General features: G+C 44.7%; 1 protein-coding gene across 2 annotated transcripts; it reads left to right on the forward strand.

Moving 5' to 3' along the window:
- The first annotated feature begins 3,402 nt into the window (after positions 1-3,402).
- OCRL (OCRL inositol polyphosphate-5-phosphatase) lies at positions 3,403-60,038 on the forward strand. 2 transcript variants are annotated; one of them, XM_082681449.1, is made up of 24 exons: positions 3,403-3,605; positions 3,881-3,951; positions 9,455-9,534; positions 12,209-12,247; positions 25,574-25,684; positions 26,094-26,183; positions 26,884-27,004; positions 27,100-27,261; positions 28,463-28,564; positions 29,089-29,203; positions 30,318-30,434; positions 30,539-30,726; positions 33,459-33,570; positions 35,202-35,311; positions 36,837-36,972; positions 41,463-41,573; positions 42,207-42,372; positions 42,642-42,877; positions 51,663-51,686; positions 54,723-54,839; positions 55,762-55,846; positions 56,438-56,565; positions 57,319-57,430; positions 57,645-60,038. In XM_082681449.1, exons 1-24 carry the CDS (start codon positions 3,567-3,569, stop codon positions 57,767-57,769), a joined length of 2,697 nt encoding a protein of 898 aa, XP_082537575.1. In that variant the 5' UTR covers positions 3,403-3,566; the 3' UTR covers positions 57,770-60,038. The 2 variants fall into 2 exon arrangements, with proteins under 2 accessions (XP_082537575.1, XP_082537576.1); XM_082681450.1 differs by lacking the exon at positions 51,663-51,686.
- Positions 60,039-144,179: the final 84,141 nt, after the last annotated feature.

Below are 144,179 nucleotides of genomic sequence, written 5' to 3' on the forward strand. Positions count from 1 at the left end.
TTTTCAGCATTTGACACTGCTAACTCTCACCTCCATATTAATTCTTCATTTTTCATTTTCATTGATTGCAAACATTTTCAAATGTAGGAAAGTACATGGAATAACATAACCAGTATATGTACCCTCCACCCAGTTCTATCAAATCTGGCCAGATCCACTTTCAGATTGTGTTTAAAGAAATAAATATTTCAGATATAGTTATTTCTTCTATGCCCCTCCCCAGTCTCAATCCTCTCCCTCTCTTGAATTTGGTGATGATCCTGCCCTTTCACGTTTTATATATTATTACTATTGTATGTATGTAGCCATAAGCAACAGGTAATATTTTCAGACTATATACTGTACATGTTTTGTAATTTTCTCTTTATGCTCAACATTATATTTTTGAGATTTTACTCTGTTCATACATGTAGCTTGAGCTATTCATTTTAATTTCAAAATAGTATTCAACTTCATGAATACCATGATTTATTTATTCATTCACCTACTGATGGACATTTAATTTGCTTCCTTTTTTTTTTTTTTGAGATTACCAATCATGCTGCAATGAGCATTCTTTTACATGTCTCCTTGTGCACAAAGGTTAGAATTTTGCCCAGGTCTGTACCTAGAAATGGAATTTCTGGGTTGAAGGGTATTACCTATACAACTTTATTATACAATGTCAAATGGCTCTTCATAGCAGTTCTACCAACCTATACTCCTTATAGCAGTGATCAGAGTTCTATCTGTTCTACATTCTCAATAGCAGTTGGTATTGTCTGAATTTTTACATTTTTGTCAAAGCAATGATTGTTTCATAGTATCTCGTGGCTTGAATTTTTTTAAATTTTTACTGGGGTATAATTGATTTACAATGTTGTGTTAGTTTCAGGTGTACAGCAAAGTGAATCTATTATACAAGTACATAAATCCACTCTTTTTTTAGATTCTTTTCCCACATAGGCCATTACAGGGTATTGAGTAGAGTGCCCTGTGCTATACAGTAGGTCCTTTTTAGTTATCTTTTTCATATATAGTAGTGTGTATGTGTCAATCCCAATCTTCCAATTTATCCCTCCTCCCTTTACCCACTGGTAACCACAAGTTTATTTTCTACATCTGTAACTCTATTTCGGTTTTGTAGATAAGTTCATTTGTAGCCTTTTTTTAGATTCCACATATAAGCGATATCATATGATATTTGTCTTTCTCTGTGTGACTTACTTCACTCAGTATGAGTATCTCTAGGTCCATCCATGTTGCTGCAATAGCTTGAATTTTTCATTTCCCTGAGTAGTAATGAGGTGAAGCACCCTTTCATGTCCTTTTGGCCCATTTGGATTTCCTTGACTATGAATTGCTTATTCATATATCTTGTCAGTTTTTCTGCTAGGTTTCTTTCCTATTTTTCTCACTGATTTGTAGGGGTTCTTATACATTCTAGATACGAATTCATTCATTCATTTAATCATGGGACTTCCCTGGTGGTCCAGTGCTTAAGACTTCACTTTCCTATGCAGGGGGTGTGGGTTCGATCCCTGGTCAGGGAACTAGGATCCCACATGCCTTGCAGCCAAAAAACCAAAACACTTAATCAATATTTTTCTAGCATCTACTTTGTTCCAGGAACGGTTCTAGGCACTGGGAATGCAAGAATAATCCAAACAGATAAAAATCCCTGCCCTCATGGAACTTACATTCTAGTAGGGGAAGCTAAACAATAAACACAATTGATAAGTAAAATAGATAGAATAATGGATAATGATAAATCCTCTGGAGAAAAAATTAATAGGGAAGAGGGATAGGGAGCATGTGTGTATGGGAGTGGGAAAGGAAATTGTTGAACTGCAATTTTAAGTAAAGTTCTCTAGGAAGACCTCACTGAGAAAGTGAGTTTTGAGCGAAGACCTGAGAAGGTAAGAGTGCAGGCAGAGTGAACAGCAAGTGCAAAGGCCCTGAGGCAAGAGTGTGCCTGGCAAGTCCTAGGAATAGCATGGAGCAGTGTTTGATTAAGCAGAGTGAGTTGGAGAGAGTGGTGGGAGAGGAAGTCAGAGAGGTGATGACAGCTAGAGTGTAGAACCTCATAGATTATCCTTTGTTAGTTATATGCATTGAAAACATATTTTCCCAGTCTGTGGCTTGTCTTTTAAGTTGTTTATGTTATCTCGAAGTGCATACATTTTGAAATTTAATGTAGTTAAATGTGTCAATCAATTCCTTTATTGTTTGTGCTTTTTAGTGTCTTAAGTAATCATTCTCGTTCCCTATTCCAAGGTCATAATGATATTCTATTTTCTTCTGAAAGTTGTAAAGATTTGCTTTTCACATTTAGATCTTTATTCCACCAGATATTGATTTTTTTTTCTCTGTGGTGTGAGATAGGGATCTAATTTTATAATTTTCCATGTCGATTATCAATAGTTCCAGCACCATTTAGTGGATAATCCATTTTCCCTCACTGATTTGAAATGTCAAATATGCTGCATAACAACTTTCCATATATGTGTAGATCTGTTTTGGGACTCTGTATTTGGTTCCATTGGTCTGTCTACCTCCATACCACACTGTCTTAATTACTATCGGTTTAAATCAGTCTTGAAATATAGGTCATGGTAGATTCTTGAGCAAATGAATAACACAATTGAAACATTACTCTGGGAAGAATATTCTTATGACTGTCAACAGAGTAAAATGGTCAAAGGTGATATCACAAGGGCTTACGCTAAAGTGATGGCAGTTTGAATGGTGAGAAAACAAGGAACCTAAAAGTAATTCCAAAGAACATATTAACAAGATTTGTTGGCTGATTGGCTACAGAGCAATTAGGAGAGAGGAAGCAAGCACATGGCTTTGAAATTTCAAGCCTGGGTCACTGTGTGAAATAACGATGAGTTAGTTTTTTCATCCAATGCTTTGGTAACAATGGGTTATATTAGGCAAGGGATCTGGGCCAGAGATATATATTTGGTCTTTGCCTGCTTAGAGGTGACCTAGAGGGGGACCAAAGAAAGCAGAGGTCTGAGCTTTGGGGATTTTCCCTAGTTAGGTGGTGGAAGGAAGAAGTAGGGGGGGATATCTGAGAGGTATGGTAATCAGTACGGTGCATTCTATTAACCATAACAAGGATTTTTTGAATGGATGACGTAGGTCCTAGTAGCCCCAACACCTTTGAGTTCCCTCATTGGTATGACTGTGCTTTGGTTCTATGGCAATCTTCAAAGTCAGCAGAACAAGTCTGTTGTCACAGGCAGCATCGAAAGCGTATCCCTTGCTGGATGTGGGGAAGACGCCCCCGGTCCGACGGGTCTCTCCCTGCAGTTCCGCAGGTTGGCCGCAGGGGGCGGAATCTGCGGCGGCCTGGAAAACTGGCGGGGGCGGGAGGCGCCGCTCTCTCTCGGGTCAGGCTCCCGGCTCCCGGCTCCCGGCTCCCGGCTCCCGGCTCCTCGCGCCCGGCACCCCGTGCCCGGCGCGGAGCCGTTTCTCTAAGGACGTGCAGCCGAAGCGAGGGGGTGTGAGGACGCGGGAGGCAGTGTCGTCGGATCCGCCCGCAGTCCGCAGCCCCGCCGAGCCTGGAAGCTGCCGGGATGGAGCCGCCGCTCCCGCTTGGAGTCCAGCCCCTTGCCGTATCCGCCTGAGAGAAGGGGGGAGGGGAGGCCGCGCGGGGCGGAGGCGGGGGTCCGCGGGACTGCGGATCGCAGCAGAGGGGCGGCTAGGGGCCGGTCAGGACCCGAGGCCGAGCCGAGCGGGGGAGGGGGGCCAGCGCGGGAGGCGCTGTCTCCGACCCTGGGGAGGGAGGGTGGGCTGAGGGGCGGGAGCTTCCCTCCACCCCACACCGCGGGTCCCCTTCCGGGCAGCGCTTCTAGAAGAGACCCTTGACTAGCGCCTGCATACTATCGAGGGTATGGAGATAAAGGGTCCTGTCCGGGAGCCCTGCGCCCTGACCCTAGTCCAGAGGAACGGGCAGTATGAGTAAGTAACCACCTGATACCCACAGAGAAGGGGAGCCTGCCATTACCTCCCAACCCCAAACCGCGACAAGCCACCCACCCTCCTCCCACTGAGGCCGCGCAGGCAACAGGTTCGGGCCCAGGTGTGACGTGCCATTGCTCTAACCACCGAGCTTTGTCCCCAACTTCCAAGCCGGTGGATTGATTGCTCCTGTCCTTGTGGCTCAGTGGAAGGACTCAATGGGCGGGGAAGCAGGAAGCCTGGGTTCTTAGTTCCCGCCCCTGCAACTGACATGGGTTGTGTAATCCTGGGCTAGTCAGTAAAGGTTTCTGGGCCTTAGTGTCCTCATCAGTTTAATAAAAACATTAACTGCTTTAATTTATAGCCTTTGGAGTTTTAACTGGGAGAATAAATGCGAAAGTGGTTTACAAAAAGTGTAAGTACTGTAGAAACGCTTCATTGTTAACCTTACAGAGGTGCCTTTTCTTAACCTCATTCAGCTGGTTCCTCCAGTCTCACCACCCCCTTATTCCATGTGCTTGGAGGCATATTCATTAATTCAGTAATGGTTTTGTGTAGGCCAGTAACTGCCTCACTTATTGACTTGACAGTTAGAAAAAGTAATGAAATGTGTAGAAATGTAGACAACATTTGACATTTCATCAGGGTGTGTTACCTTCCACTCTGCCTTGCACATAGGAGCTCAGTAAAGACTGTTGACTGATGGATCAAAAGATTTTGATAAGCCATCACTATACTGCTGATCTCCCTTGCCACTAATGCCTCATCTAAAGTATCCCTGATGACCATCACATATCATAGGTAGGTCCCTATCGCTGTGTGCCCAAGCCACTTCCCCTGGTTGTTCACTGGTTTCTTGACATCAGTGAAGAATTGTTGATCGCTGAAAATTTTTAAATTGTTGATCATTTAAATCCTGCCATCCCCCAACATTGGATTCTGCTTAAAAACAATTTTTCTCAGTCCCTGCTTTTAGATTGTCCAGACTCAGTCTTTATCTATGCTGTCCACTTTACAGAGAAGAAATTCACACTGGCCTAGCCTGCCCTTTTCTGAGGCTCTTGGTGCCACTCTCAACTGGACGTCAACTGGTTCTATGGAGGTAGCTCTTCCCTAGATCCTGCTTGGTCAGTTCTGTTGATGTGATAAATTCATTTTATTTTTCCCAGATTTCATCAAACCCTGGAAGACCAGTTTAATGAAAGTAAATTCAACAGAAAAGTGAATTGAAAAGTGGAACACCACTGCCACTTCCAAAGGCAAGAATAGGGTGGGAAGATGTAAGCCTTGGGCAAATCAGTAAATTTTTTGTGCCTCGGTTTCCTCTTCTTAAAAACAAAATTATAAGGATTAAATAAAATAGCTACATTGTTGAGATGACCACATCCCAGGATCTGGTCCCTTGGTTTGGTAGGTTTGGAACTCTATTCAGCTGATAAGGGAGTGAGCAGCTGGCCTTGAGGTAAAATGCCTCATTCTGTCTGGTCTCTTGTACTGGAAGAACTTTTAACCTTGCAGTGGTAGCTCTCCTGATTATTTGTGTCCTCCCCATAGAGAAATCAAATTCTGTATTCCAGTTCTGTAAAACTTAAGGGTATAGCACAACTAACACTCAATGGCTTGATGTGTATCAGGTACTCTTCTAAGCATTTCATGAATTAGTTCATTTAACCCTCATGTGAGGGTTACTGTGAAATTGTAATATCATCATCATCATCCCCCTTTTCTAGATATAGAAATTGAGGTGCAGAGAGGTTAAGTCATTTGTCTGAGTCATTACATTGTCTGAGAAGTTTCTTTTGAAATCATTTATTGGAGACACCTGGTACTGTCAAACCATATATATATATATATATATATATATATATATATATATATATATCCCTCAAATCCTGGTCTCTTGGGTGCCTTCTCTGACTTGAGTGTCCAGAACTTTTTTACTTTGGGCCTTTTTATCCTAGAACTTGAAGCCTATTGCATTCTTTAGTTCTGTAGTTCCTGCTATCAACCATGGGAGAGATTTACTTGAGAGACTAAAATTACAATTAAAGGTAAGGCTTTTTTGCACACAAGGAATCAAACACTAACATTCATTTTTTCAAGGCAAATGGATTATGATGCCACCTGTTGTTTCATCTTTAACCTTTCTTGAACAAATCAAAGTATTTCCTAGGGATAATGCTGGGTCTGCATTCACAATTTTTTACTCTTTTCTGTTTCCAACTACCAAATTCTGATTTCCATTTTTTTGCCATATACCTATTATTTTTCACCTTTCTGTGTTGAAAGGAATAATTAGATTTAGGTAGAATTTTTATTCTTATTCTTTGCCCTACTCTCTTGTTACAATTTATTTAGTGACTAACATGTAGTAGATATTAAATAAATATTTGTGGAATTAACTTAAATTCCCAGTTTATGTTTTGTGATGGGTATTTTTTTGGGGGGTTGCATTTCTTTTTTAAATTGAGAAATAATTGATGTATAACATTGTATTAGTTTCAGGTGTACAACATAATTACTTGATACTTGTATATATTATGAAATGATCACCACAATAATTCTTGCTAACATTCATCACCACACATAGTCAACAATTTTTTTCTTGTGATGAGAACTTTTTTTTTATAAATTTATTTACTTATTTTTATTTTTGGCTGCATTGGGTCTTCGTTGCTGCGCACAGGCTTTCTCTAGTTGCGGCGAGCAGGGGCTACTCTTCGTTGCGGTGCACAGGCTTCTCATTGCGGTGGCTTCTCTTGTTGCAGAGCATGGGCTCTAGGCACTCAGGCTTTAGTAGTTGTGGCACATGGGCTCAGTAGTTGTGGCACACGGGCTTAGTTGCTCCGTGGCATGTGGGATCTTCCTGGCCCAGGGCTCGAACCTGTGTTCCCTGCATTGGAAGGTGGATTCTTAACCACTGCGCCACCAGTGCAGCCCTGTTGTGATGAGAACCTTTAAGATTTACTCTCTCTTTTTTTAAAATAGATCTGTATTGGAGTATAATTGCTTCACAATACCCTGTTAGTTTCTGTTGCACAACAAAGCGAATCAGCCATATGCATACATATGTCCCCATAGCCCCTCCCTGTTGAGCCTCTCTCCCACCCTCCCTATCCTACCACTCTAGGTCATCGCAAAGCACCGGAGCTGATATCCCTGTGCTATGCTGCTGGTTCCCACCAGCCAATTATCTTTTTTTTTTTAAACATCTTTATTGGGGTATAATTGCTTTACAATGGTGTGTTAGTTTCTGCTTTATAACAAAGTGAATCAGTTATACATATACATATGTTCCCATATCTCTTCCCTCTTACATCTCCCTCCCTCCCACCCTCCCTATCCCACCCCTCCAGGCGGTCACAAAGCACCGAGCTGATATCCCTGTGCTATGCGTCTGCTTCCCACTAGCTATCTACCTTATGTTTGGTAGTGTCCAGTTATCTTACATTCGGTAGTGTATGTATGTCGATGCTACTCTCACTTCGCCCTAGCTTCGCCCTCCCACCCGGTGTCCTCAAGTCCATTTTCTATGTCTGCCTCTTTATTCCTGCCCTGCAACTAGGTCCATAAGATTTATTCTCTTAAAAACTTTTAAATATACAGTACACTGTTATTAAGTATAGTCATCACGCTGTACATTACATCCCCATGACTTGTCTATTTTATAACTGGAAATTTGTACCTTTTGACCCCCTTCACCCATTTCATCCCCCCCCCCACCACCTGCCTCTGACAACCACCAATCTGTTCTCTGTGTCTGTGAGTTTAGTATTTTGGTTTTTGTTTTTCGATTTCACACATAAGTGAGATCATATGGTATTTGTCTTTCTCTGTCTGACTTATTTCACTTAGCATAATGCCCTCAAGGTCCATCCATGTCATTGTCTGTTTTGTGATGGTTTTTAACAATACAGTCCAGATGAATCTTTACTGCTGATGTTCAACACCATTTGTATACTATGTTACTTGGGAATTATATTGGTTTGTGTTCATTTTCCTCAAAGTAAGCTCTTCCTCCTTGACCCTTGCTTTGTCAATCTTATCTACTTTCTGGTCTCCATCTGGGTTTATAGGATTCTCTGCTTGACTCATGAACTTTGCAGTTTGAAAAGGGTCTGCCCTATATTCTTGTAGTCACCTTAAAATATTAAACCCCTGCAAATTAGGCAAGCAGGATCAGAGCAGAAAGACAGCATCAATACTTTTATTTCCCTTAGTCCTGTCTAAGCAGTTCCTTTCCCCAAGTTAACTCCTTCAAAGTTAACACATTTGAAAAAAATTTCAAAAAGCTAAAACGATAAGCCTCCCCAAAAGACAACAAAATGGAAATCAAACCTTTCAGAACAATGCCTTCTAATATCACATGTTGAAAAGGTGTATTTAGAAATTCATCTGTTTATAGCTTAATTAAATGTTTGTTTATTCAACCAATATTTATTGAGCATCTATTAGGTAGGTGACAAAACTGAATATGATAGGGTCTTTGCTTTCAAGGAGCTCAAATCTGAGGGAAATAAATGTAACTATAACAGAGTGTGTTAAGTGCTCTATTTGAGGGGCAGGCAAAGGGCATGAGGCCAAGTTTCACAGAGGAGGTGATAGTTGAGCTAGGTCTCAGGAACAAAAGAAGAGAGTTCCTGACAAAAAGAACCACTTGAAGAGTGATTTGGGGGGAAGGTAGGAGATGTTCAGAATGGCCATTTACCAGTAGGTTATACCTTGACTGTGGGCCACTAAGAATAAGTAGTAAATGAAAATTAGTATTTCAGGAGTACATAGGAATTTAGAAATCTTGCATTTCATACTGGGGGGCCAAGTTCAGTCATGCTTACCAGAAGTACTATCATAAAATTAGAAACCATGGGAAAAACACAAGGGATGTAAAGGCAATCTGGTTGTGATATCTGCTACCTTATTGGTCACTGGGATTATTTTGACTGATTCAGCTGGCTGGGCACCTCCTCTTACTTCTCCATGAACCTGTATATTTGTTTGAAGAGATAGAATCATTCTTTGATAAAAGCCATGGGAATATAACCAGAAAGCTAATTGATGAAATTTATAATACATTTATTCAACAAACTTGAGTGACTACTACGTGCCAGGTACTGTACTAGGTGCTAGAAATACTATGGTGAAAAGACAGCCATAGTCCCTGCCCTCATGGACTTCACACCTAGCTATTAGTTCTTGTCTCTGGTATGCGTAATCTGAAGGTGTGTGCACTGTAATTCATGCTCTTAAGTTTGTAAACTGTTTTTAGGACATAGACTACTTTATGTTCTCTATGGCATAGAACTGTGGGTATTCAGATACTGATCACCACTAATATGCTTTTAGACCTAAAGCAATATCATCATGATACTCAGATCCAGGGAACAAGATACAGCAAGTCTAATAAATACAGACTAGATTTGTATAACAACACAGCAATGTATTTTGTCGTTAAATGTTTGAGTTTTTCAGTAGCTATTCGTTGATGCATTCTTCTGTTTCCTAGGCTAATAATCCGGTTGCACAAGAAGGAACAGCATGTTCAAGATATCATTCCTATAAATAGCCACTTTAGATGTGTTCAAGGTACTAGCTTTAATTGCTTAGCTAGTTTTATAATGTTTTTCCTTGGTCATTATTGCTTTGTATAATACCATACATATTTAAATTTGTCACTGCACATAAAATGAAATGTATTACACTCTGTGCAAAAAGATAACATTATTCATCTACCATTGAGAAGATGATAAATGCTTTGTTTAAGAACCCTGAAGGATTATATTGAAATATATATATTCTTACCTGCTACCCTGGCTGGGGTTAGAGATATATGTAGTCTGTTACCTATGTAGGTAGTCTTTTATGCTGATGAACCTATATGTGGATTTAAATCACATTCTTGGGTTTAACTGATACACTGCTCATTGTAAAGTATCAAGGTCACTTGAATTCACATGCGTTCAGCACTTTCTCCCCACACTATTTGAAATTAAAACATTTGGCAACAAGCCTTGCCAGATTGTAATACCTTACACTCAATTGTGCTGATTCTCAAACCTTTGCATTGGTGAATCATAAGAAAATCGACTCTGGGGAGGAAATATTTGGCTTCCTGCCTTCGAATTTGGGGAAAGAGAACAGAAAATCTGTTATTTCATCTCCTACAATGAGACTCAAAAATTGGGAGGTTTGTGTAGGAGGTGTTGCTTCTGTCATTTCACATTGCTCTAGAAAGGAAATAGATTATTAGAGAACAAATGCATTGTGTTTCCAGTGGGTTCATTGGCTTCATCAGACAGGCATTCTGTGTCAGCTGTAGCTTCTTGGAAAACTTGAATCCTACCTTGCATGGCTTCTTTCTTAAACTACATTCAACTTTTTTTTATCACCAAACTAATATATATATATACTGTAAAAAGTTTGGAAAGAACAGAAAATTATAAAGGAAATAAGTAAATTCACATCCTTCAGAGATAAACACCTAACATTTTCCTTTTTTCTACACCTGCAACTTTTAGGGTGGGTTGGACTCATTCTGTATGTAGATTTTTGTCTGTTCCACATGCCATCATATTATAAGTGCTTTTACATGCTATTAATAGCTGTATACTATTCCATTTTATGAATGGCCTATACTGTAGTTATTCCCGGTGTTTGACATTCAGGTTATTTTTTGTTAGTATAAATAAGTAATGAATCTTCCTGCATGTCTCTTATTTCCTTAGGATTTATCTCTGTAAGTAGAAATACTAAGTGGGCATGACCTTTTAAGAGAGCATGTATTAAGAATTAAAAATACCCACAGTGAATAGAATACACATTGTATAGAAGAATGAAGTCTTTTATTTAGCCATTTAGCCTGTCCTGTGTGAGAGAGACATATTGAACGAGGCACCTGCATGCTATAGTAAGTTACTGTGGTCACCTCACTTTTCATAGTATAGTACCCTTTGTTACATGCTCAGCCCTTTAAGGAGGAGAAAAGCCAAAGAACATGACGTTAGTATCCTATTAACTCTATACCTTTTTGTGCTATCAGTACTTCTAGAGTCTTGTTTACCCTGTTTCTCTTAGTCTTATTTTTAATAAGAAATAGATGGCAGGTTGCTAGATTGGAATCTAGGAAAATATGTGTGCACACACACAGTAGTTCCGCATGACAAAAGGAACGGTTACCTCCTTGAGTTTTCACATCCTTTGTTTCCCAACCTGTACATCTATTTTGAAAAGTCTCTAAGTACTTCGATTTTAAAGAATTAAAGTTATCAAAGAGCAGTTGTGAACATGTAATACCTATGCCCTGATGCACTGTTGTCCCTTGCTTCATTCATCATGCTAGTAAAAGTATCAAGACTATTCTCTAATATTAGACAACTTAGGTAATTATCAGTTGCTTCTGTTGCACCTGAGTAATGGAGCCAAATATACAATCCAGGCTAGTGAGGGAACTAGAAAAGGCTGAGCCTACTACATTTGGCCAAGGTAGATCCAAACGAATCCCAAGGAGTCAGTACCCAGAGTTTAACTAGCCAGGAGGGTCGGGCAGATGCCGTTGGCCAAATCCAGGGAAGTCAGAGAGGAAGAGATGGGTTGGGTCTAGACACTAGAGGTAAGGAAGGAAGTCCAGGTGAGCCATAGAGAGGAAAGAGGACTCTGAACTTGGAGACTGTTCTTTGGCCCATTTTATACTTCCGTGTTGGGTGTGGTAAGCCTTGGATCCACAAGTGTTAATGGTAGACTGAAGATAAAGAACTTCAAGTATTCTCCGCTCCTGTATGGGACAGGGGTGGAGGTAATGAGGTCCTTGGGAAATTTTCAGAGACTAGATTTGAGTTAAGAAGGTAATTCACCTTTAGGCCTTTGGGGTCACTTTCTCGGCTTTTTATAAGAATTATCTAAGTGATACAGTTAGATTATATTAAGTTAGTGTGTTATGGTTGAGGGGAATTAAACACCTTCACTTGGATTAACATGTTATATTCCCTACTATTGTCATTGCTTGATTTGCTTTGAGGCATTCCATGTGGTTACTTGTTCAGTTAATTTTTCTTTTAGTTGAATTGCTCATAGTCTTTAGAACGTAGTGCTGTTAAAATCCCCTTTAAAAATGCTAAACAAAAAGCAAAGGATTTTTATAATGTGTTCTAAAACCTAGGAGTGGTGATTGAGAGAAGTAGTTATTTAGTTAGGTGTATACTTCTTTTGGTTGAAATGAATGGTTTTCTCTTCCCTGATTCTGTTCTTTCTTCTTTTCCTTCAGAAGCAGAAGAAACTCTTTTGATTGACATAGCTTCAAACAGTGAGTATCTTTCTGAATGGAGTTGATTTTCATTCAACAAATATTTACTTGAATACCTACTGTATTTAAGACACCTTTTTTGCACAACTTTTATCTTACCATTTTATCCTGTATTCTCCATTTTCTTAAGGCAGCCATACAAATTAGCATTACCTCCCAAAAACATTTAGCCTAAGCTTAAGTAAAAGCAGGTGGCTGGCAAGAATCTTTAAAAAGTTGAAAATATGATCTGCTTTTCTAATGCTGAACTACTTTGAACTACCAGTATTGTTGCTATCAGTTAAGTCATTACTGTGGAATTGAAAATTGTAGGAGGGGCCAGAAAGTGTTTAAAGCACATAAGGTTTATGAGTGTTTTTTTCAACTGCTGTTATGTTTTAAGCTTTTCTCCCCCCATCCATTTTTTATTTTTGCATGTTAAATCATAATGTTTTCCTTTGTTTGTTATATTATTTGGGGAGACTACAGAGTCCCTCTTGTACCAGGGATACCTTTTTTTTTCTTAAAATAATTTTGGTCTTTTATTTAAGCCCATCCTCTCAAGGCATTTCTTTATCAGCGAGAACATGGTCTTCCTTCTCACTGTTTCTGTTCTCTCATTTTTATCTGTTTGAAGCAAATCATCACTGACTTTCTGTGCAAGCTGTTCTCCATTTATCATCTAAAATTGTGCTCTGTTAACATAGGGAGGAGAAAATGGGCACTTGAAAGCTACTGTATCTACTCTGTGTTTGCTGTGGGAAAGAGTATATGACCACATGAATCTAAATCAAATGGGTTACCTTATCTCTTGGCTGAGTCCTTGGATGAGTGGGGCTTGGCCCTTAGCTTGGGACTATCAGTTTATACATAATTTTGCTTAGACACAGTCCCTGTCCTTGGCACTATTATTTTGTATTGCGAAGTTTAGATAGACTTTTTCTGGTTTGGGTTTATTAATTCTTTCTTTTGGTCATAGATTTTGGAAGTCTTAAGGGTTGATCCTGAAAGGCTGAGCACTTCCAGCTTCTAGCTTCTACTGCAGATATCCAAGAGAGCAAATAACTTAATAGCTATGTCTTATTGTATAGAAAAAGCAGAAGGCAAGAACAGCACTAATAAAGCAAAATTTGAGCAAAGTTTGTTCAGCAGTGACTGACATTGCTGCTGAAATTAGATACCTAAATGTCCTGTTCTTAGTGTGGAAATAGGTATTTGATCCAAAGCTGAAAAGTTAAACTGAGCTGTGCCTTTACAGGTAATACATCCTCATTATGTACAATTTGGAAAATTCAGAAAAGTTTGGAGTATCAAATTAAAATTATGCTCCTGAGACTTAGAGATCACCACTGTAATTAACATTTTTATGTATCTCCTTCCAGTCTTTTATTTATATTTTTACATAGTTGGAATCCTCATATGTAGTTTTTATCCTGCATTTTCATTTAACAGTATATTGTGACCTTTTCTCATGTCATTTAAAATTATTTAAAAACATGATTTTTTTTCTTTTTTTTTAGTATTAGTTATTTTATTTGTTTGTTTGGTTTTTTATACTGCAGGTTCTTATTAGTCATCAATTTTATACACATCAGTGTCAAGCCCAATCACCCAATTCAGCACACCACCATCCCCACCCCACCGCGGTTTTCCCCCGTTGGTGTCCATACGTCCATTCTCTACATCTGTATCTCAACTTCTGCCTTGCAAATCGATTCATCTGTACCATGTTTCTAGGTTCCACATACATGCATTAATATACGATATTTGTTTTTTGCTTTCTGACTTACTTCACCCTGTATGACAGTCTCTAGATCCGTCCACGTCTCAACAAATGACTCAATTTTGTTCCTTTTTATGGCTGAGTAATAGTCCATTGTATATATGTACAACAACTTCTTTATCCATTCGTCTGTCGATGGGCATTTAGGTTGCTTCCATGACCTGGCTATTGTAAATAGTGCTGCAATGAACATTGCGGTGCATGTGTCTTTTTGAATTATGGTTTTCTCTGGGTATATGCCCAGTAGTGGGATTGCTGGATCATATGGTCATTCTATTTTTAGTTTTTTAAGGAACCTCCATACTGTTCTCCATAGTGGCTGTATCAATTTACATTCCCACCAAGAGTGCAAGAGGGTTCCCTTTTCTCCACACCCTCTCCAGCATTTGTTGTTTGTAGATTTTCTGATGATGCCCATTCTAACTGGTGTGAGATGATACCTCATTGTAGTTTTCATTTGCATTTCGCTAATAATTAGTGATGTTGAGCAGCTTTTCATGTGCTTCTTGGCCATCTGTATGTCTCCTTTGGAGAAATGTCTATTTAGGTCTTCTGCCCATTTTGGATTGGGTTGTTTGTTTTTTTACTATTGAACTGCATTAGCTGTTTATATATTTTGGAGATTAATCCTTTGTCCATTGATTCGTTTGCAAATATTTTCTCCCATTCTGAGGGTTATCTTTTAGTCTTGTTTATGGTTTCCTTTGCTGTGGAAACTTCAAATGTAGCTTTGAAGTTTCATTAGGTCCCATTTATTTATTTTTGTTTTTATTTCCATTACTCTAGGAGGTGGACCAAAAAAAATGTTGCTGTGATTTATGTCAAAGAGTGTTCTTCCTCTGTTTTCCTCTAAGAGTTTTATAGTGTCTGTTCTTACATTTAGGTCTCTAATCCATTTTGAGTTTATTTTTGTGTATGGTGTTAGGGAGTGTTATAATTTCATTCTTTTACATGTAGCTGTCATGTTTTCCCAGTACCACTTAGTGAAGAGACTGTCTTTTCTCCATTGTATATCCTTGCCTCCTTTGTCATAGATTAGTTGACCATAGGTGTGTGGATTTATCTCTGGGATTTCTATCCTGTTCCATTGATCTATATTTCTGTTTTTGTGCCAGTACCATATTGTCTTGATTACTGTAGCTTTGCAGTATAGTCTGAAGTCAGGGAGTCTGATTCCTCCAGCTCCGTTTTTTTCCCTCAAGACTACTTTTGCTATTCAGGGTCTTTTGTGTCTCCATACAAATTTTAAGATGATTTGTTTTAGTTCCGTAAAAAATGCCATTGGTAATTTGATAGGGATTGCATTGAATCTGTAGATTCCTTTGGGTAGTATAGTCATTTTCACAATATTGATTCTTCCAATCCAAGAACATGGTATATCTCTCCATCTGTTGGTATCATCTTTAAGTTCTTTCATCAGTGTCTTATAGTTTTCTGCATACAGGTCTTTTGTCTCCCTAGGTAGGTTTATTCCTAGGTGTTTTATTCTTTTTGTTGCAATGGTAAATGGGAGTGTTGCCATAATTTCTCTTTCAGATTTTTCATCATTAGTGTATAGGAATGCAAGAGATTTCTGTGCATTAATTTTGTATCCTGCAACTTTACCAAATTCATTGATTAGCTCTAGTAGTTTTCTGGTGGCATTTTTAGGATTCTCTATGTATAGTATCATGCCATCTGCAACCAGTGACAGTTTTACTTCTTTTCCAATTTGTATTCCTTTTATTTCTTTTTCTTCTCTGATTGCCGTGGCTAGGACTTCCAAAACTATGTTGAATAATAGTGGTGAGAGTGGACATCCTTGTCTCGTTCCTGATCTTAGAGGAAATGCTTTCAGTTTTTCACCATTGAGAATGATGTTCGCTGTGGGTTTGTCGTATATGGGCTTTATTATGTTGAGGTAGGTTCCCTCTATGCCCACTTTCTGGAGAGTTTTTATCATAAATCGGTGTTGAATTTTGTCAAAAGCTTTTCCTGCATCTATTGAGATGATCATGGTCTTTATTCTTCAGTTTGTTAGTATGGTGTATCACATTGATTGATTTGCATATATTGAAGAATCCTTGCATCCCTGGAATAAATCCCACTTGATCGTGGTGTATGATCCTTTTAAAGTGTTGTTGGATTCTGTTTGCTAGTATTTTGTTGAGGATTTTTGCATCTATATTCAGCAGTGATATTGGTCTGTAATTTTCTTTTTTTGTAGGATCTTTGTCTGGTTTTGGTATCAGGGTGATGGTGGCCTCATAGAATGAGTTTGGGAGTGTTCCTTCCTCTGCAGTTTTTTGGAAGAGTTTGAGAAGGATGGGTGTTACCTCTTCTCCTAATGTTTGATAGAATTCACCTGTGAAGCCATCTGGTCCTGGACTTTTGTTTATTGGAAGATTTTTAATCACAGTTTCAACTTCATTACTTGTGATTGGTCTGCTCATATTTTCTGTTTCTTCCTGGTTCAGTCTTGGAAGGTTATACCTTTCTAAGAATTTGTCCATTTCTTCCAGGTTGTCCATTTTATTGGCATAGAGTTGCTTGTAGTAGTCTCTTAGGACGCTTTGTATTTCTGCGGTGTCTGTTGTAACTTCTCCTTTTTCCTTTCTAATTTTATTGATTGGAGTCCTCCCTCTTTTTCTTGATGAGTCTGGCTAATGGTTTATCAAGTTTGTTTATCTTCTCAAAGAACCATCTTTTAGTTTTATTGATCTTTGCTATTGTTTTCTTTGTTTCTATTTCATTTATTTCTGCTCTGATCTTTATGATTTCTTTCCTTCTGCTAACTTTGGGTTTTGTTTGTTCTTCTTTCTCTAGTTCCTTTAGGTGTGAGTTTAGATTGTTTACTTGAGATTTTTCTTGTTTCTTGAGGTAGGCTTGTATAGCTATAAAATTCCCTCTTAGAACTGCTTTTGCTGTATCCCATAGGTTTTGGATTGTCGTGTTTTCATTGTCATTTGTCTCTAGGTAGGTTTTGATTTCCTCTTTGATTTCTTCAGTGATCTCTTGGTTATTTAGTAACGTATTGTTTAGCCTCCATGTGTTTGTGTTTTTTATGGTTTTTCCCCTGTAATTCATTTCTAGTCTCATAGCTTTGTGGTCAGAAAAGATGCTTGATATGATTTCAATTTTCTTAAATTTACTGAGGCTTGATTTGTGACCCAAGATGTGATCTATCCAGGAGAATGTTCCGTGCGCACTTGAGAAGAAAGTGTAATCTGCTGTTTTTGGATGGAATGTCCTATAAATATCAATTAAATCTATCTGGTCTATTGTGTCATTTAAAGCTTGTGTTTCGTTATTAATTTTCTGTTTGGATGATCTGTCCATTGGTGTAAGTGAGGTGTTCAAGTCCCCCACTATTATTGTGTTACTGTCAATTTCCTCTTTTATAGCTGTTAGCAGTTGCCTTATGTATTGCGGTGCTCCTGTGTTGGGTGCATATATATTTATAATTGTTATATCTTCTTCTTGGATTGATCCCTTGACCATTATGTAGTGTTCTTCCTTGTCTCTTGTAACATTCTTTATTTTAAAGTCTATTTTATCCGACATGAGTATTGCTACTCCAGCTTTCTTTTGATTTCCATTTGCATGGAATATCTTTTTCCAACCCCTCACTTTCAGTCTGTATGTTTCTCTAGGTCTGAAGTGAGTCTCTTATAGACAGCATATATATGGGTCTTGTTTTTGTATCCATTCAGTGAGTCTGTGTCTTTGGGTTGGAGCATTTAATCCATTCATGTTTAAGGTAATTATCAATATGTATGTTCCTATGACCATTTTCTTAATTGTTTTGGGTTTGTTTTTGTAGGTCCCTTTCTTCTCTTGTGTTTCCCACTTAGAGAAGTTCCTTTAGCATTTGTTGTAGAGCTGGTTTGGTGGTGCTGAATTCTCTTAGCTTTTGCTTGTCTGTAAAGCTTTTGATTTCTCCATCGAATCTGAATGAGATCCTTGCCGGGTAATCTTGGTTGTAGGTTCTTCCCTTTCATCACTTTAAGTATATCATGCCGCTCCCTTCTGGCTTGTAGAGTTTCTGCAGAGAAATCAGCCGTTAACCTTATGGGAGTTCCCTTGTATGTTATTTGTCGTTTTTCCCTTGCGCTTTGACTAATTTTTCTTTGTCTTTAATTTTTGCCAATTTGATTACTATGTGTTTCTGTGTGTTTCTCTTTGGGTTTATCCTGTATTGGACTCGCTGCACTTCCTGGACCTGGGTGGCCATTTCCTTTCCCATGTTAGGGAAGTTTTCGGCTATAATCTCTTCAAATATTTTCTCGGGTCCTTTCTCTCTCTCTTCTCCTTCTGGGACCCCTATAATGCGAATGTTCTTGCGTCTCATGTTGTCTTAGAGGTCTCTTAGGCTGTCTTCATTTCTTTTCATTCTTTTTTCTTTAGTCTGTTCCGCAGCAGTGAATTCCACCATTCTGTCTTTCCAGTCACTTATCCGTTCTTCTGCCTCAGTTATTCTGCTATTGATTCCTTCTAGTGTAGCTTTCATCTCAGTTATTGTGGTGTTCATCTCTGGTCTTTAATTCTTCTAGATGTTTGTTCTTTTATTCTTCTAAGTCTTTGTTAAACATTTCTTGCATCTTCTCCATCTTTGCCTCCATTCTTTTTCCGAGGTCCTGGATCATCTTCACTATCATTATTCTGAATTCTTTTTCTGGAAGGTTGCCTATCTCCACTTCATTTAGTTGTTTTTCTGGGGTTTTATATTGTTCCTTCATCTGGTATATAGCCCTCTGCCTTTTCATCTTGTCTGTCTTCCTGTGAATGTGGTTTTTGTTCCACAGGCTGCAGGATTGTAGTTCTTCTTGCTTCTGCTGTCTGCCGTCTGGTGGATGAGGCTATCTAAGAGGCTTGATGGGAGGGACTGGTGGTGGGTAGAGCTGACTGTTGCTCTGGTGGGCAGAGCTCAGTAAAACTTTAATCCACTTGACTGTTGATGGGTGGGGCTGGGTTCCCTCCCTGTTGGTTGTTTGGCCTGAGGCAACCCAACACTGGAGCCTACCTGGGCTCTTTGGTGGGGCTAATGACAGATTCTGGGAGGGCTCACACCAACGAGTACTTCCTAGTACTTCTGCTTCCAGTGTCCTTGTCCCCACGGTGAAACAGAGCCACCCCCCGCCTCTGCAGGAGACCCTCCAACACTAGCAGGTAGGTCTGGTTCAGTCCCCCCCGGGGTCACTGCTCCTTCCCCTGGGTCCCAATGCGCACACTACTTTGTGTGTGCCCTCCAAGAGTGGAGTCTCTGTTTCCCCCAGTCCTGTCGAAGTCCTGCAGTCAAATCCCACTAGGCTTCAAAGTCTGATTCTCTAGGAATTCCTCCTCCCATTGCCGGACCCCCAGGTTGGGAAGCCTGACGTGGGGCTCAGAACCTTCACTCCGGTGGGTGGACTTCTGTGGTATAATTGTTCGCCAGTCTGTGAGTCACCCACCCACCAGTTATGGGATTTGATTTTACTGTGATTGTGCCCCTCCTACCGTCTCATTGTGGCTTCTCCTTTGTCTTTGGATGTGGGGTATCTTTTTTGGTAAGTTCCAGTGTCTTCCTGTCGATGATTGTCTGGCAGCTAGTTGTGATTCTGGTGTTCCTGCAAGAGGGAGTGAGAGCTCGTCCTTCTACTCCGCCATCTTGTTTCCTCCAAAACCATGATTTTTAATGGCTAATATTTCACCATAGATATGCACCAAATTTTATTAAATTAACTCCTTTATAAAATTAAGTCACTGTCAAGGAACATGGTATATCTATCTCTACTTACTCAGTTTCTCTTTATATCTCTCAGTAACATTTTGTGGTTTCTTCATAGCTATCATACATTTGTAGGTTAACTGTTTTTTGATGGATTTTATTTGTTTGCTGCTATTGTCAGTGGAACCTTTTTTCTCTTATCTTCTAATTGCTTATTACTAGTATACAGAGCAGCTGTTGAATTTTAGATATTTACCTTTTATCCAGCCACTTTACAGAAATTTATTTTTATTTTGGGGGGGCTGTTTATTTTCTTTTTTGGTTTTGATAGACAGCCCTAGTCATCTGCAAGTAGTAGTTTTGTCTCTTTCTAGTAGCTATAACTATTAGTTTTGCTTCATGTCTCATTACACCAACAAGAATTTGGAGATCAACGTTAAATAATGATGATGATTTATGTTTAGGTCCTGGTTTCAGTGAGAATGCCTCAAGTGGTGCTTCACTGTTGAGGATGTTGTTGCCTGTTGATTTGATAGGGTTTTTTAAAACCATGTTAAGAAACTGCATTTATTTCAAGTTTGTGTGGTTTTTAAAATGGTGAATGTATATTGAATTTTATCAAACGTCTTTTGTATTTATAGAGATAGTTATATTGTTCTTCCTTATTTGACCTATTGATGGACTGTATTACACTAATTCCCTAATATTAAACCCTCTTTTATTCATTATTCAACAAATATTTGTCGAGTGCCTTCTATTTGCCAGGCACTATTCTAAGTGCTGCACAATCAGTAGAGAACAGCATAGGTAAGGTTGCTCCTCCAGCCTTGGTTCTTGCTTCTGTGCTGTTTGATGCTAGTGTCACGTAGATGCCTATAACCCATTAATGCATTCCATAAACATGTGAATACCTTTCATGTGCCAGGCGCTGTGTTCTGGGGATATAGCAGAAAGCAATGTAGTCATGGTACTTCATGAAACTTAGTGAAGGAAACAGAATTTAAACTGATAAGGTATAGTCGTATCATTGCAGGGGGGTTTTTTGGTTTGTTTTGGTGGGGTTATTTTGGCCACACTGCGTGGTTTGTGGGATTTCAGTTTCCTGACCAGGGATCAAACCCAGGCCCTCTGCAGTGGAAGCCCAGGATCCTAATCACTGGACTGCCAGGGAATTGCCCATAATTGCAGTTTTGATAAATGCTATCAAGGAGAAATACAGAGAGTTTATAAGAGTGCTAACTAAATTAGGCAGGGTACTCAGGGAAGGCCTCTTTGAAGAAGTGACATTTAAATTGAGACCAGAGGGGATAAGTAAGAGACAGGTGAAAATGGGGAAGAGTATTCCAGGTAAAAGGAACTGCATGTGAAAAGGCCCCAATTTGGGAAGTAGTTTGACACTTTCTTTGAAATGAAAGAAGGCCAGGATGCCTGAAAGAGAAGGCTCAGGCACAAGGTAGGACAGGCTAGGACCAGATCCAGTAGGGTCTCGTAAGCCATGATAAGGAATCTGGATTTACAGATTTCTAAAAATTGAAAGAATATGAAGGATTTTATGCCTATGTTTGGGTGCCAGTTAGGAGCCTCCTTCAGTAGTTTAAGCTAGAGAGTAAGAATGGAGAGAAGTGGACAGATCTGATAAATGTTTTTGGAGGTTAAATCAACAGAGGTTGGTGTGGGTGCAGGGGGTGAGCAGAAGTGTCAAGGATGAATCCGAGATTTCTGGCATGAATGTGGATGGTGGTACCATTTGCAGAAATAAGAACGTTGCAGGAGGAATGAGTTTTCCTGGGGTAGGGGTCACGAATTCAGTTTTAGCTATGTTTACTTTGAGATTTCTTTGAGACATCTGAGTGTAGGTGATAAATTGGCAGTTGAATGTATGCATCTGAAGCTCAGAAGTAAAGTCTGGGTCTCTAGCACATAGAGGGTATTTGAAACCATGAGAGATGATGTGACTGTATATAGAGCTGTGCTCTCAGATACCATAGCCACTAGTCATATGTGCCTATTTAAATTAGTTAGAACGAAATTAGAAAATCAGTTTCTCAGTTCCTCAGCACTCCTCAAGTACTCCTTAGCCACATGGGGTCATTGGCTACCATATTAGACAGTGCAGTTAAAGAACATGTCCATCATCACAGAAAGTCCTATTGGACAGTGCTGATACACAGTGAGAAAAAGGTTTAAGATTGAACTCACTCTACTTTTTAAAGTTCAGATAGAGGAGGAGATGCTTCAAAGGGCACTTAAAATTAGTGACCAAAGAGAGAGATAAACTAGATGAGCATGGTGTCATAGAAGCCTTTGGAAGAGACTGTTTCAAGGAGGGGTCAAGTGTTGATTTCTGCTGCTAGGTCTGATAAGATGACTGAAGAGTATCCATTGGATTTAGCACTATGGAGATCATTGGTGACCTTAACAAAGCAATTTCAGAGGGGTGGTAGGAGCCAAAGTCATATTGGAGTGGATTAAAGAGAGAAATGGCAGGTGAGCAGGTAGCAACTGTGTGTCTTTTAAAGCTTGACTGCAAAGGGGGAATGTAGAGGTGGACCGGAGTTGGAGGAAGATATGGGGTCCAGGAAGGTTTTTTGTTTTTTAAATGAGGAGGATTTAGAACATGATTTATTTTAATGCTGATGAGGAGGAGCCTGTGTGAGGAAGAGGTTAAAGCTACGTGGGGGAGGTGTCTAGAGAATGACTGTGAGATTCCTGAGAGAACCTGAGGGGTTGCAATTCAAAAAGAAGATGGCCTTTGATAGGAGGACTCCTCCTTCGTGCATCAGAAGAGAAAGGAGAAGATGAGTACAGATACAGGTAGGTTTCCATGTGATGGCTTCCGTTTCCTCTGAGGTATGAGGTAAAGCTCATAAAGTATGAAGAAGAGAGCTTGAGAAGAGGGGGATCCAAAGATTGAGGATAAATGAGAAGGTGTGAATAGTGGTTCCAAATAGTAGTGGGAGACAAGTGGACTATGGAAACTTAGATTGCTTCCTATCATATAGGGCCCCGTTGAGGTTAGCAGTCAATTTATAATGGTGTGTGTGTGTGTGTGTGTGTGTGTGTGTGTGTGTGTGTGTGTGTGTGTGTACGCGCACGTGTGTATGTATGTGTGTGCGTGTGTGTATGTGTGTGCGTGTGCGTGTACGTATGTGTGTGTGCGCGTGTGTGTGCGCGTGTGTGTGTGCGTGTGTGTGTGTGTGTGTGTGTGGTTTTACTCCCTGAGACGTAAGTACAGAGAAGGCAGTTAGTTTGATTTCTGAGGGTTGGGAGTTAGCCAGATAGGTGTTAGCCAAAACAGAGTGAGAGTGGTAAGGCAGTTCTGGGTTTTTGCAACAGAGTGAAACGATGGCATCTGTTTGATAAAAAGGGAAGTGAAAGCAGGAGGAAGTGAATGGATACTGAGAAAGTGGAGGGATCAGTGCGCTGGAGGTTCCCATAAGAGCAGGTAAGCTGGAAGGAGTAACAGTTCAGAGTGGGATATTTGAATTAGAGATTTATGAGGTGATGGTGTTTCTGTGATGAAAGGTCCAGGGTAGAACTGAGGCAGCCCCAGTAGGGACTGAGGGAGTAGGTGGCTGAGGTGGAGGGGCAAGGTCATTGGATGAGGAAGTTGAAGGTGTTGACTGAGCTTTCTGTGCTAATTTTTCAGGGACGCAAAGTTAAAGCAGGACTGTGAGTGGAGAGGAAGTCTTAATCAGGCCTGAATTTGGAAGTTTCTGGGAAGTTGGTACATGATTCCATGGAGGAGGGAAGGGAAGAAGCTGGCATAGCCCAGTGGGTGAGCCTCAAAGGAGAAGGGATTTTTCATGAGGGAGGAGGAGAGGGAATGGTCTGGAGATGGCATTAGGACAAATAAGGACATCAGTCTTAAATTACATAGGGTGTGAAAGGCTATAAATAGCCTCTAGTTCAGAGGGCCACAGCGGGAGCTAGTCTCAGGGCCCAGCCAGTTTGCAGGTGACTCTGATTTTCAGTCTGGATGCACTAGACCACCTGGAGGAGTGTTTTAGAAACTCCCAGTGCCTGGGCTTCACCCCCAGAGATTCTGTTTTCTTGGCCTGGGATGGGGCCCCAAGTGGCAGTATTTCCTAAAAGCGCCTCTGGTAATTCTAATGCACGCTTAGTTGAGAACTACTGAAAGATGCAGGGAGTATTCAGAGGAGAAATTGAAGATAGAGGAGTGTTTGCTGATCACAAAGAGGCCAGAGGGGCTGGAAGGGAGGAGAGTAGAAGGTTGCGTGGTGGGGGTAATTTGTCCTCTTTCCCATGCAACGTGGTGAGAGAGCATCTAGTGTTACTTTGTAAGCAATTTCTGGAATCTTTTGTCCGTTAAATGGGTCAGTTTATTTTTTATATTTGCTAAAATATATCTTTCAAGGATTGTGGGACAGAGAGAATATGTGTTCTTGTTCTAAGTCTGTATCAGGTAGGAACTGCTCTTTTTAAATTTTTTTCTACTTTTAATATAAATTATCTGAGAAAGAGAGGACTACTTGTGCCCTGAAGGAGGTTTTCCCATCGTATCTTCAAAGCTGCTCTAATTGACAGTCCTTATTCATGCCCCCTCTTTTTTTCTCCACCTTACAGTGGCACCCCCGTTAATTTTCTTATTGCTGGTCCTCTTGGGTGCCTTCTTTTTCATTTTTTCCTCTATGTTTATCTCTTTTATTCTGATCACTAAATATCTGTGAATACAGAAACTTAAAGAAATGCAAAGAAAGAGTCAAAGGTTCAGAAGTGGATTTCTACCATAAGAAACTAGGATTTTCATTTTATTTTCTCACCTCTTTGTTATTTACAAGTGTGAAAGAGTCCAGTTTGGGAGTCATTAAATGCCTTCTGTCTGTGAAGTCTGATGTCATTGTTATCAATAAAGTGACCGATGAGCCCGGTTTGCCTGGGACTTTCCCGGTCTTAGCTTTGGAAGTCTTGAGTCCTGAGAAGCCCCTCTGTCCCAAACAACCCTGGGAGACCATTGAGAGTGTTGTGTTGGATAACCGGTATGTGCAGCCTGCCTCTTGCCCTGAAGGAGCTTATCGTTTCCAGGGCCATGAGAAAGCAATAAATGTAATAAATCAGTTAAAATAAGAATGTAAACAAGGACATGGGTTTCCTGGGTCACCATATCGAGACAGTTGATGGTAAATAGAGGGCATTAGAAAAGGGGAGACAGTATGTTATATACATAAGAAACTAAAGTCCCAGATAACTTTGCTTCTAATTATACTGTTTTCCAACTGACTGTACTTGAACCAGACCACTCCTGGACATGGGTCATTATATTGTTTTTGTGAGTTTATTCAAGACATACATTTTTCACTTGAGGTAAATGAGGTATAGATGCTTCTTTTCAGAATAATTCAAACCAATCCCATTATGCTTTTTTTTAAATTAGCTTATAAATTCAATTGCCTGGGTACAGTCTGTACCTAGGAACAAACCATCATATTTCCTTTTTTCCCTTCACACTTCAGAGACTCTTACTATATGATTTGGATTTGAAGTGGTAGGAATTTCCAGCTAGGAGATGGGAGGAGGGTGGTTGAGGAATTGATCTTCTGCTAGATTTTGGAGGTTCCTACAGTGACATTTGAGCAATATATCAGAAAGTAGGAAACTGTGATTTCAGTACATACCATATCACTATATTGGGCTGCTCATTTACACAGTTTATCAGCCTTCACTAGATTTTCCTCTGTGCATCACCCCCAGCACCACCACCACACCCAGTCCCTTGATCTTATAGGCATGCTTCACACGTTAGAGGTCTGGAATATTTGCAATCTGGACCTTCTCCTATTAAATTGGTAAGTTGAAAATATCCCAAGAAAACATTATTTTCCGTAGCTATATGTACATGGATTTCCATTCTTTTTAGGTGGCTGCAAAATTCGGATTCAGGGGGACTGGACCAGAGAGCGCCGCTTTGAAATCCCTGATGAGGAACGCTGTCTGAAGTTCCTCTCAGAGGTCCTTGCTGCTCAGGAAGGTAACTCAAGCCTCAGCAGTTTTCTTTCTACTACTTGCATGGGACATGCTGTACAGAGGCAAGTGGCCATTAGCAAAGTACCTCACCCCTAGAGCCTTGATAGGCGATTTTTTTTTTCTTCAGGAATGGCCCCAGGGATAGGTTAGGGAATAAGTCTATTCAGCTTTAAGGACACTGAGTCAATTTCCAGAATCTTCAGTTTCATTCCTTGGACAGCTTACTGCAGACTGTAATCCTCCTTTGGTCCCAGATGATCCCAGAGCTGCCCTCATTTTCTTAGTCTCTCCCTTTGTGTTCAAGAATGGCGCTGGCCCCTGCACTTGAGTGCTGAGTGAATGGCCTTTGGTTATGGTATATTCCATTCAATGGAATAGTCATTCCATTCTGACTATGACCCTTATCTCTCCAGCGCAGTCACAACTTCTTGTTCCAGAGCAAAAGGACTCATCCAGCTGGTACCAGAAATTAGACACTGAGGACAACTCTTCTGTTTTTTCAGGTACTGAAAAGATTCTTTTTTTCCCTGGTTGCTATGATTATTGCAGAGTCAATAGATTTTATCTGGGCAGATAAGATAATGTGGATTAATGTCAGTGTCAGATACCTTCTCCTATGGAGTGGTTTTATCAAGTCCGTACCCACTGACTCACGTTCACTCCTGATCCTTTCTGTGGCACATTAGCTCTTTCAGTGCCAGCTTAGCAGAGGGGTAAAAAGTGCAGGCTCTGGAGCCAGAGTACCTGGGTTTGAATCCCCGTTCTCTGACTTACTAGTTATATGACCTTGGTCCAATTACTTTGACAACTCTGAGCTTCTGTTTCTTTTTCTGTAACATAGGAAGATTTTTAATAGCACCTACCTCATGAGGTCTTTGTGACAATTAAGTGAGATAATGATATAGCTCCTTACTATCAACCAGGCATTGTGCTAAAAGTCTTCTATAAAGACTAGCTCTTATTATTCACGTTGCAAGTTAACGTAACTTACTGTCATTCTAGTTAATATGTCAGTGCTTCAGGGACAGATGTGCTTCTTCCCCCAATCTACGTTATCACTACTCTTATACCTTTCTGTTTGGTAACGCCACTGAGCAAATAGTGATCAAACCAAAACCGCTGATCAAAGCAAAGTCCTATCAATCCTGGATAAGTTGGATGTTATCTTTTCCCCCCTTCCACTCTGGGTTCTGTGTCCTTCAGGGCTTCTTGGATTTGAGGATAATTTTTCATCTTTGAATTTGGACAAGAGAATAAATTTGCAGAATCAGCCTACAGGGGTTCATCGGGAACCGCCACCCCCACCATCTTCAGTGAATAGAATGTAAGTCCTATGTTGAAACAGATTTCCCACGTGTGAGACACACATGGGAATTGTTTAAGGCAATTTCACTTTTGAATTCCTCATTTATTTGCTAGGCTTCCACGTGAAAAGGAAGCTTCTAACAAGGAACAGCCCAAAGTGACCAATACCATGCGGAAGCTCTTTGTACCAAACACCCAGTCTGGGCAGCGGGAGGGTCTCATCAAACACATCCTGGCAAAGCGAGAGAAAGAATATGTCAACATTCAGACTTTCAGGTTAGTCTCTCTTCTACTTACTGAGGCTAAACGTTAGTACATATAGGAAAAAATGGTCTTTGGGTATTTAAGGTATTAGTTTAATTAGCTTAATTCAGAATAAAAGCATAAAGAAGAGAATGGTGAGCTGATTCAAGCCCCTGTCTTTATGCTGGTCAATAACATACATATCCAAAATAATGCCAGTGCTACAATTTCCCTTGGATTTTCTAATTACTAATGATACCACCTCTACTAACCTTTCTATCCACTCTTAGAGAACCAAGTCAAGCTCACAAGTACTAGAGAATTGTCTCCTAGTACATTCCATAAGCAAGTGTGTTTATCTATCTGACCTGCTGAATTTCTTCTTGCCAATATTGGAAAATTAAGTCCGCCATTACCACTAGACTTTAATTTACCTACTTTGGGAAGTTAACTGAAGGAAGTTTCACCCAAGCATCTTGATTGGGAGGTCTGTCTTCGATTCTTTCCTCTATTATATTTTTCATTTCATCTTGGTGATATCCTCTTTTCTGGACTCACTACGTGTGGTGTGTGTCGTGTATCCCGATGTTCAAAGCAGCAACGCTTTCCTTTGTTATTTTCGAACAGCATGTACCCTTTTAGTCCAAGATTCCAGTCCCATCTGCTATCCCATTATGCCTCATTTATTCTGATTCAGTCATGACTATATCCCTATGCTGAAACCTCCAGATCTTCAGATTTCCCGTGATGCTTATATTTGTATGTAAACAGTTAAGACAGTCATGAGTTTTCCCTTCTGCTTTCCCCCTTAATACTATATCTGTCTCAACAGAATTTCCTACACAGATGTCCTTGTAATCCTTCGGGAAGTGAGTTTTTGGATTTAACTACAACTCCTTATGGAACAGTTATCCATGTTAGACATCCTTATAGCATGAAGATACCTCTTTCCCATCCACAAGCTCTCCCTTCAGATATGAGTTTGGATGGAATGTAATAGGAAGGAAATGTGGTAGAGCAATTAAACTTGTGTTTTTTAAATAGAGACTTGGTTCCTTTCTGTAGGTTTACCTGATGTAAACTTTGGAGAGAATAAGCCCACTGCCTTTGTCTTCTACAGGCAAGAGGGTTTTGTGTGTGTGTGTGGCAAAACAGTTTGAGAAATTATGTTGCTTATTGTGACCATCCACACTTGACCTTTGTTTTTAAATTATGTTTTGGAATCATGTATTAGGTTCTTTGTTGGAACATGGAACGTGAATGGCCAGTCTCCAGACAGTGGGCTAGAACCTTGGCTGAACTGTGATCCGAATCCTCCCGATATCTACTGCATTGGGTAAAATGGCGTCTGGAAGTTCATTTTGGCTGTATGTTTGGTGTTAGTTTATGTGACATTTTGCTTTTTTCCCCCCCACCATTTGTAAAAACCTACTGTAGACTATATGTGAGAGTTAACTTGTGGGTCAAATTTGTGAGATCATAAAGGAACAGATACCTGAATTGATGTAAGGAAGCATCTAATCCTCTCAAAACCCATAGAAAACTATATACTTCATAGAAACTGAGATTTGAGGTTAATTCTAACAGTGACTATTTCTAGGATATATAAGCAAAGCTCTACTGTTATCCCTTATGGAGGTTTTTTTGTTTGTGTTTTGCATAGCCTGTGCATATACCTGTGGCGCGGAGTCTTTTGAAAAGAAAACTACTTGTCCTTACTGATCACCTGAGTCAATAGAGCAGTTCTCTAAAATTTATCTTTTCCGCATTGTTTCATCTAATGTCTCAGAAAATGGGACAGGAGGTAGTCAGAGATAATTATGGGATGTGTGTAGATCCGACATCCTCTTGTTTTCTCAGATTCCAAGAGCTGGACTTGAGCACAGAAGCCTTTTTCTACTTTGAATCTGTGAAGGAACAAGAGTGGTCCTTGGCTGTGGAGAGGGGTTTGCATTCCAAAGCCAAGTATAAGAAAGTAAGCCGCACTGAATTATCTTTTTTAGTATACAACTAAGTAGAACTCACTAGAAGTTACTCTGTTATCTATAGCTTGTTCCAAAAGAGTGGTTTAATTGAATTCTTCCCCATGTGTAATACTGGAATAGGGCAGACTAATCCTTTTTATTCCTATTACCTAGAAAAAGAATTCCCTAAGTTTCCCGATCTTATAGTTTCATTGCTTAGGTAGTTTTTAGGAGAAAAGAAGAATTTTATTGTCCTCATAGCAGTAATTAACTCAAATGATGACACATAAGGTAAGTGATTTTTGCAATGAGAGTTTAAGATTGAAATTGTTCGCTGACATGGTCAGAACTGGATGCTTTACAGAAAGGCAGTTTGAAGCATGTGGGTGCATAGGGCAAGCTTTGGAATTGGAGCAAGAACAGGAGTGTTGTGGAATTTCAATGAGCTCGAAACTTGGTTGTAAGTCAAGAATAGAGTTGACTTTAGCAAGGTGGCCCAATTTGTTGGTCTCTAGAAGGCACGTGGTAGAGGCTACCAGAAGAGTTATTTTAATTATGGGGCTACCATACCAAGCCCTTTAAAAGGAGTCATTTGTCTAAGTAATTTTCATCTGCATCTTCTAGCAGCTGATATAGGTGATAAGACTCCTGAAGATGTTATTCCTCTCATATAGACTAATACACATTTCAGACATATTTCTAGTTCACAGACTTAAAAGTAAAAAGGAGTGTTATTTTATACATTTTAATTTCTTAGGAAATTGTAAATCAGAAACTAGGAAGAAGAGGCAAAAGGAACAAGCTGGGATAGAGGCTTTGTCATTATTATTCGAATTTTTTATGCTGCCTACTCACGGTAGGCTAAAAAGTGATTAAAATAATGAATCTAGAGCTGAGTGTACTCGTTGTCTCCAAAGACTTTTAACTCCTACTGGTCAGAGCCAGATTAAAGCTTTCCCAGAGAAGTTTTGTTTTCTCTTTATGAGGCCCACTGGGAAATTAGAGGATTTGGATTCAGATTAGGGCATGGTTATATCTTCTTGGTGGAAAATTAGTTGTGGGAATTCGATATGTGGCAAAGAGTGGTATTAACATGAACCTCTTCTAATTCCCTGCGACTCATAGGTTCAACTGGTCCGCCTCGTTGGGATGATGCTCCTGATATTTGCCAGAAAGGATCAGTGGCGATATATCCGTGATGTTGCTACAGAAACAGTTGGGACTGGAATCATGGGGAAGATGGTGAGTTACTTCGGAAATGAGCTCAATTATGATTTATGTCCACGTGAAGTTCAGGTGCTAGTTGCATCTTTGTACTAACTGTGGATCATTACTCTTGCTAACAGGGAAACAAAGGTGGGGTAGCTGTGAGATTTGTATTTCACAACACTACCTTTTGCGTTGTCAATTCCCACTTGGCTGCCCACGTGGAGGACTTTGAGAGAAGGAATCAGGATTATAAGGACATCTGCGCACGAATGAGTTTTGTGGTCCCAAATCAGACCCTCCCACAGCTGAACATCATGAAACATGAGTGAGTGGTTAAGTCTTCCTTAGCCTTTGAATAGTGGTGGTGAGAAGAGACTAAACGTGGTGAGAAGCTATAGAAATGTGAAGAGTGAAGAGATTATTGTTTAGGGATTGGGGTCATGAAGAAGGGGGCGGGTTTGAGGAATAGCAGATGCATTAGATTTTAGTCAGAGGAATTAGATTTGCTATCAGAGGAAAGGTTAGTTCTCTTAGTGGGCATCTAGAGTAATGGTAGAGGGGGGTCTGTCAATTGACATCAGTTTTTATTATTTTTTATTATAAAATAGAAATGTTCATTGTGAATGTAATAAAAGGTAAAAGTAAAAAATCCCTCATTTCTTACCTCTGCTCTCCCCGGCCAGTCCCTCCTTCTGAAGAAAAACACTGTGGACAATTCAGTGTGTATCCTTCCAGATCTGTGCTGTCCGTTATGACAGCCAGTAGCCATAGGTGGCTGTTGGGCACTTGAAAGTAGCTAGTCCAAACTGAGATGTGCTGTGAGCATATACACTGAATTTAGTAGGGAAAAAATGTAAAATATCTCAACTTTTTAAGTATTGATTACATGTTGAAATAACAAAAGTTTGCATATATTGAGTTAAATGGGATTTGTTTTTTTTTTAAAGAAGGCATTGGGTTTTTTTTGTTTTGTTTTGTTTTATTTATTTTTGGCTGAGTTGGGTCTTCGTTGCTGTGCACGGGCTTTCTCTCGTTGCGACGAGCGGGGGCTACTCTTCGTTGCGGCGCATGGGCTTCTCATTGTGGTGGCTTCTCTTGTTGCGGAGCACGGGCTCTAGGCGTGCGAGCCTCAGTAGTTGTGGCACACGGGCTCAGTAGTTGTGGATCACAGGCTCTAGAGCGCAGGCTCAGTAGTTGTGACACATGGGCTTAGTTGCTTTGCAGCATATGGGATCTTCCTGGACCAGGGCTTGAACCCGTGTCCCCTTCATTGGCAGGTGGATTCTAAACCACTGTGCCACCAGGGAAGCCCTGGAATTTGTTGTTTAAAGTTATTTTCACTTGTTTCTTTTACTTTTTATATTCAGCTACTAGGCAATTGAAAATTACATTTCTTATGTGCGTCCTATGTCTTCTGTTTTTTTTTTAATTAATTATTTAATTTAGTTTTATTTTTGGCTGTGTTGGGTCTTCGTTGCTGCGTGCAGGCTTTCTCTAGTTGCGGCGAGCAGGGGCTACTCTTCATTGTGGTGCACGGGCTTCTCATTGCGGTGGCTTCTCTTGTTGCAGAGCATGGGCTTTAGGCACACAGGCTTCAGTAGTTGTGGCACGTGGGCTCAGTAGTTGTGGCTTGCAGGCTCTAGAGCGCAGGCTCAGTAGTTGTGGCGCACAGGCTTAGTTGCTCCGCGGCATGTGGGATCTTCCCGGACCAGGGATCGAACCCGAGTCCCCTCCATTGGCAGGCAGATTCTTAACCACTGCCCCACCAGGGAAGTCCCTATCTGTTCTGAATAGTGCTGTTGTAGACTTTTGTCTATGCACACACAAACACACACATACTCATTATATAGGACTGTATTATCCTATTTATTGTGAATCTCTTTCCAAGCCAGTAAATATAGATCTACATTATTCTTTTACTGGCTGTGAATCATTAAGAAAAGGGGCTGTGGAGATTTAAAGACACCAATGGATAATGTGAAAGGTTAGTGAAGAATGGGACTTAATAAGGATAGAAACAAAAATCAGTTGAGGAATGGATTGTTAGTAGAAAATGGTTATTTGTAGGGAAATTAATAGTAGTAATTGAAATTCTGAGAGGGTAATGAGATTTGGAATAGTGGTTTGAGATGTGAATTAGTAGGAAAACAAAAGATAATTTGTGGGTATTAGGATCAGTAGAGAGTGGGGTAATTGAGGAAAGAGTAGGGAAAGGTAGTGATGTTGGCCTCTTTCCATATTGTCTCAACAATTAGGATCATATAGAATTCTGTTTCACAGTGGTAAAACAAGGCCTTGACATCAGTAATCATAAAATTGCCCCGAAATTCCATAAATTTATTTACCCGGGACCTTAAAGATTGGCAAAGAGATCCATTTGGAACTTGAGATAGCTCACAAGAGAACCCATTTTGGTGTGGGAATTTCAGGGTCTCCCCTGGGCGGCTCTCAGCACACCTGGGGGTCTGTTGCTGTGATTGGGAGCCTGAGGCTCCCATGGCCTGCCATTCTCCTTCCTGCCTGGGACTTGGACTGCGGTTCTGGGGCAAGGGTAGACAGAGTGGCTGCAGCAGAAAGCCCTGGACCTACATTTGCTAGTGGGCCCTGCCCAAGAGAGCTGTCATTCAGACCATGCAGACCCTAGTGGAGAGCCTGCAGAACATCAGGGCTCAGAGAGGCAGAAAACGTTCAGATTCTCTTCCCCTAGAGACCTGGCAAGTAGCCAGGTGAAATTTTGAAGCTAGTCCAGCAAATAAACTACATGCTTCTCTCAAGGAGTTAACTCCTTGGTTTCTGAGTCCCACATATACACCGTATTTCCCTGTCTTTGTTCCTCATGTGTGCAGGCCCGTCCTCCTGCCTATTTTGTAATCCCTCGCCCCTCTCAGGTGTTGATAGTACTCGCCCCCAAAGGATAGTTATATCTTAAACCCCTAGTCAGATAGTGATAAATGAATGCTTATCAATAATCTCCCCATTTTCCTTCTCTCCATTCTCCTCTGATTGATTTTTATGCTCATTGCTGCTATTTCTGTTCATGTATTTCTTTATCCTCAGTGTTGTCATCTGGTTGGGAGATTTGAACTACAGACTTTGCATGCCTGATGCCAATGAAGTGAAGAGTCTTATTAATAAGAATGACCTTCAGAGACTCTTGAAATTGGACCAGGTAATAAAATTTTATTTTAAAAGGTACTTTCCTAGACAGCAGATAAAATTGTTAGGTTTATGAGTTAGACCCATGGGAGTTGTGTCTTACTCTAGAAGTAGATGGAAAGGTATCACTGTCTGGGGAAAACATTGTGACTAGTGATGCAGTGAGTACACACAAGGTTTGTAGTGCTTTTATTAAGTGCTTGGATGGGAGGAGAAGAGATAACGTTAGTGGTAAAAAGTCAATATAACATTTATTCATTAAGTCTTTATCAAGAAGGGATTTCAGAGATTTGTATAAATGAGTTGGAGAATGGGTGGGGTTAATTGGAGAACACTTCCTGGAGGAAGTGGGCCTTCAGCTATGTTGATGTGGTTTGGCAGATGAAACAGGGAAAGCTGCTCTATGATTACTTGGCAGGCTCAGCAACAGCTTGGAGGTAAAAGAGGGAGGCCCTGTGAGGGGATTGGGAGGCACAGAAGAGAAGTTTGGGAAAAATAGCAGACTGTGGTCTAATGGGAACTGATTGAGAAGTTGGGGCTTGCTAGTTTATAGATGTTAAAACCTGTGTGAGAAGCACTGATATGGTAACATTTATATAAAACGATATTGAGGAACCTAGTTTTCTGTAAATTTGCCTTGGAGCCTGGCACAGGACTTGAATTTTTACTTTAGCATATGGATTCTGGCTGCTAAAAGTGAATGCTTCTTATTGAGGGAAGAAAATGTTTCAACTTGATTTGAATGTCTTTAAATCCTAACGTGAGACTTTTGACCTTCAGTCATAGTCAAAATTCCGGTGTTTTGCAGCAGAATGGTTTTTACAGTGAGCCTTTCTTGGCTGTGTCTATCTTCACATTGAGGTTGGCTGGCTAACTTTGCATTTCTTCCTCTGTCCTGCCTCCAAAGGGGGTACAATTGGAATAAGTTCTGAATCTTATGTAGTTCTGGTAAAATATTTGAGTGAGGGTAACTTTCAAAACGATCTATTGGCTTGGCCGAAAAGTTTGTTTGGGTTTTCCACAAGATGTTACAGAAAAACCTGAATGAACTTTCTGGCCAACCCAATATAACTATTCACTGAATTTGGCTTTTGGAATTATCCAATCAAAATTTGTGTGCTTTTTTAAAAAATTAAAACTGTGCCCAAACTATTATATATATAGGATGGATAAACAACAAGGTCCTACTGTATAGCACAAAGAACTCCATTCAGTATCCTGTGATAAGCCATAATGGAAAAGAATAGGGAAAAGAATATATATATATGTATAATTGAGTCACTTTGCTGTACAGCAGAAATTAACACAACATTGTAAATCAACTATACTTTAATAAATTTTAAAAAATCTGTGCTAACATCAGGGAACTTATGATTATTCAGGTTTCATTTTTCCATTTTACCTTGACCACCATTAGCAATAAAAAATTAGTGACATGCTCATATGAGCATCCTGTCTGTCGGTGAGCTTAGATGCTGTTGGAATGTCAAAATTTAATTCATAAGGCACAGAAATTTTATGTATGTGCTCCGACAGTTGCAAAAGATACGGAACTTAGATACTTAGAAATGGCTGATCAACCCAATTATCACTTCTGTTAAGATGGTGTTACCCTGCTTATATGATACGTTTTTCTATCTCTAGCTAAATATTCAGCGCACACAGAAAAAAGCTTTTGCTGACTTCATGGAAGGGGAAATCAAGTTTATCCCCACGTATAAGTATGATTCTAAAACAGACCGATGGGATTCCAGGTAAAAAAAACAAGAACCTCCTCATGGAATAGGTTAAGCCCTGATCTTATTTCTGTCTCTCTGAATTGATGAAGGGCTGGGAAATTTTTAGTTCTTGCCAGAAACAGATAGAAAAACCTAATGGCTCAGTGCTATTACAGAAGAGGTTTCAGTTTGTGTGTGCTCACAGGTGAGCTCACCTTAGGAGAGTGTGGACTGCTCTGTCAGGCTGTTGAAGTTTTACGAGCTGCCTGTGATGCCTTATTTCTCTCACCTCAGCAGACTTGCTTCTTAGATTTTTGCCCTTCTGATCTTACCCCTATTTCCTTACCTGTTGCCCTGTTCTGGCTCTTTTCCCAAACTCTTTTTCAACTCTTTAACTCAGGATACCAGAGGTGAAAACAAAGAGCCATGAAAGGTTCTTCCAGAACAGTGGTTCTCGATCCTGAGTTCACATTAGACTCTTTTGCTGGACTTTTAAAAATACCGGTGCTTGGGCCTGACCTCCACAACTGCTGCAGAAAGCTGAGAATCACTGTCTAGGGGGCCTGTTGATTTCTCGATCACCCCTAGTAAAGTGCCCCTATCAGTATGTGCCTAGTGACTGTTTGTCTTCTACCTACTATTTCTTCGTTTCCTATGGTTTCCTACCTGGCTGAGCCCAGAAGTTTGAAAGAAGAAAAGAATGCCTGGGCATAGTCAGCTTCTTTAGACTCAGAGAGCGCCAGGGTGGGGTGGGGAGGAGCCTGTCCCATCCTCCGAGGGAGCTGCTCAGCAAGTGAAAAGTGACTCTGAGAGATCTTGTGCACATTGCCTTGTTTATTCCACTCACCTGACTTGAGAGTCAACTGAAGAGCTACTGATAAGAACTTTATTTGTGTCACCGTCTGGATCAGGTGTACAGGTGTTGCTTATTTTAATAGAATGATGAATAGGCTTTTTCCCTCCCCTTGGTATTCTTATGGGCTGTTATTTGTTCAGACTTGCATGCTTAGGTGTTAGTTCATCTTTATTAGAAGAAGCTCGACTTATCCATAAAAGTACAGGTTTAAAGAAATCTCTACTATTACCCATCTCCAGTGATTAAGCCCAGTCTAGGAATATAGGATTGGATTTTTAGATTTTATTAGTTGTCTATCTGTTGTGAAGCATCATTGCTGTTGATAGAGCAAATGAAGAGGAAGTGTTCTGAATATAATCCTGTCCTTCTGAGGGTATTTTAAGAAGGTGCTATTCTGTTTTCCCCTGGGGCAACAATATTGAAGATATAATCCTAATCTTAGGAGCACCGTTTATTCATTCATTAGATAACTATTCATTGAGCACCTACTTTACATCAGATACTGTGCTAGGGGCTGAGAATGCAGTGACAAACAAGCAGACACAGTCCCTTCACAGAGCTTGCAATATAGTAGGGAAGATAATAGCTGGAGTCGTTAGGGAAGGAGAAGCAGATAACAAGAGGGCCTAACTCAGGTCTGAACCAGTGTGGTAGGTATTCCGTTCTTGTGTGGTATGTTATTCTAATTCCTTACTTTTTTTGCAGTGGGAAATGTCGGGTTCCAGCCTGGTGTGACCGAATTCTCTGGAGAGGAATTAACGTTAATCAGCTTCATTACCGGAGTCACATGGAACTGAAAACCAGTGACCACAAGCCTGTTAGCGCCCTCTTCCACATTGGGGTAAACACTTGTTTGTTCATGCCGTCGTTTGTGTGTTAAGTATCTATTCTTAGAGCGTTATTTAGACTCAGAACGGGTCAGTAATTCAGTGAGCCATAATGTTTTCATAACCAAATAATCATTTGCAACATTGAGAAGTTAGTGCCCTTGACCCTCCTAAATGCTGTCCACATGGCCGTTTAGTGACACAGGTGTTTCTCATGCTGCATAATGGCTGGGTAGCACCCTTCACCTCCTAAAGTCATTATACATAAAGAAGAGTTCAAAGCTAGGTTTTAAAGGATGAGTAGGTCCTCATCAGATAAAATAGTAAGGAGTGGAAGCACCAGGAGAGAGGTTCCAGGTAGAGGGCTGGGGACAGCAGGAACAAAGGCACAGACCGGTCAGAATACAACATAATCTGTATATAATGTTAAGAGGCATATTGTTAGTTCTACTAACTAAGATAGTGAAGTCTTCCCATCCAGGAGCACAGGTTTGAAATTTCTCTTTAACTCTATTGCATCCTGGGCTGGATTAATGGCCAGTTGTTTAATTTTTTGTCTCTGTTGTGAGTAAAGTTTTTGTTTTCTAGCTGTGTGTTATTAGTATGCAAGTTATATCTTGGGATCTTGTTGACTTACTTTATTACAGCTAGTACATTTAGATTATTTCTTGCAGTTTTTCCAGACCTACAGTCATGTAATCTGGCAGAATCTATATTGGGCAGTGCTTGATAGAATGGACGTTATAGCTAGACTGCTTAAATTTGCCTCCCAGCTCAACCACTTTCTAACTGTAACAATGGAAAATTTATGTAACATCCCTCTGCCTCAGTTTCCTCCTCTATAAAATGGGAATAACAATGGTACCTACTTAAGAGGATTAATGAGGTAAGACATGCGAAGAGCACAGTAGGGTAGATTTCTTTCCTCTGGGTGTATGTTGATTATTTTGGCTTCTGAGATAGGTTCTCACCAATATGTCTTATCCTGCTCCTGTCTTAAAGGGGAATGACTTTGGGGCATTTCCTTTATGTACAAAATTTGTTCTTCATCTTAGAATAGATTCTAAATTTTATTGAGGCAATCATGACTTGACTTTATCCACTTTGAAATTTTAAAATAATAATGAATAATAATAGTATGTGTTCCTCAAAAAGTAGCTAGTACGTGCCAGAGACTGTACTAGGCAATTTACACCCATCTCATTTACTCCTCACAGCAGTGCTTTGAGTTAAATATTTCTCATTTAACAGATGAGCAAGTGGAGAACCAGTGAGTTTAAATAAACTTCTTTAAGAGCATGCAGTTAGAAGGAGAGCTGAGATTCAAGTCTCTTAAGCCTGTTTAATTCCCAAACTTATAGATGTTCTTTCTCCTACCCCCACAATGCCTGCAGAGTTCCAGAGAACTTACTGACTAGATATACCTTCAGATACTACTTTTTTCTTTTTTTTTTTTTTTTGCGGTACGCGGGCCTCTCACTGTTGTGGCCTCTCCGGTTGCGGAGCCACAGGCTCCGGACGCGCAGGCTCAGCGGCCATGGCTCACGGGCCCAGCCGCTCCGCGGCATGTGGGATCTTCCCGGACCGGGGCACGAGCCCATGTCCCCTGCATTGACAGGTGGACTCTCAACCACTGCGCCACCAGGGAAACCCAGATACTACTTTTAACCCACCTAATTTCTAGCTTGTGCTTGTGGACTGCCCTGTTTTCTTCATTTGAGTTCTCTTAATCCATTTTTAAAAGGATGTCTTTCCCCCAGACACTAACCGTTTTTGTTTCATCAGCTATGCTTAGCTTTTCTGTTTGTATTTCTTTTCAGAACCTCAGAATATTTGTAATACTCCATACATATTAATTCAGAGCTCCCAGCAGGATATTTACAATTTTTCCATGCTTTCTGTGTATTTTTGTGTATCTTTAATAAAGCTCTACCTTTCTAGTTTTTAATACTTTTTAAATCACACAGGAATTAAAATGTGTTTTCTCTTTAAAATAAAAATAGAAGTAAGCAAAATTCACAGATAAGGCTGAAGGTCTTCAGTGCCTCTTCTATCCCCCACTTCCACTTTTGCGCTAAACCCCACTCCCTAGCCCGGCCAACTACCCTTATGAATTTATTTCTTTCTAGACCAGCACTGTCCAATAGATTTTCTGTGATGATGGAAATGTTCTAGATCTGTCCTGTCCCATCCAGTAGCTATTACCTGCAGGCAACTATTGATCACTTGAAGTGTGACTGAGAGAAATGAACTTTCAATTTTATTTAATTTGAAGTAATTTAAATTTAAATGTCCTTATGTGGCTACTGGCTATAATATTGGATAGCACAGTTCTAGACCTTTTCTGTTTACCCATACACAATATGGTGGTGTTTTGTTTGTTGGTGTGTATATATCATAAATGGTCTCATACTGTATGTGTTGGTCTGCAACTTTTTTTTTTAATTCAGTGGTGTATCTTGGAGAGCTATCCGTGTTATTACATAAAGATCTAGCTCATTGTACATATTTCTTAATTACTAATTTTATTGGTAATCTCCTTTTCTAAAGTGGATGTATCAAGTGGTGACATTCTGTGGTAACATTTTCCCCTTCATTATCCTTACTGAACATTAAGGGTTATGATCATGATAACCCACTGAGAAGAGCTTTGATTTTATTGGGTAACCACCCCATACTTTGGACTCTTGGGCACACTATGATTAGAGGCTTTAAGAACCACATTGTATTTCTTACCACCATTCACGTCAGTGACTGTTAACAAAGGGACCAAGTACTCAGGGGCCAATTAATTTCAGAAGACTTGCTGTGGGCTGGCTGAGATTAAGCTGAGATGGGGTTCCCACCCCTGCACTTGGTAATGGGATCTGTTGCATTGGTTCTTAGACTTTGGTGGACATCAGAATTGCCTAAAGAGCTTCAAAAGCATGGACCCCGCCCCCTGGAGATTGCTATCAGTGAGCTGAGGCATTTGTGTTTTTAAGACCTACCCCCGCCTCAAAAAAAAGACATACCCAAGTTGGTCCTGTCACATATCCAGTATTTTGGAAAGGGTCTTATGCTAGAGGTCCAGATATCACCTCTGCTATTAACTGTGGCAGTGAGCAACTTAGTTGATCTTTTTGTATCTTGATATTCTCAACTGTGAGAAGAATAATCCTTGCTTTGGTAGCCTCACAGGTTGTTGTGAAAATAAGATGACATATGTAAAATACTTTTTGAAATAAAAAGTTGCAAAGGGACTTACCTGGTGGTCCAGTGGTTAATATGCCACGCCTCCAATGCAGGGGTGCGGGTTCGATCCCTGGTCGGGGAACTAAGATCCCACATGCTGTGCGGTACGGCCAAAATAAATTAATAAATTTTTTTAAAGTTGCAAAATGTTGAAAAAGAATTTAAAAAGTATAAAATTCCTCTTAATGTAACACTGTAGTGGGCACCCTGGTGACGCTAGTGATTGCTTACTCCTAAGTTCTCTAATCATTATGGTTCAGATATGTAAAAACCTCCACAGTCTTTGAGACTCAGCTTTGATGTTCTTATTTTCCACACTTTCTTTACAGCCTCTACTGCATACATCAATCTTTTTTTAAAAATTGAGTTTGTGAAGTTTTCTATTCTAAAAAGAAACTGGGGCCTTAATAAGTGAAAATGGTATGTTAATTATGTTTGTTTTGGGCATCGATTTGTATAAAGTTTTAATAGTAAAAAAAAAAAGCACAGCTGTGTCAGGAAGCCGAAAGTGCTGTGTCAGATGGGAGTTTTTTCGATCTATTAGGCAAGATGATTTGTTTATCGTCATGCTTTTACTCTGATCTGGGACATTTTGTGTCGGCCGTTTTCTAAAACGGCCATAGGGTCTATTTACTAACATACTTTTATCATCATATAATCTGAGCATTGGTATTATATTGGTATTATGATTCTTGGCATCGTGCATAACAGCTAATAGAGTTAAATGCGTTAGTCATTTTTTCTGCTGTTTTAGCACTTTATGATCATTGTTAGAAAATGTGATAGGTATGTTTTGACACTATCAGTTTGTATAGTGCAGGAAATAAGTTTTAGCACAATCGTCACATTTTCTCCACCACCAAATTACTTAACAATGGAGCAAGAAAATATTCTTCCCAAATATTTATTATTGCCAAGCTTCGTAGCACAGAGTTTTAACTTTTCCAAGAAGTTAACCAATTAACCTTACCTTTACCTTACGGTGTGTGATCCCATAATTTATGTTTGTTTTAGTGGCCTTTTTAAAGATCGTTAGACTCTTAGAGATATATAAGTTGAGAGTACAAAAGACTAAAATAAGGATCTGTCTGTTTTTCTCAGGTAAAAGTTGTGGATGGAGCGAGATTTCAGAAAGTGTTTGAGGATGTTCTTTGCACCACAGTTTATTTGAAATGGTTGCTATAATGACCGGTTTTAAACTGTTAGGTAATCTTAAAGGAAGATGAGCTACACGCATGTAAGACTGAAAAGAGGGTTCATTTTCTTTCAGGTGAAGGTTGTGGATGAACGGAGGTACCGGAAAGTGTTTGAAGATATTGTACGCATCATGGACAGAATGGAAAATGACTTCCTTCCTTCCTTAGAACTCAGCCGGAGGGAGGTGAGGAAGCACACACGGCTGCCCATCTGCTGCCCATCGTGGTCGCACAGGGGAAACCATGTAACTAGGAGAAGGCAACACTGCAAAGTCATGAAGACTGTGTGAGCTGAAGGCAGACTGCCTCCACTTTGGTCCCAGCACTGCCATCTAGTAGACGTGTGGCCGTGGGCGAGTGTCTTACCCTCTCAGAGCCACAGTTTCCTTTTTTGGATAAAGAGGAGGTTGTGAGGATTACCCGAGTTAATACATGCAAAGCCCTTAAAACAGCGCCGGGCACAAAGTAAGCCCTCAGATGTCAGCTGCTCTTATTTAATATTTCAGAGTTGCTGGCCAATTCATATCTCAGGAACCAGGACCTGGTCATGGGATGCATGCCCTGACCCCAGGTGGGGTTATACTCTTAGGATCCCAGGAACAATCAGAGTAGCCTAGAGAAGTAGCAAGAGCTGCCTGGCTCCTTCTCTGCTGTTGTGAGAGGGGACAGTGGGTAGCTGGCTCGCTTGGCGAGTGCATCCGGCAGTTAATAATGGTTAATAATGACCTCATTCTTTATTCATATTCTCTATGGAATAATCCAACTGACTTTCTTCCCCTACTAGTGATGCATGTTTGTGTCTGTCTGTTATTCCCCAGTTTGTGTTTGAGAATGTGAAGTTTCGGCAACTACAAAAGGAGAAGTTCCAGATCAGCAACAATGGACAGGTTCCCTGCCATTTTTCTTTCATCCCTAAGCTTAATGACAGCCAGTACTGCAAGCCATGGCTTCGGGCTGAACCTTGTGAGGGCTACTTGGAGCCAAGTGAGTTTTCCCTTTACCATTGTCTCTGCTCGCGATGTACCATCCCCTCATGACTGCCATTCCCTCCCTTTGATTAACTTCTTGTTTTCTAACCATACGTCTCTCACCTCCACTGTCGTTGTATTGGGGCTCCTCCCTCTTCCGTGTGTCCCATCTCTCCGTCATCACTTAATGATTTTTTTAGAGGACACTTCTTCTGTTGGTTCTCATCCCCTTTTTGCTTTTCCACTGGAAGTTTCTGTTATCATGTACCATCTCTTACATTTCAGATGAGACTGTGGACATTTCCCTTGATGTGTATGTCAGCAAAGACTCTGTGACCATCCTGAACTCAGGGGAAGATAAGATTGAAGATATTCTTGTCCTTCACCTGGATCGAGGCAAAGATTACTTCTTGACCATCAGTGGAAATTACTTCCCAAGTTGTTTTGGTACATCCTTAGAGGCTTTGTGCCGAATGAAAAGACCAATCCGAGAAGTTCCTGTTACCAAACTCATAGACTTGGTAAGAGGCATCCTAAGACATGCATCTCCTTTAGATAGAATTTTCGCAGTGCTTAACTGATGTCCTCCTTCTCTCTGTGCTTCCTCTTTTGTCAGGGCTGGCAGGGGAACTGGGGGGTGGATGGCAAGTGATAAATAAGAATAAGAATGTCACTTTAACACGCCTTTCATTGGATTAAGCCTAAAAGGAAAGAGGAGAAGGTAATATGTAATTGGCTCTTGTCAGGAATATGAGATAATACGAAGTTCACTGAATTAGATTAAAGCCTCCTTTCTCAAAGATTTATAACTTTGAGATATAAAGATATGCTTACTTGTTATGCTCTTCATACTTTCAAGTCATTTTTGTATAAATTAGCATGTATGTGAGGTCCAGTAACGGGGCGGGGGGGGGGGTGGTATTATCCTCATTAAATATATGAGAAAACTGAGGCACAGAGACAATAACTTGCCCAAAGTGGAATAAATTAGTGACAAATCTGTCACCCAGATTTTCTGATTTCCAGTCCAGAGCCCCTCACTATATCATCATATCTAATCCAAGTCAGACTCAGCTGCTTGTTGGAGCCCAGGCCATAAGTGAACCTCAGAGTACCTGCCTCAGAACCCCCAGGGATCCTTACACAAGTGCAGGCCCTTTCCCCCACTCACCTCTGGCAACGGAATCAGAATCTCAGGGTGCAAGGCCTGGAGATCTGCATTTTATCAGCATCCTGGATGATTATAATATGCACTGAAGTTTGATACAAGTTTAATGTGACTCACTCAAGAAAAGAAAGGAGGAGGATTTCTCTTCTCCGACACCAAGCTATAATATCAATGTCCTTATGGAGGAAATGCTTATTATCTTCAGGAACGAAAATTAATTTAGTAACAAGTTCATTCTGTTAAGAACCTTTCTTCTAAGTGAAAATATTGTTGGATTTGTGTGCAGACCTCTTCAGGCTATGAAAGTATACTCTTGGTCTTTTACCAAAGAAAATTAGATGGCATGACAGCCCTATGTTATCATTACCATTAGTATTCACATTGATCCTTTTGGCCTAGCCGGAGCAGTGATTGTATCATCTAGCGGGGAGGGCTAGACCGGCGGGCAGGCTGCTGGCTTGTCAGAGTGTGATCTGTTCTGTTGCCATGGAATTGTTTTAGTGATGACTCAGATGGCAGATTAAAACCCTTGAGTTCAGTCCCAGCATTCTTTCTTGGAATTATGCTTGTTTCCCTAGAGCCCTCATGACTGAGTGTATTAGCCCTGGTTGAGAGACAACCATTTTTTTTTCAGAAATTCATATCCTGACATTCTGTTATTTTTCATGATACTTATTTTTTCTTCTACCACCATATTCCTATCTTTTGAATGTATTATTTCACCTTTTAGAATATGTTCTAAATGAAGTAGTCTCCCTTTCTTTTCCCTACCCCTTGCCTCCATCCCAGACACCATTTCCCAGCTTTCTTTTTCCCAACTTTTATTATGAAAATGGCAAATGTGCAGAAGAATTGAAAGAACAGTACAGTGAACAACACCCACATGCCTTATACACATATACTGACATATACTTTTTTTTTGCTATACCATTTGAAATTAAGTGGTGATGTGTCACTTCACCAGTGAACACTTTGGCCTGCCTCTCTTAAGAAAAAGAACAACTTCTATATCAGCACAGTGCCATTATGACACCTAAGAAAACTAGATACTCGGTATTCAGATTTCTCCAGTTGTCCCAATAATTTCTTTTCTTTTTTTTTTTTTATAAATTTATTATTTATTTTTGGCTGCATTGGGTCCCCGCTGCTGTGTGGGCCCTCTCTAGCTGCAGAGAGCGGGGGCCACCCTCCGTTGCGGTATGCAGGCCTCTCACTGCGGTGGCCTCTCGCCGCGGAGCACAGGCTCCAGGCGTGCGGGCCTCAGCAGTTGTGGCTCGCGGGCTCCAGAGCACAGACTCAACAGCTGTGGCACACGGGCCCAGCCGCTCCACGGCACGCGGGATCCCCCCGGACCAGGGACCGAACCCGCGTCCCCTGCATTGGCAGGCGGACTCCCAACCGCTGCACCACCAGGGAAGTCCCCCAATAATTTCTTTCATAGCTTTTGTAAAGCCAAGATCAGATCTGGGTTCATGCAGTACATTTGGTGAGGTCTCTGCAGTCTCTTTTAGAGTAGAACAGTTCTTTCCTTTTTCCTTTAACGACTTTGCCTTTTAAGAGTCCAGGGCAATTGTCCAGTCAGGGGTCTGACATTTCTTAAATTTGTCTGATTGTTTCCTCTTGGTAATTTTTAAACCTGTCTTTTTGTACTCCCTCCTCCCACCTTATTTCCTATAAACTGGAACTATTTGGTCAGAGTTGGCAGACGCATTATACTACCCTTTACTGCAATTGTCCCATATTAATTAAAGTGACAAGAAGGAGACTCAACCAGCATTAAAAATGTTTATTTTATTTAAAATATTATCAAGTAATTCAACCACATTTGACCATGAATAGGAAGTAGTCAAAATCTTTAGTGGAGTTAATGGCTCTATAGGAAGCCTTTTTTCTTCTTCTTGTGCACACATGATTCAAAGTTTTAAAAAATAGAACCCAGATCATTTTTCATTACAAAATTGCTGAGTTCTTCTTAAATTGTATGTGTGTGGTCACCATTTATTCTGTTAAAGCGTTTATTTTGTAGGATTTAGGGTTCTGATTCTTTTCACAGCCTGTTGCATTTAATAAATTCCTGGATCTCATTGATGAGGAAATTATCCATATTAGTGTGGGGCAGTAAACAAGAAATCTAAGATTATCTGTTCCCCATTTGTAATACCTTCCCACTGTGTTTTGGCTTGATTTTGACCTTCTGAAATGCTTTCTTAGGTTTGTTTATTCATGCTTGTTCCAAGACCCAAGATGATATTTCAAATCCCGTGAGACAAGGCTATTAATAATGATACCTGTTGTCCTTTTTTGTATTATTTACTCTAAAATTTGAGTGAAACCAAAAATGAGTTCAGTGCCTGTGTTGACTCTCCCTGTACTGTTTTCACAAAGATTCTTGTGCCACATGCTCTTCCCCCCAAATGCAGAATAAAGTAACTGGCATAAGTCCTTTTCATTCTTCCTGATAGTGACTTTGCCGCTACTAGAACTGTTGGGATTAGCACAGGTGGCAAACAGAGGAGAATCTGTTTGTAATTATCTTTATTCTTTTCCAGAATCAAGATAGATTTTTCTGGTTTATTAATTAGCATATTAAGTAGCATAAAATCGTCAATATTTATTCATTATACATTGGATGCAAAATATTATGGAGTTTATGTGGGTTCTTATAATTTAAGAAAGTTTACCTGTATGCACAATACGGCTAAATTCTAAATCGAGGTTAGTAGGGAGTTTGGTTACAGATAATCTAAACATTAACTACTTTTATTGGCTCATGTCCAGTGTGTTTAGTAAGTCAATATTTTGGAAAGTCACTTAGAATGAGACTTGTGGAGCTTGTAATTTGTATCAACAATAGATTCCTTTCCTGTGCTGTTTACTCAAGCCCTTATATGCTATAAAAGCTTATTGATTGACCAGCTAATCTCTGTGAAAATCAGTCTCAGATTCAGCCTGTTTTGGTGGGTGAAGCTGGTTAAGTAGGGTGGGAGCAGTGGATAGAGTCTTTTTTTAAAATATTTACATGTTATTACTCTGTTTTATGTTTTTGGTTTTTTGTTTGTTTGGTTTTTTTTTTTTTTTTTTTTTTTTTTTTGCGGTACATGGGCCTCTCACTGTTGTGGCCTCTCCCGTTGCGGAGCACAGGCTCCGGACGCGCAGGCTCAGCGGCCATGGCTCACGGGCCCAGCCACTCCGCAGCATGTGGGATCTTCCCGGACAGGGGCACGAACCCGTATCCCCTGCATCGGCAGGCGGACTCTCAACCACTGCGCCACCAGGGAAGCCCAGTTTTATGTTATTTTTTAAACTCATTTTATTATATTTTATTTTTGGCTGCATTGGGTCTTCATTGCTGCACACGGGCTTTCTCTAGTTGTGGTGACCAGGGGCTACTCTTCGTTGCAGTGCATGGGCTTCTCACTGCAGTGGCTTCTCTTGTGGAGCACGGGCTCTAGGCGTGTGGACTTCAGTAGTCGCGGTGCATGGACTCAGTAGTTGCGGTGTGCGGACTGTAGGGTGTGCAGGCTTCAGTAGTTGTGCCGCACAGGCCCAGTAGTTGTGGCTCGTGAGCTTTAGAGCACAGGCTCTGTAGTTGTGGCACATGGGCTTAGTTGCTCCGTGGCATATGGGATCTTCCTGGACCAGGGATCGAACCCATGTCCCCTGCGTTGGCAGGTGGATTCTTAACCACTGCGCCACCAGGAAAGTCCCTTTTTTCCTTTTTAAATTAACACTTTTGCTCTTTTTTTTTAGTATTTATTATTTATTTATTTATTTTGGCTGCACCAGGTCTTAGTTGTGGCATGTGGGATCTTCACTTGCGGCATGTGGGCTTCTTAGTTGTGGCATGCAGGCGGGATCTAATTCCCTGTCCAGGGATCGAACCTAGGTCCCCTGCATTGGGAGTGTGGAGTCTTACCCACTGGACCACCAGGGAAGTCCCGGGGGATAGAGAGTCTTGAAGTCAACAGATGAGTTTATACTGGAGCCAGAGGGCATCTAGATCCACCGGAAGTCTTTAATGAGTTGTATGTGGCTGTAAATGGACATATTTGGAGGAACATTCTGGTTTGCATGTAGACTGGACTAGTAGAGAGGAGGCCAGGCTTGAACCCACCAGTTAAAGGTTTGGCTTGTAAATACAGAGGTGAAAAAAGTTGAGGGATGGGGGAACCAACTGTATTTGCTTGGGGACATGTCTATTAGGAGAACAATATCAAAAATTTGAAATAACACGAATAACAACTTGGTGATTAATTTGTTCCCAGTGATCTCTCCAAGTAGGTGTTTACTTTGTCTTACTGATCTAACAACCCATTTCTTATCCTGTTAAGTGTATGGTTTGTGTTTCTTTTTATATTTCACATGAATGAGTCCTTTCTAGAACTTCAGTATCCATTCTGTTTTCTGCTTTTTATTTTTAAATTTGAATCTGCCTCTAAATGACTCTTTTTACATGATTTTAGCTGCATTTACTACTGGGAAAATTCCTCTAAGGGTGAATGCTGGGATGAAGAATGATTTGCAGTGCATTTGTAATATGCCAGTGTTGCCCCGCTGGGGACTCCTGAACGCTTTTCCCTTTTTTAATGTGATCAACACGTAGCCTTTTGCGGAAAGTGGGCAAGTCAGTTGAACTAAGTGATTAGCAGCAACCTTAGGACTACCTTAAGAGAATGCTCTTTATTAGTGAGAGCTAAGTGGTGTTTCTATTTTCAGAGTTGAACCTAGACTTGAAATAAATATAATTTACACCTACTTTATGCCTGAAGTCAGAGAAATAAACTCTCAGTGTAAATCTGCTGCCCCTCCACCAGTATCAAAGTCCTTTTGATTTCAGAGTTTTCTCTTGTATCCATTCATTTTTTAAAATAATTTTTTATCATATTATTTTTAATTGTATTTATTTTATTTTTGTCTGCGTTGGGTCTTCATTGCTGCACGTGGGCTTCCTCTAGTTGCAGCAAGCAGGGGGCTACTCTTCATTGCAGTGCACGAGCTTCTCATTGCGGTGGCTTCTCTTGCTGCGGAGCATAGGCCCTAGGCATGCAGGCTTCAGTAGTTGTGGCTCGCAGGCTCTAGAGTGCAGGCTCAGTAGTTGTGGTGCACAACTTAGTTGAGGGCTTAGTTGCTCTGCGGCATGTGGGATCTTCCTGGACCAGGGCTCGAACCCGTGTCTCTCCTGCATTGACAGGCAGATTCTTAACCACTGCGCCACCAGGGAAGCCCCATTCATTTTTGTTGTTTTTTTTTTTTTTTTTTTTTTTTGCAGTACGTGGGCCTCTCACTGTTGTGGCCTCTCCCATTGCAGAGCATAGGCTCAGCGAGCCCGCTCCGCGGCATGTGGGATCTTCCCTAACTGGGGCACAAACCCATGTCCCCTGCATCGGCAGGCAGACTCTCAACCACTGCGCCACCAGGGAAGCCCCCCATTCATTTTTTAAAAAATATTATGTTCCCATTATTAGTTGAGGTGCTTGCTCTCTCCTGCTTGACCTACCTCAATAGCCTTTTAACAATTCCCTTCACCTCTATTTCTCTAGCCTTCTCTTTTCCCTCTTCAGGGCTGTCAGACTGATCTTTCTGTAATACAGCTTTGGGACCTATCACTTCCTTGCTTAAAGTTAGGCATGCGGCTCCCCCATGCCTGCTGAATACGATCCAAATTGCTTTACCTGTCATTCAAGGTCCAGCGAAGTCTGACTTCAACACACCTTCTTAGATTTATTTCCTACTATTTTTCTTATTATCCCCTCCTGCTCCCCACGAACCAGATGACTAACTCTTCCCTAATCTCACCTTGTGATTTACCTTCTCTGCAACTTTGTTTATTTCTGTCCCCTCCCACTTGTAATGTCCCCACCCCATTTCTGCCCTTTTAAATCCTGTGAATCTTTCAAGGGCTAGTTAGGTTACATCACCATTGTGAAAAAGTCCCCTGACAGCCCCAGTTGAAAGCCATCTCTCTTTCCTTTGAACCCCTGGTTTTTTGTTTGTTTGTTTTAACCATTTATTGAGAACTCATATTGGTGAATTACAGTAGTGCCAGGCCATAAGTTCTGGGAATCCTTACCCCAATTCAGTTGTAAACCCGAGTCAGGGACCGTGTCTTTCCCCTCTCTGTAGCCTCACTTTTCATACCCCCCCTACCCCTCAAAGACATTTAGCTCACTGCCTTGCACTGGTAGGTAGTCAATGCCTGAAGAAAACCTTTTGGAGGGCTTGGTTTGACAGGTTAGTATATAAAAACTCTGCCTGGTTTTACTCATCATATCATGTGGCACATATTCATAGGAGGGAAAATAGAGAAGTCTGTCAGACAAGCAGATTCTCTCTTTGTTAATAAGTAGTTCTAAATTTTAAAAAAGGTTATGCTCCAAAATTTAGTTAAATTAGATGTTTGGCACTCAGAATTAACTTCCACATTAAGAAGTGTTATAATTACAATACTATGAATATTGTATACTTTTTAAAGCACTGTTACTCTGATTATTTTTATTTCATTCTATATATGGTATTTAAAAGTCTAGGTAAACCTACAAGAGCATGTTTAATTCATAATGTACCTAGTAATACTAAAAACCCTACCCAGCATATATAACAGTCATTTGGGACAAATACATTCAGCATTACTACTTGGAGTATCAGGGAACACATATTTCCCCACCTCCAACCTCCTGCACATCTGTGAAGGTAAGATCAGGATTTTTCCTTTTACTCTCAGACCGAGACGTGGGATTTATATCCAAGTTCTTGGTGGCCCATGGCAGGGTTGGAAGTTGCTGGGGAGTGCAGGGAACTTTGAGAGACCAGGCCTGCTGCTGGCATACTGTGTCACCACTGCCCCACACCCGCTGTGTTTTAGACTGCTTCTGTGTCCCTGTGAGGTACATGTTATTATCCCTGTTATAGAGATGAAGGAACTGGGGCTCTATGAAGTTTACTAACTTGCCTGCAGTCTGTACAAAATAATAAGAGGTAGCATGAAGATTTGTACCCAGGACTGTCTGACACCCATGCCTGTACTCTTTCCACTAACCCTGCTGCCTTATAACTGTCTTTAGCCTGCTGGGAGTAGAATACATTCTCCAAGCTTTCCCCTGCCTCTTTGTCTAAGAAGCAGTCAGTTTATCCTTTTCAAGTTATCTAAGGGAGCATAGTGGTAATGACTGTGGAGTCAGTCAGACCTGAGTTCTAATCCTGATTCTGCCACTTAATACCTAATAGTGTGACTGTGGGCAAATGATTTAATCTCCCAGAGCCTCAGTTTCCTCATCTGTAAAACGGGAATAATATCTACTTTGTGCATATGTGCAGACTAAATGACATTGTATAAGAGCCCATTGCAGTTACTGCTACATGGCAGATGCCTCCTAAGTGGTGGCAGTAGTTACTGTCGCTGTTGTCATTGTTACATTGTAATAATAGCACAAAAGACAGAGGCGATTAAAAAGGTACCTTTTTCCCTCTCCCCTGCTTCTCTTTTTTCTCTTATACTCTGTAGGAAAACCCAGTAGGGGATAATGATGGATCTTATGGTCCACAAAGGTCTGAAATGAAATGAATTTGCATTTCAGAGGGACTTCCATATTTGAGGACTTTAGGGGCCCTTGAGGAGGGGAGAGGGTACCGGGCGATGGAAAGGAGTGTGAGATACTGCTTGGGAGGCTAGCTATGGTGGTGAGAGGCATGGCAGTGGAGAGGAGAGAAGCTTACCATCTCCTGAATGGCCGCTGTCGGGCTCACAGCCAAATTCTTCCACTGAAGTGGCGTCAGGGTGAGCGAGATGCCACACAGCATAGCGGCAGGGCCTGCCTCCAGGCAGCACGGGAAAAGGAAGTATCAGTGGGTGTCTGGCTGGCTCAGCTGGCAGCTGCCAAAAGACACAAAAGTCTAGGACTGGACATGTATGTTTCTTGACCGATAGTCTCAATATACTGCACAAAATTTGAATACGCATGATAGAGAACTTTGCATATGAGAATGTGTTCCATTTTCAACAATCATGATTTATTTGAAGAATTTAAAATGTATCTAGTGAGGTAGTGCATTCTAATAATACTGCTCTGTTTCTAATTCTGTAAATTAATTCTAATCATTTTCTATCTGTCAATGACTTTCTTTTCCTGCTCTGCTCTCAGGAAGAAGACAGCTTCCTAGAAAAGGTAATGCAATCCATTGGCGGTTATGTGTTTCCCTGTGCTTGATTAACATTTAGCCATGGTCCCTGGAATTTATCCCGAGGCTTTCCCATATCAGACACCTCTGACTGCATGAGAATCCCCCAAAGTCCTGCCAGCTGTCTTTAAGCGTGTCTGAAGTACAGGAAAGATATTTATTTTACTGCACCAGTCAAGTCATTGAGACCCAGTACGTAAAAGCAATAGGACTCAAGGTTTCAGATTTGTATTCTTGAAATAAGAAGTAACTAAAGAGCTGTCTTGATGTATGTGAAAGCTTGTGAGATGGAGGAGGGTACCGTTTGCCATTTTCCATTTCCAATGATAGTAAAAGCAGAAATGAATTTCTGTTGCATTAAGAGTGATTTGGGGGAAGTGATAATAGTGATTAATTACTGAAAGAATACACAGGTACGATCAAGAAACAGATCATAGACTAGAATCCTAGAGCTGAATGAGATCATAAGGGATCGTCTGGTAGAGCTCCCTGCCTTCAGACAGGGTAAGGTGTCTTCTCCATTCTAATAGACAACCAAGGCCCAAGAAGGTTAAAAACCTCGCTGAAGTTATACTGCTCCTGACATCAGGGGTATGGGGCAGAGGGAACTAGAACCTGGGTCTTCTGAATACCCAGTGAAGGAACCGAGTGAACGCTCCTTCTGCGGTGCTTTGCCACCTCCCCATCTTCAAGCTGGAGGGTGCCTGGCTCCACACAGGGCCATCCGGTAGAGAAACGTGGGCTTGAAAAACATTCTTAAAGTACTTTCACACAGTATCTAACGTGACCTCCCCATTTGGTGGAGTTTAATGCAGTTTGTTGGTGGAGATGGTGTACTGTTTTTGTGCTTCAGTTAATAGCACTAACGTTACAGAGTGTGAGCTTATCAGGCACTAAATGTGTCCCATTGAAAGAAGAAGACAAAGCATGCCTGGTTTCCCTTTGAAAATTAGAGTTCAGGATAATTTGTGGACTTTTTAAAAAAAGTATTGTTTCTTGTGCATAATCTTTCTCGAGACTTCAGAGATACAAGTATGACATTTCATATTATCACACATGAATTTGAAAATGGATAGTGGATGGTGTATATAACCTACTGGCATTTTATTAACCTTTTGAAACCACTAAGGATTGAGATGGCTCTGCTTCCCAGCCCTTCCCTGTTAATAGCAGGCCATGAGTCTTTTCATCTTGAACAGTGCCTTGTGTTGCCTTAATGCCTTAGTACAGGAAGAGTGCTAATTGGATGTCAGATTTTTTTAAAACTACATGAATCAGTGCTGAATAATTTATATATGGTAAGTTTGAAGGTGTCTGCTAAGGAGTCTGTACTTGTGTTGCACTTGGTCCAGAAAGTGAGCAGAGTGCATTATGGACAGTGTTTTGGCTCAGATATCATCTAGATGCCTGGATTTAATACTTGCAACTGGAAAGAAGTTAGTGGGTGAGCCACTGATAGAAGGTCTGGCAACTATAGGAAACGTGAATATCAAATGATAGATTCCCAGGGAAAGAAAGAAAGGAAGCAAAACGAATGTGAAGAAGATAGATTTTAAATGATAACCAACTGTCATGCTGCCTTCTCTTCCTTATTCCCTTAGAAAGGCGCACAGTGGCTTTAAAAGGTCACCAGTGCGTATTGAAGAACAGAACGTCAAGAAGAACCCTCTGCTCTGTTCTAGTGTACACACTATCTGGAAGTAATGAAATGCTTCTCTTCTTTCCCTTAAAGTGACATGGCTAAATAAGGGTTGTGGATCAAATTTACAGCATTTCCTAAATTTGAACATATATATGACCTTAAGCCGGAGGTGTAGGAGGGGGAAGATGCCAAAAATTGGTCACCATTTTCTCCACTAGATTTTTTATGAAGGCTGCCTTCAGATGCCTTTTAAGCTATTTAAGATATCTTTTCGGTATAATTTATATTTGACTATATAAACATAAGGTAATTGAATTTATTCCCCATTTTCAAGTTCAGATTTAGTTACTGATCTAATTTAGGTCACTTCTGGGTTTTCCTCTGAGATTCTTTCAGGAGAATCTAACATAGAGTAGAAAGTTAGGTGAAAGGCGTCAAAGCCCCAAGAATTCTTTGCTGAGCTATTACTATAAAGAATAACTTCTGGACTCAGAGCCTAGACTTTTCATGGTATTTCTGGCTCTTGGTATGCTGTATTCAGTTTACTATTTTTGTATCTTAAGACTTTGAGTTTTAGTGCCTTAAGATTAGACCTTCTGGGCTTCCCTGGTGGCGCAGTGGTTGAGAGTCCGCCTGCCGATGCAGGGGACACGGGTTCGTGCCCCGGTCCGGGAAGATCCCACATGCCGCGTAGTGGCTGGGCCTGTGAGCCATGGCCACTGAGCCTGCGCGTCCGGAGCCTGTGCTCCGCAGCGGGAGAGGCCGCAGCGGTGAGAGGCCTGCGTACTGCAAAAAAAAAAAAAAATTAGACCTTCTATCAAGCCTGAAATATTCATATATGTAGGTCTAATGTGAATTGTCTTTCATTCCTGAGGACCAGAGAACGTCATTTAAATCAACAATGCAAGCTGTGATATTTGTGGTAAGATCTGAAAGAAGAATAAGTTAAAAGTCAACAACAACAACAAAAAGTCAGCAAAAACCTAAGTAGATACTGCTCTCTCAAAGTGCTCTGTTGACAGTTAGTTGTAATTTAATGGTCCATGAGTCTCCGGTGGTGTGTGGGCTCTACCGTGACTGTATTGCTGGTTCTCAGTGTCACCCTTGAAAGGATTTACAGCACACAATGCATCCACGTGATAAACATAATAAACCCAAGTGGAATGCTTAACGGTTAAGTGAAGCATCTAGAAAAGGAGATCATTTAACTGTGGGAATCCATATCGAGTGCCTTCTGACCAGGAGTGTCCCAGTGAAAAAATGAAAAGTCTTAAGAGGTGAAGATCAGATTATACCCACATAAGCAGAATTTGAGGGAGATGGTTACACATAGAAATTTTCATTGAGACCCTTTTGATTCTCACCCCTTTTTATCTATTAGGAGAAATCCCTGCTGCAGATGGTTCCCTTGGATGAAGGTGCCAGTGAGAAACCTCTTAAGGTCCCCAAGGAGATCTGGCTCCTGGTAGATCACTTATTCAGACACGCCTGTCACCAGGTGAGTGAGAGTGGGCCTGCCCTGCAACTTTGGAAGGTGTGTGAGTCCAGTGGGAAATGATAATACCTCACGTCAGTATATACAGTGCTTTTAACTTTCCCAAGCCACCTCCGCAGAGCAGCACTGTCATATCAGATTGCCTGGGCAGATGGAAGTATCCCCGTTTACAGATGTGAGAACTGAAGCATGCAAGCTAGGTGATTTACCTAAGACCACGGCATAAGAGTAATGGCGGAGCAGGGCCGAACTCCTCCCCTGTCTCCTGGCTACACATGCTTTCCCCTGGACTGCTGAGCACCTGAATCTGTGACGCCTGTTTTAGCTGTCATGGAAGCATTGCAGATTTCAAAGTCCAAAGCAAACTTCAAGCCCATTTCTTTAATTTGGTCCTCACTTTTCAATCCTATCTAAAATACCTGCCACCCCTAACCCATTCTTCCAAAAAAGAAAACTTTCTTGGGATTAAATTGAAAGATAATGTTGTCTCACCTATGGAAAAGTGAAGAACTTGAAGGCAAGGTTTGGTATGGACATGCCCTTTTAGTCCTACCCTAGCATTCTGTGTCTCAGTATTTGAATGTGGTTCCATGTTTGGATTCTGCCTTCTACTTGTCAGGAGGCTAGAAGTGGGAACACCTGGTCTCCCCATGGAGTCCTCTGGTCCCCTGCCATATCAGGTACAGGCTGAAACCTTTGAAGATAATTTTCTAGTTTGAAATAAAATTTCAGACAGATGATAGAGATGATAAAGGGAAAAGGGGCCATTGTCACACCTTTTATATATTAGGAACATATTCGTGTTCCTAATCACGAATATGCACCTCACCCTGCCCTTTGCTTCCTGCTGCTCTCCTGATCCCTGCGTGATCGTCAGAACCTTAGTGCTGATGCTGTGTTCCATTCATTGTGACCTCTTTGGTAGGAGGACCTGTTCCAAACCCCTGGAATGCAGGAGGAGTTACAGCAGATCATTGATTGTCTGGATACCAGCATTCCCAAGACAATCCGTATCCTTTTCGACAAAGGCTTAGGAAGCTGGATGTGTACTTGCCCAAACTCTTCTTCCCACCTACATTTGATTTTGTTTTCCATCTTTATTTTCTTTGTAGCTGTCTTTTATTATAAGGTAATCATTGACTATACAGTTAATTCCTCTAAGGAACTTTCGACCTCTCTCCTTATCAGACTCTTACTAAAAGGAATCAAGGGTTAGATAATGGCGACTTTTAATTGGCATGGGACATAGGACCCACAGCCATGGGGCTGTTCTGCTTTAAGCCAATGATCACTCCTGTCACCAGGACAGGGAGGAGGATGGGAAACGGTGGTGACTAGTTTCCAGTGTGAACTGTCATTCTACAGGCCACATTCCCTTGACTTTCAAGTTGGGCCAAACCTCCCAAGAGTCTTTGATCAATTCTGTAACAACTCAGCTGCAGCATACCTGGACCAATAAAATATCAAACCCCAATTAGGATCAGGGTGCTCTGAATAAGAGGAAGGAATCCATCCCTGAGGGAGCTTGAGGAAGGGAGAAAATCGGGTCTAAGTGTGGCCTTTTCCTTGGAGCCTCTTTCCCTTGACGGGAGTCAATCCAGCTGGCAGTAATCACTCAGTGGCTGAGGCGCTGCTCATTTTCCTGGAAGCCCTGCCAGAGCCTGTCATCTGTTATGAGCTCTATCAGCGATGCCTCGACTCTGCTCAGGATCCCCGGATCTGCCGACAGGTGAATTTTATTGCTCTGAGAGTGCGTTTGAGGCATGTTCCCCCACAGAGAAATCATTGATTTTTACCAAACCAGCTGGGCATCCAGCTATGGGTAGGATGGGTCTGGATCTGTTGTTCATGGCAGGGCAGCAGCATTGAGAGTTGGGACCCTTAAATTTTAGGTTGTGTTATTTCCTATTATATTTGCCACCCTTTTCCAGTTGACCTATTGAGTAGGGTGGATACCTCTACTCTGGGGTAAGATTAGTGAAACAGATCGTACATGGGATTCTGGATGACATGACCAGGGAGGGTGGGTGACACTTGTGAGCCTTTCTTTTTGTCTTCTTGGTGTTTGTTTTTAATCTTGAAATGATTTTGATGCACAATAGCTGAGAATACCTCTGAATCAGACTAGTGAGTATCGGGAGGTGCTGCCACCCATGCTAAATGGCATTGCAGAGAAAACCACAGCCACCTGCCTAGGGAGATGGGAAAAGACCAGGCTAATACCCGTCTGCTCCTGAGGCAGGGCGTGCATGCGAATGTGTGATAACTGCGTGACCTGCTTATTGAGTGGACAGGGGCCAAACAGGATGAGCATTCTGCCTCAGGAGTTATCATTTGACAGGTACTATATTGGTCATGAGTAGATAAAGGAGGAGTCCTGTAAGGGTTGGATTATAAACTACTTTTATGGCAGCTGTGAGTTCTTCTTACTCCCTTCCTCCACCTGTTATCCTCACTGCCCACCCCCTTTTTTAAAAAACAGGTGATTTCCCAGCTTCCAGGATGCCATAGAAATGTTTTTCGTTACTTGATGGCATTCCTTCGAGAACTGTTAAAATTCACTGAGTACAACAACGTCAGCGCCAACATGATCGGTAAGAGCACTTCCTAAGAATGGCCACACGGGGGCGTTGGTCAGGACGGTCCGTGTACGGTGCACACGTGTATTCCCTCCCTAGCGTCCAGGCCTGCGGCAGTCACTTCCTCCCACTGCCCTCATCCCCTGGCCCCCCCAGCCCCCATCCCTGAGGCTTCGCTTAGGTTGTGTCTGACCAAGGGTTTTCTCCTTTTCTTTCTCTCGCCCTCTAGCTACTCTCTTCACTAGCCTCCTTCTAAGGCCTCCACCCAACCTTATGGCAAGACAGACTCCAAGTGACCGCCAGCGTGCTACCCAGTTCCTTCTGAGTTTTCTGCTTGGGAGTGATGAAGACTAATAATAAGCCTTTTCCTCTTACTACTCTACAAGATTCTAGAGGCGGAAGATCTTGAGCACCAAGTATTTCAGAATGATTTGGAAAGATATGCCACAGGAAGGGTCTGTTGCAGAATTTTGAGGCTGTTGGCATGAAAAAGTTCTGTTTCTAGTGCGAAAGGAAGCGAGTTTCCTAATCCCTCCCTTACCATACCCTACGCAGCAAGATACTTTTAGACTTATATTGCCAAGCCAAAGTTACCATATTTTGGTGTTTTTCTGTTCTCTCTTTGTAAGGCAAAGAAATCTGTATTTACACTTCTTTACCTGGGGATGTGTTTGTTGCCCTCCTGCCCAGCTGTCATGATTGTCCTTAGCACCTGAGGCCTAAACTCTGAGATGTTCCCATTCTAGGCCTACAAGCACTACTTGCTGTAGCTCAGACTTGTCTGTAGTCCTTCGTCTAAAGCACTTTGGCCCTACCCCCTCCCCGTATCACCCCCTTTGCTCTCTACTCTGCTAACACTATCATGTCAAAAGAAGTCTGGGTGAAGCTTAGTGACTCCTTGGGTGTCTCCAAAAGTGAGTTAACCATCTCCATGTGGCTGTTACATGCATTTGTGCATCTCTACTACAGTGGCATCTGTACATTGCTCTAACATTGGCCTGTTATGCATCTGCAGTGGGTGGAACCATATTCTCTTGTCTCAGACCACACTTAGTAGCAGAATGTTAGGGACTGTTGGAGATGACATCTCATTGATGTGAGAGAATCACAGTCAGAGTGGAAGCACTTTGAGTGTTTCAAGAGTGAGAATATTCATGCTCAACAGGTCCTGCTTCCTACCATCCATTTTGGTTCTTATTCAAATTTTACATGTGAACCAATCCTGGGTGTCTGTGGGGCCCATCCCCCACTTAGAAATCCACCTCCAGAGCGACACTTGTACCACAGTCAAAAAGGGAGGCTGCACCTCAAGTGGGCCTCTCTGTAGAAACTGCTCCTTCCCCCAGCAGGGGCATTGAGGATAACCCTTAGAACCCCCCCTCCGGTCTTCTGAAGTACCAGGGGCAGATGTCACCCACTCCCTCATCAGGACTGATTCTGGGCTCTACAACCAGCTGCCCTTAGCTCCCAGTAACCTTCTCCAGTGCTGTGTAAAAGAGACTGTGCAGTAGGATGAACCAAGCACCTTCTCTCCCGCCCAAGACAACCTTCTGAGCTTGTCATTTACTCAAGCTCCTGCGGGGCAGCCCTTTTTTAAAAAAAGTAATCTATGTTGGTTGGCAAACCAGCCACCAGCCACTGACTGTAAAACTGCCTGATGCAGTTAGCTTCCTCCTGGTTTTCTTTCATTAAAACCACCCTGAGTTGACTCATTGTCACATGTTCACATGAAATCCCAGGAGCCTCGTGTATAGGCTCTGTGTGTGGTCTTGGGCATTGACTCTTCTACAGCATCAAAGGAGAGAGCTGCGGAAGCACCGCCATGAGTGGTTCTCCAATTCCCCCATCTCTTATGTGTTGAGTCCTTTGGGGGAAGAAAAGGTATGTATCCTGTGATATTCTGGCTAAAGCCTCTCCTGATTGGGAATTACAGAAGTAGGAGTCAAGTTACTGGTTGCCAAATAGCTGCAGATCTGTTAGGCCAGGGGCTGGGTGTTGAATTTAGTTAATGGCAGACTGAGCAGAAGAACAGTGTTGTCATCTCCACTAGTCCAGAAAGGGATCGCTGGAGAGGCAGATGATAGAAGCTGGGGCAGGGTCGTAACACAAAGGGAAATGCCTGTCCTAGACACATTTCCCAGTCTACTGCCACCTGGGGCCTTCAGGTGGTCAGGGATGTGGTTAGTGGGGCTGTGTGCGGCATCCGGCTCACTCTTCAGAAGGCAGATGCACTCAGTTGCTTTACTGCCTCAACCTTCCTTCCAGCTCTGGTCCTGGGATGTACACAGGGTTGAGGGTTTTAGACAATCTCTAGGGAGGGGGGACAAGAAATAGAGCAGACATAAGAGATCTGCTTCCCTGCTGTGCCTACTCCAGCCCCACCCTCTAACTCCTGAGTACCTCTCATGTACTATTTCCTAGCGCCTCTGAAGTAAGGAGTTTAGATCCAGCTGGTAGGGAAGGACTCTGAATCTATCGTTTTTAGGGAAAAAGCAGTTCAACCCCACGTGGTGATGTTGCTATTAGTCTCCCTTTCACTGTTTCCTGATTCTTATTCTGTAATTGTTTGTTGTATTTCCCCCAAATGTCTTGGTCACTAGGCAAAGCTGCTAGTGGGATTCTGTATTTCATGTCATCTTTTTTATTATAATTTATTGCAAATTTTTTTTCTGAATAAATATATGTTGTGTGAAAAACCAAAGTGTGATCTTAGGAAGAACTGAGGAGGGAAACTTATGTCACTGGGTCCCACTTGACTGCTGCAGTCCCCACCGCTACGCCTGGACTGTCATTTCCTGTCTTACAGGGAAATATCGTAAGAATTCTCAGTATATTTGCCCTTGGAGAGGAGAAGCAGCCACATATTTTCAGAGGTTAATAAAGCAGTCACAGTGCTTTCAGAGGCCAGCCTAGGATTCTTGTTTTGACCCTAGGGATTCAGGCAACAAAATAACACTGTTAGGAGAAAAGATGTTGACTCTTAATATGCCCATAAATGTCACACTGGGTCAGATCCATGATCGCGCCAGCCCCAGGAATCTGACAAACTTCGCTGTCCACATTTTGGGAGAACCCAGTTGGCCTTGGCAACATAGCCTCAGTAGTGTAGACATGCCTCCCAAAGAGCCCGTTTTCACGTAATTCATTTTGCAACTTTTGAAAAATCAGTTTTGAACTTATATTACCTCTTGGGGTGACAAAGTCCATAAATTTAATTGTGTTTTTTCTTTTTTGGCTCTAATCTGAACTCTGAGACTTTAAGAGGAGATCCCTAATTGGAGCAGGTGCTTATTCCCCTACCACCGCCGATCTCTAGTATGGATTTGGGCGTTCTGATTCCTTTCCCTTCGAGACCGAAGAGGCCTCGGCTGGAGGCTGCTTGACAACTAGGGCCTCTTACAGCCCCTTTGACTGTGAACTTGACCCTGGTGCTTGTGCTGATTCAGTGTTGTCATGAACGGTTTTTCTAGCCCCACCCGAAGCCTTGGCAGAAGAAGGTGTTTCCTTTTGCGAGTGATTCCCCCCAGTGGACGGAGACTGACGGCCAGCAGTTTGTACACAGCAGCGGGCGGTGTGGCAGAGCAGCCTCAGTGACTGCCTTCCCAGAGGTTAGAAACCGCGTCCCTGGCTGCTGTTACAGGAGACCCGTGAGGGCTTTCCTGACCGCAGGGCAGGTTGAAGACCTGGCTCTTAGTGTAGCCTAATGATCTAAAGCTACATGCTGCCATGGCGAGATCACCATGAAATGTTAGGGAGAGAACCCTGTTGGTGATCTGATCCAATCTCGTTCTGATGGGCAAAGTCAGGCTCAGAGGGGACAATGAGTGACTTAATGTCATTTAGGTTAGTGACATGGCATGGCATAGTGGGAAAAAAAGAGCTTCAGCTTTGGAGTTAGACCTGGTTCTTTTTTCTATTTTTTTTACAAAATTTTTCAAACATATAGAAAAGTTGAAAGAAGGGAACAGTGAACACCCTAGACCCCTACCTGTGCTCACCAACTGTTAACATTTTGCCCGAATTGCTTTATCTTAGAGGGGGCGTGGTTTCAATCTGGGTTCTGCCACCGCCTCCTTACGCATGATCCTGGACTAGTTAACTTCTAGCTTCCTGGCCTATCAAATGGAGTGGGCATAGTACTGATCTTATATGACTTAACTACATCACTCTCATCACTTCCCTCTTAAAAACCCTCCAGTGACTTCCCAGCGCATTTAAGAAGAAAATCCAAACTTTCCCATGGCCCACCAGGCCTTGCATTATTAAATGAGAAAGAAAGGAAGTGCAAGCACGCTATCTGGCACGTAGTGGGTGCTGGGTAGATGTTAACCAGTCCCCGCTCCCCCCAGCTCCGCACCATACGGTATATGACCCTGGCTCTGCCGCACTGCCCTAGGCTTTTGGGACCTCACTTGATGTTGACAACCTTGTCAGCTCAGTAAATTCGAACCCCGTGCTCAGCCTGTCCCCCTTCCCCCACCACACACCATCGCGTCACCTTTCATACTTCCGTATTTCAGAGTTCGCCACCCATCTTTTGGAGAGGGGGGGTGAAGTGTAAACTAAACGATGAATAATGAGCTGCCGTCACCAGCATGGAACAGCTGTCTGGTGTGAGCCTTGAACCTCGGGAGCCCCACCTGCAGTTCTGCCCGTCCCCGCCTCTCCCCATCAGCCTCCTTTTGCTCCTTCCTGCACCACGGTGCCCTGGCCTCAGTGCCAGGTTTCTAGCCCTTCTTCCTCTGCCTGCCCCTTGGATAAAGCCCCCCTTTAGTTTCCACCTTTGCTGCTCCTCACCCAAGTTCATTCTTTCCCAACCAATGCTCCCTTCTCCCTCGCCTCGGTCCTGTGGAAGCTACTCCCATGCCCCGGTTCCCTGAGAGGAGGCCAGGGCCTTGCCTGTTCCTCAGTCACACTTTGAAGCCATGGCTCTGTGCTGTTCAGTGAATGGTTCTCAACCTTGGCTACTCATTAGAATCATCTAGAGCATGTTTCTCAAAGTGTGAGCCCCAAACTAGTATCACCTGGAAATAGGTCTAAATCAGTGGTTCTCAACTCTGGCTGCATAACCTGGGGTACTTTACACAATACCAATGCCTAGGCTCCACCTTGGACTGTTTGAATGCCTACCAGTCACCCTCCCCCGCCCCCTGCGACTGTACTCTGACACTGTCCTTTCACTCCTCCCAATGAGCTAAGCTCTTTCCCACCTCAGGGCCTTTGCACATGCTGTTTTCTCTCCCCAGAAACCCCTTCCCTCACGCACTTCAGAATGCCTCAGCCTCCGTCTTTGCCATGCTTAATCCTGAGTCACAACCACCCACGTCTCCCGACCCATTCACTCTCTTTGCTCCCATTCCTGGGTTCCTGGCACAGCATGCTGGCTGGCTGGCTGCCCCTGGGCCTGCCATGTACCATTCATTCCACAGTCCTCCTCTTCATCTCTAGCTGACCCTTCATAGACCCGCACCTCAGGGACCAGGGAGGCAGGGAATTGTAGTGGTTCTTCACACAGGCTCCACCAGCCAGAGAGCCTGGGTTCAAATCCCAGCTCTGCTACATCTTAGATGTCTGACCTTGGGAAAATGTTAATTGACTTCTCTGGACCTCAATTTCCAGATCTTAAAATGGAAGTAATGATAGTTCCTTTCCTCATAGAATTGTCAAGAGATGAAATGAGCTAATATGTTTAAAGGGCTTGGAACAGTGCCTGGTGCATAACTGCTAACTAAATGGCAGCTAGTATAATTATTCCAAAACCCTCTACTAGCCTCAAAAGCCAGACCCCTCTTCCGCTGCCCTTCAGCCCCCAGCAGGTAACTGCACCCTTTCGTTTGTGAAAATGTCTAAGCGGTCAGCCGAAGCAGCCCTCTCGAAGCCCTGCGCTGCATATAAAAAAGTCTCCAGCTTCCCCTCATCCCTCCCCTTCCCGCCTGTCTTGGAAGTAAGTGGTCCTCCTCCCCACCTCCTCCCACCCTCATTGGCCATGCTTCTGTCACCATCACCCCTCCTTTTGCATCTTCTACATCAACTATTCATTCAAGTATTTGTTGAGTGTCTCCTGTGCACCAGATGCTGTTCAAGGTACTGAGGATATAGAATTAAACACAGTAAAGTGGCTGCTCTCTCAGTGCTTTCTCTAGGAGGGTGGGGCGGGATGGGGGTAGACAGACATAAAAATAAACCGTGCACAAGGTAACTGGAGATCATGATGAGAGCTCTGGAGAAAATAAAGCAGGGTGATGTGCCAGAGGGCACGGCAAGGGGACTTCGTCAGCGATGGTTGCTTTCAGGTGGTGATGTTTGAGCTGAGACCTAAATCTCAGGAAGGCAAAAGATCCCGTACCTTGATTTGAATGAAGAATACACAGTATATACACCCACCTTTCCCACAAAAAACCTAGCTGCACAAGATGTGGCAAAAAACCTTCCAAAAAAAGGAAACAGCAAATGCAAAGGCCCTAAGGCAGCAAAGGAGCTTGCCGAGTTCAGGGAACAGCCAGGCAAAACACAGTTTGGGGTAGGAGGCGTGCTGGGCAAGAGGCAGGCAGGGACCTGATCACGTACAGAGCCCAGGGAAGGAGGCTGCCTTTTATTCGCTGTGCAGCAGGAAGGCATGACGGCTTTATTCGGGAGTCATATGATTTATGCTCCCTCTCCAAATCTTAATAATAGTAATAATAACAAATAACTATAGCTATCATTCATCCCAGGTGCTGTACGAATACACTTAACCTCACCTTTAGCCTTGAAAACCACCGTATAGGGTACTACGTTATCCCACTTTCACAGGTGAAAAAAAACAGGCTCAGAGACACTACCTAACTTGGTACTTGGCTAGTGGCAGACCAGAATATGACCACAGACCAAAATTTGTGTTCTGAAACACAGCCACTGGGGCGTGACCATGAGGAAGTCCCCTCAGCACATCCTTTACTATAAACCTGTTGGATTTTCCCCTCCTCCACTACTGATGATATATACTAATCCATCTTATTTTCCTCTAATAACCATGATGAGTGATAACTACGCTATCTGCAGGCCAGAGCTAAAATGCAGCAAGGCTGACGAACCCCTCTAGGAATTAAGCCTGTTCTCAATCACGCTGGAGGTGGGGGGGGGGATGGAACCCAGCCTGTGACTTAATAAATAGAGATATTAGATCAGTTCATCATAATGGCGGATTCTGGTGACTACGACTGAAGTGTCCACATTTTAATCACAATAATAGCCATTAAGTGCATAAAATTCTCTGCCATTGCTGCACTCCGACGATGCAAAAATCCAGAGAGAGAAAAGTGGCCGCATCACTCGACAGTTTTCACTCTCTCATGAAGACTTACTGGAGGGTGTAAATGTGATGTGAGGACTAAGCTAAATCGTATGCCTCTGCTAAAGGAGTGTGGCACAGGGGAGTGCGATATTAATGCCGCCAGCAAAGTTAGCATAAAGTGTTCTTTGTTAATCAAATTAACAGAATACAGGCTTGTGAAATTAAGGCATGAAAATAGACACCATTCCGAATCTGGACAACACACAAAAGTAATTGCATAAGAAGAGCACGGGCTGGACGTCTTATTGCCCAGATATTACCGTGCTGTTACCGGTGGGCTAAATCAGTGAGTTTCTTGGCCTAGGACAGTGATCCTGCACTTGAGAACCACTTGAGAGCTTAAACAACGCTGATACCCAATCCCCACACCCTGAGAGAATCATTTAATTGGCCCAGGGTGGAGTCCTGGGCATGGGATTTTTAGAAACTCCCCGAGTCCCTTGGTGGCCCGCCAGGATGGTGAAGCTCTGGGCCCAGGGCAAAGAGGCCCGAGGGACAAGTCAGACTGGCTTGGGCAACATACTCCACGAGGGGGCGCTCGGCTGCGTCCTTCGAAAAAGAAAAGGGTGGGATTGCATGTTGTTTAAGGTGCATCCTGTGTCCCAACTGTTATCCTGTTTTCAGAAGAGCCTTTGTGAAATGGATAATATTCTAATCGTTTTCAAAGGGTTTCTTTTCAATTTTCTAAAATGTACACTATCGGGAATTCCCTGGAGGTCCGGTGGTTGGGATTCTGAGCTTCCACTTCAGGGGGCACGGGTTCCATCCCTTGTCAGAAAACTGAGATCCAGCAAGCTGTGCGGTGCGGCCAAAAAAAAAAATCATAATAATAAAATATGAAATAAAATCTACAGGATCTTGGGATTTCAGGTTGAAAATTGTAGATTAAACACACCCATTTATCTCCATGCCATCCACAAAACCCCACTAAATGACAGTAAAGGAATGAAAAGAAAAATGATAAATTCATATTGACAAAAGTAGAAGAGCAGGCCTTCCCTGGTGGGGCAGTGGTTCAGAATCTGTCTGCCAACGCAGGGAACACAGGTTCCAGCCCTCGTCCGGGAAGATCCCACAGGCCCTGGAGCAAGTAAGCCCATGTGCCACAACTACTGAGCCTGTGCTCTAGAGCCCGCAAGCCACAACTACTGAGCCCGCGTGCTACAACTACTGAAGCCCGCGTGCCTACAGCCTGTATTCTTCACGCAACAAGAGAAGCCACTGGAATGAGAAGACTGCGTGCCACAACGAAGAGTAGCCCCCGCTAACCGAAACTAGAGAAAGCCCGTGCACAGCAAGGAAGACCCATTGCATCCAAAAATAAATAGATAGACAAATACATAAATAAACAAAATGTATTTAACAAATACAACCAAAAACAGCAGAACAGCTAACAGCAGCCAGGTGGTGACCAGGAGATTTTAATGCTTCAGAACCCTGGAAAGGCTCAGGAATTCTAAGCTACCTCTGAAGGCCGAGGAAGAAATTGGTGTCAGGGTGGGCAACTGGCTGAGTCAGCCACAGTTTAAAGCAAAATGAAGCAAGAGCAGTAGAAGCGTATTATGAGATAGAGAAGCAGACAGATGAAACGGCTAAGGATGTAAACTGGTGGTTTCTGGGAAGTGGGAATTGGGATGGGGAAAAGCAGTTTGGGGTTTTGCTCTCCTGAAAGCCTTGCGTCATTTGACCTTTAAAATTAGGTATATACATCACTTAGATTTTTTTTTTAAAGCTGCTTTTGAAACGGGTATGGGGGGAAAGGCACGCAAATACTGCAGATGGCAACATAAACTTGTACAAGCTTGCCGAATGGCAGCTCGGTAATACGGATCAAAAATTTTCATGTGTGGAACATTCAGTCCAGCATTTCCACTCCTGGAATTTATTCTAAGGAAGTAATTGGACAACCGCTGCTTTGATTATAAAATAGAAAAATTGGAAACTATCTACATGCCTTGATTAGAACAAGGGATGGCTCATCCACACAGTGCAATTCTATGCCGACGCTTTAAACGATGGATTTGATACCTACCAGATGGTCAAAACTTGTGAAAGCCTGAGGGACTTCTCTGGTGGCGCAGTGCTTAAGAATCCACCTGCCAATGCAAGGGGCACAGGTTCGTGCCCTGGTCTGGGAAGATCCCACATGCCCCGGAGCAGCTAAGCCTGTGCGCCACAACTACTGAGCCTGCGCTCTAGAGCCCACGAGCCACCACTACTGAAGCCCGCGCGCCAAGAGCCACAGCTCTGCAACAAGAGAAGCCACCAGAAGGAGAACCGAGAGCCCCAGCTCCGCCACAAGGGAAGCCACCAGAAGGAGAAGACCGCGCACCGCAACGAAGACCCAATGCAGCCAGAAATAAATAAGTTTGTTTTTTAAAAAAAATTTGTAAAAGCCTGAAAACAGCAGGAGTTGCTCAGCATGTGAAAAACAACGTAATGTTGATATAGTGCTGGCGAGGGTACCCTGCTACAATCTCTTTGGACGAAAAAGCAAAAATTGGCATTAGAGAAATGAAAAGTGAAGTACACACTTTGATCAATTTCTCTCACAGGAAGTCTGAAATGGTATGACTACTTAGGAAGAAAATCACCACTACTTAGTAAAATGGAAGCTAAATCGAAGGCCACGTCCGTCGTACCACTAGGTGGGACGTGCAAGAACATCTCTCATAGTGTTGAGAGGGCCTGAGGCTGCACTCAAGCCGAACGTCTATCAACAGAAAACGGAAATACAACAGTCCGTGATGAGCCGAGAGGCACACCGAACAGCAGCACCCACAGTAACGCGAGAACATCTGCAGGGTTCGCAAACATTACATCTTGCGGAAGACAACAGGAAACCAAAGAAGGAATTCACCCATCTACATAACCTTCCACGCGCAGAAAACGACGTTACACGGAGAATCGGACTCGGGAGATTGAAAAGCACGAAAAGCAGTACTACCACCGCGAGAAATGCAGCTCCCGGAGCCTAGGTGAAGCCCACGGCTCTTCCAGCACAAAGGCGTCATGGTAACGCCTGAGTCGCTGACCACTTCTCCTCAGGCTTTCCCTTAATTCCAGTTTCACCCGGTCGCGGTTGCGGCTCGCAGAGTGCTTCCGGGCGGCCAACGAGTCCCTTGCTTGCCAGGCGGTAGACCCACGCAGAAATACCTTCGTAAGAAAGCCAAAACGAAACCAGAATAAACCCTGAGTCTGTGCACCGAGAGTGGCAGGGCTGACGAGTTGGCCAAACGGCAAGCTTTCTCGTTAGCTCCATTTTTCTTCACACACATCAGCCCTGCTTATTTCTGCAAGGCCTCCAAAAATTAAGGTCTCTGTCTTGCTTTAGTCCTCAGCAGGCGAATCTTCTGAACAGAAGATTCACACGTGCTGAGGAGTAAGCATGAGGAGGTCTATGGCGGGCCGCCTCGGGAGACAATGCCAGGGAGATTGACCCCATTTGTACTGAGGGTGAACGTAAGCTCGGGTCAAGAGCTTGCAAAACTTCTTTCCGTTTAAGTGACTGAAGTCTCATTCTTTGAAATAATTGCTTTAAAGGAAAACTATGGCTTTCACTTGAACATACATCGCATTTCATTCTGGTTATGCAAATGAACGCTGAGTCCCCGCCCCCGAGATTCACGCCCAACGTGGGCCGAAGCCCGCTTCCAGTGGGCGTCTACCTGGGACCCTGACTACATGTCTTCTGCTCCTCGAGGCTCTGAGTGTGATTTCTTTGGGGTAAAGATGTTTCTTGACTGCTTAAGAAAACGTCGGAACTCTGCATTTGACACGAGAGACGGTTCACAACAGAATATCAAATGAAAGGTAAAAGACAACTACGAAACTATATTTACTATTAGACTTTTTCTTCCAAAAAGACATGTCTGTGTGTGCGTTGGGCATGTACATGCACAGAAGAGTGCTTACACCAAAATTATGCTTACGCTAAAATATGACTGGCCGTTATGCCTTTTGTTAACTCTTTATTTTCGTCTATGTTTTCAGAAATTTCTGTGCTTGACGTATGGAGAAAAAATAAGGAAATCAACAAAAAGATTTCATAATAAGCAAAGATAAAGGAATTACAAGGAAAGAATAATAAGCACAGGAGAAATAAAGACAAAGAATCAAGGAAGCCAAAATGAGTTTCAAACCATTTTTATTGGACTATAGTTGATGTACAATATTGTGTTAGTTTCAGGGGTACAGCAAAGTGAGTCAGTTATATATATATATATCCACTCTTTTTTAGATTCCTTTCCCATATAGGCCATGACAGAGTATGGAGTAGAGGGCCCTGTGCTATACATTAGGTCTTTATTAGTTGCCTGTTTTATATATAGAAGTGTGTATATGTCCATCGCAATCTGCCAATTCAGCCCCCGCAAATGATTTATTTGTTTTAAGATTTCATCAAGGAAAAGAAGAAGGCGCGAATAACACTAGGGATGAGATATGGGATATAAACAAAGATACAAAAGTGCGGCCCGCCAGGCTGGCTCCACATCCAGTATCATTCCTCTCCTTCCTCCCTACTGAGTGTCTGTATGATAAGGGGCAGCAACGGGAGGTCATAGGTCAAAACTTCCTTACAAGTATTGGAAGATACAGTCGAGACCATCTTCTAGAAAATAGAGCCAAACAGGAGGTAGAAAGCTGGGAGCAAAAAGACAAAAACTAGGGGTTCGTTCCAGGATGTACTACATCTAACTAAAGGAAGTCCAGAAAGCGAAAACAAAATGGAACGGAGAAAGTTAAGAAAGAATTAGGGTGCAAAATAGAGAGTTAGTGAGAAGCAGCCGCATAGCCCAGGGAGATCAGCTTGGTGCTTTGTGACCACCTAGAGGGGTGGGATAGGGAGGGTGGGAGGGAGGGAGATGCAAGAGGGAGGCGATACGGGGATATATGTATACATATAGCTGATTCACTTTGTTATAAAGTAGAAACTAACACACCATTGTAAAGCAATTATACTCCAATAAAGACGTTTAAAAAAATTACAGAAATTTTTCCAGCACACACACACACACACACACACACACACACACACACACACACACACACACGGAAGCATTTCCCCTGATATAGTTGTTTTAATTTTGTTAATTTAATCTATTTTTACATTATTTCCATGAGAATATTTTTCACAACCTAGCCATCCAGTGTCCTATGAATACATTACTTCGCTCCAACTCTTCTTTTGTCTCTGAGTTGATAATTGTCTTAGTCCTCATTTGCTTGATTTTCTATACACCTATTACCCATTTCTTTTCCAGAGTCTCTGCTAGAAATGTTACTCTACTCTCAATATATTCCAGCACCTCAGGTAATTGAGTCATTTTATCTACTTCATGAAACATCCCTGCAGGAATCCTATGCCCTCCTGCTCCAATATGGACCATCTGTCCTCTTGTGCCGGGATCTTCCTTCTTTTTCCTCTGGTGGGTCCCTTTTCCTTTATCTCATATCTTTCTCTTTTCTAGGTCACCCCTTTGTATGTCACCCGAGGTTAAGTTATGATGTGGTAACATACGGCCCCAACACCTCGCTGGCTTCCAACAAGAAACATGTCTCCTCCGGCGTGTTACATGTCCCTCATGGGTTGCCTGGAGCTCTGTGCTGCGCCTCATCTTTGTCCCCGGACCCAGGGGATGGAGCAGCTTTTGTCTGGAGCATCACCAGTGTCAAGCCAGAGGAGAAGAGGATGCGGCTAACCAGAGATGACCCTCACGCTGCTGCTCCGAAGTGACACGTGTCTCTTCTGCCCACATTCCAATGACCAAAGCAGGTCACGTAGCCACTCTTAAGTTCGTTCCATATCTAAACTTTGGTTGTGTATAAAATTCTGGTTTGGAGAAAGTTTTCCTTCAGCATTTTGAATGCATTGCTGTATTGCCTTCTACCTTTTAGTGTCGCTGTTGGGAAACTAATGCAATTCTGATTCTTGAGTCTTGGTGTGTGACCTGTCTGTTCTCTCTGGAAGCTTTTAGGATTCTCCTTTTGTCCCTGTGGTGTGGGAGGGCGGGTGAAAAAGCACCAGACCATCAGACCCTCTTCTTCCCTAGAAGCAAAGGTATATATAATGTCTATGATTTAGGAATAAGTTTGATGCCATGTGACAGAAAACGCAAAATTACAGCGGTCTAAACTGGGTCCTTATTCTGTTCCACGTCGATCAAGTCCAGAGGAAGGTGAGCAAGGCGCGCGCTCCAGGAAGCAGCCAGGGACTCAGGCTCCTGCCAGTCCTCGGCTCCCTACAGGGGTTCTTGTAGTTTATTTTCATTGAGATAACACTGGTTTATAACATTATAAGTTTCACGTGTACAACATTACATTTCAACTTCTGTACACACTACAGCGTGCTCAGCACCAAAACGTTAGTTTCCATTCATCACCATACAGTTGATCCCCTTTCCCTATTTGGCCCTCCTCCTACTTGCCCTCTGGTAACCACTGCTCTGTTCTCTGTATCCACGCATTTGTTTTTCTTTGTATTGGTCTGTCCATTTCTCTTGTTTTGTTTGTTTGTTTCTTATCTTCCATATATGAGTAAAATCAGACGGTATTGTCTCTGTCTGACTTATTTCACTGAGTATAACACTCTCAAGGTTCATCCACGTTGTCGCAAATGGCAAGATTTCATCTTTTTTATTTTTTATGTTTCTGCAGGATTTATTCATTTTTATTGTGCGGCCATGCCGCTTGGCATGTGGGATCTTAGTTCCCCGACCAGGGATCGAACCCATGCCCCTTGCAGTGAAAGCGAGGAGTCCTAACCACTGGACCGTCAGGGAATCCCTTCAGCACATCCTTTACTCTAAACCTGTTGGAGTTTCCCCTCCTCCAGTAGTCATGATATATATCGATCCATCTTGGTTTCCTCTGATAACCATAATGAGTGATGACTATGCTATCTGCAGGCCAGAACTAAAACTCAGCGAGGCTGACGAGCCCCTCTAGGAATTAAGCCTGTTCTCAGTCACGCTGGAGGTGGGGTGGGGTGGGGGAGGATGGAACCCAGCCTGTGACTTAATAAATAGAGATATTAGACCAGTTCATCATAATGGCGGATTCTGGTGACTACGACTGAAGTGTCCACATTTTAATCACAATAATAGCCATTAAGTGCATAAAATTCTCTGCCATTGCTGCACTCCGACGATGCAAAAATCCAGAGAGAGAAAAGTGGCCGCATCACTCGACAGTTTTCACTCTCTCATGAAGACTTACTGGAGGGTGTAAATGTGATGTGAGGACTAAGCTAAATCGTATGCCTCTGCTAAAGGAGTGTGGCACAGGGGAGTGCGATATTAATGCCGCCAGCAAAGTTAGCATAAAGTGTTCTTTGTTAATCAAATTAACAGAATACAGGCTTGTGAAATTAAGGCATGAAAATAGACACCATTCCGAATCTGGACAACACACAAAAGTAATTGCATAACAAGGGCACGGGCTGGACGTCTTATTGCCCAGATATTACCGTGCTGTTACCGGTGGGCTAAATCAGTGAGTTTCTTGGCCTAGGACAGTGATCCTGCACTTGAGAACCACTTGAGAGCTTAAACAACGCTGATACCCAATCCCCACACCCTGAGAGAATCATTTAATTGGCCCAGGGTGGAGTCCTGGGCATGGGATTTTTAGAAACTCCCCGAGTCCCTTGGTGGCCCGCCAGGATGGTGAAGCTCTGGGCCCAGGGCAAAGAGGCCCGAGGGACAAGTCAGACTGGCTTGGGCAACATACTCCACGAGGGGGCGCTCGGCTGCGTCCTTCGAAAAAGAAAAGGGTGGGATTGCATGTTGTTTAAGGTGCATCCTGTGTCCCAACTGTTATCCTGTTTTCAGAAGAGCCTTTGTGAAATGGATAATATTCTAATCGTTTTCAAAGGGTTTCTTTTCAATTTTCTAAAATGTACACTATCGGGAATTCCCTGGAGGTCCGGTGGTTGGGATTCTGAGCTTCCACTTCAGGGGGCACGGGTTCCATCCCTTGTCAGAAAACTGAGATCCAGCAAGCTGTGCGGTGCGGCCAAAAAAAAAAATCATAATAATAAAATATGAAATAAAATCTACAGGATCTTGGGATTTCAGGTTGAAAATTGTAGATTAAACACACCCATTTATCTCCATGCCATCCACAAAACCCCACTAAATGACAGTAAAGGAATGAAAAGAAAAATGATAAATTCATATTGACAAAAGTAGAAGAGCAGGCCTTCCCTGGTGGGGCAGTGGTTCAGAATCTGTCTGCCAACGCAGGGAACACAGGTTCCAGCCCTCGTCCGGGAAGATCCCACAGGCCCTGGAGCAAGTAAGCCCATGTGCCACAACTACTGAGCCTGTGCTCTAGAGCCCGCAAGCCACAACTACTGAGCCCGCGTGCTACAACTACTGAAGCCCGCGTGCCTACAGCCTGTATTCTTCACGCAACAAGAGAAGCCACTGGAATGAGAAGACTGCGTGCCACAACGAAGAGTAGCCCCCGCTAACCGAAACTAGAGAAAGCCCGTGCACAGCAAGGAAGACCCATTGCATCCAAAAATAAATAGATAGACAAATACATAAATAAACAAAATGTATTTAACAAATACAACCAAAAACAGCAGAACAGCTAACAGCAGCCAGGTGGTGACCAGGAGATTTTAATGCTTCAGAACCCTGGAAAGGCTCAGGAATTCTAAGCTACCTCTGAAGGCCGAGGAAGAAATTGGTGTCAGGGTGGGCAACTGGCTGAGTCAGCCACAGTTTAAAGCAAAATGAAGCAAGAGCAGTAGAAGCGTATTATGAGATAGAGAAGCAGACAGATGAAACGGCTAAGGATGTAAACTGGTGGTTTCTGGGAAGTGGGAATTGGGATGGGGAAAAGCAGTTTGGGGTTTTGCTCTCCTGAAAGCCTTGCGTCATTTGACCTTTAAAATTAGGTATATACATCACTTAGATTTTTTTTTTAAAGCTGCTTTTGAAACGGGTATGGGGGGAAAGGCACGCAAATACTGCAGATGGCAACATAAACTTGTACAAGCTTGCCGAATGGCAGCTCGGTAATACGGATCAAAAATTTTCATGTGTGGAACATTCAGTCCAGCATTTCCACTCCTGGAATTTATTCTAAGGAAGTAATTGGACAACCGCTGCTTTGATTATAAAATAGAAAAATTGGAAACTATCTACATGCCTTGATTAGAACAAGGGATGGCTCATCCACACAGTGCAATTCTATGCCGACGCTTTAAACGATGGATTTGATACCTACCAGATGGTCAAAACTTGTGAAAGCCTGAGGGACTTCTCTGGTGGCGCAGTGCTTAAGAATCCACCTGCCAATGCAAGGGGCACAGGTTCGTGCCCTGGTCTGGGAAGATCCCACATGCCCCGGAGCAGCTAAGCCTGTGCGCCACAACTACTGAGCCTGCGCTCTAGAGCCCACGAGCCACCACTACTGAAGCCCGCGCGCCAAGAGCCACAGCTCTGCAACAAGAGAAGCCACCAGAAGGAGAACCGAGAGCCCCAGCTCCGCCACAAGGGAAGCCACCAGAAGGAGAAGACCGCGCACCGCAACGAAGACCCAATGCAGCCAGAAATAAATAAGTTTGTTTTTTAAAAAAAATTTGTAAAAGCCTGAAAACAGCAGGAGTTGCTCAGCATGTGAAAAACAACGTAATGTTGATATAGTGCTGGCGAGGGTACCCTGCTACAATCTCTTTGGACGAAAAAGCAAAAATTGGCATTAGAGAAATGAAAAGTGAAGTACACACTTTGATCAATTTCTCTCACAGGAAGTCTGAAATGGTATGACTACTTAGGAAGAAAATCACCACTACTTAGTAAAATGGAAGCTAAATCGAAGGCCACGTCCGTCGTACCACTAGGTGGGACGTGCAAGAACATCTCTCATAGTGTTGAGAGGGCCTGAGGCTGCACTCAAGCCGAACGTCTATCAACAGAAAACGGAAATACAACAGTCCGTGATGAGCCGAGAGGCACACCGAACAGCAGCACCCACAGTAACGCGAGAACATCTGCAGGGTTCGCAAACATTACATCTTGCGGAAGACAACAGGAAACCAAAGAAGGAATTCACCCATCTACATAACCTTCCACGCGCAGAAAACGACGTTACACGGAGAATCGGACTCGGGAGATTGAAAAGCACGAAAAGCAGTACTACCACCGCGAGAAATGCAGCTCCCGGAGCCTAGGTGAAGCCCACGGCTCTTCCAGCACAAAGGCGTCATGGTAACGCCTGAGTCGCTGACCACTTCTCCTCAGGCTTTCCCTTAATTCCAGTTTCACCCGGTCGCGGTTGCGGCTCGCAGAGTGCTTCCGGGCGGCCAACGAGTCCCTTGCTTGCCAGGCGGTAGACCCACGCAGAAATACCTTCGTAAGAAAGCCAAAACGAAACCAGAATAAACCCTGAGTCTGTGCACCGAGAGTGGCAGGGCTGACGAGTTGGCCAAACGGCAAGCTTTCTCGTTAGGTCTATTTTTTTTCACACACATCAGCCCTGCTTATTTCTGCAAGGCCTCCAAAAATTAAGGTCTCTGTCTTGCTTTAGTCCTCAGCAGGCGAATCTTCTGAACAGAAGATTCACACGTGCTGAGGAGTAAGCATGAGGAGGTCTATGGCGGGCCGCCTCGGGAGACAATGCCAGGGAGATTGACCCCATTTGTACTGAGGGTGAACGTAAGCTCGGGTCAAGAGCTTGCAAAACTTCTTTCCGTTTAAGTGACTGAAGTCTCATTCTTTGAAATAATTGCTTTAAAGGAAAACTATGGCTTTCACTTGAACATACATCGCATTTCATTCTGGTTATGCAAATGAACGCTGAGTCCCCGCCCCCGAGATTCACGCCCAACGTGGGCCGAAGCCCGCTTCCAGTGGGCGTCTACCTGGGACCCTGACTACATGTCTTCTGCTCCTCGAGGCTCTGAGTGTGATTTCTTTGGGGTAAAGATGTTTCTTGACTGCTTAAGAAAACGTCGGAACTCTGCATTTGACACGAGAGACGGTTCACAACAGAATATCAAATGAAAGGTAAAAGACAACTACGAAACTATATTTACTATTAGACTTTTTCTTCCAAAAAGACATGTCTGTGTGTGCGTTGGGCATGTACATGCACAGAAGAGTGCTTACACCAAAATTATGCTTACGCTAAAATATGACTGGCCGTTATGCCTTTTGTTAACTCTTTATTTTCGTCTATGTTTTCAGAAATTTCTGTGCTTGACGTATGGAGAAAAAATAAGGAAATCAACAAAAAGATTTCATAATAAGCAAAGATAAAGGAATTACAAGGAAAGAATAATAAGCACAGGAGAAATAAAGACAAAGAATCAAGGAAGCCAAAATGAGTTTCAAACCATTTTTATTGGACTATAGTTGATGTACAATATTGTGTTAGTTTCAGGGGTACAGCAAAGTGAGTCAGTTATATATATATATATCCACTCTTTTTTAGATTCCTTTCCCATATAGGCCATGACAGAGTATGGAGTAGAGGGCCCTGTGCTATACATTAGGTCTTTATTAGTTGCCTGTTTTATATATAGAAGTGTGTATATGTCCATCGCAATCTGCCAATTCAGCCCCCGCAAATGATTTATTTGTTTTAAGATTTCATCAAGGAAAAGAAGAAGGCGCGAATAACACTAGGGATGAGATATGGGATATAAACAAAGATACAAAAGTGCGGCCCGCCAGGCTGGCTCCACATCCAGTATCATTCCTCTCCTTCCTCCCTACTGAGTGTCTGTATGATAAGGGGCAGCAACGGGAGGTCATAGGTCAAAACTTCCTTACAAGTATTGGAAGATACAGTCGAGACCATCTTCTAGAAAATAGAGCCAAACAGGAGGTAGAAAGCTGGGAGCAAAAAGACAAAAACTAGGGGTTCGTTCCAGGATGTACTACATCTAACTAAAGGAAGTCCAGAAAGCGAAAACAAAATGGAACGGAGAAAGTTAAGAAAGAATTAGGGTGCAAAATAGAGAGTTAGTGAGAAGCAGCCGCATAGCCCAGGGAGATCAGCTTGGTGCTTTGTGACCACCTAGAGGGGTGGGATAGGGAGGGTGGGAGGGAGGGAGATGCAAGAGGGAGGCGATACGGGGATATATGTATACATATAGCTGATTCACTTTGTTATAAAGTAGAAACTAACACACCATTGTAAAGCAATTATACTCCAATAAAGACGTTTAAAAAAATTACAGAAATTTTTCCAGCACACACACACACACACACACACACACACACACACACACACACACACACACGGAAGCATTTCCCCTGATATAGTTGTTTTAATTTTGTTAATTTAATCTATTTTTACATTATTTCCATGAGAATATTTTTCACAACCTAGCCATCCAGTGTCCTATGAATACATTACTTCGCTCCAACTCTTCTTTTGTCTCTGAGTTGATAATTGTCTTAGTCCTCATTTGCTTGATTTTCTATACACCTATTACCCATTTCTTTTCCAGAGTCTCTGCTAGAAATGTTACTCTACTCTCAATATATTCCAGCACCTCAGGTAATTGAGTCATTTTATCTACTTCATGAAACATCCCTGCAGGAATCCTATGCCCTCCTGCTCCAATATGGACCATCTGTCCTCTTGTGCCGGGATCTTCCTTCTTTTTCCTCTGGTGGGTCCCTTTTCCTTTATCTCATATCTTTCTCTTTTCTAGGTCACCCCTTTGTATGTCACCCGAGGTTAAGTTATGATGTGGTAACATACGGCCCCAACACCTCGCTGGCTTCCAACAAGAAACATGTCTCCTCCGGCGTGTTACATGTCCCTCATGGGTTGCCTGGAGCTCTGTGCTGCGCCTCATCTTTGTCCCCGGACCCAGGGGATGGAGCAGCTTTTGTCTGGAGCATCACCAGTGTCAAGCCAGAGGAGAAGAGGATGCGGCTAACCAGAGATGACCCTCACGCTGCTGCTCCGAAGTGACACGTGTCTCTTCTGCCCACATTCCAATGACCAAAGCAGGTCACGTAGCCACTCTTAAGTTCGTTCCATATCTAAACTTTGGTTGTGTATAAAATTCTGGTTTGGAGAAAGTTTTCCTTCAGCATTTTGAATGCATTGCTGTATTGCCTTCTACCTTTTAGTGTCGCTGTTGGGAAACTAATGCAATTCTGATTCTTGAGTCTTGGTGTGTGACCTGTCTGTTCTCTCTGGAAGCTTTTAGGATTCTCCTTTTGTCCCTGTGGTGTGGGAGGGCGGGTGAAAAAGCACCAGACCATCAGACCCTCTTCTTCCCTAGAAGCAAAGGTATATATAATGTCTATGATTTAGGAATAAGTTTGATGCCATGTGACAGAAAACGCAAAATTACAGCGGTCTAAACTGGGTCCTTATTCTGTTCCACGTCGATCAAGTCCAGAGGAAGGTGAGCAAGGCGCGCGCTCCAGGAAGCAGCCAGGGACTCAGGCTCCTGCCAGTCCTCGGCTCCCTACAGGGGTTCTTGTAGTTTATTTTCATTGAGATAACACTGGTTTATAACATTATAAGTTTCACGTGTACAACATTACATTTCAACTTCTGTACACACTACAGCGTGCTCAGCACCAAAACGTTAGTTTCCATTCATCACCATACAGTTGATCCCCTTTCCCTATTTGGCCCTCCTCCTACTTGCCCTCTGGTAACCACTGCTCTGTTCTCTGTATCCACGCATTTGTTTTTCTTTGTATTGGTCTGTCCATTTCTCTTGTTTTGTTTGTTTGTTTCTTATCTTCCATATATGAGTAAAATCAGACGGTATTGTCTCTGTCTGACTTATTTCACTGAGTATAACACTCTCAAGGTTCATCCACGTTGTCGCAAATGGCAAGATTTCATCTTTTTTATTTTTTATGTTTCTGCAGGATTTATTCATTTTTATTGTGCGGCCATGCCGCTTGGCATGTGGGATCTTAGTTCCCCGACCAGGGATCGAACCCATGCCCCTTGCAGTGAAAGCGAGGAGTCCTAACCACTGGACCGTCAGGGAATCCCTTCAGCACATCCTTTACTCTAAACCTGTTGGAGTTTCCCCTCCTCCAGTAGTCATGATATATATCGATCCATCTTGGTTTCCTCTGATAACCATAATGAGTGATGACTATGCTATCTGCAGGCCAGAACTAAAACTCAGCGAGGCTGACGAGCCCCTCTAGGAATTAAGCCTGTTCTCAGTCACGCTGGAGGTGGGGTGGGGTGGGGGAGGATGGAACCCAGCCTGTGACTTAATAAATAGAGATATTAGACCAGTTCATCATAATGGCGGATTCTGGTGACTACGACTGAAGTGTCCACATTTTAATCACAATAATAGCCATTAAGTGCATAAAATTCTCTGCCATTGCTGCACTCCGACGATGCAAAAATCCAGAGAGAGAAAAGTGGCCGCATCACTCGACAGTTTTCACTCTCTCATGAAGACTTACTGGAGGGTGTAAATGTGATGTGAGGACTAAGCTAAATCGTATGCCTCTGCTAAAGGAGTGTGGCACAGGGGAGTGCGATATTAATGCCGCCAGCAAAGTTAGCATAAAGTGTTCTTTGTTAATCAAATTAACAGAATACAGGCTTGTGAAATTAAGGCATGAAAATAGACACCATTCCGAATCTGGACAACACACAAAAGTAATTGCATAACAAGGGCACGGGCTGGACGTCTTATTGCCCAGATATTACCGTGCTGTTACCGGTGGGCTAAATCAGTGAGTTTCTTGGCCTAGGACAGTGATCCTGCACTTGAGAACCACTTGAGAGCTTAAACAACGCTGATACCCAATCCCCACACCCTGAGAGAATCATTTAATTGGCCCAGGGTGGAGTCCTGGGCATGGGATTTTTAGAAACTCCCCGAGTCCCTTGGTGGCCCGCCAGGATGGTGAAGCTCTGGGCCCAGGGCAAAGAGGCCCGAGGGACAAGTCAGACTGGCTTGGGCAACATACTCCACGAGGGGGCGCTCGGCTGCGTCCTTCGAAAAAGAAAAGGGTGGGATTGCATGTTGTTTAAGGTGCATCCTGTGTCCCAACTGTTATCCTGTTTTCAGAAGAGCCTTTGTGAAATGGATAATATTCTAATCGTTTTCAAAGGGTTTCTTTTCAATTTTCTAAAATGTACACTATCGGGAATTCCCTGGAGGTCCGGTGGTTGGGATTCTGAGCTTCCACTTCAGGGGGCACGGGTTCCATCCCTTGTCAGAAAACTGAGATCCAGCAAGCTGTGCGGTGCGGCCAAAAAAAAAAATCATAATAATAAAATATGAAATAAAATCTACAGGATCTTGGGATTTCAGGTTGAAAATTGTAGATTAAACACACCCATTTATCTCCATGCCATCCACAAAACCCCACTAAATGACAGTAAAGGAATGAAAAGAAAAATGATAAATTCATATTGACAAAAGTAGAAGAGCAGGCCTTCCCTGGTGGGGCAGTGGTTCAGAATCTGTCTGCCAACGCAGGGAACACAGGTTCCAGCCCTCGTCCGGGAAGATCCCACAGGCCCTGGAGCAAGTAAGCCCATGTGCCACAACTACTGAGCCTGTGCTCTAGAGCCCGCAAGCCACAACTACTGAGCCCGCGTGCTACAACTACTGAAGCCCGCGTGCCTACAGCCTGTATTCTTCACGCAACAAGAGAAGCCACTGGAATGAGAAGACTGCGTGCCACAACGAAGAGTAGCCCCCGCTAACCGAAACTAGAGAAAGCCCGTGCACAGCAAGGAAGACCCATTGCATCCAAAAATAAATAGATAGACAAATACATAAATAAACAAAATGTATTTAACAAATACAACCAAAAACAGCAGAACAGCTAACAGCAGCCAGGTGGTGACCAGGAGATTTTAATGCTTCAGAACCCTGGAAAGGCTCAGGAATTCTAAGCTACCTCTGAAGGCCGAGGAAGAAATTGGTGTCAGGGTGGGCAACTGGCTGAGTCAGCCACAGTTTAAAGCAAAATGAAGCAAGAGCAGTAGAAGCGTATTATGAGATAGAGAAGCAGACAGATGAAACGGCTAAGGATGTAAACTGGTGGTTTCTGGGAAGTGGGAATTGGGATGGGGAAAAGCAGTTTGGGGTTTTGCTCTCCTGAAAGCCTTGCGTCATTTGACCTTTAAAATTAGGTATATACATCACTTAGATTTTTTTTTTAAAGCTGCTTTTGAAACGGGTATGGGGGGAAAGGCACGCAAATACTGCAGATGGCAACATAAACTTGTACAAGCTTGCCGAATGGCAGCTCGGTAATACGGATCAAAAATTTTCATGTGTGGAACATTCAGTCCAGCATTTCCACTCCTGGAATTTATTCTAAGGAAGTAATTGGACAACCGCTGCTTTGATTATAAAATAGAAAAATTGGAAACTATCTACATGCCTTGATTAGAACAAGGGATGGCTCATCCACACAGTGCAATTCTATGCCGACGCTTTAAACGATGGATTTGATACCTACCAGATGGTCAAAACTTGTGAAAGCCTGAGGGACTTCTCTGGTGGCGCAGTGCTTAAGAATCCACCTGCCAATGCAAGGGGCACAGGTTCGTGCCCTGGTCTGGGAAGATCCCACATGCCCCGGAGCAGCTAAGCCTGTGCGCCACAACTACTGAGCCTGCGCTCTAGAGCCCACGAGCCACCACTACTGAAGCCCGCGCGCCAAGAGCCACAGCTCTGCAACAAGAGAAGCCACCAGAAGGAGAACCGAGAGCCCCAGCTCCGCCACAAGGGAAGCCACCAGAAGGAGAAGACCGCGCACCGCAACGAAGACCCAATGCAGCCAGAAATAAATAAGTTTGTTTTTTAAAAAAAATTTGTAAAAGCCTGAAAACAGCAGGAGTTGCTCAGCATGTGAAAAACAACGTAATGTTGATATAGTGCTGGCGAGGGTACCCTGCTACAATCTCTTTGGACGAAAAAGCAAAAATTGGCATTAGAGAAATGAAAAGTGAAGTACACACTTTGATCAATTTCTCTCACAGGAAGTCTGAAATGGTATGACTACTTAGGAAGAAAATCACCACTACTTAGTAAAATGGAAGCTAAATCGAAGGCCACGTCCGTCGTACCACTAGGTGGGACGTGCAAGAACATCTCTCATAGTGTTGAGAGGGCCTGAGGCTGCACTCAAGCCGAACGTCTATCAACAGAAAACGGAAATACAACAGTCCGTGATGAGCCGAGAGGCACACCGAACAGCAGCACCCACAGTAACGCGAGAACATCTGCAGGGTTCGCAAACATTACATCTTGCGGAAGACAACAGGAAACCAAAGAAGGAATTCACCCATCTACATAACCTTCCACGTGCAGAAAACGACGTTACACGGAGAATCGGACTCGGGAGATTGAAAAGCACGAAAAGCAGTACTACCACCGCGAGAAATGCAGCTCCCGGAGCCTAGGTGAAGCCCACGGCGCTTCCAGCACAAAGGCGTCATGGTAACGCCTGAGTCGCTGACCACTTCTCCTCAGGCTTTCCCTTAATTCCAGTTTCACCCGGTCGCGGTTGCGGCTCGCAGAGTGCTTCCGGGCGGCCAACGAGTCCCTTGCTTGCCAGGCGGTAGACCCACGCAGAAATACCTTCGTAAGAAAGCCAAAACGAAACCAGAATAAACCCTGAGTCTGTGCACCGAGAGTGGCAGGGCTGACGAGTTGGCCAAACGGCAAGCTTTCTCGTTAGGTCTATTTTTTTTCACACACATCAGCCCTGCTTATTTCTGCAAGGCCTCCAAAAATTAAGGTCTCTGTCTTGCTTTAGTCCTCAGCAGGCGAATCTTCTGAACAGAAGATTCACACGTGCTGAGGAGTAAGCATGAGGAGGTCTATGGCGGGCCGCCTCGGGAGACAATGCCAGGGAGATTGACCCCATTTGTACTGAGGGTGAACGTAAGCTCGGGTCAAGAGCTTGCAAAACTTCTTTCCGTTTAAGTGACTGAAGTCTCATTCTTTGAAATAATTGCTTTAAAGGAAAACTATGGCTTTCACTTGAACATACATCGCATTTCATTCTGGTTATGCAAATGAACGCTGAGTCCCCGCCCCCGAGATTCACGCCCAACGTGGGCCGAAGCCCGCTTCCAGTGGGCGTCTACCTGGGACCCTGACTACATGTCTTCTGCTCCTCGAGGCTCTGAGTGTGATTTCTTTGGGGTAAAGATGTTTCTTGACTGCTTAAGAAAACGTCGGAACTCTGCATTTGACACGAGAGACGGTTCACAACAGAATATCAAATGAAAGGTAAAAGACAACTACGAAACTATATTTACTATTAGACTTTTTCTTCCAAAAAGACATGTCTGTGTGTGCGTTGGGCATGTACATGCACAGAAGAGTGCTTACACCAAAATTATGCTTACGCTAAAATATGACTGGCCGTTATGCCTTTTGTTAACTCTTTATTTTCGTCTATGTTTTCAGAAATTTCTGTGCTTGACGTATGGAGAAAAAATAAGGAAATCAACAAAAAGATTTCATAATAAGCAAAGATAAAGGAATTACAAGGAAAGAATAATAAGCACAGGAGAAATAAAGACAAAGAATCAAGGAAGCCAAAATGAGTTTCAAACCATTTTTATTGGACTATAGTTGATGTACAATATTGTGTTAGTTTCAGGGGTACAGCAAAGTGAGTCAGTTATATATATATATATCCACTCTTTTTTAGATTCCTTTCCCATATAGGCCATGACAGAGTATGGAGTAGAGGGCCCTGTGCTATACATTAGGTCTTTATTAGTTGCCTGTTTTATATATAGAAGTGTGTATATGTCCATCGCAATCTGCCAATTCAGCCCCCGCAAATGATTTATTTGTTTTAAGATTTCATCAAGGAAAAGAAGAAGGCGCGAATAACACTAGGGATGAGATATGGGATATAAACAAAGATACAAAAGTGCGGCCCGCCAGGCTGGCTCCACATCCAGTATCATTCCTCTCCTTCCTCCCTACTGAGTGTCTGTATGATAAGGGGCAGCAACGGGAGGTCATAGGTCAAAACTTCCTTACAAGTATTGGAAGATACAGTCGAGACCATCTTCTAGAAAATAGAGCCAAACAGGAGGTAGAAAGCTGGGAGCAAAAAGACAAAAACTAGGGGTTCGTTCCAGGATGTACTACATCTAACTAAAGGAAGTCCAGAAAGCGAAAACAAAATGGAACGGAGAAAGTTAAGAAAGAATTAGGGTGCAAAATAGAGAGTTAGTGAGAAGCAGCCGCATAGCCCAGGGAGATCAGCTTGGTGCTTTGTGACCACCTAGAGGGGTGGGATAGGGAGGGTGGGAGGGAGGGAGATGCAAGAGGGAGGCGATACGGGGATATATGTATACATATAGCTGATTCACTTTGTTATAAAGTAGAAACTAACACACCATTGTAAAGCAATTATACTCCAATAAAGACGTTTAAAAAAATTACAGAAATTTTTCCAGCACACACACACACACACACACACACACACACACACACACACACACACACACGGAAGCATTTCCCCTGATATAGTTGTTTTAATTTTGTTAATTTAATCTATTTTTACATTATTTCCATGAGAATATTTTTCACAACCTAGCCATCCAGTGTCCTATGAATACATTACTTCGCTCCAACTCTTCTTTTGTCTCTGAGTTGATAATTGTCTTAGTCCTCATTTGCTTGATTTTCTATACACCTATTACCCATTTCTTTTCCAGAGTCTCTGCTAGAAATGTTACTCTACTCTCAATATATTCCAGCACCTCAGGTAATTGAGTCATTTTATCTACTTCATGAAACATCCCTGCAGGAATCCTATGCCCTCCTGCTCCAATATGGACCATCTGTCCTCTTGTGCCGGGATCTTCCTTCTTTTTCCTCTGGTGGGTCCCTTTTCCTTTATCTCATATCTTTCTCTTTTCTAGGTCACCCCTTTGTATGTCACCCGAGGTTAAGTTATGATGTGGTAACATACGGCCCCAACACCTCGCTGGCTTCCAACAAGAAACATGTCTCCTCCGGCGTGTTACATGTCCCTCATGGGTTGCCTGGAGCTCTGTGCTGCGCCTCATCTTTGTCCCCGGACCCAGGGGATGGAGCAGCTTTTGTCTGGAGCATCACCAGTGTCAAGCCAGAGGAGAAGAGGATGCGGCTAACCAGAGATGACCCTCACGCTGCTGCTCCGAAGTGACACGTGTCTCTTCTGCCCACATTCCAATGACCAAAGCAGGTCACGTAGCCACTCTTAAGTTCGTTCCATATCTAAACTTTGGTTGTGTATAAAATTCTGGTTTGGAGAAAGTTTTCCTTCAGCATTTTGAATGCATTGCTGTATTGCCTTCTACCTTTTAGTGTCGCTGTTGGGAAACTAATGCAATTCTGATTCTTGAGTCTTGGTGTGTGACCTGTCTGTTCTCTCTGGAAGCTTTTAGGATTCTCCTTTTGTCCCTGTGGTGTGGGAGGGCGGGTGAAAAAGCACCAGACCATCAGACCCTCTTCTTCCCTAGAAGCAAAGGTATATATAATGTCTATGATTTAGGAATAAGTTTGATGCCATGTGACAGAAAACGCAAAATTACAGCGGTCTAAACTGGGTCCTTATTCTGTTCCACGTCGATCAAGTCCAGAGGAAGGTGAGCAAGGCGCGCGCTCCAGGAAGCAGCCAGGGACTCAGGCTCCTGCCAGTCCTCGGCTCCCTACAGGGGTTCTTGTAGTTTATTTTCATTGAGATAACACTGGTTTATAACATTATAAGTTTCACGTGTACAACATTACATTTCAACTTCTGTACACACTACAGCGTGCTCAGCACCAAAACGTTAGTTTCCATTCATCACCATACAGTTGATCCCCTTTCCCTATTTGGCCCTCCTCCTACTTGCCCTCTGGTAACCACTGCTCTGTTCTCTGTATCCACGCATTTGTTTTTCTTTGTATTGGTCTGTCCATTTCTCTTGTTTTGTTTGTTTGTTTCTTATCTTCCATATATGAGTAAAATCAGACGGTATTGTCTCTGTCTGACTTATTTCACTGAGTATAACACTCTCAAGGTTCATCCACGTTGTCGCAAATGGCAAGATTTCATCTTTTTTATTTTTTATGTTTCTGCAGGATTTATTCATTTTTATTGTGCGGCCATGCCGCTTGGCATGTGGGATCTTAGTTCCCCGACCAGGGATCGAACCCATGCCCCTTGCAGTGAAAGCGAGGAGTCCTAACCACTGGACCGTCAGGGAATCCCTTCAGCACATCCTTTACTCTAAACCTGTTGGAGTTTCCCCTCCTCCAGTAGTCATGATATATATCGATCCATCTTGGTTTCCTCTGATAACCATAATGAGTGATGACTATGCTATCTGCAGGCCAGAACTAAAACTCAGCGAGGCTGACGAGCCCCTCTAGGAATTAAGCCTGTTCTCAGTCACGCTGGAGGTGGGGTGGGGTGGGGGAGGATGGAACCCAGCCTGTGACTTAATAAATAGAGATATTAGACCAGTTCATCATAATGGCGGATTCTGGTGACTACGACTGAAGTGTCCACATTTTAATCACAATAATAGCCATTAAGTGCATAAAATTCTCTGCCATTGCTGCACTCCGACGATGCAAAAATCCAGAGAGAGAAAAGTGGCCGCATCACTCGACAGTTTTCACTCTCTCATGAAGACTTACTGGAGGGTGTAAATGTGATGTGAGGACTAAGCTAAATCGTATGCCTCTGCTAAAGGAGTGTGGCACAGGGGAGTGCGATATTAATGCCGCCAGCAAAGTTAGCATAAAGTGTTCTTTGTTAATCAAATTAACAGAATACAGGCTTGTGAAATTAAGGCATGAAAATAGACACCATTCCGAATCTGGACAACACACAAAAGTAATTGCATAACAAGGGCACGGGCTGGACGTCTTATTGCCCAGATATTACCGTGCTGTTACCGGTGGGCTAAATCAGTGAGTTTCTTGGCCTAGGACAGTGATCCTGCACTTGAGAACCACTTGAGAGCTTAAACAACGCTGATACCCAATCCCCACACCCTGAGAGAATCATTTAATTGGCCCAGGGTGGAGTCCTGGGCATGGGATTTTTAGAAACTCCCCGAGTCCCTTGGTGGCCCGCCAGGATGGTGAAGCTCTGGGCCCAGGGCAAAGAGGCCCGAGGGACAAGTCAGACTGGCTTGGGCAACATACTCCACGAGGGGGCGCTCGGCTGCGTCCTTCGAAAAAGAAAAGGGTGGGATTGCATGTTGTTTAAGGTGCATCCTGTGTCCCAACTGTTATCCTGTTTTCAGAAGAGCCTTTGTGAAATGGATAATATTCTAATCGTTTTCAAAGGGTTTCTTTTCAATTTTCTAAAATGTACACTATCGGGAATTCCCTGGAGGTCCGGTGGTTGGGATTCTGAGCTTCCACTTCAGGGGGCACGGGTTCCATCCCTTGTCAGAAAACTGAGATCCAGCAAGCTGTGCGGTGCGGCCAAAAAAAAAAATCATAATAATAAAATATGAAATAAAATCTACAGGATCTTGGGATTTCAGGTTGAAAATTGTAGATTAAACACACCCATTTATCTCCATGCCATCCACAAAACCCCACTAAATGACAGTAAAGGAATGAAAAGAAAAATGATAAATTCATATTGACAAAAGTAGAAGAGCAGGCCTTCCCTGGTGGGGCAGTGGTTCAGAATCTGTCTGCCAACGCAGGGAACACAGGTTCCAGCCCTCGTCCGGGAAGATCCCACAGGCCCTGGAGCAAGTAAGCCCATGTGCCACAACTACTGAGCCTGTGCTCTAGAGCCCGCAAGCCACAACTACTGAGCCCGCGTGCTACAACTACTGAAGCCCGCGTGCCTACAGCCTGTATTCTTCACGCAACAAGAGAAGCCACTGGAATGAGAAGACTGCGTGCCACAACGAAGAGTAGCCCCCGCTAACCGAAACTAGAGAAAGCCCGTGCACAGCAAGGAAGACCCATTGCATCCAAAAATAAATAGATAGACAAATACATAAATAAACAAAATGTATTTAACAAATACAACCAAAAACAGCAGAACAGCTAACAGCAGCCAGGTGGTGACCAGGAGATTTTAATGCTTCAGAACCCTGGAAAGGCTCAGGAATTCTAAGCTACCTCTGAAGGCCGAGGAAGAAATTGGTGTCAGGGTGGGCAACTGGCTGAGTCAGCCACAGTTTAAAGCAAAATGAAGCAAGAGCAGTAGAAGCGTATTATGAGATAGAGAAGCAGACAGATGAAACGGCTAAGGATGTAAACTGGTGGTTTCTGGGAAGTGGGAATTGGGATGGGGAAAAGCAGTTTGGGGTTTTGCTCTCCTGAAAGCCTTGCGTCATTTGACCTTTAAAATTAGGTATATACATCACTTAGATTTTTTTTTTAAAGCTGCTTTTGAAACGGGTATGGGGGGAAAGGCACGCAAATACTGCAGATGGCAACATAAACTTGTACAAGCTTGCCGAATGGCAGCTCGGTAATACGGATCAAAAATTTTCATGTGTGGAACATTCAGTCCAGCATTTCCACTCCTGGAATTTATTCTAAGGAAGTAATTGGACAACCGCTGCTTTGATTATAAAATAGAAAAATTGGAAACTATCTACATGCCTTGATTAGAACAAGGGATGGCTCATCCACACAGTGCAATTCTATGCCGACGCTTTAAACGATGGATTTGATACCTACCAGATGGTCAAAACTTGTGAAAGCCTGAGGGACTTCTCTGGTGGCGCAGTGCTTAAGAATCCACCTGCCAATGCAAGGGGCACAGGTTCGTGCCCTGGTCTGGGAAGATCCCACATGCCCCGGAGCAGCTAAGCCTGTGCGCCACAACTACTGAGCCTGCGCTCTAGAGCCCACGAGCCACCACTACTGAAGCCCGCGCGCCAAGAGCCACAGCTCTGCAACAAGAGAAGCCACCAGAAGGAGAACCGAGAGCCCCAGCTCCGCCACAAGGGAAGCCACCAGAAGGAGAAGACCGCGCACCGCAACGAAGACCCAATGCAGCCAGAAATAAATAAGTTTGTTTTTTAAAAAAAATTTGTAAAAGCCTGAAAACAGCAGGAGTTGCTCAGCATGTGAAAAACAACGTAATGTTGATATAGTGCTGGCGAGGGTACCCTGCTACAATCTCTTTGGACGAAAAAGCAAAAATTGGCATTAGAGAAATGAAAAGTGAAGTACACACTTTGATCAATTTCTCTCACAGGAAGTCTGAAATGGTATGACTACTTAGGAAGAAAATCACCACTACTTAGTAAAATGGAAGCTAAATCGAAGGCCACGTCCGTCGTACCACTAGGTGGGACGTGCAAGAACATCTCTCATAGTGTTGAGAGGGCCTGAGGCTGCACTCAAGCCGAACGTCTATCAACAGAAAACGGAAATACAACAGTCCGTGATGAGCCGAGAGGCACACCGAACAGCAGCACCCACAGTAACGCGAGAACATCTGCAGGGTTCGCAAACATTACATCTTGCGGAAGACAACAGGAAACCAAAGAAGGAATTCACCCATCTACATAACCTTCCACGTGCAGAAAACGACGTTACACGGAGAATCGGACTCGGGAGATTGAAAAGCACGAAAAGCAGTACTACCACCGCGAGAAATGCAGCTCCCGGAGCCTAGGTGAAGCCCACGGCGCTTCCAGCACAAAGGCGTCATGGTAACGCCTGAGTCGCTGACCACTTCTCCTCAGGCTTTCCCTTAATTCCAGTTTCACCCGGTCGCGGTTGCGGCTCGCAGAGTGCTTCCGGGCGGCCAACGAGTCCCTTGCTTGCCAGGCGGTAGACCCACGCAGAAATACCTTCGTAAGAAAGCCAAAACGAAACCAGAATAAACCCTGAGTCTGTGCACCGAGAGTGGCAGGGCTGACGAGTTGGCCAAACGGCAAGCTTTCTCGTTAGCTCCATTTTTCTTCACACACATCAGCCCTGCTTATTTCTGCAAGGCCTCCAAAAATTAAGGTCTCTGTCTTGCTTTAGTCCTCAGCAGGCGAATCTTCTGAACAGAAGATTCACACGTGCTGAGGAGTAAGCATGAGGAGGTCTATGGCGGGCCGCCTCGGGAGACAATGCCAGGGAGACTGACCCCATTTGTACTGAGGGTGAACGTAAGCTCGGGTCAAGAGCTTGCAAAACTTCTTTCCGTTTAAGTGACTGAAGTCTCATTCTTTGAAATAATTGCTTTAAAGGAAAACTATGGCTTTCACTTGAACATATATCGCATTTCATTCTGGTTATGCAAATGAACGCTGAGTCCCCGCCCCCAAGATTCACGCCCAACGTGGGCCGAAGCCCGCTTCCAGTGGGCGTCTACCTGGGACCCTGACTACATGTCTTCTGCTCCTCGAGGCTCTGAGTGTGATTTCTTTGGGGTAAAGATGTTTCTTGACTGCTTAAGAAAACGTCGGAACTCTGCATTTGACACGAGAGACGGTTCACAACAGAATATCAAATGAAAGGTAAAAGACAACTACGAAACTATATTTAATATTAGACTTTTTCTTCCAAAAAGACATGTCTGTGTGTGCGTTGGGCATGTACATGCACAGAAGAGTGCTTACACCAAAATTATGCTTACGCTAAAATATGACTGGCCGTTATGCCTTTTGTTAACTCTTTATTTTCGTCTATGTTTTCAGAAATTTCTGTGCTTGACGTATGGAGAAAAAATAAGGAAATCAACAAAAAGATTTCATAATAAGCAAAGATAAAGGAATTACAAGGAAAGAATAATAAGCACAGTAGAAATAAAGACAAAGAATCAAGGAAGCCAAAATGAGTTTCAAACCATTTTTATTGGACTATAGTTGATGTACAATATTGTGTTAGTTTCAGGGGTACAGCAAAGTGAGTCAGTTATATATATATATATCCACTCTTTTTTAGATTCCTTTCCCATATAGGCCATGACAGAGTATGGAGTAGAGGGCCCTGTGCTATACATTAGGTCTTTATTAGTTGCCTGTTTTATATATAAAAGTGTGTATGTGTCCATCGCAATCTGCCAATTCAGCCCCCGCAAATGATTTATTTGTTTTAAGATTTCATCAAGGAAAAGAAGAAGGCGCGAATAACACTAGGGATGAGATATGGGATATTAACAAAGATACAAAAGTGCGGCCCGCCAGGCTGGCTCCACATCCAGTATCATTCCTCTCCTTCCTCCCTACTGAGTGTCTGTATGATAAGGGGCAGCAACGGGAGGTCATAGGTCAAAACTTCCTTACAAGTATTGGAAGATACAGTCGAGACCATCTTCTAGAAAATAGAGCCAAACAGGAGGTAGAAAGCTGGGAGCAAAAAGACAAAAACTAGGGGTTCGTTCCAGGATGTACTACATCTAACTAAAGGAAGTCCAGAAAGCGAAAACAAAATGGAACGGAGAAAGTTAAGAAAGAATTAGGGTGCAAAATAGAGAGTTAGTGAGAAGCAGCCGCATAGCCCAGGGAGATCAGCTTGGTGCTTTGTGACCACCTAGAGGGGTGGGATAGGGAGGGTGGGAGGGAGGGAGATGCAAGAGGGAGGCGATATGGGGATATATGTATACATATAGCTGATTCACTTTGTTATAAAGTAGAAACTAACACACCATTGTAAAGCAATTATACTCCAATAAAGACGTTTAAAAAAATTACAGAAATTTTTCCAGCACACACACACACACACACACACACACACACACACACACACACACACACACGGAAGCATTTCCCCTGATATAGTTGTTTTAATTTTGTTAATTTAATCTATTTTTACATTATTTCCATGAGAATATTTTTCACAACCTAGCCATCCAGTGTCCTATGAATACATTACTTCGCTCCAACTCTTCTTTTGTCTCTGAGTTGATAATTGTCTTAGTCCTCATTTGCTTGATTTTCTATACACCTATTACCCATTTCTTTTCCAGAGTCTCTGCTAGAAATGTTACTCTACTCTCAATATATTCCAGCACCTCAGGTAATTGAGTCATTTTATCTACTTCATGAAACATCCCTGCAGGAATCCTATGCCCTCCTGCTCCAATATGGACCATCTGTCCTCTTGTGCCGGGATCTTCCTTCTTTTTCCTCTGGTGGGTCCCTTTTCCTTTATCTCATATCTTTCTCTTTTCTAGGTCACCCCTTTGTATGTCACCCGAGGTTAAGTTATGATGTGGTAACATACGGCCCCAACACCTCGCTGGCTTCCAACAAGAAACATGTCTCCTCCGGCGTGTTACATGTCCCTCATGGGTTGCCTGGAGCTCTGTGCTGCGCCTCATCTTTGTCCCCGGACCCAGGGGATGGAGCAGCTTTTGTCTGGAGCATCACCAGTGTCAAGCCAGAGGAGAAGAGGATGCGGCTAACCAGAGATGACCCTCACGCTGCTGCTCCGAAGTGACACGTGTCTCTTCTGCCCACATTCCAATGACCAAAGCAGGTCACGTAGCCACTCTTAAGTTCGTTCCATATCTAAACTTTGGTTGTGTGTAAAATTCTGGTTTGGAGAAAGTTTTCCTTCAGCGTTTTGAATGCATTGCTGTATTGCCTTCTACCTTTTAGTGTCGCTGTTGGGAAACTAATGCAATTCTGATTCTTGAGTCTTGGTGTGTGACCTGTCTGTTCTCTCTGGAAGCTTTTAGGATTCTCCTTTTGTCCCTGTGGTGTGGGAGGGCGGGTGAAAAAGCACCAGACCATCAGACCCTCTTCTTCCCTAGAAGCAAAGGTATATATAATGTCTATGATTTAGGAATAAGTTTGATGCCATGTGACAGAAAACGCAAAATTACAGCGGTCTAAACTGGGTCCTTATTCTGTTCCACGTCGATCAAGTCCAGAGGAAGGTGAGCAAGGCGCGCGCTCCAGGAAGCAGCCAGGGACTCAGGCTCCTGCCAGTCCTCGGCTCCCTACAGGGGTTCTTGTAGTTTATTTTCATTGAGATAACACTGGTTTATAACATTATAAGTTTCACGTGTACAACATTACATTTCAACTTCTGTACACACTACAGCGTGCTCAGCACCAAAACGTTAGTTTCCATTCATCACCATACAGTTGATCCCCTTTCCCTATTTGGCCCTCCTCCTACTTGCCCTCTGGTAACCACTGCTCTGTTCTCTGTATCCACGCATTTGTTTTTCTTTGTATTGGTCTGTCCATTTCTCTTGTTTTGTTTGTTTGTTTCTTATCTTCCATATATGAGTAAAATCAAACGGTATTGTCTCTGTCTGACTTATTTCACTGAGTATAACACTCTCAAGGTTCATCCACGTTGTCGCAAATGGCAAGATTTCATCTTTTTTATTTTTTATGTTTCTGCAGGATTTATTCATTTTTATTGTTCGGCCATGCCGCTTGGCATGTGGGATCTTAGTTCCCCGACCAGGGATCGAACCCATGCCCCTTGCAGTGAAAGCGAGGAGTCCTAACCACTGGACCGTCAGGGAATCCCTTCAGCACATCCTTTACTCTAAACCTGTTGGAGTTTCCCCTCCTCCAGTAGTCATGATATATATCGATCCATCTTGGTTTCCTCTGATAACCATAATGAGTGATGACTATGCTATCTGCAGGCCAGAACTAAAACTCAGCGAGGCTGACGAGCCCCTCTAGGAATTAAGCCTGTTCTCAGTCACGCTGGAGGTGGGGTGGGGTGGGGGAGGATGGAACCCAGCCTGTGACTTAATAAATAGAGATATTAGACCAGTTCATCATAATGGCGGATTCTGGTGACTACGACTGAAGTGTCCACATTTTAATCACAATAATAGCCATTAAGTGCATAAAATTCTCTGCCATTGCTGCACTCCGACGATGCAAAAATCCAGAGAGAGAAAAGTGGCCGCATCACTCGACAGTTTTCACTCTCTCATGAAGACTTACTGGAGGGTGTAAATGTGATGTGAGGACTAAGCTAAATCGTATGCCTCTGCTAAAGGAGTGTGGCACAGGGGAGTGCGATATTAATGCCGCCAGCAAAGTTAGCATAAAGTGTTCTTTGTTAATCAAATTAACAGAATACAGGCTTGTGAAATTAAGGCATGAAAATAGACACCATTCCGAATCTGGACAACACACAAAAGTAATTGCATAACAAGGGCACGGGCTGGACGTCTTATTGCCCAGATATTACCGTGCTGTTACCGGTGGGCTAAATCAGTGAGTTTCTTGGCCTAGGACAGTGATCCTGCACTTGAGAACCACTTGAGAGCTTAAACAACGCTGATACCCAATCCCCACACCCTGAGAGAATCATTTAATTGGCTCAGGGTGGAGTCCTGGGCATGGGATTTTTAGAAACTCCCCGAGTCCCTTGGTGGCCCGCCAGGATGGTGAAGCTCTGGGCCCAGGGCAAAGAGGCCCGAGGGACAAGTCAGACTGGCTTGGGCAACATACTCCACGAGGGGGCGCTCGGCTGCGTCCTTCGAAAAAGAAAAGGGTGGGATTGCATGTGGTTTAAGGTCCATCCCGTGTCCCCAATGTTATCCTATTTTCAGAGGGGCCTTAGTAAAACAGATACTATTGGAATCGTTTTCAAAGGGTTTCTTTTCATTTTTCTAAAATCTACATTATCGGGAATTCCCTGGCCGTCCGGTGGTTGGGACTCTGAGCTTCCACTTCAGGGGGCACGGGTTCCATCCCTCATCGGGGAACTGAGATCCCGCAAGCTGTGTGGCGCAGCCAAAATAAAAAATCACAATAAAAAAATAAAAAATAAAATCTACAGGATCTTGAGAATTCAGGTGGAAAATGGTAGATTAAATACATCCATTTATCTCCACGCCATCCACAAAACCCCACTAAATGACAGTAAAGGAATAAAAAGAAAAATGATAAATTCATACTGACAAAAGGGGGAGAGCAGGGCTTCCCTGGTGGTGCAGTGGTTAAGAATCCGCCTGCCAGGACTTCCCTGGTGGCGCAGTGGTTGAGACTCCGCCTGCCGATGCAGGGGACACGGGTTCGTGCCCTGGTCCGGGAAGATCCCACATGCCACGGAGCGGCTAGGCTAGTGAGTCATGGCCGCTGAGCCTGCGCGTCCGGAGCCTGTGCTCCGCAACGGGAGAGGCCACAACAGTGAGAGGCCCACGTACAGAAAAAAAAAAAAAAAAAAAAAAAAATCCGCCTGCCAACGCAGGGAACACAGGTTCCAGCTCTGGTCCGGGATGATCCCACAGGCCCCGGAGCAACTAAGCCCGTGCGCCATAACTACTGAACTTGTGCTCCAGAGCCTGCGAGCCACAAATACTGAAGCCCACGCGCCTACAGCCTATGCTCTGCACACAAAAAGAGAAGCCACTGCGATGAGAAGCCCACACGCCGCAGCAAAGTGTAGCCCCCACTCACCGCAATTAGAGAAAGCCCACGCACAGCAATGAAGACCCAATTCAGGCAAAAATAGGTAGATACATAGATAGATAGATAGATAGATAGATAGATAGATAGATAGATAGATAGATAAATGATAGATAAAATTTATTTGAAAAAAAATCAGGAGAGCAGCTAACAGCAGCCAGGTGGTGACCAGGCGATTTTAATGCTTCAGAACCCTGGAAAGGCTCAGGAATTCTGACCTACCTTTGAAGGCTGAGGAAGAAATTGGTATCAGGGTGGGCAACTAGCTGAGTCTGCCACAGTTTAAAACAAAATGAAGAAAGAGCAGTAGAAGCGTATTATGAGATAGAGAAGCAGACAGATGAAACGGCTAAGGATGTAAACTGGTGGTTTCTGGGAAGTGGGAATTGGGATGGGGAAAAGCAGTTTGGGGTTTTGCTCTCCTGAAAGCCTTGCGTCATTTGACCTTTAAAATTAGGTATATACATCACTTAGATTTTTTTTTTAAAGCTGCTTTTGAAACGGGTATGGGGGGAAAGGCACGCAAATACTGCAGATGGCAACATAAACTTGTACAAGCTTGCCGAATGGCAGCTCGGTAATACGGATCAAAAATTTTCATGTGTGGAACATTCAGTCCAGCATTTCCACTCCTGGAATTTATTCTAAGGAAGTAATTGGACAACCGCTGCTTTGATTATAAAATAGAAAAATTGGAAACTATCTACATGCCTTGATTAGAACAAGGGATGGCTCATCCACACAGTGCAATTCTATGCCGACGCTTTAAACGATGGATTTGATACCTACCAGATGGTCAAAACTTGTGAAAGCCTGAGGGACTTCCCTGGTGGCGCAGTGCTTAAGAATCCACCTGCCAATGCAAGGGGCACAGGTTCGTGCCCTGGTCTGGGAAGATCCCACATGCCCCGGAGCAGCTAAGCCTGTGCGCCACAACTACTGAGCCTGCGCTCTAGAGCCCACGAGCCACCACTACTGAAGCCCGCGCGCCAAGAGCCACAGCTCTGCAACAAGAGAAGCCACCAGAAGGAGAACCGAGAGCCCCAGCTCCGCCACAAGGGAAGCCACCAGAAGGAGAAGACCGCGCACCGCAACGAAGACCCAATGCAGCCAGAAATAAATAAGTTTGTTTTTTAAAAAAAATTTGTAAAAGCCTGAAAACAGCAGGAGTTGCTCAGCATGTGAAAAACAACGTAATGTTGATATAGTGCTGGCGAGGGTACCCTGCTACAATCTCTTTGGACGAAAAAGCAAAAATTGGCATTAGAGAAATGAAAAGTGAAGTACACACTTTGATCAATTTCTCTCACAGGAAGTCTAAAATGGTATGACTACTTAGGAAGAAAATCACCACTACTTAGTAAAATGGAAGCTAAATCGAAGGCCACGTCCGTCGTACCACTAGGTGGGACGTGCAAGAACATCTCTCATAGTGTTGAGAGGGCCTGAGGCTGCACTCAAGCCGAACGTCTATCAACAGAAAACGGAAATACAACAGTCCGTGATGAGCCGAGAGGCACACCGAACAGCAGCACCCACAGTAACGCGAGAACATCTGCAGGGTTCGCAAACATTACATCTTGCGGAAGACAACAGGAAACCAAAGAAGGAATTCACCCATCTACATAACCTTCCACGCGCAGAAAACGACGTTACACGGAGAATCGGACTCGGGAGATTGAAAAGCACGAAAAGCAGTACTACCACCGCGAGAAATGCAGCTCCCGGAGCCTAGGTGAAGCCCACGGCTCTTCCAGCACAAAGGCGTCATGGTAACGCCTGAGTCGCTGACCACTTCTCCTCAGGCTTTCCCTTAATTCCAGTTTCACCCGGTCGCGGTTGCGGCTCGCAGAGTGCTTCCGGGCGGCCAACGAGTCCCTTGCTTGCCAGGCGGTAGACCCACGCAGAAATACCTTCGTAAGAAAGCCAAAACGAAACCAGAATAAACCCTGAGTCTGTGCACCGAGAGTGGCAGGGCTGACGAGTTGGCCAAACGGCAAGCTTTCTCGTTAGGTCTATTTTTTTTCACACACATCAGCCCTGCTTATTTCTGCAAGGCCTCCAAAAATTAAGGTCTCTGTCTTGCTTTAGTCCTCAGCAGGCGAATCTTCTGAACAGAAGATTCACACGTGCTGAGGAGTAAGCATGAGGAGGTCTATGGCGGGCCGCCTCGGGAGACAATGCCAGGGAGATTGACCCCATTTGTACTGAGGGTGAACGTAAGCTCGGGTCAAGAGCTTGCAAAACTTCTTTCCGTTTAAGTGACTGAAGTCTCATTCTTTGAAATAATTGCTTTAAAGGAAAACTATGGCTTTCACTTGAACATACATCGCATTTCATTCTGGTTATGCAAATGAACGCTGAGTCCCCGCCCCCGAGATTCACGCCCAACGTGGGCCGAAGCCCGCTTCCAGTGGGCGTCTACCTGGGACCCTGACTACATGTCTTCTGCTCCTCGAGGCTCTGAGTGTGATTTCTTTGGGGTAAAGATGTTTCTTGACTGCTTAAGAAAACGTCGGAACTCTGCATTTGACACGAGAGACGGTTCACAACAGAATATCAAATGAAAGGTAAAAGACAACTACGAAACTATATTTACTATTAGACTTTTTCTTCCAAAAAGACATGTCTGTGTGTGCGTTGGGCATGTACATGCACAGAAGAGTGCTTACACCAAAATTATGCTTACGCTAAAATATGACTGGCCGTTATGCCTTTTGTTAACTCTTTATTTTCGTCTATGTTTTCAGAAATTTCTGTGCTTGACGTATGGAGAAAAAATAAGGAAATCAACAAAAAGATTTCATAATAAGCAAAGATAAAGGAATTACAAGGAAAGAATAATAAGCACAGGAGAAATAAAGACAAAGAATCAAGGAAGCCAAAATGAGTTTCAAACCATTTTTATTGGACTATAGTTGATGTACAATATTGTGTTAGTTTCAGGGGTACAGCAAAGTGAGTCAGTTATATATATATATATCCACTCTTTTTTAGATTCCTTTCCCATATAGGCCATGACAGAGTATGGAGTAGAGGGCCCTGTGCTATACATTAGGTCTTTATTAGTTGCCTGTTTTATATATAGAAGTGTGTATATGTCCATCGCAATCTGCCAATTCAGCCCCCGCAAATGATTTATTTGTTTTAAGATTTCATCAAGGAAAAGAAGAAGGCGCGAATAACACTAGGGATGAGATATGGGATATAAACAAAGATACAAAAGTGCGGCCCGCCAGGCTGGCTCCACATCCAGTATCATTCCTCTCCTTCCTCCCTACTGAGTGTCTGTATGATAAGGGGCAGCAACGGGAGGTCATAGGTCAAAACTTCCTTACAAGTATTGGAAGATACAGTCGAGACCATCTTCTAGAAAATAGAGCCAAACAGGAGGTAGAAAGCTGGGAGCAAAAAGACAAAAACTAGGGGTTCGTTCCAGGATGTACTACATCTAACTAAAGGAAGTCCAGAAAGCGAAAACAAAATGGAACGGAGAAAGTTAAGAAAGAATTAGGGTGCAAAATAGAGAGTTAGTGAGAAGCAGCCGCATAGCCCAGGGAGATCAGCTTGGTGCTTTGTGACCACCTAGAGGGGTGGGATAGGGAGGGTGGGAGGGAGGGAGATGCAAGAGGGAGGCGATACGGGGATATATGTATACATATAGCTGATTCACTTTGTTATAAAGTAGAAACTAACACACCATTGTAAAGCAATTATACTCCAATAAAGACGTTTAAAAAAATTACAGAAATTTTTCCAGCACACACACACACACACACACACACACACACACACACACACACACACACACGGAAGCATTTCCCCTGATATAGTTGTTTTAATTTTGTTAATTTAATCTATTTTTACATTATTTCCATGAGAATATTTTTCACAACCTAGCCATCCAGTGTCCTATGAATACATTACTTCGCTCCAACTCTTCTTTTGTCTCTGAGTTGATAATTGTCTTAGTCCTCATTTGCTTGATTTTCTATACACCTATTACCCATTTCTTTTCCAGAGTCTCTGCTAGAAATGTTACTCTACTCTCAATATATTCCAGCACCTCAGGTAATTGAGTCATTTTATCTACTTCATGAAACATCCCTGCAGGAATCCTATGCCCTCCTGCTCCAATATGGACCATCTGTCCTCTTGTGCCGGGATCTTCCTTCTTTTTCCTCTGGTGGGTCCCTTTTCCTTTATCTCATATCTTTCTCTTTTCTAGGTCACCCCTTTGTATGTCACCCGAGGTTAAGTTATGATGTGGTAACATACGGCCCCAACACCTCGCTGGCTTCCAACAAGAAACATGTCTCCTCCGGCGTGTTACATGTCCCTCATGGGTTGCCTGGAGCTCTGTGCTGCGCCTCATCTTTGTCCCCGGACCCAGGGGATGGAGCAGCTTTTGTCTGGAGCATCACCAGTGTCAAGCCAGAGGAGAAGAGGATGCGGCTAACCAGAGATGACCCTCACGCTGCTGCTCCGAAGTGACACGTGTCTCTTCTGCCCACATTCCAATGACCAAAGCAGGTCACGTAGCCACTCTTAAGTTCGTTCCATATCTAAACTTTGGTTGTGTATAAAATTCTGGTTTGGAGAAAGTTTTCCTTCAGCATTTTGAATGCATTGCTGTATTGCCTTCTACCTTTTAGTGTCGCTGTTGGGAAACTAATGCAATTCTGATTCTTGAGTCTTGGTGTGTGACCTGTCTGTTCTCTCTGGAAGCTTTTAGGATTCTCCTTTTGTCCCTGTGGTGTGGGAGGGCGGGTGAAAAAGCACCAGACCATCAGACCCTCTTCTTCCCTAGAAGCAAAGGTATATATAATGTCTATGATTTAGGAATAAGTTTGATGCCATGTGACAGAAAACGCAAAATTACAGCGGTCTAAACTGGGTCCTTATTCTGTTCCACGTCGATCAAGTCCAGAGGAAGGTGAGCAAGGCGCGCGCTCCAGGAAGCAGCCAGGGACTCAGGCTCCTGCCAGTCCTCGGCTCCCTACAGGGGTTCTTGTAGTTTATTTTCATTGAGATAACACTGGTTTATAACATTATAAGTTTCACGTGTACAACATTACATTTCAACTTCTGTACACACTACAGCGTGCTCAGCACCAAAACGTTAGTTTCCATTCATCACCATACAGTTGATCCCCTTTCCCTATTTGGCCCTCCTCCTACTTGCCCTCTGGTAACCACTGCTCTGTTCTCTGTATCCACGCATTTGTTTTTCTTTGTATTGGTCTGTCCATTTCTCTTGTTTTGTTTGTTTGTTTCTTATCTTCCATATATGAGTAAAATCAGACGGTATTGTCTCTGTCTGACTTATTTCACTGAGTATAACACTCTCAAGGTTCATCCACGTTGTCGCAAATGGCAAGATTTCATCTTTTTTATTTTTTATGTTTCTGCAGGATTTATTCATTTTTATTGTGCGGCCATGCCGCTTGGCATGTGGGATCTTAGTTCCCCGACCAGGGATCGAACCCATGCCCCTTGCAGTGAAAGCGAGGAGTCCTAACCACTGGACCGTCAGGGAATCCCTTCAGCACATCCTTTACTCTAAACCTGTTGGAGTTTCCCCTCCTCCAGTAGTCATGATATATATCGATCCATCTTGGTTTCCTCTGATAACCATAATGAGTGATGACTATGCTATCTGCAGGCCAGAACTAAAACTCAGCGAGGCTGACGAGCCCCTCTAGGAATTAAGCCTGTTCTCAGTCACGCTGGAGGTGGGGTGGGGTGGGGGAGGATGGAACCCAGCCTGTGACTTAATAAATAGAGATATTAGACCAGTTCATCATAATGGCGGATTCTGGTGACTACGACTGAAGTGTCCACATTTTAATCACAATAATAGCCATTAAGTGCATAAAATTCTCTGCCATTGCTGCACTCCGACGATGCAAAAATCCAGAGAGAGAAAAGTGGCCGCATCACTCGACAGTTTTCACTCTCTCATGAAGACTTACTGGAGGGTGTAAATGTGATGTGAGGACTAAGCTAAATCGTATGCCTCTGCTAAAGGAGTGTGGCACAGGGGAGTGCGATATTAATGCCGCCAGCAAAGTTAGCATAAAGTGTTCTTTGTTAATCAAATTAACAGAATACAGGCTTGTGAAATTAAGGCATGAAAATAGACACCATTCCGAATCTGGACAACACACAAAAGTAATTGCATAACAAGGGCACGGGCTGGACGTCTTATTGCCCAGATATTACCGTGCTGTTACCGGTGGGCTAAATCAGTGAGTTTCTTGGCCTAGGACAGTGATCCTGCACTTGAGAACCACTTGAGAGCTTAAACAACGCTGATACCCAATCCCCACACCCTGAGAGAATCATTTAATTGGCCCAGGGTGGAGTCCTGGGCATGGGATTTTTAGAAACTCCCCGAGTCCCTTGGTGGCCCGCCAGGATGGTGAAGCTCTGGGCCCAGGGCAAAGAGGCCCGAGGGACAAGTCAGACTGGCTTGGGCAACATACTCCACGAGGGGGCGCTCGGCTGCGTCCTTCGAAAAAGAAAAGGGTGGGATTGCATGTGGTTTAAGGTCCATCCCGTGTCCCCAATGTTATCCTATTTTCAGAGGGGCCTTAGTAAAACAGATACTATTGGAATCGTTTTCAAAGGGTTTCTTTTCATTTTTCTAAAATCTACATTATCGGGAATTCCCTGGCCGTCCGGTGGTTGGGACTCTGAGCTTCCACTTCAGGGGGCACGGGTTCCATCCCTCATCGGGGAACTGAGATCCCGCAAGCTGTGTGGCGCAGCCAAAATAAAAAATCACAATAAAAAAATAAAAAATAAAATCTACAGGATCTTGAGAATTCAGGTGGAAAATGGTAGATTAAATACATCCATTTATCTCCACGCCATCCACAAAACCCCACTAAATGACAGTAAAGGAATAAAAAGAAAAATGATAAATTCATACTGACAAAAGGGGGAGAGCAGGGCTTCCCTGGTGGTGCAGTGGTTAAGAATCCGCCTGCCAGGACTTCCCTGGTGGCGCAGTGGTTGAGACTCCGCCTGCCGATGCAGGGGACACGGGTTCGTGCCCTGGTCCGGGAAGATCCCACATGCCACGGAGCGGCTAGGCTAGTGAGTCATGGCCGCTGAGCCTGCGCGTCCGGAGCCTGTGCTCCGCAACGGGAGAGGCCACAACAGTGAGAGGCCCACGTACAGAAAAAAAAAAAAAAAAAAAAAAAATCCGCCTGCCAACGCAGGGAACACAGGTTCCAGCCCTGGTCCGGGATGATCCCACAGGCCCCGGAGCAACTAAGCCCGTGCGCCATAACTACTGAACTTGTGCTCCAGAGCCTGCGAGCCACAAATACTGAAGCCCGCGCGCCTACAGCCTATGCTCTGCACACAAAAAGAGAAGCCACTGCGATGAGAAGCCCACACGCCGCAGCAAAGTGTAGCCCCCACTCACCGCAATTAGAGAAAGCCCACGCACAGCAATGAAGACCCAATTCAGGCAAAAATAGGTAGATACATAGATAGATAGATAGATAGATAGATAGATAGATAGATAGATAGATGATAGATAAAATTTATTTGAAAAAAATTCAGGAGAGCAGCTAACAGCAGCCAGGTGGTGACCAGGCGATTTTAATGCTTCAGAACCCTGGAAAGGCTCAGGAATTCTGACCTACCTTTGAAGGCTGAGGAAGAAATTGGTATCAGGGTGGGCAACTAGCTGAGTCTGCCACAGTTTAAAACAAAATGAAGAAAGAGCAGTAGAAGCGTATTATGAGATAGAGAAGCAGACAGATGAAACGGCTAAGGATGTAAACTGGTGGTTTCTGGGAAGTGGGAATTGGGATGGGGAAAAGCAGTTTGGGGTTTTGCTCTCCTGAAAGCCTTGCGTCATTTGACCTTTAAAATTAGGTATATACATCACTTAGATTTTTTTTTTAAAGCTGCTTTTGAAACGGGTATGGGGGGAAAGGCACGCAAATACTGCAGATGGCAACATAGACTTGTACAAGCTTGCCGAATGGCAGCTCGGTAATACGGATCAAAAATTTTCATGTGTGGAACATTCAGTCCAGCATTTCCACTCCTGGAATTTATTCTAAGGAAGTAATTGGATAACCGCTGCTTTGATTATAAAATAGAAAAATTGGAAACTATCTACATGCCTTGATTAGAACAAGTGATGGCTCATCCACACAGTGCAATTCTATGCCGACGCTTTAAACGATGGATTTGATACCTACCAGATGGTCAAAACTTGTGAAAGCCTGAGGGACTTCCCTGGTGGCGCAGTGCTTAAGAATCCACCTGCCAATGCAAGGGGCACAGGTTCGTGCCCTGGTCTGGGAAGATCCCACATGCCCCGGAGCAGCTAAGCCTGTGCGCCACAACTACTGAGCCTGCGCTCTAGAGCCCACGAGCCACCACTACTGAAGCCCGCGCGCCAAGAGCCACAGCTCTGCAACAAGAGAAGCCACCAGAAGGAGAACCGAGAGCCCCAGCTCCGCCACAAGGGAAGCCACCAGAAGAAGACCGCGCACCGCAACGAAGACCCAATGCAGCCAGAAATAAATAAATTTGTTTTAAAATTTGTAAAAGCCTGAAAACAGCAGGAGTTGCTCAGCATGTGAAAAACAACGTAATGTTGATATAGTGCTGGCGAGGGTACCCTGCTACAATCTCTTTGGACGAAAAAGCAAAAATTGGCATTAGAGAAATGAAAAGTGAAGTACACACTTTGATCAATTTCTCTCACAGGAAGTCTGAAATGGTATGACTACTTAGGAAGAAAATCACCACTACTTAGTAAAATGGAAGCTAAATCGAAGGCCACGTCCGTCGTACCACTAGGTGGGACGTGCAAGAACATCTCTCATAGTGTTGAGAGGGCCTGAGGCTGCACTCAAGCCGAACGTCTATCAACAGAAAACGGAAATACAACAGTCCGTGATGAGCCGAGAGGCACACCGAACAGCAGCACCCACAGTAACGCGAGAACATCTGCAGGGTTCGCAAACATTACATCTTGCGGAAGACAACAGGAAACCAAAGAAGGAATTCACCCATCTACATAACCTTCCACGTGCAGAAAACGACGTTACACGGAGAATCGGACTCGGGAGATTGAAAAGCACGAAAAGCAGTACTACCACCGCGAGAAATGCAGCTCCCGGAGCCTAGGTGAAGCCCACGGCGCTTCCAGCACAAAGGCGTCATGGTAACGCCTGAGTCGCTGACCACTTCTCCTCAGGCTTTCCCTTAATTCCAGTTTCACCCGGTCGCGGTTGCGGCTCGCAGAGTGCTTCCGGGCGGCCAACGAGTCCCTTGCTTGCCAGGCGGTAGACCCACGCAGAAATACCTTCGTAAGAAAGCCAAAACGAAACCAGAATAAACTCTGAGTCTGTGCACCGAGAGTGGCAGGGCTGACGAGTTGGCCAAACGGCAAGCTTTCTCGTTAGGTCTATTTTTTTTCACACACATCAGCCCTGCTTATTTCTGCAAGGCCTCCAAAAATTAAGGTCTCTGTCTTGCTTTAGTCCTCAGCAGGCGAATCTTCTGAACAGAAGATTCACACGTGCTGAGGAGTAAGCATGAGGAGGTCTATGGCGGGCCGCCTCGGGAGACAATGCCAGGGAGATTGACCCCATTTGTACTGAGGGTGAACGTAAGCTCGGGTCAAGAGCTTGCAAAACTTCTTTCCGTTTAAGTGACTGAAGTCTCATTCTTTGAAATAATTGCTTTAAAGGAAAACTATGGCTTTCACTTGAACATACATCGCATTTCATTCTGGTTATGCAAATGAACGCTGAGTCCCCGCCCCCGAGATTCACGCCCAACGTGGGCCGAAGCCCGCTTCCAGTGGGCGTCTACCTGGGACCCTGACTACATGTCTTCTGCTCCTCGAGGCTCTGAGTGTGATTTCTTTGGGGTAAAGATGTTTCTTGACTGCTTAAGAAAACGTCGGAACTCTGCATTTGACACGAGAGACGGTTCACAACAGAATATCAAATGAAAGGTAAAAGACAACTACGAAACTATATTTAATATTAGACTTTTTCTTCCAAAAAGACATGTCTGTGTGTGCGTTGGGCGTGTATATGCACAGAAGAGTGCTTGCACCAAAATTATGCTTACGCTAAAATATGACTGGCCTTTATGCCTTTTGTTAACTCTTTATTTTTGTCTATGTTTTCAGAAATTTCTGTGCTTGACGTATGGAGAAAAAATAAGGAAATCAACAAAAAGATTTCATAATAAGCAAAGATAAAGGAATTACAAGGAAAGAATAATAAGCACAGTAGAAATAAAGACAAAGAATCAAGGAAGCCAAAATGAGTTTCAAACCATTTTTATTGGACTATAGTTGATGTACAATATTGTGTTAGTTTCAGGGGTACAGCAAAGTGAGTCAGTTATACGTATATATATATCCACTCCTTTTTAGATTCCTTTCCCATATAGGCCATGACAGAGTATGGAGTAGAGGGCCCTGTGCTATACATTAGGTCTTTATTAGTTGCCTGTTTTATATATAGAAGTGTGTATATGTCCATCGCAATCTGCCGATTCAGCCCCCGCAAATGATTTATTTTTTTTTTTAAAGATTTCATCAAGGAAAAGAAGGCGCGAATAACACTAGGAATGAGATATGGGATATAAACAAAGATACAAAAGTGCGGCCCGCCAGGCTGGCTCCACATCCAGTATCATTCCTCTCCTTCCTCCCTACTGAGTGTCTGTATGATAAGGGGCAGCAACGTGAGGTCATAGGTCAAAACTTCCTTACAAGTATTGGAAGATACAGTCGAGACCATCTTCTAGAAAATAGAGCCAAACAGGAGGTAGAAAGCTGGGAGCAAAAAGACAAAAACTAGGGGTTCGTTCCAGGATGTACTACATCTAACTAAAGGAAGTCCAGAAAACGAAAACAAAATAGAACGGAGAAAGTTAAGAAAGAATTAGGGTGCAAAATAGAGAGCTAGTGGGAAGCAGCCGCATGGCATGCCCCAGCTGGAGTGGGGGTGAAGGTGGGGATTCTCCTTAAAATTTCTCTCTCTTCTAGCTACATCCCAAGATTTCAAGTCAGCTGCCTAACCTGCCAGTAGCTCAGATTGACCCTGACATTGACCCTGCCCAACTTCCCCTGGCATCCTGCCGTCTTCCATCACCCAGGTTTGAATCCTTGGTTATTTTTGGCACCTGCCCTACTTCTAATCAGTCACCAACGACAAACAACAAATATTAATCAACCACCTGCTAAGTGTACGCCAGTATGCAAGGTTCGGAAGGAAACCAAAATGAGTAAGACTGGTCATCATAAGAGATATGTAATATTTTTTTGAAAAGAAGGAGAGAGGGAGAAAGGAAAGAGGGAAGGAGGAGAGGGGAGGGGAAGGGAGAAAAGGTGTTATGGGACATCCACAGAAGAGAGGCCAAGATCAAGTCCTTCAGTCCCCTCCATCCGGCCCCTCCTTGCCACTGAATTCAAACCCTCATTACTTCAGTCCTGGGGTAGCCCTCCTAATCCCTTTCTAACTAATTTCTCAGCTGCCAGTACTTCTCCCTTTCAGTCTATCCTACACACATCACTGCCAGACTTACCTTTCCAATGCACTGCTTTGATGTCATTCCCCTAATCATACCCACTCCAGACCCCTCACCCCCGCTTACCACAGAAGTACCAATTCAGCCTGGCATTAAAGCTCTCAATCTCTTCCGCCCACCTCTCCCCCAGAATGTCCCTCTCTTGACCTTCTCATGCTTGTGCCAGCCGCCTGGTCCAGCCCCTACCACTCCACCTGCCCAAACCCTATCACACCCAAATGTCACCTCCTCCTGGTAGCCTTTCCCCACGACTCATGCCTCCCCTGAATACTTAGAACCTTCCCTTGGTACCACTATTTTTAAAACGCCACACAACAAAGGGTGTTGTTGCCACTAGAAGCTTTTGCATTTTCCCACAATGCCTCACAGACACCAAGTGCTCAGCGATATTTGGTTAACAAATATTGTCCCTCAAAGCACTTAAAGACACAAGTCTGTATAAAATGGGTGTTCCCGAAATGTGTATACATTTAATTATTCATACTGAGCTCTTTTACCTTTGGAGGAGTTCACGTGTGTGTATGTACCTAGTAAATTATATTAATTTAGTCCAAGAAGATAATAGCTTTCAGCAGCTACACAGTACTATTTTTTATTGCTTTGTAGGCAACAGAATCAGCCTTGCTGAATTTGCTTCCTAAAAGCGAATCTGAAAGTTACTCAAAAATTTAAAAATAGAGCTACCATATGATCCAGCAATCCCATTTCTGGGAATAAACCCAAAAGAATTGAAAACGAGGAGTTAAAGGGATATTTGTACCCCCATTATTCACAAGAGCCAAAACACAGAAGCAACCCAAGGATGCACTGACAGATGAATGAAGAAAAAAGACGTGGTATATACATGCAGTGGAATATTATTCAGCTTTTAAAAGGAAGGAAATTCTGACACATGGTACAATATGAATTAAGCTTGAGGAAGTAAGCCAGTCTCAAAAAGACAAACCTGCGTAATTACACTTATATGAGGCACCTAGAGTAGTCAGATTTATAGACACGGAAAGTACAATGGTAGCGGCCAGGGGCTGAGGGGAGGGAGAAAAGGGCAGGAAAAAAATTAAGCAACAGTGATAAATTTTCTGTTAGTTTTTTTTACCACAATGTAAACATTTTTTAATTTAAAAAAAGTGATTCTCAGGACTTCCCTGGCGATCCGGTGGTTAAGACTCCACGCTTCCACTGCAGGGGGCACGGGTTCCATCCCTGGTCGGGGAACTAAGACCCCACATGCCACGTGGCACGGCCAAAAACAAATGAAAAAGTGATTCTCAAAAGGCAAATTTGACCACACCACCACGCTTCTGTTTAAAACTTTTAGTGGCTCTCCGGAATTCTTCCCGGGACCTACAAGGCCCAGTGGGTCTGACTGTCACTGACTCTAGCCCCCTCCCACGTCCTGCCGCCCCCATTCTCTTGGCTTCAGCCACATGGGACTTCTGTCCTTGACTTCTCTCTGCCCGCTCTCAAGCCAAAGCCAACTCCTCCTGTGCTAAGCTCTCCTCACACCCTTTCCTCTCCCCCAGAGCACTCATCCCAGTTTGTAATTATACATTCATTATTTGATCAAGGTCGCTCTCTCCCACCACGTCAGGAACTCTGTGGAGGCAGAGACCACGTTCTTTTTTTAACTTTCCTTGCTATGGTGTTTCTAGCACGTAGTCTACTGCCTGGCATCCAGTAGCGTATGTCATTTATAACTCCAGTGCTGGCAAAGGCGAGGGAAAACAAGCATGTCTGCTGCTTGTCAAAGGGTAAATGAACATCACCTTGCTAGGGGCAATATGGCAATGTGTATCAAGAGCCTGGAAGCATTCATAGTAGTAATTCCGATTTTTGGAAATGATCCTAGAGGAGCACAGAGGCGGAAGTCCACAGAGGTTCATCCCAGCATACTCCATTAGGGCAAAAAACTGGAAACAAGCTACATAGCCTTCCTAACTGGAAGGTAGGTCAACACATTGCAGATTTTTATGGATAAAATACTATGCAGCCTTTACAAATAATGTTGCAGAGGAATGGTGACATGGAAAAATGCAAAGATGTAACATTGAGTGAAAAACGAGATATAAGCAGGTATGTACCGAATGTCCTAAATTTAAAAAATCAGATTTAAAGATAATACATAAAGATAAGACATGTAGTGTACAGCATGATGACTATAGCTAGCAATACTGTATTGTATATTTGAAAGTTGCTAAGAGACTAGGTCTTAAAAGTTCTTATCACACACAAAAAAAAATGCAACTCTGTACGGCGATGGACTTTTTTTTTTAGGCCGTGGCTTGTGGGATCTTAGTTTCCCAACCAGGGGTCGAACTGTGGCCCCCTGCAGTGGAAGTGCAGAATCTTAACCACTGGACCGCCAGGGAAGTCTCGTGTGCAGCAATGGATGTTAACTTATTGTGGTGATCATTTCACAATATATACAAACCTCGAATCATTATGTTGTACACCTGAAACTAATACTGTCATATGTTAATTGTATCTCAATAAAAAATAAATTTTAAAAAGGTAACACACAGGCACAAAAATGGTAGACAGCAGTCACCCCTAGGTGGTAGCACTGCAGGCAGCAGACCCTCCAGGAAGTCTATAAAGGAAGCTTTAGAAGCCATTGAAAGAAAGGCCAGGGACTTTCTCTTGAACTGCAAGCTGCTCTGCACAGCGAGCAGAGTTTTTCCTTAAACTGCATATGTATTTGCAGTGAGTTTTCGGGCACTGATGGAGATTACGGTAAAGCCCCCCCAAGTCACCCTCTGGTGCCAACCTTACTTTTGTACTTGTTTGGTACATGTAAATGTTTTATAATGAGCATGCATTACTTTTTATATCAGAGAAAGATTAAAGAAAACATTATTTCATAAAAGAAAGACACGTCTGTATGTCGGATGAACGGACACAGTGTCCTGTTCAGGCACACTGTAGGCGGCTGGAGAGGGCCTCGCTGTTCCCTCGCATCCCAGGTCTGCTCTGTCCTTCGAATCTGCAGCCTTCTCTCCTCTGGCTTCTGGCACTTCAGACCAGAACACCACCAGGCAGCTGTGGGGCTCCCTGGCCGGCCAGGGTCCCATCTTGACTGTGGGCCTTGGTGCTCCACGAGACATGTCGCTCTAAGCCATGTCCACACACAAAGACACTTGCGAGGACCATTCAGTGATCCAGGGCCACTCCTCTACCTCTAACGGGGGCCCTGGCTCCAAAGAGCAAGGATCATTTACCGATTGTAGCTGTGGCCAGTAGATGGCAGAGAATGACTGTTCACAGTTGTAAAACAGGTATTTAAAGCTACAGTGACTTTTCTCGTTTCCTGATCATTTCTTTCTATTTTCAGGAGTTTGATTGACTATTCTTATAAGCTCTTACTTATGGCATGAAAAATCAACAAAAACATCTTTTTTCTTTTTTCTCTTTTTTGGCTGCATTGGGTCTTCATTGCTGCATGCAAGATTTCATTGCGGTGGCCTCGCCTATTGGAGAGCACGGGCTCTAGAGCACACGGGCTTCAGTAGTTGTGGCACGTCGGATCAGTAGTTGTGGCTCGTGGGCTCTAGAGCTCAGACTCAGTAGTTGTGGCTCACGGGCTTAGTTGCTCCACGGCATGCAGGATCTTCCCAGATCAGGGCTCGAACCCGTGTCCCCTGTATTGGCAGGCGGATTCTTAACCACTGCACCACCAGGGAAGTCCAAAACATCTTTTCAAGACTGGATTGTAATCATCTAAAGTCCATGAAGGTGTCAGCCCTCCCTTTGGCTGAAAATCAGATGGAATTAAATAGCATTTTTCCTCTCTTGCCTCCTTCCCCGTCCCTCTTCCCAGTTATTTAGAAATTTTAATTGAGAGTGGGGAGATAATTTTTTTTATATACAGCAGGTTCTTATTAGTCATCCATTTTATACACATCAGTGTATACATGTCAATCCCAATCCCCCAATTCATCCGACCACCACCCCCATCCCCCACTGCTTTCCCCCCTTGGTGTCCATACATTTGTTCTCTACATCTGTGTCTCTCTTTCTGCCCTGCAAACCGGTTCATCTGTACCACTTTTCTAGGTTCCACATCTATTCATTAATATACGATATTTGTTTTTCTCTTTCTGACTTACTTCACTCCATATGACAGTCTCTAGATCCATCCACATCTCTACAAATGACCCAATTTCGTTCCTTTTTATGGCTGAGTAATATTCCATTGTATATATGTACCACATCTTCTTTATCCATTTGTCTGTCGATGGGCATTTAGGTTGCTTCCATGATCTGGCTATTGTAAATAGCACAGCAGCGAACATTGGAGTGCATGTGTCTTTTTGAATTATGGTTTTCTCTGGGTATATGCCCAGTAGTGGGATTGCTGGGTCATATGGTAATTCTATTTTTAGTTTTTTAAGGAACCTCCATACTGTTCTCCATAGTGGCTGTATCAATTTACATTCCCACCAACAGTGCAAGAGGGTGCCCTTTTCTCCATACTCTTTCCAGCACTTGTTGTTTGTAGATTTTCTGATGATGCCCATTCTAACTGCTGTGAGGTGATACCTCATTCTAGTTTTGATTTGCATTTCTCTAATAATTAGTGATGTTGAGCAGCTTTTCATGTGCTTCTTGGCCATCTGTATGTCTTCTTTGGAGAAATGTCTATTTAGGTCTTCTGCCCATTTTTGAATTGGGTTGTTTCTTTTTCTGTTATTGAGCTGCATGAGCTGTTTATATATTTTAGAGATTAATTCTTTGTCCGTTGATTCATTTGTGAATATTTTTTCCCATTCTGAGGGTTGTCTTTTCGTCTTGTTTTTAGTTTCCTTTGCTTTGCAAAAGCTTTTAAGTTTCATTAGGTCCCATTTGTTTATTTTTGTTTTTACTTCCATTACTCTAGGGGGTGGATCAAAAACGATCTTGCTGTCATTTATGTCAAAGAATATTCTTCCTATGTTTTCCTCTAAGAGTTTTATAGTGTCCGGACTTACATTTAGGTCTCTAATCCATTTTGAGTTTATTTTTGTGTATGGTGATAGGGAGTGTTCTACTTTCATTCTTTTACATATAGCTGTCCAGTTTTCCCAGCACCACTTATTGAAGAGACTGTCTTTTCTCCATTGTATACCCTTGCCTCCTTTGTCATAGATTAGTTGACCACAGGTGCGTGGGTTTATCTCTGGGATTTCTATCCTGTTCCATTGATCTATATTTCTGTTTTTGTGCCAGTACCATATTGTCTTGATTACTGTAGCTTTGTAGTATAGTCTGAAGTCAGGCTGTCTGATTCCTCCAGCTCCGTTTTTTTCCCTCAAGACTGCTTTGGCTATTCGGGGTCTTCTGTGCCTCCATACAAATTTTAAGATTTTTTGTTCTAGTTTTGTAAAAAATGCCATTGGTAATTTGATAGGGATTACATTGAATTTGTAGATTGCTTTGGGTAATATAGTCATTTTCACAATATTGATTCTTCCAATCCAAGAACATGCTTTATCTCTCCATCTGTTGGTATCATCTTTAATTTCTTTAAACAGTGTCTTATAGTTTTCTGCATACAGGTCTTTTGTCTCCCTAGGTAGGTTTACTTCTAGGTATTTTATTCTTTTTGCTGCAATGGTAAATGGAAGTGTTTCCTTAATTTCTCTTTCAGATTTTTCATCATTAGTGTATAGGAATGCAAGAGATTTCTGCGCATTAATTTTGTATCCTGCAACTTTACCAAATTCATTGATTAGCTCTAGTAGTTTTCTGGTGGCATCTTTAGGATTCTCTGTGTATAGTATCATGTCATCTGCAAACAGTGACAGTTTTACTTCTTCTTTTCCAATTTGTATTCCTTTTATTTCTTTTTCTTCTCTGATTGCCATGGCTAGGACTTCCAAAACTATGTTGAATAATAGTGCCAAGAGTGGGCATCCTTGTCTTGTTCCTGATCTTAGAGGAAATACTTTCAGTTTTTCACCATTGAGAATGATGTTTGCTGTGGGTTTGTCGTATATGTCCTTTATTATGTTTAGGTAGGTTCCCTCTATGCCCATTTTCTGGAGAGTTTTTATCATAAATGGGTGTTGAATTTTGTTAAAAGCTTTTTCGGCATCTATTGAGATGATCATATGGTTTTTATTCTTCAGTTTGTTAATATGGTGTATCACATTGATTGATTTGCATATATTGAAGAATCCTTGCATCCCTGGGATAAATCCCATTTGATCATGGTGTATGATCCTTTTAATGTGTTGTTGGATTCTGTTTGCTAGTATTTTGTTGAGGATTTTTGCATCTATATTCAGCAGTGATATTGGTCTGTAATTTTCTTTTTTTGTAGGATCTTTGTCTGGTTTTGGTATCAGGGTGATGGTGGCCTCGTAGAATGAGTTTGGGAGTGTTCCTTCCTCTGCAATTTTTTGTAAGAGTTTGAGAAGGATGGGTGTTAGCTCTTCTTTAAATATTTGATAGAATTCACCTGTGAAACCACCTGGTCCTGGACTTTTGTTTGTTGGAAGATTTTTAATCACAATTTCAATTTCATTACTTGTGATTGGTCTGTTCATATTTTCTATTTCTTCCTGGTTCAGTCTTGGAAGGTTATACCTTTCTAAGAATTTGTCCATTTCTTCCAGGTTGTCCATTTTCTTGGCATAGAGTTGCTTGTAGTAGTCTTTTAGGATGCTTTGTATTTCTGCGGTGTCTGTTGTAACTTCTCCTTTTTCATTTCTAATTTTATTGATTTGAGTCTTCCCCCTTTTTTTCTTGATGAGCCTGGCTAATGGTTTATCAACTTTATCTTCTCAAAGAACCATCTTTTAGTTTTATTGATCTTTGCTATTGTTTTCTTTGTTTCTATTTCATTTATTTCTGCTGTGATCTTTATGATTTCTTTCCTTCTGCTAACTTTGGGTTTTGTTTGATCTTCTTTCTCTAGTTCCTTTAGGTGTAAGGTTAGATTGTTTATTTGAGATGTTTGTTTTTTCTTGAGGTAGACTTGTATAGCTATAATCTTCCCTCTTAGAACTGCTTTTGCTGCATCCCATAGGTTTTGGATCGTCATGTTTTCATCGTCACTTGTCTCTAGGTATTTTTTTTGATTTCTTCAGTGATCTCTTGGTTATTTAGTAACGTATCCTTTAACCTCCATGTGTTTGTGTTTTTTACGTTTTTTCCCCGTAAGTGATTTCTAATCTCATAGCATTGTGGTCAGAAAAGACGCTTGATATGATTTCAGTTTTCTTAAATTTACTGAGGCTTGATTTGTGACCCAAGATGTGATCTATCCTGGAGAATGTTCCGTGCGCACTTGAGAAGAAAGTGTAATCTGCTATTTTTGGATGGAATGTCCTATAAATATCAATTAAATCTATCTGGCCTATTGTGTCATTTAAAGCTTGTGTTTCCTTGTTAATTTTCTGTTTGGATGATCTGTCCATTGGTGTAAGTGAGGTGTTAAGGTCCCAAGAGTGGGGAGGTAAATTGGTCACTGCAAGCTGAGGAGTTAGATCTTATCTGCAGAGGGGTCATCTGGGAAGGAGGGATGGAGGTGGTGAGGCAGCCGGAGGAGGGGGATGCAGAGACATGAATGGCGAGGAACAGGATGATCTCTGGCCAGAAAATTGGAGAGGAAGTGGAAAGAAAGGAGACCAAAAGGCTGGTTTTCAGTTGAATTGTGCACCTCCCCCCAACAAATTCATATTTTAGAGTCCTAATTCCAGGTACCTGTGAATGTGACCTTATTTGGAAATAGGGTCATTGCAAATGTAATTAGGTAAGATGAGGTCACACTGGAGTAGGGTGGGCCTTCCTCCCACATAACGATGTCCTTACAAAAGGGAGAAATTTGGACACAGAGACACACACACAGGGAGAACGCCATGTGAAAATGAAAGTGGAGATCCAGGTGATGCATCGACAAGCCCCGGAAAGCCGAAGATGGCCAGCAGATGACCGGAAGCTGGGGGAGAGCCTGGAATAGATGCTCCCTCACAGCCTCGGCAGGAACCAACCCTGCTGGAGCCTTGATCTCAGACTTCCAGCCTCCAGGACTATGAGACAATTAACCACCCAGTCTGGGGTCCTTTTTTAGGGCAGCCCTAGCAAACTAGGCTCTTTCGAGCAAGGGTCTTGGAGGCAAATGAGATGCTGGCAGAAATGGACAGAATTCCTAATCTCACCCACCCCAACTAGATGACATGATACAAAGGAGTTGCAGCTGAAGGATGGAAACCTTTCTGCTTTACCAATCTGTCCCCCTGCCCCCGACAGCCACACTTCTTGAAAGAGTCCTCTTCACCCTCTGTGCCCACTTTCTCACCTTCACTCACCCCTCCCCGCTTCCTGGCCCCTCCCTCTGACACTGCTCTTACCAAGGTCACCAGCAGCCTCTGTGTCGCCAAAGCTGAAGGTCATTTCTCAGTCCTCACCTTCTCCCACCTCTCAGCAGCATTCCACCCCTTCTCCTGGAATACTCCCTTCCAACTCACCCACCGCTCGGTCTCAGGCTCCATTGCAGGTTCGGCATCCTCCCTGCCCCGCTGATAAATGACAGCACATCCTTACTCTCTAGCCTCGCTCTGCAAACCCCACTCACTCCTCCATCTGCCACCTACGAGCCAGTGAATCCCCAGACTCTCTGAAGCAGTGTTGTTCCCCGCCACCTTCTACTTCTATTTACAGTGGTGTCACAGTCCATTCAGGTCTACATTCTACAGTCAATTTTAGGCAAAAATTGAATATACCCATAAAAATACCCCCAAAGTGAAATAATGTTCCCAGAAAGCATGGCATGCTCATGCGTGTGTACGTACACACACGCGCGTGCACACCCGCACACACACACACACACACACACCATGTACAATGGCATCTTTAAATGCACAGCCCATCCTCAGCCCAGGGAAATGGTCCTACCATGACAGGCATGGGAGAACTGAGACCCGCTGAAGAAACAGCAGACCCACCAAACCCACCTCTTCGTCTCACATGCATTCCAGAACACGTTTGCTTGGCCGAAGGGGAGATAGAATCCCTAGAATACTTTCCATTGTCATTTTGTCTCTTCTTTAGCAGCGTGAGCAGAGTTGAATTTAGGTATATGAATGCTTGTAGGAAACTACCTGCTGGATACGTCCACTGGGATGTTCCACAGCCGTCTTAAAATCAATACACCCCAAACCAAACTCATCATACCACATAAACCTCCTCTTCCTATGCCTTCCATGAATGGCAGCACCGTCCCACCCTGGCAATCCTCACGTCCCTTCTCTCCTTAGACAGGCGGGGCGAGGGGTGGCCCAGGGTTGGCTAGTGGTGTGCTTAGCATCAGCCAGTGAGCTAACACAAACAGTCTGGCACAGTCGAGGGGCAGTTACCTATGTGCAATGGTCCTGGTTGAGATTTTTTTTTTAACATCTTTATTGGAGTATAATTGCTTTACAATGATGTGTTAGTTTCTGCTGTATAACAAAGTGAATCAGCTATATGTGTACATATATCCCCATACCTGGTTGAGATTTAGACTTAATCCAACCACAGTCTAGGAGACCCAGAATGCCAAGATGGCCTGCTCTGTGAGGATGGGCACAGGACATACCGTTGAGGGACCGAAGCCAGATGCCCTGCCCACCTACCCAGCTACACAGGCCCATTTAAGATGTCCACGAAGACCCTCGATGACCCTATATTTCATAGGGCACTCTCCTGTGCGACTGATTCGTAATTCACCTCTGGAGAAGTCTTATAGAATTATGTCTCATTTGAGCTCCAGGGTTGGCAAACTACATAGCCCAAGGACCAAATCCAGCCCATCATCTGTTTTTGCAAATAAAGTTCTATTGGAACACAGTTATGCTCACTTCTTTACGTGGTGTCTATGGCTGCTTTGTGGCTGCCAACAGAGACCATATGGCCCACAAAGTCTAAAATATGTAAATCTGACCCTTTACAGAAAAAATTTGCTGACCCGTGCTCTAGACTGTGGTGATCTGAGCCCACCACCTCTGGAGGCTGGGGCCCGTTAGCAAAGCACCCACAAACCTGGAGGTTGGCCCTGATGGTAAGTACATATCACATGGCGTTTAACTTGCAGGAATTAACATAAAAGTGCTCAGACCAGAAAGAGAGATGAAAATCACTGTTTTGTGAAGCGATTTCACCCCCTACCACTCAATGAGCACATTGCTCGGATGAGCGTGACATACATGGGAGTCATGAGTCTGCCGTTCCCTCAATCTCAGTGCCCACGTGCTTCCCTCTGCATGAGCATCTCCCTCATGTTGAGCGCGATTCTAGTGTTTAGGCTTTGATCAGCCATGTTGGGACACCATACAGCCAGATCCATACTTCACACCTGAACCAAGACAAATGCTTCTCATGAGAGACTGAGAAATTCTTCCCCTGCCTGAGGAGGTCATTGGCCAGGTGGTCAGGTCAGAGACACGAATGGTGACTGATGCCTTGTGAAACCCAGTGATGGCAAGGAATTCACATTGACGGAGCTGGTCTGCAGCAGATGGACCCTTTGCCTGAAGAGAAGGTGGCCACCTTGGGCCTCCCACATTCATATCTCTCAGTGCCGACCAGGAAGTGGGACTAAAGCAACTGTCTAGGATAGAGTAGGCTGGTGGCTGACATAAGGTGAAGCCTCCGGAGCATATCTTGATGTCGCAGGCAGACCACAGCCCCTCAGCCCCGGAGGTCAGGCAAACTGCTGTTCATTATTTACTGGAAGACAACTGGGATGCTGCACAACTCAATGACCATGACCGTGGTCTCCCCCCACAACCCGCTCCGATCCACAGAACCTCCAGAGAGCCTCACTCTGAGAGACTCACAGCCCATGGAAAAGATGGGACGATTCCTGTTTCATTTTTCAAGTGGACAACTGGAGGACCCAGCGAGGAAGGGAAAGGGAGAGACCTTGAGGCACTTTAGACCCGAGCTGGTGTCTAGATCCTTGCAGAGACTCAATCTCAGACTCTAAGAAGTATTCACCTTAATAAAAACAACGAAACATGGACTAACTCATGCAGTTTTGAGGTGAATATTACCGTTATTCCCATCTTACACATGAGGCACATAAGTTGCATATTTCTCCAAAGTCCTGGGCCCTGGACAATAGAGACCAGGGCCCCCAGAGGCCACGGCAGAGGCTGATGGCCCAAACCTGCTAGAAAGCAGAGGGTGTGCCATTCCTAGGGGGTAGTTCACCATCTCCAGCCAGATAGCGCTGGGCCCGTGGTTACTTCACCCTCCGCGCCACAGCCTGGGGTGTTCCCAGGCCCCCAGGCAAGTGCCTGGAGACAGAGGGCAAGGGAGGAGCTGCATTTCTGGAGCCGGGCTCCTCAGAAGACGTTTTCAATTCCTCCATACCAGCCTTGCACGCCAGCCCGCGAGGTCATCTGAGGCCCCATGTCTCTCACCTCCTCTGCTTGGGGCCCAGAACCTTGGCTCTAGCCACATACTCACAGGCTCTGGTGTGGAAGAGAGAGTGGGTGGGACGTTTGCTAGTTTCTTTCTGACTGGCTGTGACCCCAGAGAAGGCAGTGGCGTGCTGGAGAGCTGGGCAGCCACCCTCTACGGCAGCCAGGCCCACTGTCCGGCCGGCAGCACGTGCACCGTAGGGAACCCATCTGTGAGACCTGCCTACCCTCCACAGGCAGGTATGGGGAAGGGGATCCTGAAGCACAGCTACCTTGATTTGTAGGGTGGTTTCTATCAGATATGGAAGGCTGGGGATTTAAGGGACTCTCACCCGTTCGACTCGGAGCGTCTTCCTGAGTCCTGCCAGGAACAGAGACCTCAGGGCCTAGTTGTTCAATCCTTCGGATGTCACCTTGGGCCACCTGTCTACCAGCAGCTCCACCAAACAGATGCGTTGTTTAAATCCATGAGAGCTGAGGGGTGGCCACCAGCAGGGGCAGGACCCCTGTGCCCTGCCAGGGGAGAGGTCGGGAGTGTAAAGATCTCCCTGGAAACCCGTCCAAACACCAGTGTCCCATCTCATCTCAGCCTGCACTATGCTGTGTGGCCACTGGGAGGCACCGTCAGCTCACAAGAAACTCTGAGAAGCCAGGCCACCATTCCAGTCCCAGTCTTCTGCAGGTGAGAAAGCCGCTAGGGAAACGTGCGGCCTTCCGGAAATGTTTGGGATTTTCCTCCCTGACAGGAAAGATCTGTCCTGGTCAGCCATGGAGGCCTGGGCTGGGCACCCCATGCCAGCCGTTGTGAAGCGTGGAGCAGAGAGAGGCAAAAAACAGAGGCCTAAAGTGGCCCTGGCTGGACTCCAGGCATCAGCCCGTGGCTGATTAGCCGGACCGAACAAGGGGTGAGACCAAAATGCAGAGCCAAGCAGGTATGGAAGCGAAGGAGCTGCAGACGGGGGGCTGCAGAATGTCTTGGCTCCTGGGGTCAGGGGTTCTCAGGGAGGTTTTAGCAAGGACCCTTGACCTCGATGTGTGTGGTGGTTGGGATGGGGTACGGTTAGAGGACCCGGCACAGAGCAAACGGCCCAAACTGAGACTGGGTGTGATGTTTGATATGTCCCTCTCATTTTCCCTCATCCATGTCGTCCCCAAGTTCTTCCACTTCTATCTCAGAATACTTCTTGAATTTTCCACTTCTATCCAATTCTACTGCCTCCACCCTAGTCCAAGCCTCCATCATCTCTCCTTGATGACTCTGAGATACGGCTTCCAGATAAAATATGTGATGCCCAGTTAAATTTGAATTTCAGATACACGAACAATAATTTGTTGTATGTCCCGTACAATATTTGGGATAGAATTATACTAAAAATTGTTCTCTATCTAAAATGTCAATTTCAGCAGGCATCCTGGTTTATTTTTTTTTCTTTTGATTTGTTTTTAAATCTGGCAACCCTCCCAAGAGCTTTACCAGCCTTACAGTCCTACAGCCCATTCTCTACAAAGCAGCCAGAATGAACTCACAGAAATTCACATCTAACCATGTCAGTACCCTGCTCAAAGCCCTTCAAGGATTCCCAATCACCCAGGGATGGGATCCAAGCCATCCACGTGGCACACAAGAACCCCTACACCCTGACCACCAGCCAGCTCTCAGATTCATCTCCCCCTGTGCCCCCAACCCACACTGTGGCCCCAGCGTATGAAACATTCTGTTGTCCCTTACATATGCCCTGTGCCTTCACACACCCATCTCTGTCCAGAAGGCCCTTAAAGAACGCCAAGTCAGTCATCAAACTCAACCACCACCTCTTCTTGCCAAGCTCTTCCTGACATGTCCCCTGCCTCTCCCCAAGCCATACATACCTTTAACAGAGCCCTTATTTAGCTGTATCAAAATGATCTCTCTGTGTGTCTGTCTGTCCTGCTAGACTGCAGCCCTGTAACCAAGGCCCAGCGGTGAGGCCAAGTAAGAACCACAGGACTGGAGATCTAGGAAACACAGCCAATATTTAATTCACGAATCACTCAGTTTACTGCACCCAGTTAGCACGCAACACAGGTTGGTCAGGGTAGGGAAAATAGAAAGGGGAGGTAAGGAAGCACTCCAAGGAGGAGTCCAGGAAGGAGACATCTCTGCACAAGCAACAATCTCTGGTCCAGACATGGGTCTCAGGACAAGCATGAGTGGGAGTCACCCTCTGCTCCAACAGGGCCTTGGGTCGCGACCCTCTGAACATCTCCCAGCAGTGTGGAGCTGGTCCTCTATCAGGAAGCCTTCAAGTCCCTCGGCTCAGTGGTCCCTTTGTAAGGAGTCCATCAGTAGGGTGTGACAGTTATGCACCAGGGGGTCTTGTCTCTATCAGTTGCTCCTGTTCCAATGAAGTCTTTTTGTGGACGTTGCCAGACAAACTTCATATCTAAAGTAACACTCTTTGATTTAAGACACTCTAAAACACTAGAAGTCCTATACCAGATGTTTCAAAACCACTAATATAGAAGTTCACATTGGCCACTGTGACTCCATTTAAACTACTTAACATAGCTGAACATAACTTAGATCCTATGCGTTTCACAGAAGATGAGTAGGAATCACATCATAACAAGTCCCCTTCAAGGAGGGGTCCTAGTGTCATTCACCTTTGTACCCCCAGTGTACAGCGTAGAACTTGGCCCAGAGCGGTACCCTCAATTCATGTGTGAGGTACGAGTGAATGGGTGAATGGCCGTAAGTGATTCTAGATCTCCTGAAACCTAGCCGGCGCTGGCAGTGACTGCAGTGGTAGAGGGGTCCACCAGGGGGCGGAATAACCTCAGTTTTGTTTGGCTTGTTGAGGGAGTGGCTCAGAAAGCGGCCTCCCTGGCATTCGGCTCCCTTCTCCAGTTCCAAGTTTTTGTTGGTGCCTTGTTTTGTTTTTAAATCATGGAAACACAGAACAGGAAGGGACCCTGAGAGAACATACAGACCAGCCCTCTGCTTTCAGTTAAAAAACTCTTTCTATTTCCATTTAATAATACCTGCTTTCAGGTAGTTAAAAACATTCTTCGGTTTCTTACAGATCAATCATAGAGAAGTTAGGAGACCTACTCCAAGTTCCACAGCAAGTGAATGGCGCAAGGAGGCCCGGAGCCCCCAGCTTAGCCGACAGGATCCCATTGCCTTGTCCTGCTGCCCTGCGAGGGAGGCTCCGCCATCATCTTACACCTGAGGACACGCCCAGAGAGGTTGTCATCTAGCTGGGTCACTCAGTGGGAGTGCTGGGACTTGGACACAGGTCTCCAGCCTTCCTTTCCAGCGTTCTTACCTCTGTCGCAGTCACAAAACTTTGCTTGGCTCTTTTGGGGTGGGTCGGGGTGGGGGGGATGCTCTTTCCCGGCAACTTAGCCGCAGGCGTCATCCAGACTCCCCCTGGGGAAAGTCTGTTCTGGGCCTGCCCATCTGAGTCAGGGTCGGTTGCTGTGCCAGCCCCAGACCCTGTTCTCCCTCCCTCCAGCTGCTGGCTCAGCCTCACCCTAGAGGGCCCACGAGGAGACCAGGGCCGCGAGAGCTCTTTGAAGAAAGCTCAGACGGGTGGCAGGTTTTCGGGGTCGGTGTTTTGCACCGTGTAACTGGTTCATTGTGGAGTCTCAGCTCAGTTGGGTGCAGAGCTCCTGAGGTGGGAGAAGCCCTTCGGCCATTAATTCTTCCAGCTGACTCCCCCACGCCCACATTTTCACCCACACTTTCCCACACCTGCCGCCCGCACTGACCACAAGGTCTTTGCTCCAAGGAGAAGGGCTAATTATTAACCAGTTAAAAGAAGCTGTCCCTACCCTCAACGAGCTTGCAGGGATTGGGGAGCAATTCGAAACAGACGATAACGGAGACTGAGCTCTGGGGGGTCAAGACAGAGTGGTGGTTATCGTAGGGGTCTTGGAATCTGATAGGCCTGGAATCTGATAGGCTTTGCTGTGCGACTTTCTTTGTTGGCTTTTTTTTTTTTTTTTTTTTGGCCGTGCAACACTTGCAGGATCTTAATTCCCTGACCAGGGATTGAAACTGCACCCTCGGTAGTGGCAGTAAAAGCGCAGAGTCCTAACCACTGGACAGCCTGCTGTGTGACTTTGGATAAGTCACTTTCCCTCTCTGAACTTGTTTCCTCAGATTTAAAGTAGGGGTGATCACACCTCCCTCAGGATCCAGAGGGTCAGATGAGATGGCATACAGGAAGTATGAGCTTGTGGAGGGCTTGGTACATAGTGGTATACGATAAATGTTGGTTCTTAGGAGATCAGCAGACATTACAAAGGGAAGGGGGAGTAAGGGAAGGCTTCTTAGGGGAGATTAGGGTTGAGCTTGGCTTTAAAAGAGGAGAAGAATTTGGACGGTCAGATGGAAGAAGATGCTTGTAGGTAAGTCTTGCCAAGCATTTGAATGAATGAATAAAAACAAAGCCCCAAGGTTCACTTCCATCCTCTCTCATGGATGGTTTAGAGAGAGGGTCATGCAGGTGACCTGGCCCAAGAGGGGCATACCAGTGAGAAGTCACAGGGGAAGTCACAGGGGCACAGTCATGGTCCTGATGAAAATTCAAACCTCCCCATTGGTAGAGGAGGTGTAACCCTGGGCCAAGCTGTGTGGTCTGCCTGTAATTTGTGACCCCGGGTCTGAGACACTGGGCCTGTCCCTCCAGCCCTCCCCTGAGAAATCGATCCCTAAGAAAGTACCTCCTGGTTGTCAGTGGATAAATGAGTGACCCCTTCCAGGAAACTGGTCTGCATTTCAATGGGGGCCGTTTGGAGACAATGCCTTATCTCCCAGGGTTTCCCAACTTTTTAGCAGCCGGAGCTCTTGTTTTCTCACTTGAGGCCTCAGTGGGATTCCTTGAGCAGTTTACATCTTCACTGTTGGCTGAATCCCAGGACCCAGAAAGCAGAGTTCGCATCTGTCTGAATATCCAGGGCTCACTGGGTCCACACAAAGTCATGGGGGGCAAGCTGGGCCAGAGGGAGAAGCGCTAGTGGAGCTCCTCTGCTTCTGCTCTTGTTTGGACAAACATGGTACGTACCGTGTCCTTTTCTCTGCATTGCTCTGCATTGCTCTCTGTGCATTGCTCAAGGTAGGCTAGGTTTGCTGAAGTTACACAGAAACCCTGAAATCTCAGTGGTTTAATACAGGAAAGGCTTATTTCTTGTTCACACAAAGTCTGATGAGGATTAGACAACAGGTAGCTGGGCTGTCTGGAACATGTGGCCTCCAAAATCTCCACAGCACGGGGAGAGAGATGGGGAAGCACGTGTCTTAGTCATCTGAGGCTGCCATGACAAACTACCACAGACTGGGTGGCTGAAACAACAGAAATTTATTTCTCACAGTTCTGGAGGCTGAGAAGGTCAAGATCAAGGTGCCAACCGATTTGGTTCCTGGTGAAAGCTCTCTCCCTGGTTTGCTGATGGCCGCCTTCTCACTGCGAGCTCTCTGGTGTCTCCTCTTAGAAGGGTACCAATCCTATCAGATCAGGGTCCCACGCTCATGACTTCATTTCATTCATTTAATTAATCCTTCCTTAACCCTAGTTCAGCCACGCTGAGAGTCAGGGCCTTGAAATATGAATTGAGAGGGCGCGGGCACCACTCAGTCACAGCACATGACAGCTCTTAAGCACCTCAGCCCCCAAAATGATGCACGTCACTCTCCCTTGGTCAGAATTTGTTACGTGGCCCAAACAACTGCAGGGGAGGCTGGGAAATGTATGGGAGCAAGTGGATATCTGCTGAGCGTGATCTTTGCCACACACGGTCTTCTGGGCCGAGCCTGCTGAAGAAGAAACGTCTTGAGGGTCAGAACAACAGTGCTGAGATATAAGGTAGGAAACACACACTCCTTAGACTGTCTTCCAGGCAGGTTCAAGGAGCCAAGACCTGGAACCTGATTCTGAATAGGATTCTTGGGATTGGGGGTGGGAGGGTAGGAACCTTGTCCCTGTGGTTGGGATATTTTGAGGTTTACTATGTCTCCTGCCCAGGATGTGGACACCAATGTTTCCTCACAGATATGTCAATAGGGACTCAGGAAATTCAGATGAATTAGGCAGAGACCACACTTTGGATTCATTTATTTTTTAATTGACATATTGCATATTTCTCTCCCCGAAGCTGTTTCTTAGTTTATGATAACTCATTTTCCACTACATATCAATAGGAAGAGAGCTAACAAAGGGCTGCTAAAGAGGGCTCTTCAGGAACCTGCTTTAACCACTAGATATTTGAGCAATATGTTCTGACAGCTTGTTTGAGGGGAAGGTCTCGGTCATGGCTTCCCTCACGGAGGCTTACAGGGCCCGCGCCTGCCTCTCCAGCCTCATCCCTCTGCCTAACGACCCAGGCACACTGGCCACCATTCTGTTCCAAGAGACCCCAAACCCTTGGCTGCTCTGGGACATGTGTTTGCTGTTCCCTCTGCCTGGAATGTTCTTTTTCCAGATCTTTGCAGTCTGCTTCCTTTTCATCTTTCAAGCCTAAGTTCAAATGCCACCACCGCATAGAGGTCTGACCACTCATATAAAGCCATGAGGTCTCCCCTGCTCCCCCGGTCACCATATAGACAGATGCTCTTCATCATCAGCCCGTTTATTTCTTCGGTAACAATGATCACAATCTGTGCCTACCTGTTTGATTACTTCCTTCTGAATGGCTTGCAAGTGATTTCTCAGGGCTCGATCTACTGGACTGAGTTTCCCCAGGAAAGCAGAGACTGCGGTGTCTCTATCCTTTGTGTCCCCTATGGGAGGGAAGGGCACTGCTGACTCATGTATAAGAATATCTGAGCCCTAACATAGTGTGAGAGTTCCCAAAGCCCTGGGTGAAAGTCACACATGAGATTCAAGGGAGCACCTACCGTGTATGTTTAGTGCTTACTGTGTTCTAGAGCTGTAGGCAGTCCTGACCCCTGCCTGCCTTCATAGAGCTTGTGGTTCCTACGGAAGACACAACATCATCATCAACATTATACAAATAGTAAGTGACATTTATATTGTGCTTATTACGCACCATGCTTTGTTCCAAGCACCTTACATCTATTCATTCATTTTAAGCCCTACAGTGACCCTATGAGGGAGGCACTATTATCATTCTCATTTTTACAAACAAGAATACTGAGGCTCAGAGAGGTCAAGTAAGTTGCTTGAGGCTGCCCAGCCAGTGAGTATGAAATGAGCCATTATTAGTTACTAGCCAGGGAATTCCCCTGTTTCTGTTGTGGTCATTGTTGACCTAGGTTGCTTAGGAAGTGCTGCATCAGCTCCTACTGCAGTTTAGGTCCTGTGTGCTGGTAGTTGTGGTAAACAACAATTCAGGAGGAGACCTGTGTGCGCCCAGAGCGCTCCTGAATTTTCTCATTGATTTTGTATGTGAATGAATAGCTTTGAACCTCAGTGAGGCCCTTCCTTATATGATTCACTTTGTTATAAAGCAGAAACTAACACACCATTGTAAAGCAATTATACTCCAATAAAGATGTAAAAAAAAAATAAAGAGTGCCGATTGCAGTAACTGATCTTGGCTGCTGGGGATTGCAACATTTGCACTAAAGTGATGTTCCCAAAGCCTGGAGTGTGTGTGTGTGCGTGTGTGCCCGTGTGTGTGTGTGTACACGTGTGTGCGTTGGAAAGGGGGATGTATCTCAGACCCTCACACCTAATCAATTCACGTGTTGTGCTTCAAGCACAGGACTGCTGAGGTCGAAGCGGTGATTGCAGCTTCTTTCCTTCATTCCACAGTGTAATATGGGGTGATGAGCCTGACCCTAACATCAGACAGACTTGACCTTAAATACTAGTCCAACTGTGTGCTTGTGTTATGACCTCAGACAAGTCGCTTGTAACCTCTCCGAGCGCGCATTTTCTCATTTGTAAAATGGGGCGAAAAAACAGCGCTTTCCTCATCGCATTGTCCAGGTTAAATGAGATAAGCCTTGTGAGGCACAGTGCCAGGTACATAGCAGGTGTTCCAGAAATGGCAGCTCTTCTTACCGTTCATTGGCAAGGCCTTGCTGGGCGCGCGCAGTATGCCGGGCTGTGTGCTGAGTGGGGGACAGGATGAGGAGGGATTCAGAGATTAGTCCGACAAGGGCCAACCTGGCTCTATTCCTCACCCGGCCCCAGATCCAGCCAGGAGACCTTGCACTTGGACTCGCACAGAGTCCAGGCCAGAGAGAGTCACCGGATCAGTGCACCACCCACACCCGCATCGCCCACCCTCCCACCGTTGCTGGAGCTGCAGCTGGGGCGCGGGGAGCTGCTCCCTCGTGGAGGTGGAGCCGGCACATGTTTCCAGCTGTGCATGGGACAGGGTGGGGCGCCAGCACGGGGACCATGTAACTAGGTCACCGTTTCTCTGTTCCTCTCCTCAGCCTCTTGGGCACAGGCAACATGCTATCACTTTCTACCTTTTCTTGGGACATGGCTTCCTCTCCTTGTCCGAGACTTCCTGTTATCTGTTGTGCCCTTTTCTTTTTGCCACCTGCCCATCCCCAATCTCCCACTCCCCAACTCCCATGCTTAGCCACCACTAGGCTCAGTGGTCAGTGGATCCCTCTTGTCGCTGGGGAGGCTCATGGGATCATATCAATATGTGTAACCAGGCACCAGAGCGTGGCCCGTTGTTGGGTGCTGTTGGCAAGAGGAAAGGAGGGGAAGGGAGAGGAAAGGAGGGGAGGGGAGGGAAAAGGAGGGCAAGGGGGAAGCGAGAAAAAAGTAGAGGACTTGGTCTCCATCCTGGCTGATGATGGAGTGTGTCACCTCACACGGGAGGGCGGGAGGAAACCCAACGGGCATTCTGTCCGTAGCCCCGTGTGAAACTTTGCAGCCTGTACTTTATGCCATGGAAGAAGTGGGGAGAGCACGGGGGGCTTTCGCACAGGGAGTGGGGCTAGGGCTGGACCTTGAAGGAGACAAGGGATTGGGATGGGGCGGGTGGGCTCAATGCAGGCCTGGTTGGGATGCAGTTGTCTATCTGAGGGCTGGTAGGAGGCACCAGCTGGGTGGTGAAGAATGAAGGAGGTGTGGGTCAGGCACAGGCCAGGGATAGAGCAGCCAGGTGGGGGCCAGAGGTGGGGACAGCAGAAAGGCGCAGAGGGACCTTTGGCCAGATGGCTGCAGAGGCCATGGGGGTCGCCCTTTCTCTCCACCCCTCATTCTGTTCTCTTTGTAGCCTTTATCTTCTGCCTGCCCCCCTACTCTCTCTCACTCCTCTGGGTCTCATCCTCGTCCTTTTCTTCTCAGTTATTTCATCTGCCAAATAAAGCTATTCACGCTGGAGGTCGGAGACCCGTGGTGTCACCTCTGCTGCTTTCCATTCTGCCCGTTCTGAAATCTGATTCAATAAGCGCTGCTGCCTTAGGGCTGCAGTTGCTCCCCGGGCTGGATGTGGGGCACAAGCACCCAGACCTTGGGTTCCCCGCTCCTGCTTCCTTGCTGCGGGCTGTGGAACAAGTCTGTTTCACTTCTCACCCAGGCTGGAGACGGGCGAGGATGCCAAGTCTAGAAATTGCTTTTCTTCCAGAGTCAAATGGCTTCCTCTCAGCAACAGTCCCTTTAATATGAGAGGGAAGCCAGTAAAGGAGATCTTTGATGTTGTTCAACTGAGAAATACATCAGGTGGGAGCGAGCCGGAAATGCCGGAGTGAAGGGCTCTGTGGTCGCTGCATTGGCGGGAGCGCTGCCTGGACTTTGCTTTTTGATGGTAAATGTCTCCCAACATAAACACAAGCAGAGCAGGGGAAAAACAACCTTCAGTCCCCAAACAAACAAAACAGGAACGGGATCTGCCTCGCATGAGCAACGGCTCTTGCTGCGGTGATGCAGCTCAAGGGGCCTTCACTGTGGAATTTCCTTCCTTGAGCATGACGGATTTTCCATTCTTGTCCCCGAATGAACACCCGCCTTAGGGCTTAGTGGATGGCAGGGGCCCTCTGCAAGGCCCCCCGAGAAATGGACAGCACTGTGTCACCTGAGCATGGCTTCAGAGGGGTGTGGCTCCTCTCTTGAGTCGGATCTAAGATGAGTGCTACTGCATCCCTCAAAGCGCCATGAGACCCATTGCCCTCAGATGCCTGACCACTTAGCTTGAAACCACCTTCGTTTTCTGTCCCATCTTGGACTTCTCCCTTCATGCCCCAAACACTCCAGTCATAACAGACTCATCTCTTTTTTCCAGGAGAGGGCCATCTTTTCTTGCATCCCTGACTGTCTGCTTATTCTGTTTCTTGGACCACTCTGCCCCCACCCCACTTCTGCCCATCCAAGAGACATTATGGCCTAGTATTGACGAGCATGGACTCTGTTTACGTTTGATTCTGGGCTCCATTGCTTACCATCTGTGTGGCCTCTGTGCCTCCATTTTCATCTCCATTAAATGGGGTCAATAATGGCTCTTATTCCTAGGATTGTGATTAGCCCTAAATGAGTTACTCTTTGTAGAACACATAGAAGAGTGTTTGGTATATCATAAGCACTATACAAAGGGTTAGGAATCAATATGCAAATCCTACTCCCTTTCAAAGTTCAGCTCAAATGCCACCTCCTCCATGAAGTCTTCCTGATCCACCCAAGTGGAAATACTCTCTCCCTCCTCTAACTTCCCATAGCCTTTTAGCTGGATCTGTCCTGGGGAACTACTTGGTATCACAGGTCCCCGTTACCTGAGGGCTGGGACCCCTCCTGTAATTTCCACAGGGCCTTACACCCAGGATGTGCTCAATGGGTCCTTGGTGAATGATTGAATAAAGTTGAGAAGGGGTGATAATGGGACCCAGGGGGAGATCACAGCTGCTCCTCAGCCCTGTCCAGCGTCCCCATGGGAAGGTGAAGGATCCGTCACCAGGGAGTTGTGTGTTCGATGGTTGGGGCCGGCTCACGTGGATCCACCGCTACTCCTTGATCAGGCGCTCCTGGTGAGCAGTGGTGAGGCTGGGGCGCGGTGGACGGCAGACACAGTGGAGGGATACTCCCAGCAGCCTCCACCATGCTGGGCCCTGACAGTAGTGCTGAGGCACCCTGGACCACATCTGGGCTGCTTTACGCGCCCTCTAATCCTGGGACTCTCAGTCTACAGTACAGCCAGATTGATCAGGATCTCAGAGCCAAGTCCCACACATTTTCTTCCCCCCAAAATGCAACCCACTGCTCCCTTTCCTGCATGATTGACCCAGTTCCTGCTGACCTTGGGCTCCAGATGCTACCCACTCTCCCTCCCTCTTTTCCCTCCTGGCCAGCAATTATGGACACATTTACACCTCCTTGACTCAGGTCCATCATCCATTGGGGCTGGACTTGGGCCCTACCAGGGAGCTGAGCTGTTTTCTTGGTGGCCTCAAGCACCCTCATATACCTTTAACTACTCTACTCGGACTTTTGTTCATTGCCTGTGCCACCTCTTGCTGAAATGACTTCTCTGTGGCCTTCAAGCAACCATGGCTTTTCTGTACACTTCACAGCACCTAGCATGGTGGGAGTGAAGGTTGGCCTTGCACGTAGTACAGGCTTCCTTAATCCGTTTTTGCTTCAAATGCTGAATTAAGGGGTGGGAGGAGGGAAATAAAGCTCCAGTCACTCTGATCATATTCTTCTTAACTTTTAAAATTCTGACCATACTAGTGGGTCCCTGAGTTATCAGGTCCTTGAGATCTGAATGACGTTGCTTTGAGTCCTCCCACCCCCGCCCCTGTGCCATGACCCAGGCAAGTCAAGAGCCCGGTCCAAGATATTTGTGAATTTCTTGGGGTGGAGGAATAGGGAAGATTTATATTCTCATGGTCTCGTGTGCCGCCCAGGTTCCTGGAGCTTTGGGCATCATCTGTGCTTTCACCATATTGACCAAGAGAGGAAACGTAGACCCTTCCCACCAAGAAAATGAGAGTAAAATTTACTGAAGGTCTTTGGCTGATGGAATCCTGGGGAAGGAGTCACATTACACACAGCTCCCTGCCTCCTCTGTCCCTCTTCCTCTCTGCTCCGTACTCTTTCGCTCCAGGATTTCTAAGGTTGCTCCAAATTCTGAAGCCTTTGGTACCCATTAAGGGTGTGAATGAAGGTCAGGGAGTGTATCACCTTCTACCCGCAAGAACTTATCAAGTCTTTACCAACATAGGTAGTTCTTGCCCTGTGGATTCTTGGCATTAAGTAATAAAATTTGCTGCACCTCATTACACGATCAAGCTTCTTTCCCTCTCTAGGCCTCAGTCTCATGATCTGTGAAATGGCATACAATCACTAGGTCAGCCCTGTCCAACAGAAGTATAGTGCAAGACCTATATGTAATTTTAAAATTTCAAATAGCCACATTAAAAAAAATAAACAGGTGAAATTAGTTCTTGTTTATCTTCTCAGGTAGCAATGGGGGAGCTACTAAAGAATTTTTTAACAGCATTACTGAGGTATAATTGACATATAATAAACTGCACATATTTAAGGTGTAGGGTTTAAGATTTGACATATGTGTACACCTGTGAAACCATCAAGTGTCCTCGTGCCCCTTTGTAATTATATATGTTTAATAGTATATTTATTTAACTCAATTTACCCAAAATAGTCCTCTTTACATGTATTCAATATGAAAAATTTTAATAAGGTATCTGACTTTTTTTTTTTAATACAAAGTTTTCAAATTCCAGTGTGGTTTTTTTCTCTTTTTTTTAAAATTGAAGTATAGTTGATTTAGAATGTTGTCTTAGTTTCAGGTGTACAGGAAAGTGATGCGATTTTATATATATATATATATATATATATATATATATATATATATATATATATATATATATATATAAAATGTTCTTTTTCAGATTCTTTTTTTTTTCGGTACGCGGGCCTCTCACTGTTGTGGCCTCTCCCGTTGCGGAGCACAGGCTCCAGACGCGCAGGCTCAGCAGCCATGGCTCACGGGCCCAGCTGCTCCGCGGCATCTGGGATCTTCCCGGACCGGAGCACGAACCCATGTCCCCTACATCGGCAGGCGGACTCTCAACCACTGTGCCACCAGGGAAGCCCCTTTTTCAGATTCTTTTCCATTATAGGTTATTACAAGATATTGAGTAGAGTTCCCTGTGCTATATAGTAGGTCCTTGTTGTTTATCTATTTTATGTATAGTAGTGTGTATCTGTTAATCCCAAACTCCTAATTTATCCCTCCCCACCAAATTCCAGTGTGTTTTACACTGATGAGGCGTCTTGTTTCGCACCAGCTACATTTCAAGTGTTCCATAGTGACATGTGCCTGCTGGTGACTGTTTTGGACAGCAGAGATCTATGTGATCTCTCTGCACCCTTTCCTCTCTCTCATTGAAGGGCTCCCTGTGTCTGTATCTCTTCCAGGCAGCTCCTGACGCACACCCTCATGTTTGGTCTTCAGGTTCTACAGCACTCTGTGCCTGGATGGACCGTTTAGTTGGCCATCTCTGAATGGGCTCCAGGTTTGTGGCGCTTGCCTGGGAGGTGGTGAGCAGGCTGTTTCGCAGTGCTCTTTTTTTCTTTTCTCACTCTTTTTTTATTTCCAGTGTTCAACATGGCTTGAACCAAGCTGTCGTTGCCGTGTGCACAGCCCGAGCGCTGGTGCCCTGCTGCAGCCCGCCATCTGGACTCATGGTCACCCCCACCCTGGCTGAGACATCCAGAGGAGGGCCACTCATCGAACCCACTCTTACGCAATAAAATTCCAGAGCAAGGCTCTGGATGGGGCCATTTCCGTGAATAACGGAGTTAAGGCAGGTCAGCTGTGAGGTGTGACTAATAATAAAGCACCAAAGTTTGCAGATGAGTATCCTTTTTATGATAAACGAGATTGGATTCAGGATTATCCTTTTTAAAATAAGAATGGAGTCAGAGTTACTCCTAGAACAAGGTCACTTTCACACTGGCGGGCCTTCTTTATAAATTTATTTATTTATTTGTTTATTTTTGGCTGCGTTGGGCCTTCTTTGCTGTGCGCGGGCTTTCTCTAGTTGTGGTGAGCAGGGGCTACTCTTCACTGTGGTGCGTGGGCTTCTCATTGTGGTGGCTTCTCTTGTTGCGGAGCACAGGCTCTAGGCGTGCGGGCTTCAGTAGTTGTGGCGCGTGGGCTCAGTAGTTGTGGCTCGCGGGCTCTAGAGTGCAGGCTCAGTAGTTGTGGCGCATGGGCTTAGCTGCTCCGCGGCATGTGGGATCTTCCTGGACCAGGGCTCGAGCCCATGTCCCCTGCATTGGCAGGCGGATTCTTAACCACTGTGCCACCAGGGAAGTCCCAGGCCTTCTTAAATGGGAGAGAAAGGGTGGGGTTATAACTTCTGTGCTGGGAATCGCGCATGACCCCTAGCCTGTCTTCCCGCGCTTGAGCCACCACTGAGGATCATGGACAGGTGTGGCCATGATCACTACATATTTCTGTGTGTCGGGGGGTTGTTATCACAACTCAAGTATGTCGATGGGAGCATGCTTAGAGTGACTTGCGGTGCAAAAAAGATTGAGAAGTCCTGGAACCGGGAACCCAGGTGGGATAGGCTGTCCAGAGTGAGACGCTTGCATCTGCCTGCGACCTAGCGCTGTTCACTGAGGCACTGACATGAGGTGAAGACGGGGAGGCCAGCAATGCCCAGGGCAAGCACGAGAGGCCCCAAAGCCCTCAGAAGCAGCCCCTCTTTTGGCAAAGGCAGCATCAGCCTGCGGTCAGGCGTGGAAAGAGCTAGACAATCACCTCAAACCAGCCCAATTTTCCTTTAGGTCTACGGGGCGCCCTGCTGTGGGTTGAGGGAGCTGCGTGCTCTCCTCAGGGACAGGGAGGGAGGCCGGGAGTGGGACCCGACAGCTCCCAACCTCTAGGACGGCCATTTGGGGCCAGAGGGAAGCTGCATCTTTGCTTTTGCAGCTGCAGCGGCAGTGAAGAAAGCAGGAGGGCATCCTGTGGCGGGAAATGCCTATCGGTGTCATCCCCAGCTGCTTCCGGCTTCCTCCTTCACGGATTCCGAGGCTCCTCCGTATCCCCAGGTTCTGGCTGGCAGCTGCGCATCCCCCTCGAGGCCCACGTCACAGGGCCGCCTAGGGGCTGTCGGCTCCCCATTGTTCTCGGGGCTTCTCCGGCATTCCTTTGGCTCAGAAGGGGAAATGCCTGAAGCTTCCCCTGCACCTCCTCAGAGATGCTTGACCAAATAGTCACTACCATTCTCGGCCCCTCAAAGGACACTGCGGGGAGGGTCTGGCCAGGCTGGCCGCACCACAAGTACACCTGCTGGAGGCCAAGGACGAATCTGAGGCGCTAACTAGGTCTCTGCTTCTTGGGCTGACCCTAAAGGCCCCTCTCTCCCTCAGCACACAATCACCCCACAGTTACCACACACAGCCACGGCCCTGATTCCCAGTCCTACCATTTCCACACAGTTCTGCACACACTCTTGTACACACAGCCCTGCCCAACCCATTCCTCCCAGGAAGCCGTCTGGTGTGGCAGGGCCAGAAGCTACTCTTGCTGTGGATGTGACTCAAGGCCCTTTCGGAAGCCTTCCCGGACGATAGGCACACCTTCCTGGGTGCAAGCTACCCCAAAGCCCACCTACCATGTGCCAGGCTCATAGACACTGGGAATACGGTACAGAACACACCAGACCGAAGCCCTGACCCTTTTAGAGTTTACGTTCTAGTGGGAGGAGGGGGAGAACAACAAACAAACAAGTAAAATGGATAATATGACACGTGATGCTAAGTGCTATTGCATAAAAAATAAAAGAAGAAAGAGGAATAGTGACTAGTAGAGGGTTTGCAATTGTTGTTTTGTTTGTTTGTTTGTTTTGTTTTTTTTGCGGTGTGTGGGCCTCTCACTGTTTTGGCCTCTCCCGTTGCGGAGTACAGGCTCCGGACGCGCAGGCTCAGCGGCCATGGCTCACGGGCCCAGCCGCTCCGCGGCGTGTGGGATCTTCTTGGACCAGGGCACGAACCCGTGTCCCCTGCATCAGCAGGCAGACTCTCAACCACTGCGCCACCAGGGAAGCCCGTGGGTTTGCAATTTTAAATACAGTGAGTAGGTAAGGTTGACCAAGAAGATGACATTTGAGCAAATACTGAAGGATGTGAAGGAGTAGAACACGCTGATATCCAGAAGAACATGCTGGGACAAGGGAGGAGTGAGTGCAAAGGCCCTGTGGCAGGAATATGCCTGGAGTAAAAAGAAGCCAGTGTATTTGGAGTGGAGGGCTGGAAGGAGGAGCAGTAGGAGGTGAGGCTGGAGACTTAATGGAGGCCAGATCCTGAGGGCCTTATTTGCCATTGTAATGAGGTAGATGAGAGCTACTGGAGGGTTCTGAGCAGAGGCCTGGCATAATCTGATGTAGACCGTAAAAGGATTATTCCAGCTGCTGTGTTGAGAACAGAATGTAGGGGGACCAGGGCAGAGGCAGGGAGACCAGTTAGGAGCCTCTTGAAATAAGCCAGGTGAAAGGCGATGGTGTGGCCGCAGTGATAACAGTGGGTGCGACGTGGCAGAATCTAGATTTATCCTGAAGGTAGAGTCGACAGGATTTGCCACTGGATAAGACGGGAGGGGTGGGAGGTGAAAGAAAGAAAAGAATCAAGGATGACTCAAAAAATTTCCACCTGACCCACTTTGGAGTTGCCATGTACTGCACGGGGAGCAGGTTTGGGGGTTGAGGGAGAATCAGGCACTTGGCTGTGGCCATATTCGGTTTGAGAAGCCTATTAGACGTCCAAATGGGGAGGGCGTGTAGGCAGTTGGGTACATGAATCTGGAGCTCAGGAGAGGAACCTATGCCTTTCCCGTGCACATTTTTTATGTTTTTATGATGCATTGTGTGTATAAACAACTTCTAGGATTGCTTTATGAGTGTTCAAACTTTATATAAATGACACCATGTACCTATTTGAGATTTACCATGTTGAAACATACAGTTCTTTCAATTTAACTCTATAATATTTCATTGTACAGTTATGCCCCAACTTATGGACCCATTCCCCTATTCATGGACTTAGGTTGTTTGAATTTCTAGATATTTTTTCTGATTCCACGGAGTGTGATGCAATGCTTTCTGGCGCTGGGCACACAGATACTAAATGATTGACTATTTCTGTTTACCTCCATCTGTGTGTCTGGCATCATTAATTCCCAGGCATTAGGAAATAAACCATATCACTGCACCCTGTTCACTAAGCTGGGCGCAGCCAGGTTTCTCCCTGATGATATTTGGTTAGCCATGTTGTACAAAGTGCTGGAAAGTAACAGCAATGATTTGAACTTTTTAAGTTACCCCAAAACTTCACAGCTGCAGACAACAAGCATTTTTATCTCATGGTTTGTGTGCGTCAGGAATGGGGTACAGCTTAGCTGGACCCTCCATCTTGGGGTCTCTCACAGGCTGCAGTCGAGGTGTTGGCCAGGTGCAAGGACCTAAAGGCTCGACTGGAGAAGGACCACTTCCCGCTCTCTTATGAGGCTGTTGGAGGGGCCTTCAGGCACTCACTAGCTCTTAAATTGAGAGCCTCTGTTTCTTGCTGACTGCCTGCCACCCTCAGTTCCTTGCCATGTGGAACTCTCCATAGGGCAGCTCACAACATGGCAGCTGGCTTCCACAGCTCCAGCAAGTGAGAGATGATGAGAGAGTGCAAGAAAGACAGGAGTCACAGTCTTATCATCTAACCTTGGACATGACAGTCCATCACCTTTGCCATATTCTATTTGTGAGGATTGAGTCGCTAGGTCCAGGCCACATGCCAGGGGAAGGACTAGACAAGGGCGGGAATCTCAGGAGGCGGGGATCCTGGGGACCACCAGAGAGGCTGCCTACCACGGAAACCCAGAGGGCTTTGGTGAGAGCGGGGTCAATGGGACCAAATGCCTGCAGAGACACCAAGGGGGGCGGGGGGGGTGGGCGGAGCCAGAGAGCTGGAGTTTGGAGGACGGGCTCTGGGCTGAGCCAATGAAGGCATCTGGCAGGGACCATTTATCTCGGATTTGGCAGTGAGAGTGAAGTGCATGTCAGCGGAGGGACAGGGAAGTTCCTAGCACATTTGAAGGCCAAGGTGAAGGAGCCAGTGGAAAGGTGAATGTTGCACATGGTGGAGGGGAAGGGGACAGTGTAGAGCCAGACCCCTAGGACAGGAGGAAGGGCACCTTGTCACCGCACACAGAGCATTTACACGGCGCACTGTAGGCTACAGGTGCTTTTGCATGTATGTTCTTATTTGATCCTCAGAGCAACCCAGCGAGGTTGGCAGAGCAAGTTATAGCATCACCCCCATTTTACCCATGAGGAAACAGGTGCGGAGAGGGGATGTCTGAGCCAGGGCTAGAATTCAGGTATACCATCTCCGAATGTTTCAAGTCTGGTACTGCTTCCTCACTGGGTCCCAACACTCTCAGCCTGCTGTTCCACTGCTCAAGGGCCAGCCTTGTCTCCCTTGTGCCTGTGAAGTTGAGGAGCTCTCCTCACCCCAAGGGGACTGAATAAAGGACTACAGTTTCAGTTAAGGCAGGATGAGCTACAGATGGAAAGGAATAAGAATTCCTTGACTGTCAAGGGGGCTGTCACTCAAATTGGGCACCTTGGGGGTGTGAGTGTGGACTGGGGAAGACCCTGCAGAGTGGCCTTGTGAGATCTATGCCTCTGATTAGGCCCAGTGAGGCAGTGTGTGGAGGGGAGCTGCTGAGTCAACGTGGGCCAAGCAAGGACCCCCAAGTTGACTCTCCCTGTGGAGGGCTTGTCCCCGTGAGTTCCTCCCTCAGCCACTCAACGCAGCTGGCTCTCCAGACTTTGGCTACATTTGGAAACTCACTGGGGAGACGGTGGCCTCCCTTTAACACTTATCACTGCGGCCACACCATCGCCTTTCACCTGGCTTATTTCAAGAGGCTCCTAACTGGTCTCCCTGCCTCTGCCCTGGTCCCCCTACATTCTGTTCTCAACACAGCAGCTGGAATAATCCTTTTACAGTCTACATCAGATTATGCCAGGCCTCTGCTCAGAACCCTCCAGTAGCTCTCATCTACCTCATTACAATGGCAAATAAGGCCCTCAGGATCTGGCCTCCATTAAGTCTCCAGCCTCACCTCCTACTGCTCCTCCTTCCAGCCCTCCACTCCAAATACACTGGCTTCTTTGTTAGTCTTTGCTTACTCCAGGCATATTCCTGCCACAGGGCCTTTGCACTCACTCCTCCCTTGTCCCAGCATGTTCTTCTGGATATCAGCGTGTTCTACTCCTTCACATCCTTCAGTATTTGCTCAAATGTCATCTTCTTGGTCAACCTTACCTACTCACTGTATTTAAAATTGCAAACCCACGGGCTTCCCTGGTGGCGCAGTGGTTGAGAGTCCGCCTGCCAATGCAGGGGACACGGGTTCGTGCCCCGGTCTGGGAAGATCCCACATGCTGCGGAGCGGCTGGGCCCGTGAGCCATGGCCGCTGAGCCTGCGCGTCCAGAGGCTGTGCTCCGCAACGGGAGAGGCCACAACAGTGAGAGGCCCGCGTACCGCAAAAAACAAAAACAAAAACAAAAACAAATGCATGGTAAATAAATGAGTGACTCTTGCTGCAGGGGTAGGGGAAGGACCAGGCCATAGGGGTTTAATACTCAGCCCTGCTCTGAGTCTTGCTGGGTTCACATCAGTGGGACTGGAATAGCCTGGCTGGGCTTTCTTCCCATGGGACACAACTCTGACTAGAAACTGGGGCAGGGACGATAGGATGGGGGGTTTACAGGGAGGGATGCCCACCCTTAACTGGGGCGGAGAGCTCCCTCCTTGCTTTCCCTTTAATTTTTATTGAGCACTTGCTCGGTGCCGAGCAGTATTAGAAACACACACACACACACACACACACACACACACACACACACACACACACACACACACTATCAACACCTCCATGTTACAGATCAGGAAACTGGCCGTGAGAGGTTCAGGACCTCGCCCAGAGTCTCACAGCTGATAGTGACCATCTGGTTTCAATGCCTGCACCCCTAAGGGCTAGACTACACAGCCTCTGGCTGTAGGTACAGCAGCGCCCTAAGGAGATGGTGCCAGGGTGGGAAAGTGTGAAAAGGAGAGGAAGTAGGATGCACAGGGCTGTTTGTCATTATCTTCATTTCTTTAACACTTATGAAGCGCCTACGACGTGACTGTGCATGAGGCAGGGGTTACTGCCATGGGCCAGAGAGGCCTGTCCCTGCAGTCACAGATCTCCCAGCCTAGAGAGGGAGAACAGCTAGCCAGGAGTGACACCACTGTGGGACAGGGGCCAGCAGGGCAGCAGTAAGGGGGCCATGGGGGCACCAAAGAGTGGCCAAACCTAGATCTAGTTCAAGCCCCGGTCTAGCGTGCCAGGGAAGGTCTCCCCGAGAACTTGACTCTTTCAGCTGAGACCTTGTTTGATTCTTGCCACAGTCTGGTTTACAGAGAGGGCAACTGAGGCCCAGAGAGGTCAGCTGACTCGCCCGGGAACACACAGTCGGTGAGTCAGAGAGCTGGGACCCAGAGTCAGGGCTCAGACCCCCAGGCTCCCACTGCAGCAAGAGCAAATGCAGACAAGCTCCAGTGAAGGAGGGAAGTTGTGCCATGGAGGAGAGGTGTGAGGCAGGCGGAGTCGGAGGGAAAGGGATCCTCCAGGAGACGGAGTCCAAAGGAGGGTAAGGATGGCCAGGGAGACGGGTGTCCCCTGAGAGAGCTCAGTGCCCCTTGAGCCCCAGTGAAGCCCTGGAAGGCCTCTGGCTGCAGCCCGCACACTCAGACAGTTCCTGGGGGCAGACAAAGGGAGGCCACACCCACCTGGCCACCAGCTGGGGAGGTAACTCCATCTGCTTGCTGCCCAGACCTTCCACGTGATGGACACGGTGCTCACGACACCTCCCCCTGAGTTTCCATAGCAACTAGGAATCACCACCACCCCCATCCCAACTCACAAGATGTTCTGCCTGTTGTGGCCAGCAGCTGTGTCTGGTTGTGGAGAATAACACAGCCTGGCCTTTGAGACTGGTTTTGCTGTCCAGTCATCCCTGATGCAGCAGAGTTAGATGTGGTTTTAGTTGGGGGGGGCAGGTGATAAGGGGTCTCTAATGCTCTGAATGCATCCGCCTGCCTCAGCTCAACGTCACCAGAGATAGACTGTGGTCAGCATTCATCCCAGAATCCCCTGCTGGAGCTAGTAAGGCGGCGTCCCTGCTGAAGAGATGCTCCAGGTTTAATAGACCCAATCTTCAGTTAACCCCAAAGCTTCCGTTTTCTCATCTGCTAAACGAAGAGAATTATGCCTGTCTAAATAGTTTGTTATAAAGAAATAAGATGACATCTAGCACAGAAAACATGTTCTAGCAAAATGCCTAGCACACAGTCGGTGCTCAGAAATGTCAAATTTGGAGGATCCATTCTAAGCATTTTTGCCTGTCCCCACAGATCCTTATTATAACCTCCATGAATAGGTAGAAAGACAGAAGCCCCAGCGGTCCTTGAGAATTCGAAGAGCCCAAGTTAGAGGTCACTAGAGGTTCATAACACACTGGTTTATTGAGAGTGGACTTACCGGCAGGAGAGTCCTGGGTTTTAGCCCCGGCTAATGACTGGGGCCTGCCCTAAGGCCCTGCGGGGCCTCAGGCAAGTCACCTGCCCTCTCTGGTCCCCAGTTAGTCTTTCCATCTGGGCTGGCCTAAGCCAGAGGTTTTTCAGATTATGTTCCACAGAAGTTTAGGTGCCTCAGGGGACACTGTGGTAAGGAGAGGGATAAGACTGAATAGGGGACACCCCCCCCCCAATCCTACTTTGATGGAATTCATATGTGCCACAACTTTAAAAGTAGTTTGAAAACTCTGGGCTCACGCTCCTGGATTTGCTGGGGGCCATGGCACCTTGGCTGCTTCCTCAGCCCCAGAGGGTGGCAGCAGCCACACCAGCAGATGTCCCCAACCCCAAAGGTGCCCCAAACTCCATTTTCTCCCATGCAAAACCAGCCCGAGCCCTCTTCCTGCCCTGGCCCTTCTCCCTGACAGTCCCAATGGCCCAAATACTGGCTGCTTCAGCCAGACATCCCAAAGCAGTATGGTGAAGGGCCCTGGGGCAGAGAGGGGGCCTCTGAGGGGGAACAAGCCCTGGCCAGCTGACTCTTCCCCTTGGGGGGAAACAGCAGGAGCCAAGCCCCAGGACACTGGGCCAGTGGCCTGCCTCCCAGGGTGTTCTTGCGGAGTGTGGTGGGTGGGGGCCTCATCTGCATTTGGGACAAAGCCTACCCGGTGCTTGAGTGTTGTTGCCATGGAGACTCAGAAAGGTGTTATTAGCATCTTTTCAACTCGGTGGCCCTGTGTGGTCCGGTCCCGTGCAATCTTAGCAGTATCGCACCATCACCCTGGCAACCCATTAGCCTAGTGTTGTTACCATGGAAACCCCAGCAAGGTCGATCAGCCCAGGAACTTCCCCGAGGAGATGTGCGCTGGGGGATCCGCCCATGGCAGGCCCACTCCTCAGGCCTCCCAGTTGACAGTGACCCACTCCATGGGCACTGAAGGTAGTTTAGGATCTTTTCTGGGGCAAGCGCAGAGTCAGTGTGACAGGAAAGAATTTGGCCCTGCAGAGTGGCAGATCTAGATGCTTTGTTACCATGGAAATGGTGCTTTTTAAGGATCTCAAAGCACAATGCAAAACTAACTCTTCCAGGAGATTGAGGCTGGCGGGAAAGGAGGCTGTGAGCCTCATTCACTTGTCCATTCATTCATTCATTCACCATCTATTGACTACCTGTTAATACAATGAGTTCTGTGTAGGTCCTGGCCTCTAACTATAGGACCATCTGCTCACTCGCTCACCCCATTTGAAAGAGGACTAATGAGATGGGGGTAACTATCCTACTTCCTGCTTCAGTCTCCATTTAAGGAGAAGGTATTGGCATGCGAAAGGGAATGGAATCAGAGGGTCTGTGTGTGTCCGGGGGTACAGGGAGAATATATGCTTTCTGTAGTCTCCTGTTTTTAACCTACACCCTGCTGGAGTCTTCAGGAAATCGGGATCTTTGTGTGGACTGGCTCACCAAATGCTTGGCCAGACACGCAAGAAGATTCTAGCAGCCACAGCCGTGTGAAGTCAGAATAGGCTACCTTGGGAAGTAATGAGCTCCCCATCACTGGAGGTATGCAAGCAGAAGCAAAACAACTGCTCCGTGACGATTGTATATAGACTGTAGAGCACAATGATTAAGAGCACAGGTTCTGGAGGCTGGCTGCCAGGCTTCAAATCTTGGCCCAATTGACTAACTATGTGACTTTGGGCAATTTTCTTAAGCTTATTGAGCCTTGGTTTCCGTGTCTATAAAATGGGAATGATAAGAGTTTCTACCTTGTGGGGTGGTTGGGATTAAATGAGTATAATATATGTAAAGCACTTAGAACAGTACCTAGTATATACTAAGTGTTCAATAAATAGTAGCTTATATTATCTACTGATGGCTCAAATAAGGTCCCTGACAACCCCAAGATTCTATATGACTGTTGGTTACAAATCTTCCTGAGCACCCTGGGGATAAAAAAGGGATTCTGCCAGGGGTGAGAATGCCTGGCTGGGGAGCTGGCTGAGGGAAACACTCACCCCTTACATGCTTCTAGCAATGGTTTCTGTCTCAAAGTGCTTTTGGAATCAGTGTCTCAGTTGAGCCTCAAGACAACTCAAGAGGTGCAATGACCCTCCGCACGCTATAGATAAGGGAGGCGAAGCTCAGAGCGGGCGAGTGACACAGCTACCAAGTGGCGGAACTGGGGTGGAACTTCCCCTCTATCACACTGCCTGGGGGTCCCCAGGGCCGCCATGTGGGGAGGATGGCAGTTGGAAGGGGCGAGTCATGGGGCGGGCAGAGGAGGAGCCCTGCCCGGCAGTAACTTGTGGAGAGCAGCTCCCCACTGTTTGCCTTTCTCCCAGGAGGAGCTGAGGCCAAAGCCCAGGGAGCAGAAGAGGGTGTTTCCTAGAAATGCCGTGGGTGTGGCTGCTGCTCACTCCCCATGGGCAAAGGACAAGGCTAGGCCTGCTCGTGAGTACTTACTGGAACCTCGGCTTGACTCCTCCAGAGCTCCCATCCCTTTGATCTCACTCAGAAAGCTGGGCGTTTGGGCAAAGTCCAAGGGAGTCATTAGACTCTGATCTGACATTTCTGTTCTCAACCTAATGGCACAAGTATTTCACTGATGGCTGATGGCCTGACCAAGGGATTTTGCTTGCTGAGACTAGTAAGGTGGACTAGTGTTTTCATGCCATTTGGAGAGGCGACGAACAAGAGGACTGTTTAAAAAAAAAAAACCTTTCTGTTAGGCTGGAGAACAAGAGTAATACCCTAACTCATGGTCTCCTGAAGCTCCAGGTTAAAAAATATATATATATATAACCTGGAGTGTAGGAAATAGACAGGGGTGATTGAAAATCTTTAATAACCAGCATGGCATGGGCGCCAACTGATCAGACTGTTCAGAAACACCCAGGAAGTCTGCACTGGCACACACAGGAAAAGAGCAGCCGTGGAGCGGGCCTTGGCAAGCGTCGGGGTGCTCCTTTGGGCCTCTCCCGGGAGCACATGCAGAAATCAGGTTTGCTGTTGCCTCCAGAGGCTATAGGAGATTCCCCCAGTAGCTGCGGGGGTGTCGGGGAGTACCTGCTAGGAGGAAAAGTGGCAGAACGGAAGGAAATGCTCTTTGGGACAGCCTGAGAGCCAGACAGCCTAGGAAAGTCTTGTAAGGATGCCAACAGGGCCTGGCCTGGACTCAGAGAGCTGGCTGCTGCCCTTTGCAGCCACAAGTTGGAGAATTTCACCCCGGCACATTGGGTGGCGATTTCTCTTCCTCCCCCAGCCACTTACCAGGCACAGCAGGTAGCATGCACACAGGCTGTAAACACAGCGCACGTCGTGGAGCAAATGCACATACGTGCCCAGTCAGTGTTCACACACAGAGCCCACATGTGCCCATGACCTATAGACACCCTCTCAAGTCATGGGACATCCACACTCACACCCAGACTCAGAGTCCTGAAGCACAAGCAACTAAAAGAGTCAGCTTTGACTAACTCCAGTCGGTTGCCCCTCCACACACACCTTGGTCTTTGCCCTTCCTCACACCTCCTGGGGAACAGGACAGCTGAGGTGGCCCGTGAGAAGTCCCTGCCATTCCCAGGCTCAGCCAGCAGGGGGAAGCCTCTCACGCCACACTGAATTTCACCGGAAGACTAAGGGGCCTGGAGACAGGGAGGCGGAGCCCAAGGAAAGTGGAACATCTAAGAAGTTGTACAGTGTCCAGCCAGCCTGTGAGCTGGCCCAGGCGCACCCAGCCACCCAGTCCCGTGGGTGTGGGGCCTCAACCCCTCCTGCCCAGCTGATGAAATCGATAGAGCTTTGGGCAAGTTACCAGGAGAGGATGTTTTAGTTACCATAGCAGGGCTGGGCTGTCTCTCTGCCCAGCCGAGAGCTCAGAAGGGAATCAGCCAGCACACAGGAGTTGAATGGAATCTCTCATTTTGCGAGTCATAGCCACTCTCAGGCCCCACTTCTTGTCTGTGAAATGGGTTTAAGAATAAATCATGGGGGACTTCCCTGGTGGCTCAGTGGTTAAGAATCCGCCTGCCAATGCAGGGGACACGGGTTTGAGCCCTGGACTGGGAAGATCCCACATGCCGCGAATGAAGCTAAGCCCGTGTGCCACAACTACTGAGCCTACGCTCTAGAGCCCGGGAGCCACAACTACTGAAGCCCACGTGCCTAGAGCCCGTGCTCTGCAACAAGAGAAGCCACCGCAGTGAGAAGCCCACGCACCGCAACGAAGACCCAATGCAACCAAAAATAAATAAATGTATTTTTTTTAAAAAAAGAACATGGGCAGTTCCCTGGTGGTCCAATGGTTAGAACTCGGTGCTTTCACTGCCGTGGCCCGGGTTCAATCCCTGGTAGGGGAACTGAGATCTGGCCAAAAAAACAAACAAACAAAACAAAACAAAGGAGATATGTATATCTCCATTAAAAAAAAAAAGAAGAAGAAGAAGAAATCACACATGCTCACTACTCCCTCCTTGGCCTTTGGACCCTAGCCATGTGCTCCGTCTCCTAAGACTTCCCTTCTTCTGCTTTACCTCTATTCACCCTGACATCTCCCGCCACACACGCCTCCTCAGGGAAGCT

This window comes from Grampus griseus (genome assembly GCF_964374135.1).
Source record: "Grampus griseus genome assembly, chromosome: X".
NCBI classification, from domain to species: Eukaryota; Metazoa; Chordata; class Mammalia; order Artiodactyla; family Delphinidae; genus Grampus; species Grampus griseus.

Bases quoted from the DNA above. Each gene is read 5' to 3' on its own strand.
- OCRL (XM_082681449.1), top strand. From the start codon at position 3,567: ATGGAGCCGCCGCTCCCGCTTGGAGTCCAGCCCCTTGCC. The intron at 3,952-9,454 runs GTAAGTAACCAC...TCTGTTTCCTAG, and splicing joins CAGAGGAACGGGCAGTATGA to GCTAATAATCCGGTTGCACA. The intron at 27,262-28,462 runs GTTAGTCTCTCT...ATCATGTATTAG, and splicing joins GTCAACATTCAGACTTTCAG to GTTCTTTGTTGGAACATGGA.